This window comes from Buteo buteo, chromosome 13, assembly GCF_964188355.1.
Source record: "Buteo buteo chromosome 13, bButBut1.hap1.1, whole genome shotgun sequence".
In the NCBI taxonomy this organism is placed as follows: domain Eukaryota; kingdom Metazoa; phylum Chordata; class Aves; order Accipitriformes; family Accipitridae; genus Buteo; species Buteo buteo.
The window spans coordinates 35458016-35602194 of record NC_134183.1 but is presented as its reverse complement, the minus strand read 5'-3'; the positions used below and the strand labels follow the sequence as shown (position 1 = coordinate 35602194).

General features: G+C 39.3%; 6 protein-coding genes across 17 annotated transcripts; 2 read left to right on the top strand and 4 right to left on the bottom strand.

Annotated features, from left to right (window-relative positions):
* Positions 1-50371: 50371 nt before the first annotated feature.
* Positions 50372-64436, top strand: CHRNB4 (cholinergic receptor nicotinic beta 4 subunit). The gene is made up of 6 exons (XM_075043981.1): positions 50372-50611; positions 55285-55430; positions 57249-57293; positions 57420-57529; positions 60572-61544; positions 63632-64436. Exons 1-6 carry the CDS (start codon positions 50557-50559, stop codon positions 63770-63772), a joined length of 1470 nt encoding a protein of 489 aa, XP_074900082.1. The 5' UTR covers positions 50372-50556; the 3' UTR covers positions 63773-64436.
* A 4877-nt stretch (positions 64437-69313) lies between these two features.
* On the top strand, positions 69314-77246 carry CHRNA3 (cholinergic receptor nicotinic alpha 3 subunit). Its single transcript, XM_075045577.1, has 6 exons — positions 69314-69495; positions 71524-71663; positions 71742-71786; positions 73184-73293; positions 74537-75548; positions 77057-77246. Exons 1-6 carry the CDS (start codon positions 69441-69443, stop codon positions 77183-77185), a joined length of 1491 nt encoding a protein of 496 aa, XP_074901678.1. The 5' UTR covers positions 69314-69440; the 3' UTR covers positions 77186-77246.
* A 723-nt stretch (positions 77247-77969) lies between these two features.
* CHRNA5 (cholinergic receptor nicotinic alpha 5 subunit) lies at positions 77970-97261 on the bottom strand. 2 transcript variants are annotated; one of them, XM_075045578.1, is made up of 6 exons: positions 97131-97261; positions 87230-87381; positions 86304-86348; positions 84765-84874; positions 82967-83798; positions 77970-80840 (listed from the first exon to the last, which is right to left on the bottom strand). In XM_075045578.1, exons 1-6 carry the CDS (start codon positions 97246-97248, stop codon positions 80679-80681), a joined length of 1419 nt encoding a protein of 472 aa, XP_074901679.1. In that variant the 5' UTR covers positions 97249-97261; the 3' UTR covers positions 77970-80678. The 2 variants fall into 2 exon arrangements, with proteins under 2 accessions (XP_074901679.1, XP_074901681.1); XM_075045580.1 differs by lacking the exons at positions 87230-87381; positions 97131-97261 and adding an exon at positions 86757-86762.
* A 3215-nt stretch (positions 97262-100476) lies between these two features.
* Positions 100477-109284, bottom strand: PSMA4 (proteasome 20S subunit alpha 4). Of its 2 annotated transcripts, XM_075045574.1 has the most exons (9): positions 109144-109279; positions 108917-108957; positions 108530-108572; positions 107565-107727; positions 106157-106234; positions 105836-105924; positions 104857-104987; positions 104523-104646; positions 100477-104041 (listed from the first exon to the last, which is right to left on the bottom strand). In XM_075045574.1, exons 2-9 carry the CDS (start codon positions 108917-108919, stop codon positions 103887-103889), a joined length of 786 nt encoding a protein of 261 aa, XP_074901675.1. In that variant the 5' UTR covers positions 108920-108957; positions 109144-109279; the 3' UTR covers positions 100477-103886. The 2 variants fall into 2 exon arrangements, with proteins under 2 accessions (XP_074901675.1, XP_074901676.1); XM_075045575.1 differs by lacking the exon at positions 108917-108957 and having other exon boundaries at positions 109144-109284.
* Positions 109285-109567: 283 nt separating this feature from the next.
* Positions 109568-115186, bottom strand: HYKK (hydroxylysine kinase). 3 transcript variants are annotated; one of them, XM_075045567.1, is made up of 6 exons: positions 115110-115186; positions 114809-114887; positions 114150-114502; positions 113237-113379; positions 110751-110934; positions 109568-110062 (listed from the first exon to the last, which is right to left on the bottom strand). In XM_075045567.1, the coding sequence occupies exons 3-6, from the start codon at positions 114496-114498 to the stop codon at positions 109605-109607; spliced, it is 1134 nt and encodes a 377-aa protein (XP_074901668.1). In that variant the 5' UTR covers positions 114499-114502; positions 114809-114887; positions 115110-115186; the 3' UTR covers positions 109568-109604. The 3 variants fall into 3 exon arrangements, with proteins under 3 accessions (XP_074901668.1, XP_074901667.1, XP_074901669.1); XM_075045566.1 differs by having other exon boundaries at positions 115065-115138; XM_075045568.1 differs by having other exon boundaries at positions 114996-115110.
* A 1859-nt stretch (positions 115187-117045) lies between these two features.
* On the bottom strand, positions 117046-143890 carry IREB2 (iron responsive element binding protein 2). Of its 8 annotated transcripts, none has more exons than XM_075045557.1 (22): positions 143756-143889; positions 142187-142276; positions 138803-138968; positions 137446-137583; positions 135197-135418; positions 133452-133521; positions 132070-132253; positions 131412-131551; positions 130431-130602; positions 128998-129098; positions 128419-128535; positions 127095-127254; positions 126106-126241; positions 125289-125373; positions 124523-124679; positions 124120-124244; positions 123722-123826; positions 123290-123432; positions 121967-122114; positions 121756-121878; positions 120901-121086; positions 117046-120254 (listed from the first exon to the last, which is right to left on the bottom strand). In XM_075045557.1, exons 1-22 carry the CDS (start codon positions 143772-143774, stop codon positions 120144-120146), a joined length of 2898 nt encoding a protein of 965 aa, XP_074901658.1. In that variant the 5' UTR covers positions 143775-143889; the 3' UTR covers positions 117046-120143. The 8 variants fall into 8 exon arrangements, with proteins under 8 accessions (XP_074901658.1, XP_074901657.1, XP_074901656.1 ...); XM_075045556.1 differs by lacking the exon at positions 143756-143889 and adding an exon at positions 143169-143205; XM_075045555.1 differs by lacking the exon at positions 117046-120254 and adding an exon at positions 120292-120598 and having other exon boundaries at positions 143756-143890.
* Positions 143891-144179: the final 289 nt, after the last annotated feature.

The window sequence follows — 144179 nt, the reverse complement described above, 5'->3', positions numbered from 1 at the left end:
TCTTTTGGTCTCAGTCCAGCTTCCAATTAATCCAACAGAACTGTCCACTGGCCTAAAATATAGCTGTTATTTGAAATGCTATAAAGGAGCAGAGGTAGTGAACACAAAACAGCGACTGTAAAAGCTGCACTCACTCCACTGATTACAGAGACAGAGATTTGGCTGAAACAACAAATGCCCAGATAACCATATTTCATCCAACTGTAAAAAAACAACTTGCGCAGATGCAGCAACATCAGTAAAGGTCTGAAAGGACAGCATCATGAATGTTGCTAAGAAAATCCTTTGTGCATTTTCAGATAAACCATCTGGAGCAGATATGTAAATAGAAAACACAACTGAAGCTTGAATGATTATTCCAGAACTATGATTTGCTTTTCCAAATTATTTCTGGAAGGAATTGCTATATAAGACATAACCCAATAAGGTATGCAAGGATAAATTCAGCTTCATATGGGTATCCAGACAGATGCTTCAAACAGAGCACAGACTCAAACAACTTACTGCATCAAGGCTTTCCAAGAAATACCTTAAAAATTATTTGGAAGGAAACAGGTATTTACATACCTGTGATTCTATGATACATAAAAAGGGCAGTGCACTAGCACTTGTGGAGCTATAGCAGGAAATCAAACCACTGAAGTCAGGGTGAGGCTTGTAGCCTTCCATATGAGAAAATTTCATTCTGCACCACACAAAGCAAAGTGCCTTTGTACAAGGCATCTACGTCATGGTCTGCAGCAGTGGTTCACCATGCAGGCCAGAGGTGCATATTGAGCCTTATTAATTTCCTGCCCAAAACCCAGCAACTCCCAAGCTTTGTGCATAGGTGTCTGTACAGTTAATATGATGACTAAATAGTGCATGCCCTGGTTGTTAAGGTTATTGCAGTGCAGTCCTTATCACAAATCCTGCAAGTCATCACACTCAGTGCTAGCTTCTAGACATCCCAGATGATAGCTTCAGACACTAGCTCTGAGCTTCCTGAACAGTCGCTATTTCATTTCGACAAGGGGGAAAGAAAAAAGGTCAGCTGGAGTGCTCAAACCCAGTTCCAAATTATCACATACAAGTGCCAAAAATCACAAATGTGTTCCATTCAGCTGCCAACAGTTTCAGCTGGCATTGCACATCTTGATCACAATACAGACAAAAATCTGTGGTATGGAAAGTGCTGACAGTGCAGCACTGCCAAAATAATATCTACCAGTATCACATGTATAACAATCTACAGAGGGAGTGGTATTTCTTTTTAAATCCTCATACTCAATATCAGGTTATGATTATTAGAACCCAGGCCAGGTGAAGATTAGGAAAAATATTTTTCAATACAGAAATGCCTCCTGGTAGCATGAAGCTACAAGAAGCATCAAGGATACTTTATAATTTTCTATAACGCACCCTATACTCAAGAACACTTCCCAGATTAGGCTGTGCTACAGTTGCTATATCCTCGTGCTCCACTCAGGTTTAAGGTCCCAGACTTACATGATTTACTCCCATGTTCATCCTTATCTCTAGGAACAGTCCAGGCAGTTTCAATAGACCTGTTTGCATCTGAACCCAGAACACGCAGGAATCTTTGCAGGACCAAGGAACAAGAAAGTACATTCCCAAAACATGTACTGTTATTGGTAATTCATGGGTTTTTTTAGAACTGATCCTGGCCCAAAACTACAGTAGTAAACCAGAACAGGTTTGAATAATATTTTGTGTCACACATCTGTCACTTAGTGCATAATAAGTCACATTGGGAATCCATGGAGATTTAGAGACATATGGCTTGGCAGCCCCATTGTAAATTCCTATTACCACATTAAACTAATTAGCTTCGAAGAAGGAAAAATAATTGGGAAAAGAGAATTGGCATGGTAGGAAAATAGAGCATAAATGAGCATTGCTATTTATTGCTCATACTCCTGCCTGTCTATTTTTGATACACAAGTGCTCTATTGTAGACTAGCTGGAACTGCTAAATAAAAAGTAAGAATAAAAACAACTTTAACTTCTATCAGACTATTCAGGATAGAAGCAGAGAAAATGACAGCAATACAAATGAGGAAAGAATAGGAAATAGCAGGATAGGAGGAAGAACAAAACAGAGACAAGATCATTTACTCAAACATTTAAGGATACCTAGGTTATGGCAGCTGCCACTGGCAAAAGGGGTATTTCAGAGGAAAGCAAAACCTAGACTCAGGACTGAGTCTGCATACAAGAAAAGTTCAATGACTCTTCCTGCCTACACTGCAGTTACAGAAAGCAGCAGGTAAGCGTCATTATGGTGTGGAGGAGTTCTGGTCATGTTGTTCTGTTCTCAGAATCCTGGAGCAAACTCAATGACCATACTGCGCTACTTCTAGCGCCACTTAGCTCAATCCCCTCAAGTAACAGCAGTCAGGAACAATTTCAGTGAAGTCAATGGATACATTGCATTAGAGCTGAGTGGTAAGTTCAGAGCAGACAAACATATGTTGAAGAATGGAAACTTGTGAGGGAAGTATCACAGAAACCAGCAGCCTGGTCCAAGTCAAGGACTATTTTCTAATTTGATAGCAGAGGCCTGACATGGGGTTCATAGGTAAAACAGAACAGCTAACAGTATTACCTTCCTTCACTCTGCATGTTACAGCCTGAGGGTGCTACCACCACTGCTTATTTAATATATTGACAGTTTTCCAGAAAATTCCTCTCCCCCATACAGAACTCGCTGCTCTAGAACTAATGGGGTCTTAAAAAACCTGACCTTTTTCTTAATACACAGAATGTACAGTTTAAGTGCTTTGAAGCTTGTCATTTTGACGTGAGAAAAGGAGGGAGAGGTGACAAGGAAGAAAGAGCTGTAAGAGTCACTGAGGTCATGGAGAAGCATATCAGGACACATTCAGCTGATGCGGCCACAGATTACCCATATAAAAATGCTGTTAGTGCTATTATTTTGCCTGATGGCTATGCCAAAGGGAGATTTTAATGCAAAAGAACAAGACTGTGGAAGAGAGACATGACATATAGACCATTCCTACCCTGTGTGCACAGTGAGGCCAACAGTAGTATCTTTTTTGACTTTGGTAGAATTGAGATCGTCAATAGCGTTGGAATTCAGATAAAGTGGGGGATTAGGTGGGAGGAAGAACATGCACACGATTAAAAATTTCCAGTGAAACACAAGGCTAGATCGAGAGTCTCCTGTCCCTTTCTCTACCCAGGCTAGAGCTTGTGGAGCAAAATAGGAAAGAGTGCCTTAGATGCAACTGATATTGATAGACTGTAAAAATAATTACTACAATTAACAGAGGCACTTCCCTAGCTGGCCGGCAAAAACTGAATTCGGTATTTTCTTCTTGTGTAACTGAATAAAATTTTTAAAGCAAAATCTCACTCCAGAAATGCAAAACCCATCATCTGCTACAGTGAAAATAGCAAAACAGAAAATCATTTATACAATAAAAAGCTCCCTAAAGGAAGACACTGCTAAACTGAGCTGCTGTGGGAAGCAGAGGCAGACGTTGCGCTCTCATTTAGAAGTACTGGATGTGGAAACAATGACAATTAAAGGAATGAACTCAAAGAAGTGATGGACTCTTCCCTGTCCTCCCCAATGATACAAGAGCAGCAGAAACTGCATTTCTCAGGAGACAGGTATCCAGCTACTTGCTATTCTGTAGTGTTTAAAAAAACAATATCTCCTGGAACAATTTTATTTTCAAATGTCTAGAACTGCTTTGCTACTCTTTCCCCTCTTCCATGAGCAGCTGGATGCCAGTTAACTGCTAGTAGCTACTATCCAAGGCTTGCTGAACTAAAAGAAACTACATGCAGTGTCCGGATCTTGCTCACAAAGACAGATATGCAGCACAGTTCCATTGACTAGACAGCCAGGACTTGCATGGTGTGAACCAATAAGAAACACAATCCAGGTAAGTGTTGCCAAGGCAGATGTGCCAACACCTAAAAGGGCCATAATGAGAACAAGAGCTCCCACTGCAAAGACACCAACTGTGGGGAAGTTCACTAGCAAAACTGTAGTCTGCGGGTAGTTACTAAGCCTTGGGCTTTAAAATGTTGCCAGAAAAAGAGATAGTTGTCACAGGGTAAATCCATGAGGCTACATTTTAATCTCACCTCTTTGCATCCAAATGAAGTCCTTCTGGATTTAAACCAGTGGCAGGGAGAGCATAATCTGCATGAGAACAACTATTTCTACTAGAAGAGCCAGCAGGAACCATTTCAGTCACTCCTGGCCCATCTGGGGCATTCAGTGCTTTTTGGCCTCCAATAGTTTCTTTTCCAAATGTGCTAGGAAAGCTTCCTAGGCCCTGTCATCTACTGAGCTAAAAACTTCCAGCACTCCCTGAGGCTCAGTTAAACTGAGTACAGAACTGAACACAGATTTTTAGATGGCTCAAACGCTATAGACCTGAGTACTATTCTTCCCAGTGGATAGTTTTATAACATGACTCAGGAACTCATGAGGAATTGCTCAAAACCATGCAAGATATTATTAGCATGGATCACAGCTGGAAACCTCCTTTAACCATGACTTTTTTTTTACTTTGAGATTCTTCACTGGTGCTCTATTTTCAAGAGAGCAGAGAGTTTTTGAGTGATCTTGGAAAACTGCAGTATTTGACAGGAAACAGATTCTCCAGGATTTTTTTCCTCAAAAAAAGTAAACCACACAAATCCACTTCTCATTATAATGGTCCTTCAATTTCAGAGAAGTTTCAAGACTGTTCAAAAAAAATCAGACACTGAGAAATCACTCTGACAGCTCTAAAAGCAATTAAACGTTATCTTGGTAGAAGCAACCTTCATTGGCAAGGTAAACTGTTTTCCTACCAGTCTTTGGAGATATTCTATAAGTAGTACATAAAGAACCATTAAAAATTCTCTTACACTGTTAACATAGATTTTGTAAGACCAGCAAAGCAAAAAGAAAACCATAAAATGCCATTAGATTAGAGCATTACCAGAAGCTCTGCAGATAGCTACAAAAGTCACAAGCCTTGCATATCCATGCATAATACAATCAGCTCTGCAATAAGCAGCATACAGTTAAGAGTACTGTACTTGGATATGCACTTGGTTTGCTCTCCATAAGGAGGTAGAAGGCAAAAACAGAGCTATTACATCCTTTCTTCTGTTTATTGAAAAAAGTAGACTTATGTTGTTTCTGGATTATAAAGGCCCAAGCAAACAAAAATCCAAGACACCAAATAAAAACCCATCGATCTTCCGGACACTGAAATGGTTCAGAAATCAAAATGTGACCCACTTCAAGACTGGTGTAGTGGTTATAAAAACTGGTTAAATAAATGCTTTTCCATTAGTATTTTTCTGAATACGTCTTTGTTTCTGACTGCCATGAAAGAAGGTTCCTCAGATAGATAGACTGTCTTGGCAATGAAGTTAGTCCTTAAAAACAGTATAAATTTGATGTTAAATTAAATAATACAGAGAAGTGGAAAGAAGCGTTGTTCAATGGACAATTGGGTTTGCAGTGTGCAAGTTGCAGTTGCTGATTCAGAGTATCTACACAGCAATTACAATTTTGCTTGTAGCTGAGCATAGACATATTAGAGGGGCTGTGCCAAACTACTGGCATTACCAGCACTGCTACCTGCCAGCTTGTTTGACATCTTTCCTGTACTGCAGACACAGCTATGATTGCAAGAGAGAAGCATGCTGCACAACATTGTATTTACACTTACCATTTATGTCTGGTCCACAGCATAGATGCAAATCTTGGACTGTCTCTGAATCTCACATGTGGCTTTCCACGCCCAGTTTAGACTAGTACTTATTGTTCTGATTTTATAACTCACTTCAGTTTGGAAGGATCACTCATTTTTTTCCTTGCAAAGTTAGGTTTGCCCACATGAATTTTCCTCACCCTCAAACGCAGTTGTGAAAAAACACTGTGTAAAGGAAATGCATCACCCCAAACAAGCTGCAGAACTGTGGTAGCCCTCTTTCTTTGAATGGTACCTTTAAAACCTGTTCAGTTCAATTTGTGTATCTGCAGACAGCAAATGCACATTACCTACCTCCCTGGAGATTTAGCTTTTCTTTTGTCTTTATTGTTCTCATAGTGAGACTAAAAGCTTGCTTCTCTTTTCTGCGTAAAAAGAAACCACATAAACCTCATTGTGCCCTGAAACTACCTAAACTTTTGCATTCAGTAGCCTTCCCCTAATAAAAATATTAATGAAGTTCACTTTCAGCACCTGTGTTTAATTCTCTCACTTTGTCACATCTGACTTTTTTTTCCTCTAAATCCATCCTTTTCTGCCTATTCATAAATGAAAAGAACAGGGTTCCTGTGAGAGCTGTCCTTTGTAAAAGATGACAGTTTTCTGACTTACTACTGTTCCAGCAGATGAGCTGGTTTGTTTTTACTTCAGTGCTTTTAGCTTATAAACCTGAGAGAAAAAGAGAGACTGTGGGCATCTAATCAAGAACTGCCAAATTAGCTACACTGCTATTAAAGAGAGAAGAAACTTCAAAATGTAGCACCATCCTCTTTCACACAAAGAAGCTTTAGCATTTAGCTATCCTGTTAATGTTAAGATACAGGCAACTGTCCCTATGTACCCGTGTGTATGTGTAGGATTAAATCAGAAAGGCTTATTCCTGCATAGGAAGGTAATTTGATAAAAGGCAATCTGTTTCTATTTTAATCAGATTAATTATTAATTGCACAACTATCAGTTTATGAGACAAATTTATTTTTCCACTGAGCCACTGATTTTGCTCTACTGGTACGAAAAGCTGTGCATGCAGAGAGGTTTAGAAGTGCTGTTTTGAGAAGAACAGTCTATTCTTCAGTTCCTAAATTATCCTCTACCCCTATCAGTCTTGGAAGTTGTACTTATCCGCATTTTAAAATTGCATTTGTCATCCTCATGAACACTTTTCTCATTACATGTGAGGATACACAATTTCAGAAGCTTATGGTCATCGGGGGATTGGCATGTGGTGTTATATTAATAGACTGCTCTGGAAACAGTTCTGTTCATGTGGGTATGGGCAATCTCACAAGTAGTGCTGCCTTTCAAGTTGCAGCAAGTTACAGCATAGGGATCATGCATAATTGTTTTCACAAAAATCGGTAGAAGGAAAGAATTAGAGCAGCCTTACTAATATAAGAGCTAAAGGCGACATGTTCCCAAGGTGCAAAAAGGAAAGTAATGCTAACTCGAGAGAACACTTCACTCGAAAGTAAAGGCTGAGAAAGAAATAATCATTCTTTTCTCCCGACCATCAAAAATTAAACTGCTGACTGTTTTTGAGAGGAAAAGAAGGCAGTGAAAACCCTTTCTCTGTTTATTCCCAACAGAGGGCAGCAAGAAGATGCTTCCCTTGCTCAAAGAGCTCTCTTTGACCCTCCCAACACACACAAATCCCTCTTGGGGTGTGAGCAAGCTTGTCTTTCAGCTTTATTCTTTGGCTTTAAAGCTAATGTTACCAAAAGGACACGATCACCCCTGTGTTTGCCACAGGGAGTGTTTGACGTGGACTGTGTACCACACCCAAATTACTTTCAGTCAATACTGAGCCCCACAATCACATCAAACAAGATTATAACCCAAGTGAAGAAAAATAAACGAATACCAATTCAGCAGCTGAAGAACAGATTCTGAAGGACTTCTTGCCTTGATAGAGAACTACAGTGCACAGAGTTAGAAAAAGAAGGCAGAAATGATTGGATATTTTGAATACCTGAAGTGTTAGGAAGAATCTTGCAGAAGTCAACTATAACAGAAAGCACTATCACTCTCCTCAAAACCCCAGGAATGGTTATTTTGCAGCACCGTCACTTTATAACCGCTTCATATATTCCCTCCTTGGAGACCATCTTGCCACTTCTCACCTTCTCTAGGTTCATAACAGAAAGAACAGCATCATCTGTATTTGCATACAGTTTCTAGATTTCTTTGTCTCATGCATGCACTGACATGAACACCTTCTGCTCTGTACTACAAACGTGAAGACATATTTTTGTGAGAACTTGCTAAAAGCGTGAAAATTACTTTATTGAGTTTTGCTCTGATTCAAGGAATCAGAATTCTGTGTTAAAACATTTCCTTAGTTTCTCCTGTGTGATTTTGTGATCTCCAGCCATTCCCATATTTTCTAGCAACACAACCTTTTTCTTTTTCATTCAGACTAGTTTTGTTTGTGTTTCCAAGGTTCCAGATAGCCAAAGGAATGTAGTATGGCTCAGCACCCTGCAACATCCTCTGTATTGCCAAACCCAACACATCTCAAATACTTCAGTCTCCATGATGCTGTAGTTAGAGAGAATCAGTAACCAGATTTGCCTACAATACCCAAGCCTGCTCTTTCCAGCGATGGAAAAGAAGAAATGGGACACTGAGAGGAGTTGAAGGAAAGTTCAGGGAGAAACAGGAAATAAGTTTCTTTTCAACCCAAGGTAGAACACATGTAAGCCTTCTCTACCTCTCAGTCTTCTTCAGTATCTAATAAAAAAAAATGCAAACTACAATTCTGCAAATGTCAATGTAAAAAGAAAAGCAATGGAAAAGATACCTACCCATTACACACCTTTTAAGTTCTTTTGTCTAAAGGCAACAAGAACATGGGACAAAAGAGTGCTTTAGACTGTCATCTAGACGGAAAAGTGGCCTATAGACTAGTAAATCCTTTCCCTTTTATTGTGCTTCTATGTTGTCAGTATAAAAACTTTTGACCTGGACTATATTGTACAAGCAGACACACTCTGTTTGCCTGTCTGTTATTGTCTCAGGGCACCACAGAGATGTTATGCTGTTTGCAGAGCAGACTAATATACAGTGCTCAGTGGATCTGGCACGATACATCTGTGCTGTTCACCACTGCGAGCAGGCGGGCATTTTAGTCCATGATGCCTCCTAGTGTGGCCTCATGTCTGTCTCACACATGATAGCACAGAGCCTTGTGTGCAGGGAGTGAAGAATCGCTAGCAGGGCTGGACTCAAGCACAGCCTTGGGCCCACACTTGCTGTGCAGTCTGGATATACCCTGATGACAGCCCTGAGCCACCCCTGTCATTGCATCTTCATTTAATTTATACCAGCTTCATTATACTCTGCTGTAGATTGTCAATCAAAATGACAATTCTTCCATTAAGGTTGCCACCAGTCAAATGCAATTTTGGATAACTCAGAGGAGGTGAACTCACTCACTGTATGATTCCTGACAAATTGGCTATCACGTCCTTTTTTTTCCTTTTTGAAGTCACCGTGAGCTGTTTCTTGCATTTCTAGTAATCCTGTTAACTTTCAAAGTGATGCAGCATGAGTGTCAATCAGTCAATCAGCCACTCAGTGAGAATTAATGGCCAGTGGATAGGTTGCCTATGATAGATTGAGCTTTCACACAAAGAAAATTGGAAATGCAAGTAAAAGAGTCAATGGAGTGAGCCGCAGTAGCCTGGGGCCCTGTCAACAGCTGAGTGAAAAATATCTGCAAAACACACTGTACAGGCCACTGATAAGGTCTGATGTTAACACATTTTTTGCAGCGTCCACAACCTCAGGTGGAGCTGCTAACTTACTAGTGAATGAAGTAGGGGGAAGAAGGTGAGGCACTATGTTTTGAGAAGATCCAAATCATCTTCAAGACTTTTATATAGGGGTGGGTGAGGGTTGTGAAAGGCCAGAGAACACATAGTCCTTCACCACAACTCAGTCTGTGTCTGCTCACCTCTACGCCAACTAACACGAACTGATAGCAGCTTCCTTAGCGGAACACACCGGAGAAGAATGCACACTGCTTCCCTTCTTTTGGTAGCATCTAGGACTTGAGATGGGACTTCATGGCCTCAGTCAAACTTAAGGGCTCAAGACAGCTTGATTGCGACTATCTGCTGCTCTGCATTTGAAGGAAAAATCCTCTAATTTTGGCTGCTTAATGCATTCTGCTTCTATAAAAGCTTTTCCAATGGAAATGCAAAAATCTCCAAACCTGTCTGGTGGTTCTGAAAGATAATCTTCCTTTCAACAGGAGTAACCGGAGCAAACCTAACGAGTTCAGATGTACAAGCTGATACAGGAGTACTAAAGAACCAAGATTTGGTTGTCTGCAACAACGGAGTATAAGGTTTATTGATTTGCTAGGGTCACATATAGGCAGACCACAGCCATCTAGTCAGCCTTTTACTGGCACACAAAAGCAAACAGTAATGCAACTGGCCTCACTCTGGATCCTCAACACTGTTCTTCTATATCTTGTGACACTCTCCATGGATTAAAGCAGTGCATATAGTACTAAGAGCACAAGGATGAACTCTAGCACTTTCTCACAAATAAGATTTTCTTGGTCCTGTAACTAAGAGAAGCAGATAAAGTTGGCTTTTGATGCTCTTTAGTTCTATATGCATTTTATAGCACCTGCATTATCCAGATGTCGCACAAACTGCTCACTTGTATCAAAACACATCTGGGAAAAATTTATCACTGACATATTCTGAGATGCTTAGATCCCATAAAGCAAGTGTACAGGGGTGTTTTCTCAATTGATTACTTCTGGAGAGCTATGCTTGTATGAAAGGAAAAAGTTTTCAGCAAATAACAAGCCAGTCAGTAATAAACATGCTCTTCAAACAAGAGATGTAAATATTCCACTTCTGGAGTCTAATTTCTGTAGGACTGAATCAAATTACCTTTTGGAAGAACAGACTTCTGGCTAGCACTCTAATTCATTCTGTCAGTGCATGCTTTAGTGCTCTGTGTAGGAGACTGACTTCGTCCATGACTGATGCTCTCTGCTCTATAAATTGAATCCACTGATGCATAATTGAGCCCTTGACTATGTCAAGTATTTGCTTCACTAGACCCTCTTCTTGCTTACTTGCTATATTTGTTCTGTGAAAAATAAGTTTTTTCTTTCTGGGGAATGAAAAATTGAGACACCTGAAACTAAGAGGTGCTGAGCATACTTGGAGCCCTGCAGAAGTAGATAACACTTGATGCATGTCAGGTAACACCTTTGATTTCCATTATTTTGCTAATACTGTTGTTTTTCACAACGTGTTTTTAAACAAAATTTGTTGGAAGCAAAAAATGGTTAATGTTTGTGTTGAAACAGTAATTGCTTCTGGTTTTGGAAAGACAAAAAACAGGCTTACCTCATATCATCCTATAAATCTGTGTATAGCAGTAGACTTACAAGCCTCCTCTTGGGGAAGCAACCTAGTAGTCTGGAGCCTTTTGGCAGAGTCTGCCCAGCATTCTGTTCTGTCACTGATTGTTCACCACCCAGAGCATCCACCATGTCTAGATCCACACACTCTAGATACTTAATCTGCAAAATGAGAGATCTTATTCTTAATTGATGAATAGATGACTCAGTCTCACAAGGCAGCCAATTTCCTTTTTCTCTGTCAGTGCTAACTAACAGCATATCAAAATTGGTTTTTTTAATCATTAAGAGAGAAACACAAAACAGCAGGAGTGCCATTTTGGTCTCCGTTATCAAACTTCCAGGCTTTGTTCCAAAGGGATTTGGAAGATGTCAGGATGCAGCTACTCACAGCTAAGGTTGTCTGACAGGCACAAGTGTCTGAGAACACCAGCCTAAGCAAGGTGTAAGCAGCTACAGCACAGAGCCCTACACCACACTCTGGGCTATGACCCCAAGGCTGTGCTGTTAGTATTTCTGCAGACCTGGCCTGCATTTTGTTGTAATCCAGTATGGTACTGTATCTGAATTGTGAGAAAGCTTGCCTGCCTTTCTGGGTGTGGTGAAATTTGGAAAGGCACCAAAGTACTACTAGCACCTGCAAAATGGATGAAAAACAAGAAAGGAGAAAACAAAAACTCAGGTTTTAGTCAACACACCTATTTGAACAAGTATATCCACAGCCAAGCATTACCACACCTATTGTCAGAGGGGTTTGTGTGTGGATCAAGAGAACACAGAACAGCTTGAAATGGTGGTAGAGAAAAGCCATACCATTAGTGCAGCAGTTGCTTGCAACACTCCTTAAACTCTTTTTTGCTGTAACCAGGAACTATGTGATCATGTTAGCCTGGAACAGAGAAGCTAATTCCATGAGCATAATATAACCACACCTTACTCAAAGATACTAGAAATTCTGTTAAAACCTTTGAAGATCTTGTTAGTCTTCACTGGCTTCATTTACAACAACTTTGTAATGCTGGGGAATTTCAAACCTGATGTTTCAGAGCAAGGACAATGCTGAGGTTACCAACTCTGATGCAGTTCACCAGCTTGAATTCAAAATTGTATTTACATAAGGCTTCTTGCATTAGCTGGCCAAGCTGATCTCTGCCTATCTTGCAGAGAGAGAAGAATACTCTTCCCTCCACCATTTGGAGCTGATCCATGTGGGACAGTACAAACAGACGCTCTTTGGAACAGGGACGATGTCCCAGAGCGCACAGCAGCACTCAGTGCAACAGGGCTCCAATTTTAATCCATTCCTGAGACTGTGTCATAGTATATGTAACAAACCAAGTATATATCACAGCAATCACCTGTGGACACAATGCCACAATGAATTGTTTTTCTGTTTGACAAATCTCTGCCCTAATGCCCACCAGAAGACTTGACCCCAAATCTTTGCACAGGAAATAAAAGAGGTCATAGCAAATTCAATGATAAGTAGAAATAATTCCAAGTAAAACAACCCACAGCTAAACTTCTGGAATAACTATGCCTTGAATTCTAAGTTGCACATACAGAACTTTGCCATCATTATAAATTTTTAGGTTTCCTCTGTCAGGTTTTATCAACTACGTATCTGTGGTATTTTTACAACACTGATGTCATTAGCACATGTAAGATGTCTCATGATTGTCATTCAGTACCAAAATGGGACAGGTTGTTACAAGTACAACTTTGTTTGAAACCCCTTGGGTCTTTCTATACTAGTTACGCAGATTGCTTTTGACATGTGGGTTGCACTTGCAGGTAGGTGCCAGTCACAGACCCGTAGATAGCTTAAAAGCAGCCTTTACCATTCCTCTAGCTGTAGAGGTCACTGCACAACAAGGATTACAGTCAGTATTGGCTCAAGAGCTTCTGGCTTAGTCACAGCTGAATATACCTTAAGTTTTCCAAGTTCTCCCTACATGTATAACTAATATCGTATACTGCACCTTGGTTTATATTATTCATCAAATAAAGCATATTCAAATGCCATTCAAATTATGGATACTAAAAAAAATATAGTGAGTGTACTACATGATCAAAAGTTTAAAATTTTCTGAATGTTTTTTGAAAGTAGTAGTATTTAAAATTTAAATAGAAAAACATCATACATTTAGGGCACAGATACTTTACCTTCATTAAAAGAGCTAGAAGTAAATGCAAAATATATGTTCAAGCAATGTATGGTTACTACAAAAGTTTTGAACTGACTGACCACTGAAGTGAGGGAGGCTGCTGACTGAACACATTAATTCAGAAGCTAAGTATAAATATATCTGCACAATTGCACTCTCTTCTGCAAGTGCATAAAGATGCTTTTTCTTCTAATTTGAGTTTGTAATTCATGAAAAGTTTAAAATCAAGTAGGAATTGAAAAATCTGGAAAGTTTATTTCCCTTTCTTAATCACAGATTAAAGCCAGGTAGAGAGGCTAAAATATACTAGTTCTAAATTCCCAGGGAACTAATAATCAAATAACCAGATCAATTCACTCAAATATTACAAGAAAACAGTTGGTCTTAATTGAAAAACATTTTTAATAAGCTTTTTTCTAAACCACTCAGCATATTTAATAGGTATCCATTCCTCCCTGTCAAAATTAACTGATGCTTCCGTATATTTATTTAACAGAATTCATATGCAAATATACCAGAAAGTACCAACTACATGTGGGTTATTCCCTACAAGAATCTTTTACATAGATCATTTTCTCCAGTTATTTTATACATAAACATATTTTTATATATATTTATGCATATGTGTATGTTTTCTTTAGTAATTTTCCCTTTCTCGTAGCACCAGTATGAAGATTCCCCCTAAGAACTTCCCAGTCATAGAGAAATTGAGAACTTCACTGGGAAAACTAATGGATTGATTAATGGCACTAGTAATACTAATCTGTTATATTGCAGTATAAATTGAAAGTTCAGATGAAGAAAAAACATCATGTTATAGAACATTTGAAAGGGTTCCAAAAATCCTGATAGGAATGACAGATCTTCATATTCAAAAAGTTAAAATTTTGCAATCAATACAAAAGGAAAAAAGGTTTGGGCCGGTTTTGTTGGTTTTTTAAATAAGTTTAGTCTAAATAAGCTTTCTGCACGCATGACCTGTTCTCCCTAGAATAATTGGAGATCAGTATGTATTGGAGTAGGACCCTGGGATGTGATTTCCAAGTACTGGAATAACAAAGGAGTAAATTATTTGCTAACATAATATGTAAAAATCAGTTGAATTACACAGGAGAAGATCTCTTCCCAAGCTTTTAAAAACCCAAGAAAGAATCTTACAGTTCTGCGATTTAAATCCATCCTTTTTTTACTCTGCTTTCACTTTACAGAACTGCACAGGAATCAGCACAGTAACAGTAGGTGGGTGGAATTAGATTAGACCTTTTCTAAGACTGAAACATAGGCAGCTCCATTCCTCATATTCAAAAATACTGGTGAATGTGATACCCCGCTTTAATGACTACATACATATAGAAAAATAAAAATACATGTGCACCTCAGAAAGATTTGGAAAGATCGGGACAGGGAAAGAAATGCAAGTTTACCGTTTCCTCAAATATCTTTCCACTGTGTCTGCTATAATGAAGATGGACAGTCCTGATACATTATTTACAATGCTGTTGGGAATGCCCCAGAGCCAAAAGGAAGCATATTGTAAGCAAAGACTAATGCAAAAGAACTGCTACTACAGAACTTGTCTTTTGGAGACACAGTGAAGAGCCGAGCAGGCAGATTAGCCATGGCTTCTCACAGCACCATAGCAAATGCAGACTGAGGACACAGATAAGGCTTTTGGGTCATAACAGAATTGTTCTTTCTGAAAGAAATCTGATACTCATGAAGCAAGATATTTTTCAAAGGCATCAAGAAGCATAAAGGCTCAGCTCCCTCCATTAACAAGTCTAACTTTCCATACTTTGCTTTATTTCATGAGCTGGGCTACGTGTTATTATCACCCCTTTTCTTCTGCAAAAGTGTCTCCTCTCAGCACCTGCTCTGACCAGCCTTCCCCCTTCAACTTTCTTCCAAAGTTGTCCTCTTATCATTCACTTCCTTCCACACTCCATGCACCAAGTCTCACCTTGTTACTCCAATCCAGCATTTCTCTCTTACTTCAAATCCATCATGACAAATACCTTGCAGGAAAATGCTTACAGATCAGCCCCAAATAAAAAAGCAAGCTAATATTATGCCCATAAATTAACTTTTCCTCAGAGTCTTCCACTGCATTAGCATCCATTGCTTAGCATGGATCAGATTCTGTAATGGTATTTGCTGTTACTGCAAGTTCAAAAAACAACTCAGAGCACCGGTTGATCAGTAAAAGGCTGTACAGTTCACAGAGGTGGCACTTAGATTTTAAGTTCAAGAGAACAGGAGTCATCCGCCTCCCTCTGGCACAGTATCAAGAAAGCTGCTGGCGCTTGACAAATCAAATGTAATAGCAACAGCAGCAAGAACTTCATCAATAATGACCTGCCTGGGCTTTTGTGCTTCTCCCTTCCCTGTGCTTCAGAACCTCGTGGAGGTAAGCCCTGAGGTACCATCACAAAGCCTTGTGAGCAAAAGGCTGATGGGTCTAAGGATAAAGCTGAAGAAAGAATTAGCACTTTTTACATGTGTAAGTACAGACCTAGCACAGCAGCATCAGATTCTTTGCTGGGGCATCCAAGTACTGCTCCAGTTTATGAACAGTGCAGTGAAGAACACTCCTTTGAGTGTTGAAACGTTTTCAGCCTTGGGCTTTTGAGAGAAGACTCCTTTCTGCTTCTGTGATCCCCTACTTAACTAATTACTTATTTTCAGGGGGCTGTTTTGAGACATTGTGCTTTTGTAAGTATAACAATATAAAATATTTCAGTATGACACTGCAAGGAATAAGAGACAGACAATAATTCATGGCTAGTATATAGTTACTTCTCAGTCACGGCCCTAACAGAAAAGCTAGCATGAATTATGGCACTGTAATTCACACTGTCAAACTACTACTGAATGACTATATATTGAAAGTAGTTGTTAACTATGACAGCTAGTATTAATGCTAGTAGCTAATCCAGATATATTTACTACTCAATTATTTGCGGAATCTTCTGTGCAAGTCTGTGAGAAGCTGATGTAGAGCTGCGGCCTATTTTGGAACTGGAAATTTTATTAAGCCGATATATTTGGTTTCTGAGTTTTTCAATTGGTATTTTGATATTAAGGAAATATTTGAACCTGCGAGAGGGAAATTTTTTTTTAAAGACATGCTCTCTTTAGTAACTGAACAAGTGTGATCAAAAGGGCCAGGAGATGAGATGCAAAGCCTCCTGGAGTGTAATTTAGACCTCATTTTTACCATTAGTTTAAAAAAATTAAATAAAGAGAAAAGATTATTACCATGTGGAGTCAAAACTCACTGAAAGCAGTGTGCAATATACTCAAACTCTGGGAGGAAAGAAACTGTGAAAATATTGGCTATGCTTTACTAGTGTATTACTGTGTTTGTGAATGTCCTGGGAGACAAAGACAACTATTTTTCCTAAAAACCTCTGTCTGAACCAGATTTCTCTTCCACGGGTGATGGAACTTCACCAAGAGTCTCCCAGGGGCTGGACTGGGGGCTGCGGCTTCTCAGGAGACACCTAGCTTGCTCCATGACACCTTTTGTAGACACCCTTCTGCTCACTCTCTTACTTTGACTGAACCACCACTGACTCTCCAAGACCTTTGGTGACTGTGCCAGGAGCAGCAAAGTTTAATTCCATTTTACATGTGAAATTAGCACAAAACAAGCCACACATACTACTTATCACAGGGCAAACACTCAAAAATTTAGTTGCACTTACACCAGACCCCCATGCAAATCACAGGGATCTAATTCAAGTCAGGGTGCTATAAACAAGCAAAGGAGAAGGAAAAAGGATCATTAGGTGCACATGCAAAAAGGTGCAGTCTGGTACAAAGAATACAAAAATAATTTCTATATTGGTTACAGAAAAATAAACAAGAAAACCTGCTACAATGTTATGTAATAGACACTGCAGAATAGAGACTGTAAATTAACCTCCAGTGTATCGACCTGTTTGGTGAGCACAATGATTTTAAGTAACCATTCTGCCTAAAAACAGTGGGAGAAAAGTATTTTATTGTGCCCACCCCAGCACCACACCAGTCTTGACAAGCCAGAGGGTAATGGACTAGGCAGAACTCAGATGCCCAGCATCCTTCTTCACAAGTCACACTCTCACTGTTCTGCCAAGCTCTAGAATATTGTTAAAGCTATATTAACAAGGCTAATCTATACATGGAATAGCATGACTAAGATGTTAAATGCCTTCACAGATTTACATTTAAAAATAGAATCTGCATATAAATAGAAAACTGAACAGGGCCAACAGGTTCCTATACATATTTCTGCTACAACTTAAAGGCATAACTGATCCAATAAAATGGAATTTTATTTTTCCGAAGCTCTTTCCAACTGGCCATTTTAAAATGTAGTAGAAGCAGTAGAATCCAAAAGCTCTTCCCTATTTTACATTTGGTAAACCTGGAGAGGCTACAGTCATGGGTCCAATGTTCACAAGTCAGTAGAGCACAAATTGAGATCTGCTCAAATAGCAGCAGGACTTTTGCAAGTAGGTTTCTCCACTTAAAAAAACAACAACAAAAAACCACACAGGAAAAGAAACACATTAGATGCTAGCTTTATTGCTACTGGCTTAAAAGCATAAGGATCCCAGCCTTACTGTCATTTTACTCCAGAGGATCACTACAGGGGGTTACTCTCAAGTAGCCTGCATCAACAAAACTAGCACATGATGAAAAATCTGCATCTTCGGAGCAGGTGCAACTTCAGATCTGAAGGGTTCGTGTCAAGGCTGAATGGGCATTTGAAAGCCTGCAGCTTCAGTGGAATTAAGCTTTAATGTTGCAATTTGCTCTTAGCAAGTAATTCTGGTGAAGTTTGCTAAAGCTATTTAAATGTTAGAACATTTCTGCACGTTGATTAGCAGCCAAGAGCTGTAAGCATGAAAATGCCATTTGAAACACTTGTAGCATAATTTGCACATGCTTGTTGCAGAACCAAATCAGGATTGCAGTTTTTTAGACAGTAAAATGAAGGCAAGTCTTAAACTTCTTCAAAGAGGTAACATTCGGCATTTTGCAGGAGCCGGGCAATTGTTAGTGCCAAGAAAAAATACAGTCCAATGCAGGTTCTCACATCCACAGAACTAACACAAGTCTATTTATACTCAGAAAAATATTGTACTCTTTGATTTATCTGTTATGTGACATATGAAAATGCTGCCTAATGAGGACAGAATGGAGAGTGCACTCTCTGCTTCTCCTTTCACTGTTCATTGGCAAGTCCTCTTCCCTTCTGACAGCCCTGACCAAACCCAGTACAGCACATATCTTTCCATAATGGCTGATAATGTCATCTTTTTCACTTTCCCTTTAGGATTTCATTGGGTAACAGTAACTCTAAAATCCCCAGGGAGAAAACAAACAAGCCAAAAAAAGAGTCAGGTTGGGATAACTCCACAAGCTGAGAAGGCGAGATCCACAGTCCCTGCAAAACACAGGGGCTTCTTGATATATCCTCATAGCAGGAGCTAGGGGAGTGCTCAGAGCTCCTGGCTGGGACACTTGTTTGAAGATTAGTTACTCCAGCAATGCTAATGAACCATAAGGAGGAGACAACAGTGCAAAGCAAATTAAAATATTGCTCTGATTACATTGAAAATTCAGCTCCAATTAAAAATCATTGACACTAAAAAAGAATCTGCTTATTTTAAATGGCTCCTAAATTAGAAGAAGTCTCAGAGAGGCCCCTCACCCAGGCAGATTTAATGGAAGATTATTTCAGAAGCAAAGATCATGAATGCATAGCACAAGCACTTCATCAAAGAGAATCTGACTTATGATACATCTGCATCCTAAATAGACCAGATATACTCAAGGTCAGAGGGTAAATGAAAGCTGATGGGGTTGAGGCAGTGTGCCCAAAATCATGCTGCAGATCTGAGTCGGTTCTACAATAGGTGTTCTGACTCCCAGTCTGAGACTTCATTAAAGCAGTCCTGAAAGTGTATTACTCGCTGTATAATCTTCCTTCAGCTGGTCATGAGTGGGTTAAACTAAAGACCTTACAAGCAATTTCTGAATTAAAAGCAGTCTTTCATCGTATAACCAATGTCTTGCAAATATACCAGGAAAACTTGTATTTGGTCTAGCAAAAATTCACCACTATTTATATATACACATCTTTCTATCCTCGGTAAATTTCAGGGGTTTTATGTATATTTATTTTCTCTACTATTTATATGAGTTTTTTTTAACCACAGATACAGTATAAAGAAAAAATAGTAAAAGGTAAAACTATTTAATTGTGAAAGGATAAAGTTACCAGGATTAGAGAACTGCTGAATTATCTGAAATTACCTTATGTTCTCAGTTCTGCAAGTCTCAAGTACTAGCATCTCTTTACAGTATATACAAAGAAACTGCAACTGAATCAGACTAATACACAAGTAGTTGCATGAAAAGCTACTAGGCAAATGACCAATATTCAGACCAATAATGCAAAAAGGAACATTACTGCATTTTTCACGCATGTAAAAATCGGGGGCGTCTGCTCTTTTCTGACATTGTCATTTCCTATTTTCACATCTGGGAAAATGGAAAAGATAGATAGTTGTAGTATGAATATAATAATTGACTAAGACAGGTCTTTCATATTTATGGGAAAATGATAAACAGTAAACCACTTGTTTTAATCCTATGTGCTCTATGAAGCACAGCTCTGGATACCAGGGTAAGAGCTCATGAAACAACTCCTAAAATAGATTAAGTGAATTAAATGTTCTTGAACTGCAGCCGGCTGAAAACCCTTAACTTTTTTCTGTAGAAGGGAAGAAACACTTTTTTATTCTCAATTAAGAAACACAATGGAAGCCTGTATGCAAGAAACCTCTTCTTTTCCTGTTGAAACTCCCTGGCCTGCGATATAAAATGACACAATTGGCAGTGGATTAAACTGCCACTTTCGATGTATTTTCTTTCCCTGCTGCCTGCTCTGCCCAAGGGGACTGCCACTCCCCACAGAGACCAGCACATTGCCTTCTTCAGCCTTGGACTTTAAGGTAAACCGCATTCAATTTTTGACTCACACTGATATTCTAGGCTAAAGATTACAGCCCATCTGCTGCTGATTTGTGGCCCATTGAGCTCTCTGGCATGCAGAGAAGCAGGGCAAAGGGTCACAACTGTTCTATCCCTTGCAACTTAATGCACTGCCAAGTGCATGTCAGTCCTGAGAGTTAGCTGACATGAAGCCCCAAAAATGAACTGTGGCTAGTGTCATGTCACAGTGATAATTTAATCCTGTTCTTATTTACACTGACTACTAAATCATGGCTTTCTCCAGTCAAGCAAGCTTAATTGCTTGCAGTCCTACACACACAGGAGCAGTGCACAGCTCAAGTGAGGTCCCTGTGGATAAACACTAATGAGGTTTCTTTGGCTCATTGTCATCCTCTGCCCTGACTGCAAAAGGCACCATCTACGAACCAGCCTGAGAAGCACACACCTGTCTCATGTGGGTCAGAAGGCCTCTGGATAGGCGAGGTCTGTGGTTTGCACCAGACCTAGGAGGCAAAAATCAAGTCCCATTTCATAATTTAAAGCATTCAAAGGCTAAAAAAAAACCACCCCCAAGAACACAAAAGTAAAATGAGCTGGCTAGTATCTTCCTCTCTTCTCTACTTTTAAGTGGGCTAACCAAAAAGGGAAGCAGGCCAGCATTATGAAGCAGAAAATTAAATCATTCTGCATTATTTCTGTGTATGCTATTGACCATACACAATTATAATTGGTAGCTAATTGTGAATTAGTGCTGCCAAGTCTTTTCCTCTCTATTTCCCTCAAATCATTTTCCCTGTGGATGCACTGGAAAGGAGATATTGAAAAGTCCTATTAAATAGCCACTGACTTTTAAATGAAGTAATTGAAAAGGATAGGGCAGAGACAGTGACTTAGAGAACTATCTTCATATCTTAGGAAATGGATTTGTTCTCACATCAAGTGAGTAAGAATTTGATGGTCTCAAGCAATCCTTCCTGGGTTTGCTCAGACCACAACCTCAGTGTATTTTCTGCCCTTGAGCTCCTCAGCAATGAGGCATGATGGCTCTGTGTTGAGAGACTGTTAGCAGGGAAGCTCCAGCATACCTTGTATGCCTATAAATATTAGCCATGTATTTTTCTGAATCCCCAGACAGAGGTAGAAGAGGACCAGGGTCAGCAGATGAATTTATAAAAAGAGGCCATCAGCTTAGCTAGGTCTGTTTTTGAGACGTTTCCAAATATTCTAGAAGAATTTGGAAGTTTGTTTGGTAGAGCTGCATTTGTGATCATACAAGTTATATGTGCAAAAGAGTATAAATGGTTAAAGAAATGCATACTTGCAATTCATTAAAAATGTCTCTCTCTTACAATGCAAAAAGGCACCCCAGAGCTATTATATGCCAATTTCAGCTTCAAAGAACTGACATACTGGCACAAACTAATATCTCGTACAACTACCAACTAGACCTGCTGCTACGGGCAGCCCCACAGTAGGCATACTAAAATGCAATCAAATGCAGCTGCCACCAGGGAAGAACAAAGTAGGTTTTTATCAACATGAGCTATTAATCATTCAGTGCACTTCATTCATGGCAAGGCTAAGTACTTTGTATCAAATGAACTCTGGAGTGTTTGGGATAAAAGGTACGATGCCTTGAGTGAATTCTTTCACGTGTAAAAACTGGCATGATAGATGGCTGCCATCCCAGAGCACCTGCAGTTGGCTATAGACCACGAAGGGCACCTTTCCATTCAATTTTCTTTCTTTTAAATATGTTATTTTCTACTGTAAGGACCTTTAGTTCCCTTTAAAGAAATTCATCCTCTAAAGAGTTTGCTTTTTCCATCTAACTCCTGTATTTAGTGAAACCATTTCAAGCCGATAGTCCATAAGGAAATTTATATTATTAATGGTTTATTACTCTTTTATTTTATTGCACCTTTACTGAAAGGAGGCTTTGCTTTCTTTGTGATTTAATCAAGACTTTTCTGTCCTTTAAAATTCATACAGGGTTAAAAACTACTTTCAGATATCAAGCTCGACCTATGAGGTTCATTTGTGATTGCTCTCCCAGCACTCCTTTCTTTTTTTGGATCAGTTTTACCAGTGCAAATAATTATAGAGCAACTATATTATCAATTATTACCAATTCCCTACTTACTGCCACAATCAGACACAATATTTAGATTACTTCAGCATATTGAACTATAGCCATCTAAAGTCATGGATGTAAAAAGCAAGACCACACTTAAATATCGATAATAAATGTGCTTTCGGCATTACTTCCTAATCTCCACAGGAAATATGCATTCTTCCTTAAATGCAAGAACTGCATTAACTAACAAGAACAAAAATGGGGAGTGTCAGTAGATTGTATCGTCCCTGTGCACACATGTGAAATTTGATACTGGACACAGGATGTTACCCTACCCATTATCCATAGGTGTAATCATATTTTTTAAAATCCTTCACGTTAGCTTTGGTCCCTCTATTTAGACATTTAAATCTGAAAAAAGTAGTTACCAAAGCTATACCATCATTAGGAGAATAATAGCAGCATGAAACTCTGTATTTATATCCAAAACATGCAAGCATTCAAAGTATCTCTCTCAAAGCTAAATTGCCTTGCAGTCACACAGTTAAGTCACTTGAATAAGAAACTTGCTTGATTGGTTTGTTAAAGATACAAAGTTATTTCAGGTAATTAAATCTTAATGTTACTGCAAGGAGTTTCAGAAAGATCTCACAACACTGAATGAGCATTCAAATTCAATATTCTTAAAACACAGTAATGCACACAAGGGTAAAACAATGCTAACTATATATATTTATCAATAGATTACTTACTATCCCTAAAGAAAGTAATATGGGAGTCATCAAGAATGAGTCTATGAAAGTGTTAGTTCAACACTTAGAGGGAGTAAAAAGGCAGATACATTTTGGAACTATTAAAAAGAAAATTAACCAAAACAGAACACATGGATTTTTTTTCCTTGCAGAAATCTCTAATACACTTGCATTTTGAGTACTATTGTTTCTTATATTCATCCCTAGGCAACTTATGTATTACCAGCCATCATTAGACAATAGGTATTTGAACGTAAGGACCTTTGTTTGCTCAGCACAGTTGTTCTTACTCATGTGTTAATGACTAGTCACCTTTTCCTGCCTACATTGTTGGGGCAGTTATGATTAACAAAGATAAAACTGAATATTTATTTTTAAATCCCTGGATACAGTTGAGCTCCCATAGCAGAAACTACTGCGCAGTTATCACTGTTTCTCAAAAACACACATTAGCCAGCATTTCCCATCACACCTGACTGTCATGTGGAATCCATACTCAGCTCTGCCCAAATGCCCCACAGCACTGCTGACCTCTCTCTACCCTGCCAACTGCTCTTCTGCCACAGCATCTCTTGAGCACATCAAATGCTCCATTTGCCAAATCTGTATGGAGAACAAAAATGTGCTGAAGTGGGACTAATCCTGGTTCAGAAAGAACACCTTCAGGAGTGACATAATAGTAAGAGGTGTCAGAAGAATTAATAAAAAATGAAATCCAACTTTACTTTTCAGTATCTGCAAGTCTGGCATTTAAAAAGCTGTCTGTAACCCCCAAGTTTAAGAAACCTGATGATTCAAGGAGAATAATCAATTATTGTATAAAGAGCAATGAATTCAATTCAGGCTGAAGCAAATAGTTTCCCTGCGCAGGTGTAGCAGCAGACTAAGCAGTGTTTGCTGAGCAATCCCTCCCAGCTGCTGCACCTTCACGATACAGTCACAGCTTGACTGCATGGATGTGGCAGGACTGAGCTGGCATGAAGAGGCAGCAAAGCACTCATATATGGACAAGGAGAGCCCAAGGTAGTGCCCCTGGCTTTCACTGCCTAGCACCTCTGTTGAAAAGGATTTCAGACACAGAAGGTCAATATGGGCACCCAGGTCCCACTGTAATTATACAAGAATGCAGCACTTTTAAGTTTATTGATGCTATGGAGAAATTGCTCTCCCTGCACAAGAGGAAACAACTGAAGACAAGTAAAATCTTTACAGTGATTTCTGTGGTCTTTAGATCAGGTTATAAATGTACTCTCTTCAACAACTGCACTTGGAGACACTACAACTGTTGCCAGCTTCCACATGCAAAAAGTCCATAGCAAGTCCCTCCTGCAAAATGACTAATCTCCTGCTTCCACTGTACTTTTCCTGCTCTGCCTTGAGAGCTGGCAGAGAAACTCTCCAGTTCCTTAACCACTGCTGTTCTCTTTCATCTCATACCACACAAAACTAATGTGCTTAATCCTAAGGACTGGTTATTGGTGCTTCATATATGAATTAACTATTGGAATTTGCACATTCCAGAGACAGTTTGGGGCAAGTCACTTGAGTTTCTTCATCAGTTTCTGTATTTATGAAGGGTAGTAAGATCTATAGTATACAGACAGTCCTCTCCATTATGAGACAGTACCTGCTACATATCACTATAAGCAAAAGTGCATGTTATCCATAAAAGAACTTTTTGGTAACTGTTTTATATTGATGATTATAAATGGGCTGCACTGATTTATTTACAGCCCGGTGCACACACCACTGCAGGGAGCAGACGCCTTCCATTTTTGCAACACTTTCCACTACCTTAAAGGAGGACAGTGTCCACTACCTCAATGCATTTGTAGAGTGAGTAAATTTTACTATTATTTCCATTACTCACTGACTTTTCATTCAATGTCCTGTAAGTCCTAAGCATCCTCAAAGCAGGAGTGATTTCTTATATAATACCGTTATCAGAGCAAGCCAGGAGCCCAAAAACATGAGAATATACACTCAAAACTGCATCTGCTGTACAGAAATAAACTTTCCAATCCAAACAGTGGAGAGCTCTGGCAAACAGGTAAAAGTCTGAGAGATGGCATTATCCAATATCACTTATTTTTCTTGGTGTTAGTTCTTCCATCTCAGAATTTTTACAAGGACAGAATGACAGTTGTACCTGCAATGCTGGGATAGAAAAGAGTAAAACAAACTGATTTAAAAAAAGACGTCAGCATAACATTCAGTGTGTCCATTTTCTTAATGGCCTCTGGGATAGCATCATCTATAATAGCTTGCCTTTCAGGAAAAGTGGAATGGAAAAGGCATCTATATTTAAATATTAATAATTTTTGACTGCTCCAAAGCATTAGAAACAGCTCTGCTCACTACACACTAGAGAGCTGATCCCAACACCAAAAGGTACAACCCACCATTATCTTCCTAATGTCAGCAACATATTGATTTTTGTTCCTTTTATTTGTATATCAAGGCTCCCAGACTATGCATGTGTGTATTTGAGTATGTGGGGTAAAGACTAGAGATGGATGATGTTCTCTGGAGATGTCCCATATCTTTCGACAGGACAGCTTTTCCCCTACCCTTTTATGTTTCTCTGTTCCCTCATGTAGGTGCTGCTGTTTCTACACTCACCCTGCAGCTGTGAAATGAAATGGAGTCACAGTCTGCAAACACTGTGCTTCAGCTGAGAGCAAGCAGTGAAGCATGATACAAACTGGACCTTCCATCCTCTCTGAGGGCAAATATGTTGCTTTTACAATGCTTCCAACCTCAGCTGAACTGAGGTTGAGAGGACAGACTCATTCCTGATCTGATCCTGCAGCTAGTTATGATGTACAGCTAGGATAATGTACAGTGTACACATCAGATCTCAGCTGAAGTCTGTTAACAAATCTAACATGCCAGAACTGTCTACAAAGGCAGGAGAGCAGAGCTAACATCCTAACAAAGTAAATTCACAAGCCTGTATCATTTATTACTCAACTAAAAAGGTGTAGCAATAGTTGTCATTCTCTCAGTATTTTATCAATGCTTCAAAAAGGTAACAGAAGAGACTTTGCCATGATACTCCTTCCTCCCTGTTAGAATCAGTAACAGACCCTACGTTTTACAGTAAACTCCTTTTTGCAAAAGTGGAGCTGGCCTGGAAGCCCCAGTGAACATTTGGGATTCTGGTGTATCCTTATTATTGCAAAAGACCAGGACTTTTCTTAAGGGGAAAGGCAGAATCCCACTTAAGTCAGTCTGGCAGATATTTAGTTGATCAGCTTAGGCACTCGTGATGAGAGCTGTCCATGTCCAGCTGGAATTGCAAATGAGGGAAAGAATAATGGAAAACTGGAAGAAACATGGGAACTGAAATTATCTCAAGGCATTTCTACAAAGGTTCTACTTGTTATGAAAAACCCACAGTGAATGCACTCATTGAGCACTGCGCTTAGGAGGGTCAAATGCTGTTTCCTCTAGATAGGTAGATTAGCCTCTACTCCAAACTCCAATCCCTCCCCTTCAAAGTGCCTATGGCCTTGTCCCTGCTCTGTTCACAACACTCTCTTCCCTGTGTCACAGAGCATCTGCCTCCTGGGCCCCATCTCTCTCAACTTCACAGTCTCAGGTCACACACTGCTTATCCTGTCTTCTCTCTTTTTCCACTCAGACAGTTTGGTGCTCAGAGGTAAAATGAAGTCTATTTCCACACATCCAGCATCTGCAGGATAATCCCCCTTTGCACAGTCACAACATTGTTTTCAGTCATTTTATCCCCAGATCCTAACTGCAGTTGCTTGTAGAGGTCCTTCTTCCCCTCCCTTGAGCTCAGCCTCATTTTCTTCAATTCTCAGGCACACCTGTCGTCTCACAGCTGCCTCCCTGGCCTCATCTTTCTCTTTCACAGTCTACATCATAGTCTGTTCTCTGATCCTGCACTCATGGTTCCTTCTTCTCACAGCTATTTCAGAACAGCACCTCTGTGCAGCCCTCCTAGGCAGATTTCTAACTTTACCTTCAATCCTGATTTCTACCTCCTCCAGCTTCACAGCTTGCTCTTGCTGTGCATCCAATTGCCTCATTTCTTATCTAATTCAAGACTGTTTTGTTCCCCACAAAAAGCCCCAAAAGGGATAGGACATACACTCCAGCCACTGCCTTTTCAAAGACTTAACATACTTGAAACAACAGGCCTGAAGGGAAAAAAACATCTTGAATTCTCTGGGCCTTGCTTCCTTACTCCACAATTAACACTAGTAGAGGTATAATCTATTTGACTTCCATGATTATTCTCAGATTGATGCAAGATTCAAATATGCAAGAACCTGCATACAGACAGTGTAAAAAAATATATATTTGGATCAGAAAAGGTATTTAGACCATCACTAACACAAAGGAGTAAGGCCTGAGTGTTCCAGATGACTGGTTTTAGGAATGTCTGAGCATTTGTGTGAAAGATATTGTTGCTATTACAGGACACATGACATGTAAAGGGGAATGCCAGGGCTCATGTGAGGTCCATCTGCAGACCACAGCCTGCTGGGCTTCTCTTCCAGCCAGGACTTGGGCAAGATAAGAAGAAATATAAATAGCATGCTGGCAAGCAAAGCTGTGACAAAAAGTGCTGCGCTGACTACCAAGTGCCAGCCTGAAGGAATCAGCACTTTTTTGGATGCTACTTCAAATCTTTATAATTGGAATAGACTGAAAAGATCAAATGTGCCAAACAGTCTGATTCCAGTTCAGAACAAAATCATGAGTACACAAAAATCAGAGGCATGGTAAAAAAAACAAAAACGCCCACCCTCTAGAAATAGTCTCTCTTCCTCTCACTTATATAATCCAAAAGGATTTAGCCTAGTACTTAATGTACACACCGGTTAGAGAGAACAATCCATCCAGCACTGTGCGCCTTCCATGGCATCTGCTGCACAAATCCAGTGTCCCAGAATACTCCAGACTTAACCACAACTGGTTTTGAGTGAGGTCGTGGACAAAGGCAAGAGGAAGAAGTGAATACAGGCAGGCTGGACAGAAAATGTATTTCCAGAAATCCAGACTCATCTTTTCATCTACCTCAGTGAGATTATATCAGGGATAATTCTGCCCAAAGCATAGCATGGTGATGACTTAAAAAGGCTGTGCCAGTTGGCAGGATAAACAGAGAAGGGTCTAACAGGAGTGGTGCTTGGAGCATGTACAAGCTCAGAAAGGCTTCCCTGACTTTGTCCTGTTAGAACATGGGAAGCACAGAAATTAATCCAGCCAAGCTTCTAGGGAAGGGATGGTTTCGTTTTATTTTCAGCTATAAATCATGTTTACCTAGCCCTTGCCAAAAAAAGCTTAAGTACAACCAAAATTACTTCCCAAGCCACCTCACCCTCCTATGTACACAACAATGTCATGTACTTCACTATGCTCCCAAGAATGACCTCACTGGCTGTTAAACTTGCCAAAATATTTCTTTTATAATACACCTCTATCAGACCCCCCAAAAAGAGACAGTATGCAATAGCAAACCCAGCAAGGCAGGGTTCAAAACATCATTTATAGTGATCTAGCTAAATCAAATTATGGTCTTGCCCAGATTTCTTATGCAGGTCTATCTCCAAAGGGGACAGCCTGGGAGTTTTGACACTAAATGCTGCCGCTGTAGACTTTGAAGGAGATTTCAGCAGGAACACATCCCCTGGTGCACAAGCTTTTCAAGCACAGGAGAGTGGAGTCTAAAACGTCCTACTTTCTTAAGTCTGAAATCAGTAAACATTTGCCACAATGTTTGCATCTAGATATTATTCAGCGGTCATGATGTTTAACGCGAGCTCTGTTGCTGCTCTGGAAGTCACAAGGAGAGAACTAATCACCTTCTCCTGCAACATTATGAGCAGCAGTGACAGAAAGCATTTTTCCCCTCAATTTCTCTTTTTTCTGTAGAGCAGCAGAAGGCTCTAAAGGAACACCAACAGTGCAGTGCAAAATCTTCTCATTCCCAATCGTAGCAGGAACAAACCCAACCACACACAGAACAGAGAACTTGCTTGTATGCTCCCTCTATGAGGTGAGAAAGACAAGGCAGGATGACAAGATTTTTAACTTGTCTGTGGGTGGTATGGTCCTAGCTCAATCACTGACTTGCTGTGCAACTTTTGGGCAAGTCACTTCACTTTTGTGTGTTTAGGGAACTGGTCAATATTGCAATCCTCAAGTCCAGGCTATACTGGTAATAAACTGATAAGTATCTGATGAAGAGAAGAAATGAACCTTACTTTGAATTTCTGTAGGGCCCAGTTGATTATTAGAGCCCAAAGTGCTAATTAACCTAATAAGAGGCTGAGTGCATGAAGATTCAGACTCAGGAGCTTCTATCTGTAGATGCACTTTGGCTGGTCTGCATACTGTAACTCACAGGGTATTTTCACTTACTAGAATTCATTCTCCCTCTTTTCTGTCAGCTTGACCCAATCTCATAGAGCAAAATACTTGGCCTTTACCAGAGCAGGCATCCAAAAATATCATCACTGAAAGATACACTGTCCAGCATTCAGATTTTTCACTCTATTCCTCTCCCTACATTTGTGAATTTTCTGTTAAAAAGTCAGAAATCAATCACACTCTGACAGAACAAATTCAAAGAGGATGACAAAGCCTTCAGCCCAATTTCCAATAAACCCAGTGGTTTGGGAGTTGGAATTTCCATCCTCCTCAAACATCTCAGTCTTTACCTCATTGGCTTGATATTCCAGCTGCTGTAAATAGCTCCTTTTGGGCTAAAAAAAGTGTCCTTTGCATAAACATAGCCTGAAGCAGATACCACTAAAGCAATTTTTAGAAGTACTTCTAAAGCAACTGAATATCCTGGGTGAGTAAAGCTCAGACTGGCACATGAATCAAGCTGAATAGAAATAGTTCACATCAATTTGTCTTGAAAAGGGGGCACCATGTGCTTGATACAGAATCCATAATAAAATGCAAACTCTTAGTTGTCATGGGCATACCTTACTCATGAATTATTTCGGAATTCTGGCAGATTTACATTTTTATTTCCTAAATGTTTTCCTTTTTCCATTTGTCATACAAGACATTGACAAAGAACAAATAATAGGAGCAATTTAGCAATACAATACAGCAATGCCCTTGCTGTGTTATCTATGGGGACTGAATTTAGGACCTATGCAAGCATCAGACTGGGAGGAAAAAAGGGAAGAGGGAGGTAAAAGGAGTAGAGGGGAAAGAGGAGGGGGGAAACACAGAAAAAGAGAAAAATAAGCACTTCTATGATCGCCTTAGCCTTTGGTTTTAGATCTGGACCTGCAATGCTTGAACAGCTTTGACTTTTCACTAAGTAATGGAGGAAGTAACCATAGCTTCCCCACCCCACTCCTAAAAACAGGTAAGATCAACTCAGTCACCTGACCCAGCTTTTTGTTTGTGACAGAAAAGCTAACGCTATTAAAGTGTAAATAACCACTGCGCTATAGATATCTTCCCTACTGAAATGACTGTGAGACTTTGTATCACTTTGTGTTATTATTCCACTTCCTCCAAACGCAAGGGAAACCACCTCATATAGTTTGGAAGGTGTAAACACAACAACTGTAACAGCTAGAGATTGTTACTGTTGTGTGTTTACCTAAGTGAATGTACGTGATCCCTATTAACAAAGCATTTAACAGTTTCCCAGCTTTACAATGCACTTATCCTCTCAACTTCCCGGTGAGGAAGCAGAAAGACACTAAGTAACTTCAAGTACACAGAGTAAGCACGGAGAAGAAAAATGGATCCGACCTAGATGAACCCAAACTTCAGATACAGACCTCTGTGTGCAGAGCATGCTCTGCTTGTGCCAGAGAGCCAAACCACCTGCTGAACCATCAAGGCAAAAAGAATAGTCATGAGAAGACTCATAAGGAAACATCACGCAACAACCTAGACCTTAGGCAAAAAATCAAGATTTCTTTCCATGGCTCTCCTCTCTCACTGCTGGTTGCTTGCTAACAAGCTCCAGCAATTTCAGCAAGGCTCAGCCTTACTCCAAATGCTCTTAATGAAATATCAAGGAACGAGCTGAACCAATTCTATTCACTGTTGAATTCAGTTATGAGGAATGGCTTATTTTCCTGCTGCTAAGCGAAAACTCCTGGATATAATGAAAAATTAATGATAAGAACCATCGCACCTTTTGGCTATTCCCATCCTCCTGTTATTTAGATGACTTAGCTAAATTACCAGAAATAAAACCAAGCCAGGTAATCATTCTTTATAATGGTAGAAAAATTTGATTTTTTTTTTTTAATTGCTGCAAGATTTAGAAAAAAACCTCCAAATTAAAGTGCACAATCATGAGCCAAATAGGAGCAGCACATGACGTGACTCCCCCAGAAGCACATTACATAAGGAGTCAGTTGCAATGCAAGCACCAGAAACCAGTTCAATACTGCGGTCCTTGTGTGCTGTACAGTAACAGCAATCTTTCTAACAGAATACACAGCTGGCCCTGAAGCCACATCTCAGGAGCTGGGCTATATGTCTTTCGCCTTACAAAAGTAATCAGCTATTGCTATGCTGCATTCATCAGAAAATTTTCCCTTCAACAATCTGACCATGGACACAAACTGTTTTCTAAATGGTGATAGAAGTAATAATAAAATACACACAGCTTTTTTTATTATTATTTAAACCAATAATGCTTGCAATAAATAGCGAACCAGCAGCCAGAAATTCTAATATCTTATTGCCAGAGTTACAGCACACATTTTTCACCCCACCTGATTAAGGTGACTCTGACATAAGAAGATTGTACACAGGTTAGGATCTGAGTTTGCAGAATCAGCATAATTGACCTCAGAGGGGGAAGAAATCATTGATGTTTAAGTAATAGTGAAATTCAGCCTTCCTCATGTGGCCAACTACAAGTTTCTGCACCTGCTACTTTCTGAACCCCGCCTCCCCCCTTAGAGGACTTGTAAATCTACAGGTAAGTAATAAAAGTGAAGAGCTCCCACAGAACACCCCCCTTAAGTTCTGCACTGACATAGTGCCTGCTCAGTGCTATTCCGGATGGCTTGAATCACCTCTAGTCGGACTCACTAGTTTTATCTCTCAATTACCCTGCTCTTGGCATCTTTTACAGGTTATCAACTTCTGGGAGCTGAGACTCTATTCTGCCTCTGTGCAACACACACATACAATGCGAGCCCTAGGCCAAAGGTTGCATGTCTGTGGACAGCTGTCATATAGCATGAGAAAAAACACACAGGTAGTAAGTCCTCCACACGTCTTGTGCCAAACCTACAGCCTACAGTTGCTTAGCTGTGGGTTCACAGAAGCACATATGTCCTCTTCCAGTCTGCTCCTAAACTCATGCTCTGGACTTCTGCTGTACTTAAGAACATAACAGCTGATCACGCTTAGCTACCAAGGCTGACCGTACGACTCTGGGCCAGACAGTAAGTGCACAAAACCAGCACTAATGCTGCTCTGAGATAAGTAAGCAAAAACAGACCAGCTGATGCAAGGGAAAGGGGTGGGTGCTTTGGTTCTCATAGTAATATGGAATTCAGTGAAACTAGACTGTATCTGGCTCACCAGCATTTAGCTCTCCAGCTGGCTACTAGCAAACATAGCAAGAGCCATCAGTGAAGTGGTTTCATGCATTGCCAACTTGCTGGTCCCCCACTGCTGTGATAAAACTGGAAGCAGAAACAGCTGAAGCATTAAGCAAAAGAGGAGGTGGGTAAAGGCAAGGGAGGAGTAAGAAGGTGCAAAAAGTAAAGATAGAGAAGATGAAAGAGGAAAAAGGGATGTTTCTGTAAACTAAACAGTGAAAGGAGTCCTGTGGATAGTTAATCGACAGAGAAGTGGGAATTAGCCAATGCGGAGAGATTTTTAAAGGGCAGGAACAGGAAGGGTTGGGACAATAAGATTCAGTGTAAGTACTGTCCTGATATAAAAAACATACCCTATGAGTAAAAAGCAAATAAAAGCAGGGTCACAGCAACAAGAAGACCAACTCCTGAATTCCTGTGAGTAGTGACTTTATGCTTTATATTCCTAGCCTTGTTTCCTGAGAAAGCAAGACTTCCCATACATGTCGCATTCCTGTCCACTTGGGCCCCAATAACTTTGGAACTTCAAGGCTTATAGAAGCCATACTCACCAGAAGGGCAAGGCTTTTAAACACCTTAATACCTCGGCAGGCAGGCAACAAGCAAGGGAGAGAAATCCCTATATGCTCACCTTGTATTAAGCATCAGGGAACTTGTACTAGAAACACCTTTGCAAACTAGACTCCATTTTCAGCCGGTTCTGAAGTTCCTGGCTCTGACTTACTTGTGACCATAAGCAATTCTTGAATGACCAAAGCCACTAAAGAGAATGCAACTAAGCACCTGAGTTGTGCTTTTATGGCACAACTTAACATTTTATGTAGTTGGGTGCTAACCCCAAATACAATAGCCTGGCTTACTTTGCATTAAAAAAAACCACCAAAACCCCCTACCTTGGGGAATGATAGCCTGCCCTTGATTCATTGCATGACCTCAGGCAAAGTACTGTGTAAATTTTCAGATACTTTGAAGAGCTGCCAGACAAGCAACAAAGGATTTTCCCACTCTTCTCCTATGCATACGCAGGCATTCTGGTATTAGTTTTGTGCTAAAAACTCTTACCTATAAAAGTGCCTTTCCTATGTCTTCGCAACCTGGCTGCCTACAGTTTTGTGGAACCTGCCTTCTTAGACACCTGTCTGACTTGTAGGCATTGCAGAGCTGAATAGCACAATCTCCAAAAACCTCTGTGCATTTAGACCCTCATCTTTTAAACTGCTCTTGGTGGCACAGTAGCTACAAGCAGATGCTTAGAGCAGCTGCCTGTGCAGAGAAGACTGTCAGAATGGCACCTCTATGCACCTCAGTTTCCTCATACAGTTGAAAACCTCTCAAAATAATGAGGTTTCCTTTGTCAAGGAATAACTTCCTGGAAAAATAATACTGCAGAAATATTGACTGCATGCACAAACAGCCTTTCAAATATACTTGAAAGCACTGCATTGTTTCCAGCACTTACCACACATTCATACAGATTAGGAACACACCAGAGTATTTCTACATTTTGCATTGTGGTGACTAGTTAGTTCAAAGCTGTCTTTTGTGAAAACTGGAATACAGAGTGAAGTATCAGGCATAACTTTTCCAGCTGGAAGTCTTTTATCTTCTGTACCTCTTTCTTTGAGATTTCATAGCTTCTTATTGCAGCTGCCTGAAAAAAGCCTGGATATGAATCGTATTAATAAAATACTAATCTGCTTTAATTGAAGTATTTTTCCAAGCGCACATAATAAAGTAATAAGAAACATCCTAAAGATAATTTACACAAGAGCAGTGAAGCTAACATAAACCTCAATGTGACAATCATAATTGTTTCACAATGCATAAGGAAAAAGTCAACCTGTGGGATCTGCAGTTCCCTACAGGCTCACAACCTTGCTACCCTATGCCCAGACACTACACAAGTGCCAGGACAAACTGGTTGGACTGCCATTTTCAGTTCAGCTGTGTTCTACAGAGTATAGCTTGAATATAAATAGCATCATGCTCTTGGGTTAACAAGGAAACAGCACTTCATACTAATGGTGTGTGTGCTGAGATCAATTCTAGTTCTGCAGCTTTGGAGGTGTCCCTGGCAAAGAAACCCATGCAAACCACAGGATGGGTAGTGGGAAGTAAGCTATCAGGCAGGAGAGTCCTCTGAGTACAAGTTGGCAGAGACAAGACTTCAGGAAGCTGGGGAATGAGACATTTCTCCCTACCCACCACAGAGCAACTGACTTCAGTCAGCCAGACAGAAAGGAATGTAAGGGGCAACAGGCGGGGATGTGGATCAAAATAAGCTACTGCATCATATGCTAATACTCTGTGCTCAGTTGTGACCACCCTGCTCTGAAATTGTCTGACTTTACCAAGAGACCCACTTGGTCACAGAAAGCCTGGAATAATTCCTCTAAGCAGAGAGATGTTCCATACAGCATGAGTTTCCCAATGCCACCCCTTTAAAGCCTCTGTGCACTAATGAACAGCTTCTCCCTCTCCTCCTTGGCTCCAGCTGACAAAGGCCTACAGTTCTGCTCTGAGAGCAGAGGGGAAATTCTGTTAGCTTGAAAATCCAATTCATTCCCAACACAGATATTTATATCTTTTTAATTCACACATTTCTGCTCACCTGGGCCAGTTACTCACTTTCTACAGCCTCCCTGACCATGTTCGTAGCCCAAAGCCGGGAAGAACAGCTAGTCTCAGGCGAACACAAGACAGTTTGATTATAAATAGATTATAAACTTTGCATATCAAAAAAGAGATTTTTCTTGCAAGAATTAATCAAAACCCAATCTTTAACAAACACTACACTTATGCTTCCTCTCCTCAAAATACAAATTATTCAGTTAAAGTAGGAAAAACAAGTGCAAAAAAATCCAAACCAGTTTTAAATAACCAGAATGAAAGTCCTATGCCACCTTGCTCCTGATTCTTTGGAATCATTTCACTTGTACCCTGCTCCTTAGTCTTCCAGTCTACAAAAGAGTTGAATTTAATACAGAAAAATATTAAATTTAAAAACTTCAAAGTGTTAAATATCAATAGGGTGTCTCCTCCTACTTTAAAACCCTAGGTATTTTTTCCTCACATTTTTTACCTACCTTTACACAAGAAGGAAATCCACCTCAGTATATCACTGGGATAGACACATATTCAGAAAGGACTGACCACTGGGTACTACTCATGCATAGACAGCTTATTTACACTAATTAATAAACAGCAGCCACTTTTCTGGAGGAGCATGATCTCTTTAGCGAAATAAGATTTTTTGCAAAAGATATCTGATTCAGTGAAAAACATGTTTGCTTTTTAACTGAGAAAAAGAAAAGAACTTTTTAATTTTTTCTACAGAATTAAAAAGTTTCAATAGGCAAAAAAATGCATTGATGTTTGTCATAACAAAACAAAAAAAATAGCTTCCCAGACCTACCTTCATCTGTTTTACAACCCTCCATAATATTACCCTGCCAAGCAGAGCCGTACAGTATGGACATTGGAAGCTTTATGTCTCCACCACCAAGGGCCTCTGGAATGAGCATTTATCATCATGGGATGCAGCTATGCAGAGCAGCCTCTCTCCCTTCCCTCCATGTAAATAGGACCTGCAAAAGCCACTGCCTGCACATCATATCTATGAGTCAATGTGTTGATACTCACTGCACTTGATCACTAATTAAGGAAGACTTGTTTTCTCCCCTCTCCAAGGCCATAAAAAGGAGAAGAAAATAGCTAGTGTTAAATCAACAGTACAGTACTATCATTTTCTATGGTATGTTTGTCCTTACTGACATAAAAGTATTCTTTAGGGGATGCTTAAAATTCCTGTATGTAAAATGGTTGCGAAAATTCAGATTAAGCTGTCTTTTGCTCCATTTCTTTTTAAAACATTTATGTTGAAACCATTTTAAATTCTTTGTCCTGACAAATCTAGCCTTTATAAAAAAATCAAGCATTGTAAGCTTTCTGGGAAGTTTCTCCCCCTTTCTCAGAGAGTGTAACTGATCCCTGGAGAAACTGTTTTCCAGCACCTTGATTTCTAAACCCTTTCATCTCACTTTCTAAGAATGCTAGAGCTCTGTGTTTCAATGACCGCAGCCCAATCACATCATCTTCTAAATGTGCAAGGACTAAAGGAACTCAGGTCACCAGGAGAGCTGGGAGGATGAGTGTGGTCCTTTGGAAAAACCTCACAGCTTTAATGACAAAGGATTCACCTTTCTCTTAGATGCTCACATTCAGCAGCTGTCTTCAGGTAAAAAAACCTCTCACTGATAGTTGTTACAAAAATAAATTGTACTTAGATGTAACTGAAACCTCAACAAAATGATATTTAGGCAGAAAGAACAGCCATGTAAATCATAACAAGTCAGGGCATGTCTGTATGACATAAGGTAGGGACAGGCAGAAATACCCAGCCTAGCTCTGAATTTCAAATGACTCCACATGCTTCAAACCAGGCAGGTCTCCTGCTCCCAGTATTGGTAAGTGGCCATTTAAAGTAGAAGAATTAGAAAGATAGATATATGAATATTTTGAAAGCTCTGGGAAAGCGAAGCAGTGGCAATCAGAGACTGGAAGCATTCCACCTCAGCATATCTCCAGTTCAGTGACTGTGATGTTTACAACTTAGACAAAAAACAAAGCATTTTGTTTGGACTGATGACAAAACAAAATCTTTTTTAAAATTTTGAACAAGAAAAATCCTCAAGAAATTGGTTCAGCTTTGATCTGGCTTATCTGTCTGGTTTTGTGCCGATCCCGCTAAATCAATCACTCCTACTGCCTCAAATGGGATTGTACCAAGAAAATCATGGACACGGTTCTAGCCTCATCAAAATGGGATTGCTTTTGTTCCCTTGCATGCTGGCATGCCTCAGATTGCCACAAATAAGGAGCAGATGGAAGTGTAGATTGCACTGGGTAGAACTCAAAATAGATTTTTGGCTATCCAAGACAGAGTAGTCTCTGGAGACTCTCAATTACATAAAAGAAATTGTAAGGTTCCAGCTGAATTCTAAAAATACACCATCTTTACTGACAAGCAAATGTAGTATATGTTTATATTTAGCTCATGTTCACATTCAGAGGCACTGCTGCTGTATTGTATGTGACAACAGGGAAATTATTGGTTTTGACCACGCACTGGGATAGACATGTCACAAAACAAATTTGATGAGATTTTTATGGACAGCTAGAGATGAATCTCATGCACAGACACAAGTTAATTATTCAGGATAAAAAAACAGATCATGTACTAAGCCAGATCCTTTGTTAATTACCTTATATGTACTACTTAGAAAGCAAACAAATGACCCAGTGAGTCAGATCTACTACTTGCTGAATCAAATGTATTATCTACTGAATCAGATGATAGATACATCAACTCTTCAAACAGAAACATAGTTTCTTAAACTAGAGGTAATATATTGCCTTATATGTCGTGTAACATGATGAGCTATACTAGATTTATGCTAGCTGAAGACAACATCCCAGGACACAAAGGCTGCACTATGAGCCAGTAACTGAAAGAACAAAGGTGATGCTTTAATAAACAAGCAAAGATCAAATAAAATTCAGAAGGAAGTAATCCACTGAACATGTAGTGAGACCACCATTGTGGACACAAGAGCTGTGAGCACCTTGACAAATTACACAAAAAGAGCTTCAAGAATGATTTACGGTCTGGAAAAAGAACCTACTTTATTAATGAGACACCAAGAAACCTAATCTATTTTGGTTATCCAAAAGAAAGCTAAGAGTCTAAAGCTTATCTAATAGGAGAGATTTCAGAGTGCGAATCATACTTTGACAAGGACATAATGATACGTAGTGGTTGAAACTTAGAAATAAGGTATAAACTTTTAACAATTTAATTATCCATCAGAACCCTGCTACTTAAGGATATAGTTATTCTTAACCATCTGAAGTCTTAAGAAGTTAAAAACTGGAAGTTTAAAAGTGTGGAACTTTAAAAATTATGTTCTAGATTAATCTTAAGTTATGTGTGAGAGGTAAGAATCCTGTGGTCTGTAGTAGGGAGGACACTAGATGCGTTCTGGTTTTAGAGTCTACGTATCTACTGATGTAACAGAAGTACGTAATCATTAAATTCTTATGAAGTGAATCTTCCTGTGCCTACATTAACACAGCAACCAAGAACATAGATCACTCCAGCTGCTGTATATTAACATATTGAACCTTACAGCAAACAGCATGCAGTGGGTAGTAAACCTGTCATCTATTTATTGGAAGACTATTCTGAAACTAGACACAGCCTTCTGCTAGGATTGAGGAGCAAGTCAAAGCAGCTCATCTCTCAAATATTGGAAAGATTTGGATTTGATATAAATCCATCCCATTCTCTAAGGAAGCAGCACAGATATGTGACTGAATTTTTGAGAACTGAGAACTATATTCTAATCCTCACCTTATCACTGATTTCCTACACAATTGGCTTAAATTTCATTCTCTCATTTTACTTTGTTTCCTGATCTGTAAAACAAGACTAGTTGTACTTAAAGTGCCTAGCAAAGTTCATTAGTATCTGTAACCCAAATGTGCTGTGTTAATATTAAACAGGGAGTCATCATCTCCAGTAAAAGGAAAAGCCTCAGAGTGAAAGCTGCTCTGTTGACTAACAGAGCCAAGGCCAGTAGGTACCACTAACTCTAAACTGGATGACGAAAGGTGGAGGCAGGAGCTTCACAACAAGATCCCTGAAATAACCATCCTGGGCTTGAATGGCTCTGCTTTTCAGGACTAAAAAGCCTAATCAAAGAATGTTGTTACTTACTCAGCCTGCATAAGGCACTGGCAAGAGGGAAGAAGTGGCCTGTTCCCAAACACACATGGCTGTTTTGTAATCCAGCCTAAGCATAACACCCATCATTCTACAGCGCTTTTAAAAACTAGTAGTGCTGTTATTGTATATAGCACAGCAAAGCCAGTAACAAGACATGCAAAGTGTATTAAACACAAAGAATGGATACACAATATAAAAAAAGGCATGTCATACCCCAAATCCCACAATCTACAACCTGGAAAATATCTTAGAGTGGAGGGATACTGCACAACTAGTGGAAAAAGCTGCCTTCCTGGTACTCCTCTAGCAGTGACTAACAGAGGAGAGCACAGCTGTAGGACAGAGCTCTCGGCAGTACACCAAGGACACAGCATCCTATGCTTTCGGTTTGGAGTTCAAAACTAGTGATCTGAACTTTGTGTATTTTCTCAGACCCCCATTAAACTGACTCACACCAAACCCCAGTTCCAGCATCCTTCCTCTGGATGGTATGGTACGGATGCAGTGGTACAGTGGTGTGCTGAAAGCAGAGCCATCAGCACAGACCTGGCAGGCTAGGGAACTACAAATAACCACCAAAAGTCTATTGGACCAATCTGCGCCATCACAGTGGCTTGCTGCTGGAGAGGAGGACGTTACCTGTTGTTCAGCATCAGCACCTCACTACAACCACCCCCATGAAAAGCCAATAATTTGTGTGGGTTTTCTTGCTTGGAAAAACAAACGACTCCTGAGTTCTCATAAGCAGAACTGCCACAAAGGATAATAAACCCCGGAAGTGGTTACAAAACTGAGGCCCTCATAATGATTTCCTTTCAGTCATAACTGATTATATCCACACAACAGAATCCCAAGACATTGCTAATGATAGTAGACTTGTCAGTATGTAAGATGCTATGAGACTTTGTGAATTAAACCCCATTATTGTCCTAAATTATAGATAAATTTCTCCCTTTCCTTGGCAATATGCAACATATTTTTTCTTCAGGGCAGTTAGGTGATGTCAGCACAAATTACTGCTTTCCACACAGTGCAGATGATAGAACCGGAGGCATTAAAGAAGCTTACAAAAACCAAATCTGAAGAGACAGAAGGAACTGCTTCCTTAGACTTGGAAATAACAAATTTGGCTGTAGCATGCTGGGTAAGGCAAAAGAAAAAACTTAATTTGGAACAGTGATGGAGCTTCAAAAGTTTCACATACTTAAAAATCAAAATTCAAGTTTGGATTCTTGCACTGTTACAAAAAAACGAAGAGAGGTGCCTGTCTTTAGATGCTTATATCTCTCCATTAAATATAAACTGATGTGTAATACTGAGATAATAAGTTATTTACTAGCAAACTGGTGAGCTCTATTTTTGGCTTGGAAAAAAATATTATGCAATGTTATTTAGAGTGTTTTTCTAACTGGTTTCCTATTCTTTTAGTTTTTCCTACTAGATCAAAGTTGAAGGAAGGGCAGAGAAAATGCTAGCGGTTACATATTTGAGAAAGGTTCACAAGTAGTAGTATCTTTTACTAGATCAAGTGATATAATCAGAAAAAAAAACCAGGTTGTCAAGGCATATGGCTCTATAAAATTTTTTGTTACTTGATATACAACTATTTAATTTGCAAATCCCAGAACAAGGAATTACTTAATTATCCTGCATAATTTTCCTTTATCATCATTGTATTATTGCACTATGTGCACTAGAAGTCAAGCTCTTGGTTGCCATCTGCTGTTTCTTTGTTTACATTTCACCATTTTTATTAGCAAGGCCAGGTCATGACAAGGAGAGTTAAAGAATTGTTAAGAACAGGCACAAATGCTGCTTTCACACACAACCTGCCAGAGATAGGTGACCAAAAGACTTCTGGAGAGCTTTCTTAGTAAAACACTGCCCAGCTATTCATATGGAGAGTATATGATGCCCTCTCAAACCCAAATGCAGAGCAGGAGTAGCTGGCATAGTAGCAGGACTCCATCATGTGTAACAGTTACTTGGGAAAACAAATGCCATAAGTCCAAACGTCCACCCCCCTTCCTTCTTCTTTCCGCAGCTTTATATGCTGAGCATGACATCGTATGGTATGGAATATCCCTTGGGTCAGTTGGAGATCAGCTGTCCTGGCTGCATCCCCTCCCAACTTCTTGTGCAACCTCCGGCCTACTTGCTGGTGGGGGTAGTGTGAGGAGCAGAAAAGGCCTTGACTCTGTGCAAGCACCACTCAGCAATAATGAAAACATCCCTGGATTATCAACACTGTTGCCAGCACAAATCCAAAAACATAGTCCCATACCAGCTACTATGAAGACAAGTAACTCTGCCTGGCCAAAACCTGCACAGAATTCTAGGTTTAGTAGTAACAGATCCACTAGATTCAATACAGATCATTTTGTAACTATGGCATTGTTATGAAAGCCTTTCTAAGTCTGTTTTTTCTTGTTGCCAGTTCTGTGCCTGACATCATGGTGACTGGCAGCACTCCCTGCTGTCACTCACTCCTATCCTGTACCTTGATGTGGGCATGACTAGAAAAAGATATTGCTTAGACTTCTACTTCAGCCCTGGCACCGCTACCTTCCCCACCCCAGATGGGGTTCATATCTCCCAGCTATCTGCTCTGGTATCAGCTCCCTGGGCTCCAAGTCTCCCAGTGCCTGCTACTGCCCAAGCTAAGCGGGTATAAAAGCCCCAAATTGAAACTATTAAGTTTGGAGCCTCTCTCTAGGCAAAAATTAAGGCTGTGCCAGCATCTTCACCTGTGAGATGTTTTCCTCAATTCCATCCCTCTCTGCACCACAGAAAGAACAGATCCGACTTGTACCCAAATACCTTTTAAGTGACCTTGAGGGAAGTCACTCATACTGAAGATTTTATGCTTATTGTGCTCCCATATTTACAGAACCACATGCCCCATACATCTGTCCTGGCTACATTTCTCTACATTTAACATGTTTAATTTTTAAAGAGTTTAGAGAGATCAAATACATCCATGTTATATGTTACATACTTTACAAGCAAGAGCCATCTTTGCCAGGGCCACTGACATTAAAATCACAGTAAGCATTCAGCTCTGGTCCACTAAAAATAAGACCAAAGAGCTTCTCCCTTGAATTTCCATGCTTCTGCAGACAACTGTTCTGGGGTTGCCCATTTGATTCTTCTCAGAACTAGCCCACTGCCTGTACTTTCACAGTTTCAGCATCTGCCAGGAAGCAGAAACAGCAGCTGTTTCTTCTCTCTTATGTAAGTCTGTGTAGACTTCATATTTGTTCTCACTATTCTGCGTAACCACCAGAAGGTTACAGGAACCTAAAGAACCCACCAGAAGGTTACAGGAACCTAAAGAACTCTGCACGGGAGGGTCTTATGGGAAAGCCATAAGACTGGGCTTTCTTTTGGGCTAAAGGTGACTCCAAACAGTGATGCAGCTCTCACTGACAGCAGCCATAACAAAGTCTACCTCCAGCAAAACTTTGTTAAACCTGAAACTGGATTTTATTTTCCATTATGTCCCTTCAAAGCAATTAAAATAAAAAAGAATCTCACTAACAACCTCCTGTACTGGCCTGAGAGTTTGGGTACTTTAAAACTGCAGAAGCCTGAAGGAAGTCCAGCCAGTCCCCAACTCCTTAGTGGGTTTCTGCCAAACTTTAATGGGATTTTAACAATCCTCACTTTGAGGTAGTGATGATGCAGGTTATTGCTGAAGATGTAATCATCACTCTAGGTACATCTGGATCTTTGTCTTTAAGGAGAAGGGGAAAAAAGGGGGATTACAAAGTTAAAAGGACATTACTGATTGATTATTAGTCCTGATGAAGCAGTATTGCCAGGTTAGCTTCATGACAGAAAAACCCCAGTATCCATTTCATTTGCTTGTTAAAGAACAAGCAAAAGCCTCTTTGGTAGTAGAAGCATAAGTGTGAAAGCCACAGTAATACAGAGCTTCCTTGAGTTTTCTTGATTCTTTTTCATTCCTTGCCATCCAAGCCTTTTACAAACATCAGTTAATTCTTTACAAATCCTTATTTTTGCTTTACACGTGGGGAAACTGGAGCACTGAGCAGGGATGGTATTTATCTAAATGCAGCCCCGGAGACTCATGGTAGAGCTGAAAACAAGCCCATGTCTTTTGGCACTCAGTCTTTTAACCTAAAGTCCTCTTTTTCCTGAACTTTTCAAATTTGCTCATTTTGGAATGCAGCAGTTCCAAATAAAAAGGACAGTCTCAAACAGTACAATTGTCATTCACTCTTCTCCTACTCCTCCATTTGAAAGGATGTACAGATACAGATGGACTGATTCCCTCCATCATGGGTGTGAGAAAGAAACCTTTGGACTCTGCCACAAACAGCTGTGGGTTTGGTTTTTTTGGCACAGAAGTGATCTCAATAACAGAAAAATAACCCCCACATGCCAATGCCCCATCCTGAAAGCCCCAGTGTACAAAACAGTCATTACTATCCTGGCATGGGCCCAACACAGTGACAGCAAGGAAGGAGGTAGCTGTATGTAGGTCTGCCTCAGTGAAGAAGAGTGATGGTTAGAAATCAAGCAAAACTCTTCACAATTTTGCAGTGATGCATGCTCTGCATCACAGCACTTCTGGGTTTTCCATGACTATGTATGCACCAGGAACTTATCTATTGCTATGAGCATCCTGCAGTAGATAGAGGCATCTTGAGAAGAAAAATCATTTTACTGCCAAAAATACAGTGATCCTTCTAATACAACTCTGTCCAGTACTAAATTTGCCAACCTCATATATAAACATCTCATCACACCACAGTCTGAGCAAGATCTGCAGGTCTGGCCCTGCAACATTAAATTCCACACACAGCTTGAAAATATCATGTGTGATTTATTCACAGCATCTACTTGTAGTAGACGGTAGAGATTTTTCTCAATAGCTTACCAATTACTGCAGAAAACACAGTAGTAGTAAATGGTACTAAAATTTCAGTCTGCATAGTTGGATGTGCATTTGCCTTAGCACAGGCTGCTTACTCTTTATTGTCTTTACTCTTGGGATAGTTATGTTTTAGTTCACAGGAATGTTATACGCTTTATAATTTTTCGCACCCAGAGTAAACAGTTGTTTGCTGTAGGATTTCTCTATAGGACATTCCAGATGTTTCAGTAGAAATGTATAAATACTGAAAAAGCTGGAAATAAATCTGTACTAACTGACTCTTAGTTCAGTTTGATAAAGCAGAAGAAAGTGATTAAGATTAAAAGGCACAATTCTACTGAATCTAGAAAACATACTGTAAATACTAAAAACTTATTACTGGACCTTTACCAAGGGATGTAACACAATCTGCCATTACACCAAAACTGGAAACTGGGCAAAAATTGCAGTGATTTGGCAGGCAAGGAAGCACAGTTTCTTAGTCAGAATAATATAGCAAGGTAGATAAAGGTAAGAAATGGAGATCCTACTCCTGGAATTTAGTTTTTACTTCAAAAAGTAAGAGCACAGAAAAATGCATACACTGCATATAGGAACATACTGGTGTTGGCCAAGATGTGTTCTTAAACATGCATATATTTGGCCCCTTTTTATTAATTTCACACAAAATGCAGGCATTGCAAGAATGGTTACAGCTTCATTTACAGTGTTTTGAAAGAATATATGACTGCTTGCCAGTCATATATTGGACAGTCAACAGATTGCCCTGCAATAAATCTCAAAGCATGTAAGAGGAAGCAAAAGAGACGGATAAAAATGAAAGCATCAGCTCCAAAATAGCATAACCACCCCCAGCTGCTGCTTCTGCAGTGCTTTGGACAACTCTCTGGACTTGGTACACTTGTGCACTTTGGAGGTTAAAGATGTTGATGATAATCAATGAGTGTTAGAGGCTTTAATATTACTGCCTTAAATACTCTACAAACATAAGCCACCTGCTAGCTCACAAAGCATATGGTGATGACTTTCAAAAATTAACCAGAAAAAGAAAGCATTGTTTTTCCAGGAGTGACTTTGTCTGCCATCAGACATATTCCAGAGCAGAAAGGTGGCTTTTCATTGATCCATAATAATTCATATTTTGACAATGAAAACTGGAATCGCGTCCACTGCTACCGAGTCATTTGTATGCATCGTTTGCATTATTAACATTGTCACAGTGCTATTAGTGGCAATTCTCTGGAACATTTCGTGGGTTTGGAGCAGATTCTAATGTGATGACGTATCAGGCAGCAGCATATACTATCATCATTTGAAACCTTAAAGGAGTGTTATTTACCTCATAATTTGCTAGCATCCACAGCTCTGTTTCCCACTATCATTTGCAAAAGCATGGTGGTATTACACCTTGCCTGAAGACAGCTTATTACAAATATCTGTACATATTGGTTAGAAATCATTTGGCAAAGCAAATGTAATTACAGAGGTGCTGTAGGAAATGGACTTTATGACATAATTACCCTCACAAGACATTGTCCATCACTGTAAAGTAAGCCTCTGGATGAAAACTAGTTCTCCAGTATAAAGCGCCTATTAATCCAAAAAAGCTTACAACATTCCAAAGCTTTAGATTACAATAGACCAAATATTCCAGATATCCTTGCCCTTCCCACTGATTTCTACCAAGAGTTCTTTTGTGTGAGGACCTAGCTAGGCTCATCCATCTGGCAGTTATTGGAACTACAGTGCCACAGTTTTGTTTTGCCTTGCAAACTTTAAATCTGGACACACTACAGTACTGTTAAATGAAGTTGCAGCAGTACAACTTAACCCAAAAACTTTAGCACGACAATGGCTGAGGTATCACACATCTCTGATGGGACTGTAAGTACATTTGTAAGGAAAAAAATTCCAGGAATGCAGAATGTTAGCTCCAGCACAGCTGTTCTAATGAGCTCATTTAGACAGTGGTGACTAGGGAAAACTATGATTTTACCTGCAAAGGGCCATGTTGGGTATTTGCAGAAGTTAGTTGTAAGAGGTTCCATTTTTCAACTGATCAGAGAGCACAGTATGCCTTACTGCTGATGAGATGAACCAGGACCTTGGCAGATATCATTAAAGTTCACTCAGACGTAAGGCGCTAGAAAAACAAAATTGGACATTAGTTGCCATTTTCTGTAGCAATTTACAATCAGAATGTGACAGCTGTTCTGCTACTGCAACAGTATGTCAGTCCTGTGTGTTCAGTAAGGCCAATATTTAACAAGATGATCTGAAGTCCCTTATTGATTCAGTTTAGCCATGAGCTCAGACCTGAACTTTATTTCAGTGTCCAACTACTGGAAACCAATTGTGGCTTTCCACCTGGAAGCATTTATTTTTGCAGCAATCTGCCAATACCTGTACCTGTCTCATTAAGGAGGCAGGCTGCATCCCAGGTTGCTTCCATTTTGAAAGCTCCAGCATTTCTGACTGGCTCTTTCCTAATGCAAGTGGCAGCTTGAAATCACCATGATGATAAATCCAAAAAAGGGGACTGCCAGTTTTCCTGGGCACTTGGACATCTTGCATTCCTCATGCATCTAAGAGCTCTAATATCCTAAGGCATGCAAAGCATTACAGTACCAGGAACAAACCCCCAGCCATTTCAGTGGATGGGACTCTGCCATGCTATTCCCATGCTTGCATAGTGCTTTAACATACAAATCCAGAATATCACATATGCTAATGTCTACTAAAAAGACTTTTCATTTCAGGATCTCAGCTTAATGAATAAATGGAATCCTGCAGCATCACTGTGGATAAAATGATTGCATAGTATGAGTGATCAAGGAAGATCTTCAGTGATCTGTCAGAATGAATGAACACAAGTGAATGGCAAAGGAACTTATGTGGCCAGAGAGAAGAAAACCCAGCTGTGGTAATTCTCCCTGCTCAGCTTCAGCAGCAAAAATAGTGCAATCAGTGAATAATCTTTGATCCTTTGGCTCTGTGATGGCCCACTGCTTTGGTGAAGCAATCCCAATCTGTTTTGTTACATCTTGAGCTGCTAATTCAACTCTCAAGCATCAAGCAGTGTAGATGGTACAAGCACAGTGACTTCAGGGTCCATACATCTGTTACTCTTGTAACTGCTGCAAAAGCACAGAGGCTGCTTTGGCAGATGGAAGATTTGCCTTTGAGGAGAAATAGGTCAGATATCAGAAAGTAAAAACAGAAAAAAAGATGCAGTCTTTCTTCCCCAGCAGACTGGTGCTTTGCCCAAACAGATCCTTAGTAACTGAAGGCACAGCTCCTTGAGAGCAATTCCCCGCACATTGTGAAAGCCAACATTGCCCAGCCGGCTGAAGAGTATTAGGAAGGTCTCTGACCATACAAGCCTCTGATGAGGTACAAGCCAAGAGGAATGTAGTGAGAAGCAAGAATTGGAGGGCTCAGCATAAACACTTTGCTTGGGACACACCTCCTAGCGTTTGTGACTATTACAAGAGGGTAATTTTCTGTGGGAAGGCTCCATTTCTACATGCTGTTAATTAAATGCTGGAGGAAAGCAGAGAAATAGTGTTATATCTTCATGCAGTTAATCTAGTCACATGTACTCACTAGGATTGCACCGGCTTTTTTCATCCAAGTAGATGTCCCCACAATGATTGTTCTCCTATTTGTCTCACTGAAACTATTCTCCTCCCCCTCAGTTCCCACACTATTTTGAGGTAAGAATTCTAACTCCCATTTAGAATCATAGAATGGTTTGGGTTGGAAGGGACCTTTAAAGGTCATCTAGTCCAACCCCCTGCAATAAGCCGGGACATCTTTAACTAGATGAGGTTGCTCAGAACCCCATCCAGCCTGACCTTGAATGTTCCAGGGATGGGGCATCTGCCACCTCTCTGGACAACCTGTTCCAGTGTTTCACCACCCTCATCGTAAAAAATTTCTTCCTTATATCTAGTCTGAATCTACCCTTTTTTAGTTTAAAACCATTACCCCTTGTCATATTGCAACAGACCCTGCTAAAAAGTCTGTCCCCATCTTTCTTCTAAGCCCCTTTTAAGTGCTGAAAGGCCACACTAAGGTCTCCTTGGAGCCTTCTTTTCTCCAGGCTAAACCACCCCAATTTAAATCAATTCCAGCTAACAGATAGTGAATAAGAGGGAAACGGAAGTGATGAAAGCACAAAAAAAAGACTTAAAATAACAGGCAGGAGCTAGCACAGGGGATCTTTCATACCAGGCTGGACCTAATCATTAAGATAAGCACATTTATGTTGCTAAGGCTAACAATAGGCAAGTGTGCTGCAAAAATCTTTTGAGTATACAGAAATCATCAACCATCGATTCCTCCATAATCCACAGAATGTTTTATCATCAGATATGTTTGCATAGCATTAAGAAGCAATAAATCCACCTCTAAACAAAGTGATCACTTTTATATATATACAAGTTTACTAGTTATAAGAGATCAAAGGTTTATATCTTTTAAAGTTAAAAACACTATAAAACCTGAGAGATTATAACTGAGGGTGTTACATTAAAGGAAATTGTTTGAGATTGCAGGTGAGACCGTACAAGCCATTCTTCTCATGGTAGAAGGGTGTGAGCTTTTTAAAGAACTACTGGGAATCCTCAGTGGAGGATACAGTATAGTCGACATCATACATACCTTGAGTTTTCAGAGTAAGGGAAGGCAACAGCACAAGCCACTTCATCAAAGCTGACTTTTAACAGCTTGTTTTATACAAGTGGAAGTCCATGCAGTGAGTGCTTTTACATTTGTCTCACTGAATCCATCCTCCTTCCCTAAAGAAATGAGCCAAAAATAATAGACTTTTTAGAGGAGTTACATAGATTGTAGATAGTACAGTTACCAAAGATTTTAGTAGACTGTCTTTATGGGGTTACCTCTGATGGCAGCTCCTTTAAAGACAACAAAGTTATAACATACTGGCCTATTTAGTGAAAAGAAGGTGGCTAAACATTTAGGGAGAAGGCAATGAAGTTGTTCAACACTACACTGACAGCTTGCCTAAAAACAGCAGCAGGTGACCTTCTCCAAATAACCCCAGTCAGGTAGCAACTGTACTAGATGCCGAAGTCTGGTGTGTTATGCTGGTAAATCAGGAATGCCTCTACTCCAGCCAATGGTGTTAGACTGTTGGGAGATGAGACAATAGCAGAACTGCATCTTGTGGCCAGTTGAAGCAGAGGAATGTCAATACGGAGATAAAACAGTATTCAGAAGATTAGCACATTTTTTTCTATCCAGGGACTTCGGCCTGTCCTACAGTGCTTGCAAAGGGCATGGAAAGATCTTCTTTCCCCCTCCTTCTACACAAATCTTCCCATGGCAAGTCCAAAAAAACACATGATACTCTATACTCTGCTGAACTCTTCAGCTGTAAAATATGACTTCCACCGATTTTCTCTAGTGCTTTCTGCAGTGTCTTTATAGTTACTGCTATTTCTCAACAGGCTGCTTTAGCTTTCTTTTTAAAATCCTGCCAAATGTTAATGACAACAAATTCTCTGTTCCTCTCCTGATGCCCCCAAAAAGCCTTTTGGAGTTCTAGTTTAGAAAGATCACATGTGGGCCTTGGAGTGGAAACGGGCTGGCAGTAGGCAATCAACTTTCTCTTGACACAGAAAATTACCCTCTGCTAGGGCTATAATTTATTGACATGTCTTTCACTAACAGATCTTCTGGCACAAACTTATAACCAGCTCTTGCCACACAGCTATTCCCATCCACTGCACTTATTAATTAGAAAGCCTTCTAAATGTTATCTAGTAGCAAGAATTAAGCAGTTGTGTTTTGCAGATCATGTTGCTTAGCTTGCTCTTTCATTTCCTCTTATTCAACATTATCACGTTATGTTCCCTCTTCTTATGTGCTTTTCCTCTTCACAAAGCTCTTTAAACAGCTGCAAAGGGGGAGGGACCACTGTGCTCACGAAAACTCCACTTTGCAGAATGCTTCTGCCAGGTCCTACTGTCTGTCTCTTTCCAGGCATTTAATACCTCCAAGATTCAGGTTTGCTTTTACATCTCTTCCTTGTGCATCCCTGACAGCAGAGCCTATTGCCAGCTGTCTTAACTGAAGAACAGCAATCCACCTCTTCGTGTTATTGCCATGAAGAATACATATACCCTCTTTCTCTTTGTAGTGGGCTCCTTTTATTTTAACGGTAAGTGATCTTTTCTTTCAGATACAGTTTGCAGAACAGCAATAGCTTTCAGGGCTAGGAGATGATAGAACTGTGATATAAGCTCTCAGACAATTTGTAACTATTACCCTAGTAGGCTGCAAGACTTTAAGAGGATGCATGAAATTGATTATTTTAGTGTTTCTGGCTTGTTCGGTGTCAGCAAATCCCTACAATGGATATGGACAGACAGTAAGTTGGACATAAAATGACAGAGCAGTAGGAGATGACAATGATAATCACTAAATAATATCCCTTTCAATGCTCCCAGGATCATCTGTGATGGGAAAAGCAGGTATTGTGCTCGCAGTGAAAAAAAATTAAAAATTAACCATGTCATGTCCAACAGACATGAACCATAAGACAGATATCACCCCTCTAATTATTGGCTCAAGTTCAGATATTTTGCAAAGTTCATACTTCCTAATTGTTTGATTAGTATGTAAATAGTTTAAATTAAGTTGAAATATGTAAATATATGCTAAAAAAGCGCAAACATACATTAAGAACATTTTCTTTAGTCCACCAGGATTTCTTGCATATGCTTTAGTCAACATGCACAGCCCGACAGCAGCATGAAATAGTGCATTTACCATGGGAGCTTCTTCCCACAGAGGGACTCCACTGAACTCTTCAGAGTGAAACCGGCTGATATTGAACTGACACAAAAATCACATCTTTCCCATAATTACCTATTCATCCCCCAGTTGTTTTGTTTCTTCAGTCACTGAAAGGCAACTTTAGAAAACATCTGCTTTGTAACAAATGACGAGTGAGGGCCTACTTTATATTCTTAGATTACACACTTTTTAATCCATTAGTATTTCCTTTTTAGTTGCATTAATTGCAGTGCAGAAATTAAAATAGTCTTTAAATACAGTAAATTCACCACTACATCCATTGGAACAAAAAGTGTTCCAAATTAGCATGCATTGTTCTAAGAGGTTATATAAATCTTTTTACTCATGAATATGCTGAGAAGTAACATCATGAAGTCATTTCAGATAAGATAATGGGATTGTCTTATTGCTGCTTCTTGTTTGCTCTTTACAAATTACAGATGGGAATTTGATATGTCACCATTGTCCACTTAAGTTATTTGTGAGAGAGGAAAGAACAAAAATGACAACATGTGCTACAATATATTATTTCTAAACAAATGCTATTTCAACATTTATTAAAATAACCAAAGTCAGGGAAACAGATTAATCATGCCTTATGTTAAAGTTTGCAATTTAGACAGTGGTAACAGTGCACGTGCCTGTATTTGTCAACATTGCTCCCTATTCTGTTCTGTGGAAATCACTCCAACATATTTGTCATTACACTGAAAATAAACAACATAACACAGGATGACTAGTTATTTCATTTTATATATTTAATTTAGAACATGTCAAAGGGAAAGTTTGCACAGGGGACTGAATGAAGTCTGTGGGTTTTTTCTTCTGCTGTGAAATTGGAATTGGAAGCATCCTGATGCAATTTTTTTTTTTATGGTCATACTCCCACAGAGAAAACAAACTTACTGCAGAATGTGTACTGCAAGTTATGTGGCAATTTGCTCTCCTTGTCATGGAGCAGATGTGTAGCGTGTTCAGTGAAGCTGAAACAATTTTCCTAGCTCAGGTTCCACCCCAATGTGTTTTCACTGTTACTGCTTTCAGTACACAAAAATACTCCACCCCCAAATTAGGACTGCTTCATCATTCTTGTTAAAATCATTTGTCTAAAAGCATCAGTCTATCCTCTGCAACATTTCTGGTGATTACTGCTATTTGCAAAAAACAGTTTGCAAGGGAAACTGCACTTTCGTTTCTTCCAACTATGAGAGGCAAAAGAGTAGTTTCAAACGCATAGCTACTGATGTAAATTTATGATGATTTCATGCATATAAAGATGAACTTGAATGCCTGGTAATTTTGTTCTCATTAGGTGGCATCTGGTTAATATGTAGATTGGTAATGGAAAAATAGATTAGAAAAATTATACAAGAATCACTCATTTTTACATGTTATTTACAGAGTGGATTTAGCAACCTTTAAGGCAGTGCACTGCTGACATCTAGCGGTATTTGATACAGGCATCTGAGAGAGACGAGTGAAGAGCCCCTTCGATCGTTATTTCTAATTATTAAGTTATTTAAAGGTTGGGATGGGATGGCAATTTTATAAAGAATTATTTATTACAGGAACCCCTTCCCTAAGAACAGATAATAATTTCTTAAAGGGATTCATTATTAACAAATCATTTTTTATAATTGTCATGGCCTGTCATTCATCTACATAGTTTATTGAGTCAGTACTTCAAAATCTGAGCTGTTCTCATCAGACATGCAGACCCCACAGTATGTTTCGATTTGCAGACCAGACTACTATGATTGCTAAAACCAGGTTTCAGAGAATAGGATTATCACAAATTCAGAATTAGCTTTCTGCAAATATTCTGCAGTTTCTACTTCTTACTTGCTGCTTAGCAAATACTCCATATGCTAGAATATTTACAGAAAAAGATGGCAACACAGTGAAAACATATTTATCAATTCAAACAAGAGCTCACTGTCATTGCTAGCAGCAATCAGTGATCACTGTATGAAACAAACCAAATGGCAATTTAATTATATTTGAATTATAGCCATCTGCTTATGTCACTTTTACATATGCAACAGCAGGAATGTTTGTTAAAAAAACACAACAAAACAAAAAACACCACACAAAACAACACAAAAAAATCACTTTAAACAAGATTCTCTCTTTAGCTACCACAAGGCTTCTCACCTATCCTTATAAACACAGATCAACTCATTCCTAGAGTGCAGCCCCATTTTCTTCACAGTATCAAACTTAGCTCTATCTTGATTGCAATACATCAGAAAAAACAGAATCTGAAGCTTAGCAAGGATCAACATAGCTCTAGCTTGATAAGCCTTTGATTAGGCAGGCTTACATTGAGAATAAATGTAATATTAAAATATCACATGGTACTAGGGCTTTTATAATGACTTTCAGGGAGGTACAAAGCAAGTATGAATCAAAAAAACAAACTGACCCAACAAACACAGACATATTCATCCAAATTTGTCTTCCCAAATGGCTTGGGAAGTGTTTGTGAAGCCTATTCTGAAGAGCAATGTTGTGGTTAAGTATATGTGACAAAATTTGTGCTACCGATGCCATAGCATCTGCTGGTCTTAAAAGAATTAAAACAAGCTTGGTGTTTACCTCAACCTTTCTCCAGAGCTCAAGTAAAAGCTGTTCTTAGATGTGAAAAATCTGTTCAATATTGTTTCCTTTTTTGTGTCTCCACTTTCTTACTGGATCAAACAAGAAGTTCTTAGAGTATTTTTTTAATCTGAGTGGAATTCACAAGTACCAAGTTTCAGGAGAGACTTGTTCCCCCTAGCAACTTACAGCCCAATTCACATAGAAACTAGGCACCTTCTAGAAATGCACACAAACTTTGGCTACTTAGGTAATCCTGGCCTTTTGATGTCTGCCTTTCTCTGGATCTCATGGATATGCTATAACATTAATTTGTTCTGATTTTTTATGTACCACAAATTTAAAATACTTGCATGGCCAGTGGTTTTTGCTGTGTGGAAATGCTCTGGGGAATAATAAAGCAAATATGCTGTAGGGACACTATCCTCAATTCTGCAATATCTAGGGTTGAGTTAGGTGCCCTTTCCTGTGGAAGAATCATTCTATCAATTGGATTAGAATCTGTTTTCATTAACACCTGTGTCTATCACTGTCAGCTGTATAACACAACACAGAATTACTAGACACAGAGCAGAATCTCTCTGGGTCAATTCTGTTGGCAGGACATTACCAGGACCTTAGTCATCAGTATTATTCAGTGGTCAATAGTGGTTTGAAAAGTCCACTAGAATGGCTTTAAAAACCACATGCAAGAACATGGGAACAGATGCAGTTACCTCTGGGGTTGTGCCACAAGCTGTTCTGCTCCATGGTGAATGTTGAGGCTTGTTTGATAGTATCCTGCAGATACCTTATTTTGCAGTCACTAAACTCCAGGTTTACAGTATTTGTGCTAGTCCATAAATTTGATTTTGTTTCCACATAAAATAAGGCTTACGTACTGCCTCAGGTTTTCAAATAAAATCATGCTGAAACAGAAACATCACTAGCTACCAAAGAGCTTTTAATCATTAAAAACCCCTTATGGCTCCTGCAGCTCATCGCCTGGTTTTCCCTACACAGATCAGTCTTTCAATTTGTACACGTGCCTGCAACTCTGTCTCCTACAACACTAAAGAGAGAAGTCGCAGCCAGACTCCCTGCATTTGGATCATTAAAACGTTCTTCCTCTGTTATTAAGAGAGTGGTTTGCTCCCCGTTTCTATTTCTCAATGTACTCCCAAAAGTATCTATCAATTTGAGCTTTACATTTTACCATGAAAAAACCCCAAGGGTTCTGATTTATCTGCTTTGATCTATGCTCTGTGAAAGACAGTCAACTTCAGAACAGATATTGGTGCAAGCACCATATCCTTCTGTTCACACAAGCCTACAGTCTTTACAAAATCAAAAGCCCTCATTATTTCATGAAGACCATCTGATGCACAGAAATTCTGTGATCCCTACATCATGTCTCTTGGTCTCCTTTCTGAAGTCCTGTTACGTGATGTTTTACAGGAAGCACCGCAGCAGATGCTGAAGAAAAGTTAATGAACCACCTACTGAGTCCTGACAGGTACAATAAGTTAATTCGACCAGCTGTCAACTCATCCCAGTTGGTATCTATAGAATTGCAGGTTTCCCTGGCACAGCTCATCAGCGTGGTAAGTTCAAATTAGGCTATGCCTTTTAATTCATTACTACCTGCACAGTACTCTAAGTAAAAGTCATATTGGTATTACTATGTCCCTGTTATTTTCTAGTTTACATAATAATACTTAATAGGCGGGGCCCATACATGGCAATTTACTGGTTTTATACTTCAGAATGCAGCTACAACAGGGAGATCAATCTATGCCTAAGCAATAAAGAACAGTGGCCAGATCTTCAGCCAATAAAATTTGATTGATCAAAAAATCAAAATCATTCCAGTGATTTCAGTACAGCTACAGTAAATTACACCAGGTCAGGACCTATCCTGGACTGTGTATACAATGCTAAACAATCTTCTGCTTTTTGCATCAAAGAAATCTGGTTTAATGGCCTGAAAACAAGCTACAAAGCCAGCTCAACATCTCATGGCATATCAGGCATATCAGCAAAGAACAGTGAAATATTGTAAAGAAAAAGACATGTTAATTCTGGCTGGAATAGTTTAACGTGGTTAAAACAATCCTCACGTAAGCAACTCCTCATATTCAATAAAAATTACTTCAATGGGTCTGAAAGACATTTTCAGTCACAAGGTTAGCATGTGTTTAACAGTTCTTCCAAGGCACAAATACACACCTCAGTGCCAAGAGAGGTTTAGCATTAACTGCAGTGGGAACAAGATCCAGCACATAAGTGGGGATAATTTCCTGAATCGGGGCTTTCAACTCTGCTGCTCTCTCCCTGGATGAAAAAGATGATACAGATGACTGCCTCCCTGCCAGAATTTGTGTGTGGGCCAGTGACTGGATGGCTGCAAACTTTAAGAGACCTATATAATTTATACTCTGAAACTCAAGAAGAAAAGACAGACACTCATGGAACATAAGGGAAACTATACAAGCAGATGAGCTTTCCTATATATGTGCAGGCTGATTTATACAGGATATACTGTCATGTATACCAGATGACTCTGGGACAAGTGCTCCCTCCCTCTCTCCTGGAGAATTCCACCTGGACACAGACATGCCTCCTCACACAGTACACTGCCACCACTAGCACAGTGTCCTCCCAGATTGCAGATTCTGGGCATAAAAAGCGAGGTGCCTTGCCCCCACAGGCCCTAGCAATCAACAACCTAAACAGAGTAGATGAATGAGCTAGGATCAAGAATGGCACAGCTCAGTCCCTCTGTATCCTCATTCTTCAAGCACAAAATAAAATTAAGCATCTTATAGGCTCTGACAATCTCAAGCATCTTCAGGATCGCAGAATTAACCTGTTTTCCTGCAGAAATCCTCCTGACTCTTTGACCTCCTACCTTGCCCCTTCAGTAGAGCCCCAGCCATACAGATCTGCTGCAGAGAGACTTCTCTTCTGGACTGCTGTCCAGAGAGACAGTGGTTTCATGAAGCAGAGCTTGCCAGCTGAGAGCTTACATGGCAAAACCTTACATAAACCTCATACAAGTTAATCTAGGCCTTCCTGGTGGTCAAATATGCCTTCTGTTTCAAATCAAATCCACAGGGGGTAAGGGGGCAGAAATCAGCTCAGCAGAGTGGTGGTTATTGGTCCCAAATAGCCATACTCCAGTCACAACTGTCCTTGTTAAAAGCCACTTGGAGCTCTACACTTGTGGGGTTACTATTTATCATCAGTATGTGCACAAGACTGGCCATATTACCAGCAGAGAAATGCCTGTCTTGAAATACACTGGATGAAATCATGCTGCACAGTTGGAGATATCCTCAAAAGCCTACTGAATAAATCTTAGTACTGCAATAAACCGAAACATTTTAGAGGACTACTCTTCTCTCTCTTTTTTGCTGCAGAATGAACGGGAGCAGATCATGACTACAAATGTCTGGCTGAACCAGGTAACCAAACCCACAGAGGCATGCTCTTGCAAGCCACAAATGCAACTGCTTTCACTCCATCACAGTGATTGTTTTGTTAGTGCTGGTCTGGCTACTCCCATCACTACTGTACAATTCTTCTCTTAGGAGTGGATTGATTATCGTTTGGCTTGGAAGCCCTCTGACTATGAAGGAATAAATAAGCTGAGAATACCTGCAAAACACATCTGGTTGCCAGACATTGTGCTTTACAATAAGTAAGTAAAACTTCTGTGGTTTATGCTGACAGTGAACAAAACTTTAACCATGTATCAAGAAACAACCATCAGAACCAATGAAGTAGGTCTGATAAAATTCTAAAACTAAATTTTGTAACTTCTAGCCAGTATCAAAGTGTATCTGACTGGGGTACTGGCGTCAAAGATAATTTTAGTAAAATCAGGGCTCTGGTTAAAGAAATTCCAGCAGACTTGGAGCATGTCTGCAGTGTGAGCTGTTAAAACACCAGGGGATCTGTGACAAGGCTCACAACTGAGACTCAGATGTATATCAAACTAGACTATATGGAAAGCATTAATTGTAAGTACAAGCGCAGCCATAACTGGTCATGCTTGCAAGGAGATAAGACATCTGGAATTCTATTGGACATCTTAGGTTCTGAGCTACATTTTTGTCTCCTACTTCTTCTTCTCCCCTCCCTTCCACCACAAACCCCAGAACACAAATCTGTTACAAACTTCACATGTACCAGAACTCCATGAGTTAATATTCATTTACAAAAACAAATTATGTTCTGATTTCATAAAGCATTAAAAAATCAATTATAAGAATACATAATAAATCTGTCAACATTTGACCCTGTTGCTTTACAGTACTGAGAAAAATAAAAGCCTGGTGCTAGACCATACTTCAGTTCTTCTTTCAAACAAACAGCTAACTGCCAATTTTGTTTTGCTTTGCTTTGTTTTTAAGTCTCTAGCAAAGCCTTGAAGTGGATGATATCAAGACTTTGAGAAAAAAAAATCAAAACTTATAATATACTTTTATGATACTTTGAAAAACAATGAACTCATAAACACGTGATGGTTTATGAACATATACAGATGGGAAAATTAGGAAGTTTATATATAACTGAGTTAAGTCCCTAGAATCCTGCTGCTGGAAATCAGATTTGAGAAATACTTAAAACTATTGTATTAGTCACAAAATAATTCAGCCAGTGGATTAGGATGTACTCTGCCTGGTCAAATCTTGTTCTGGTAAATTGTGTCCCCACCCCCTACTGCTTTCTTCCTTACTCTCCAAACGATACCATTTAATGGATTATAAGAATGGAAAGAAAGTTTTTAAAGGCTTCTTAAATGTATAGGAACAAGCTTTTTGCCTCATTGGATTTATATATTAGTACAAAGCTTCAAATTAAAATTTTAGATAAAGGACAACCCTCTGTAACTTTCTGCTGCAGAAGCAGTGTTTCAAAGGCATCAGTCAGTTCAAGAAGGTGCTAAAGAAAACACAAAGAGCATTCCCATGCCCCACAGCTCTGTCCATATGTAGCCTGTGCACAGGAGTGCAGGGGCCACTGAGACAGCATCAGCAGCCCAGCCTCTATCCCACAGCTGAACCAAGGGCAGCCAGCAGAAGAACCTACAGATTCTCAGCCCAGGAGTCTACCCAGTACATTGTACAGCGTAATGGTAAATCTAACTCAGGTAGATACAGACATATGAGAAATAAGATAGAACCTCTTTACTAAAAAATAGCAATTTTATTGGCAATGAACTAATGACCCTTGTACACTACAGCCTCTCACTTCCGCATCTGTTTGTTTCAATGCCTACATGAGTTAGCTACAAGGGTCTCAGCTCAGCGCCAGGCACCAGCATTGGTAACGTGAGGCCTCTCCAGAGCCAAACGCAACTGATCTGGAGAACAGCTACACATGTGCCAAGCCTTGGATACTTGTCACACTTCCCTGCTTAGAAAAAAATCAACTTTAGCACTGAAATAGCCCTATTTTCCATGATGTTTTGTGAACAAACAAGTGATTCACTAGACTTTTTATTAACTCTTAAGGGGCCCATTTCCACTCAAATAAAAGGGTGCTACTTAACCATAGTCAGCTGAACTTCATTTGTTCACTTGCAGTGAGTTTGGTCCTATATTTTTGCAGATAACATATGGCCTTTAGGCTATGTGCATTTCTTTACAGATATGTTTATCAAAAGGAAGGCATGTGGAATGTATCTAGTACAGACTCTTCTTTGCAGTATAACTAAGTGGCTAACCCAGTTTTTAATAAAAGTGATTGATCGACATAGGAACAAATCTTTGAGTTTCCTCATCTGTCAGGAAAAACAGTCACTGATAGTTGTTCCCTCCTACTGTTACACTTTTCTTTAGTAGCCTGATTGGCTGAGTTTGAAAGGTGTTGCATAGCACAGGTGAGAAGATGCAGTGAATAGACTCAAACCCACTAAATTTCAATAATATTTATCAGCAATTGACCACCTCACATTTCTACCTCAGGATACTTCATCGGTCAAACAGCCCTAAGTTGTTCACCCAGAAATATTGGACAGGGGAAGATATTGACTACTGACTGATAATGATCTTCTCCCTGAATTAAAGGGCCCATCATAACATAGAAGAGTCTCCTGGTGGAAGTTTGGCAGTTGGAGGAGATAGAGAGTCAAGATTATTTGTGGGCACTAAGAACACTGTGGCTTGTTTGTTCTGGTTTTGTAATAAGTAAACATTAACTGGAGTGATGTAATAAATTGTAAACCATCTAATTACATTTCCTCTGCCTACACTCTCCCTGCATTTCTAACTAACACTGCTCATCCTTATTTCCTCGTCCAAGTCATTTAGGAGTGTTGCTCTTAGCAGTGGCTGTGTTCCAGATCAAAGGTACCTCCATTTTCATGCTGGATGATGTAATTTTTACTCAGCCTTCAGAGATGTTGTAAGCCTTAATTACTTTAACAAAATACTTTGAGTTCTTTGGATGAAACAGAGATGCATATTTATTATTGAATAATAATTTTATAAAATAATTTTTAAAGTATTGGACTAAATATAAATTCTCTGATTGGGAGAAATGCATACATTAATCTCCCTATCAAGTTATACCTCCCTACAACATAGATTTCAAAATCAAAATATTACTAAATTTTGATTCTAGGAACAGCTGAGGCCCACAAGACCAAGAATGTCAGAGCTTTTCTGTTTTGAACTGTTTTTCCTCTTAATGTTTTATTATCTTCTCTCCTTTTTCTTTCCTCTTGTTTCATTAGTGCGGATGGCACATATGAAGTTTCACTTTACACAAATGCAATTGTAAAGAATAATGGAAGCATTCGCTGGTTGCCACCAGCCATTTACAAGAGTGCCTGCAAGATTGAAGTTAAGCATTTCCCATTTGATCAACAAAACTGCACATTAAAGTTCCGGTCTTGGACATATGATCATACAGAAATTGATATGGTGCTTAAAACTTCCATGGCAAGCATGGACGACTTTACGCCAAGTGGAGAGTGGGACATTGTAGCACTCCCAGGAAGAAGGACTGTAAATCCTTTGGACCCCAATTATGTTGATGTGACATATGACTTCATTATTAAAAGGAAACCTCTTTTTTATACCATCAATCTTATCATTCCATGTGTGCTAATTACATCCTTAGCCATCCTGGTGTTCTACTTGCCTTCAGACTGTGGTGAAAAAATGACCTTATGCATATCTGTGTTGCTTGCCTTGACTGTGTTCTTGCTGTTGATATCCAAAATAGTCCCTCCAACATCTCTAGATGTTCCACTGATTGGGAAGTATCTCATGTTTACAATGGTACTAGTGACCTTCTCAATAGTTACCAGTGTCTGTGTACTCAATGTCCACCATAGATCTCCAAGTACTCACACTATGCCCCCTTGGGTAAAGCTGGTTTTCCTTGAAAGACTCCCAGCCTACCTGTTCATGAAGCGTCCAGAAAATAATTCTCCACGGCAAAAGCTGTGCAACTGCAAAAAGACAAAAGCTGAGAATCGTTGTATGGAGCCAGCTGACTTCTACAAGAACTCTACCTATTTTTTGAATACAGCCTCTGCCAAAAAATGTGATATGAAAATCACTGAGACTCTTGACAATGTCAGCAGCCATCGAGATTTTAGGTTAAGAACAGGCACAAAATTTTCTCCTGAGGTCCAAGAAGCAATTGATGGAGTCAGTTTTATAGCAGAGCACATGAAAAGTGATGACAACGACCAGAGTGTAAGTAAAAATGAGAAATCATCCCAGTCTTTCCAAACTTCATCTCCTGTCCTCCCCTGTAACACGCTGTTCTTCAGAAAGCATATTTGAACTTCCTAGTTATTCTGAAGTTTTTAGAGAGATTCTAGCTATAGCTTATAAGAGGAAATAATTTTTGCTGTTAAAAGAACTTAATGAATAGCAATTTGGTAAACACCAATACTCTCCTGGAACGTAACATGGTTATTTCTACAAAGAGAGAATGTTGATTGCCCAGTAAGTCATGAAGCACCCTTGAAAACACCATGTTGTCACATGCAAGTAGTGTTTGGCAGGGGGGGGAAATAATATTTAGTTCCAGGTCAGAAAAAGAATATTTTCACTCATTGTATTCAGTAAGGCTGTGACTCAACCCATGGCCAGGCCACATTAACCAGAAGCAATCTACCTGCAGTTCAAGCATTTATTTACCTAATTGGGCACAGAAGGGGGATTTAGTAAAATTGGTAAAATGCCTTTGCAAACACCCTCTCTGGGCTAAGATATCTGTCTGCATATAGCAAACATAATGGGTAGGATCGAAATCCTAATGCCAGCAGAGCTGACACTTCTTTCATTTGAGTTAAATCAGACTTGTTATTAGCTATAAGATGTACTTTATCCAGGATGCATTTAAGCAGTGCTGCTGCTGCCCTATTCACTTGTCCTACTCATGTGCTACTAGCTAGCACACTAAAGCTGATATAAATACACTGTGAATAATGCTTGGAAAAACTCAGATGGTTCAGAGTTTTGTTCAGTCAAGCACCCATAATTAGGAAAAAAATCAACCTCATACCTACCAGTGTCCCCTCTGTGACCCAGATCCCAGTTAGACTCTAGGTTCTCTATTTCTGTTCTGCTCTCCCTCCCTCAGCCAAGCTGATTAAATAAAGTTGGGTTTCCGGTCTTGCAGAAGTCCCTTGAGGAGCATGCCACTGAGTAGTTCATGTTTCCTATTAACTGAAATTACTGTCAATATAAATAAAGAAGATCAGCTATTAACATTAGACATGAGCTTGTAAACATTGAAACTGACTTAACAGAAGCAGACTTCATAGAGCAGAAAAAAAGTTTACTAATAGCTCAAAAATTCTTGCAAGAATGTGTTGCATACTTAAAGGATCTACAAAGCTTCCATGTGATATTAAGAACAATTTTCAAGGTTATTTTATACATTAAAATTAATTGAATGCTTTTCACACAGGGTCCTCTGATATTACATATCACTTTTCTATATTCATAATTTTAATCTCTGCTTTCTTCCTTCATTATCATGGTCTGATAACAACTGCTCATGTACATCTACTACAGTATGATTTCAGAAGCACACAATTCCCATTAGCAGCAGTGGAAATTAAAAGTGTGCACTGAAGGAAAAATACATAATGTTCTAATATAAGACATGAGATAATTGACAAGCAAGGTAAAGCCATTGAGGTGAGGATGTCCCATGTGTAACTAGAATCAAAGAGAGAGGGTAAAATAATCAATTCTGAGATGCAAATGAAGATTGATATATTCCCCCTTTACAACAATAGTCTGATAGTCACTTCAGTTTGAGAACAGAATCTAAGGCCATGACTTTCACAGACAATATATGCAAGGCAAAAAGGGATTTTAATAAAAGCAGCAGTATTAATATGCATTAAAACCCTTGATTAGGATGACTGCTGACAAGAAAAGAACTCTGAAGCTAACCCTTTTTAACAGCAGTAAACACCATCTATTTTTGTCCGCTGAGATTAATAACATCTGCAAACCAAAATTAAAGGAAAAAAATTCCTTAATTGGATTAGAGTGTAGGTTATTCCGGGCTGGCTTCCACCCAGCAGCCACGCTCAGTACCTGGTGCCTCCAAGACAGCTAAGAAATATTTATAATATTTTTCACCACTGCCTAAAATGGTTGTAGGAGAAAAATCCCTTCCCAAGCCTAAAGTCAGTTTATTCCCTGAACCTTCAGATTTGTTTACTTTTATTTTCATAAACAAAACCTCAGCATTAGCAAGAGGAAGAGCAAAAGAATATGACAAATTGCTAATATCTTTAATTGGCTTTTTCTTCCAGGTCATTGAAGATTGGAAGTATGTTGCCATGGTAGTGGACAGGCTGTTTCTCTGGATATTCGTCCTTGTTTGTGTCCTGGGGACTGTTGGATTATTTCTGCAGCCACTTTTTCAAAACCATACTGCTGCTATGAACCCTTAGTTGTCATTTAAAACTGTCAATAGTTACATAGATGTTAAGTCTCATTCTGCTCTCAGTTTCCCCCCTGTTAAATCCACAGAGGTGCCAACTGATGTGCTCTTACATCAGATTTAGAGTAGGGAAATGTAAAGCAGAACTTGACTTACTGTGGTAGGAGAAAAAAACCAAAACAAACAGAAAACTACTATTTTTTCCAATGAGTTCAGTATTTCTGGTGATATCTTGGTCCTTTTTTCAATTATTTGAAGTCTGAACATTACAAAAGCACTTACTGTACAGTATGCCATCCTGGCTCACAAGGATTATTATTTTAAAAGTATTTTACATACATTGCCTCAGGAAGGACATTTTCTTTCCTTAGAATACTGCAATTTCCCTATTACAAAGAAGGTATTGCTATGACATTTATTTCATTCAAATGCATCAAAACTATTTGTGACTGATTTATGAAGAGCTTTACAGGTGGAATCACTGTTTAGCTGTTTGAGTATGATATTTAAACCTGAACTGAGAAACAGACACATTCTTCTGAGTATGTCTGGTTATAAGTATAACCACTAATAGGTTTCTCTCTTTGCCATTTCTGATAGCTGATTGATCAACAGAGGCCAAATTAATATATGACAAACAAACCTGTATATACTCTGTTCAATGATGAAATACAAATAAAATGTAAAATTTTCCTTTATATAGATTTAATCCTGAAATGTTCCTGCAACTTTAACAGCTCATGTAATTGGGGTCCATACACATTTTCATGAACCCAAGGCTAAGAGCACAGGAAAGCATCTAGAGCAGGCAATTGTGAAAGGCAGCTAGAATGAGAAGTCATCTGAATACAGACAGACACACATGTTTTGCTGGGGAGATTTTAAGCAGATTTAAGTATAATCCTCAACAAATTAGCTAGGAAAGCACATAACGCACATACAGTCTTAAAGTCTTTGGCAAAGGACAGATCAAGGCCCTAGACTCCCATCACAGGACAATCCCACCACACTTTGTTCCAGGTAGCTTGTAACCTACAAAAGGAGAAGACATTTTTCAAGCTCAACCAATCTCAGCTTTTCCTTGGGGTGTGATCAGAACGCATAACAATTTCACCACCATTGACAGATACAACTAATGACTGGTGAACAAAGTGGCAAAATCCACTACTACTTGTGAAGGGGATGTGACGGTCACCTGTCCCAGTGGAGGATTAGCTGACACCTAAACCTGTGTTCTTGAACCAGCCACAGTTGAAGACAGCTCCAGCTCTATTCGCTGTCATCAAAACTGAGCTACATCTCTACCTAGATCACCATTCCCAGGCAGCTAAGATAACAACATAGATTTAGACATGCCAAAACAGACACACCAACCTTCCCAAGTGTTCAGAGCAACTCTGGGACCTTTGCCAATTGCTGTGTTCAATTCCTTCCTGCCCATGCACTGAACTGCCCTGCACTGCTGCCACACACACCTCCATCCCACACACCCACTCCTGCACGCTGGAAGCCACGGGCTTCCCATGGGCCTGAGCACTGCAGCATGGCCTAGTGCATGACAGCCTAGGAAAGATACAATGAAAAAGTATCACAAGTGATGTGGGTGAGGCTATGTGAGCAGCAGCAGCATCTCCCTTAGGTCCTATGCTAGAAGAAGAAATGGTTGTAACGCTGTCATCCTCCCTTCCATTCCCCTTCCCTTATGCACTGTAACCGTGTCCATCACTGAAGACAAGGCAAGAAAGTGGAGGATGACAGTAGGACAGCCCTAGTAATGCAGGTGTGCCACATTCTTCTCTCCCAGAGGGTGGCAATGCTCTGGTCCCCAAACATTAACCGTTCTAGACATTCCCATGGTGACTGGTAGGTGGTGTAAAGTTTAAATGGGTCAAACCTGCTTTCCCTGCCTCAAATGTCGTCTCCTTCTCAAACCTAGAGAGCAGAGCTATTTCTCTGCAGACAACTGAAACAACAGCTGTGAGATGAGATGAGATGGGGCACAGGCCACACCTCAGGAGCAGAGGGGTGCCTTCACCACACAGGGAGATGCTCCTCTATGTTAGGTTATATGCCAGGAGCTGACATGGCACAGAACATCACTAGCACATGTGCACTCATTGCCCCAGCTGCTAAGCAGCTTTTGCTGCTTACAGAGAAGCCAGAGGGAAGCCAGAGCAGCTGCCAGCACTGCACAGTGTAACAGTGAAGCCCCTTTAAATCCCACAGTAACCCTTAACAGTGAATCTGAAAGAGGCAGCACCGACCTCAGCACAATGCTCTTGTGAGCTACAACACACTCCTGCAGGGCAGAAGGGAGTGGGACTCACCCAGCCAAGCAATCAAGCATGCAGCAAGTCAGCTGCGGACCCTGCAGTCCACCTGACTAACACTGGACCTGTGCAGAGCAGAGACCTCTCTCTCTGTGCTCTTTTCACCCAGTACCAACAGCACTTCTGGCTCTGTCCCGCTCTCACCCTCCTACCAATCATTATTCCTCTCCCCTGGTCCCTTCTTATCCTCCCCCTCGCTGCCTGAATGCAACTGAAATGAGGCCTCCAGTACTCCCATCTCATAGTTGGCCTTATCTTTATGAGCAGTAATGACTAATAACGCTTGGCTCCATAACTGCAGCCTTCAGCTGAATTATCCACAGCATAGAAAAAAGTTTTAGAAAGGATTTGGCAGCTCAGCTAGCAGCTAACACAGAGCACAGGCAGATGGAGGCCTCAGACTTGACAAACCCAGAAAAAGCTTTCAGAAGGTACATCACTGGCCTCAGGGAGATCCCTGCAGAACTAGAGCTCCTCATCCAGGAAATGGTGGGCTCTGGTGCTTTCCATACACTGTGGCCACCTTATTCCTTTTTTAATCACGAGTGAAGCAATATACTCTTCCCTAGTTATGTTCTTGGAAACCACCACTGTATTTTTTTAGAGTTTCCAGAAATAATTCAATCCATAGCAAACTTCAGAATGGAAAATTTCACCCAAAGCCCCCAAATTTTGAAAAATCTGAACTCCTAAAACTGCTTTCAAAATGGGAAATGCTATTTTTGCTTAACTCTCAGCAACTCCACCTATGTAATACATAGAACTGTTCCCAGTTTAAACTGTCAAAGAAATGTAGGGGTTTCTGCTTTGATTTTTTGGCAAAATTTCAAAACCAAAAAATTTCTGGAGAAAAGGAAACATTAAAAATGTCATCTTGCAGGCTAATATGAATATGGCAAGGTCCCAGTTCATCAAACAAACTTCAACGTTTCCACTTTTCAGGGGTTTTACAGTAATGCTTTTCATTTAAAAAGGGAAAAAAGTGGTCATTCAAAATGTATTTTTCACTAAAACTGTTTTTCAGTGGCAGTGTGCAACCAGCCTCTGATTCCCTACTAGTAAAGAAAAGCCTCTGTTGGCTCCCTCCCCATTCCCTACTACTACAGAACTCTTTAACCCTGACCAATCCTGTCTTCTGTCAGAACACGTAGACGTGCCAACACCACAACACGCATGTACCATCCGTGTCCAGGTGAGTTTATGTGGGACTGTTGCTGCAGCCCTGCAGTCACGGCAAACTAGAAAGACCAGCAGTGATGGCTTTTTATAGAGGGACCATCAATACCCCAGACAAAGGTGGGAAAATATTCTTTTCCTCATCACCTGAGTTGATTAAGATTTGATCTTAACAAATCTTAACAAAGTAAAACACCTTTAAAAGTGGCATGTTTATTAAAAAACAAAGGCTATGTAGTTTGTTATTGTAGATCTTCTTGGGTAGATCAGTTTCCCCCTACCCATACAAATTCTTCTTCCATGTAGTTCTGCAATGCACTCATGATGATGTGTCCTTATCACGTCACTCTCCCTAGCCATAAAAATAATCCTACCATAAACCCAACCTGATTTCACCAGGAGCTCCAGCATGTGATGTCAGAAACAAAATATCTGTGCATACAAACACCAATTAAAATTTCAGTAACTAGGCAAATTAAGCTAAAATACCAGTATCTCTTGATGCAATGGCGCTCTGCTGCCTCTGCAGATCAGATGTTTCCAAATCATTCATGTTTAAGCACTGACTTTTGGGGAAGATGGGTTATAATCTGATCTTCAAAGCTTTAGCTGATTTCTAGTTGTGACTAAAAAGAAACAAACAAAAATCTCAGTTATAATGCTGCTTATACATGGAAGCTAAGAAGGCAGAAAGGGAAAACATCTAGTCTCAATGCCCTGGAAAGGCAAAAAAATGTGTCCACAAAGGGTTAAGCTAAAAGACCAAGCAGCCAAGTTCTCTGGAAAAAAAGAAATAAAATCAAATGGACAGTAAAGCCTACTTCCTCCATGCTAATGGAATTACAGAAATTATCATAAGAGCATGTGTCTGGGGATGGAGTGAATGATGCTCTGAGAGATAGGGCAAACAGGATAAACAAGCTCTGTGCCAAGACCAGCTGAACTGCACCCAGTCTGGTGTTCTTTCTCCCAGTGCTATCTCTTAACACAGTGCCAAATGGGCTCATCGTTTATCCTTCCCTAGCAGCAGGGAGTTAAGCACCTACTGGGTGCAGCCTCCTGTCCCACAGGGCTTCTCTCTTGTCATTTCCAAAAATGAGGGTGGAATCCCACATTTTTCTCTCTCCCCCTCCTCTCTCCACAAAGACTGCCCAGATGTGTGCAACAACCACTGCATGCATGAGCCTTGCATCACCTGGTTGTTCAAGGGGGGCACAAAAAGTGACATATAAGTTAACAAGGAAGCTGATGGGCACCTAGGGAATGAGCCACTTTGCAAATCATGATTTTATGATTGAACTTCAAACACAACTCCCCATTCTCCTACATCTCCTTCCCCTTGAACAATAAGGTTTCATGGGATCAGGCTGGGATCCTATGCTCTTATTTCCCTTCCCAAATTTCACCTTTCTAATCCATGGAAGCAGGAAAGGTCCAAAGACCATTTGGTCAAGTTTGATCTCCAACTCGTACCCCCGGCTTTTGCCAGATCCCAGCTGCTATGTATATCACTCTGGGCTTAGATCCTGTCAACAGTTGTACATGCCTTTAATTTCTCCTGGGAACAGCACATCCTTTTTATACAGTCAAGCACCTAGCACATGCACTTGCAAGATGAGAGACAGGCAGGAAAAAAACCTCAACATTAACAGCATAATTGGAAATTCAGGTCCCATGATCTCAGTTCACTGCTAAATCAGGCATCCCTAATGTCAATATCCATTTCAGCACAATTCAATTATAAGATTTTTATTAATTAAACTTCTAGTAGATTGGCATGAGCTTCCAATAGAGAAGAATCCTGTACAGCAGCTGACTAGAAAAATCTTTAGCATTGTCAGTTTACCAGGTTCGTTTATGCACCACTTCAAGGACTCTTGCCCGTTATCCTTGCCAGAAGACTGCTCTTTGCCTACAATAACATCTGTTTTGCCTGCAATTTATTTGCTGTTTCCAATGCTCTGACAGCCTGGGTAACTAGAAAGGGGGCAGCACAGCAAACCTCATGGGAGCTCACTGCGCAGAACTGTGTTCAGGGTCCTGCCGTCTGCTGCTTCCAGGCGTTTCACGCATCAGAGGAGCGGAGCTTTCTGTACTTCCTATGCTCATACAATCCTGGCAGCTAAGCTCATCATCAACAGCCTCTGTCGACAGGCAGTAATTCATAACACCATGGAGAGCATGCACACTCTCCTTTTAACTGCTGCTGTTTGCTTTCTCTGTCAAGGTGAGTGATCCTTAATTTGTTTATTCTTTGTTGATGAAGCAGGGGTGTTGAAAAGGTGAACAGGAGATGGCTTTGGTGCAAATTATTTCTAAGAAGTGCTGAAGCTCACTCCAAGCTAATGGATAAATGTACAAAATCCTAGTACAGCTCTTTTTGTTACATAGGTTGTTGTTGGGTTAGTTTTTTTTTTTTAAATTTCTCCTTGTAAAGTAGTTAAGTAGTCCTGATTCAAGATGCCAAACAGGACACACAAAGCCATTTTAACATTAAGAAGAAAAAGCACCTTACATCTAAAGGTGTGGTTTTACATATTGTAGAGAAGACCACAAGAAAGTGATAATATTAAACATCTTTAAATATGTGCTGCAAACAGTGCACCTTCTCTCTGCAGATATGGAAAGCACCAAAACATTTCAATAAAAAAAAAAATAATGCACTTCTCTAGATACGGTGGATGCTAGATTTAATTAGAGTGCTGGTGACATGTAAAAAGGCTGGCAATTTAGGATTGACTATAATAGAGAGTCATTAAAATCTAGCTTTAAAACTATTTACCTAAAAGATTTGGGAGTATTTATTCCAGGAAGTCTTGATCTGAGCAATATGAGATATCAATAAATAATAAGGGCAAGGCTAGCAGTTAAAAAAGTGTGAAAGAAATGTTTAATGTTTAAAACTAATTTTTTCATTAGCAAGCTGGCTTGAATGATTTTACTAATCTGAAAATAAAATTGCTCTCCAAGTGAACGGGGGGGGGAGGAAAAAGAAAGGGAAAACAAAAAAGCTTTTAGTTGAATACAGTTTCACATAAGGGGGAGGGGACCGTCTTGTCTTAAGGAGAGGGGAGCTCTTACAAAGATCAGAAAGTAACACATTCTTTGTGAAACACTACAGATCAGTCACCTGCAGATACTTCTGCCTCCCATCTCTTTCTCTACTGAAAAACAACTGTCTGGCAAAAAACCAAACATGTCCTTGCAAATATCTGTAGATTCATATTTGTGTTTCAAAGGAACTGTAGAGTATGTTCAACAGACTTTAGTTCTGTGGCTTTGCCAAATTCTCATAGTGTCATCCATAAATGACAAAACAGGCTTTCTTTTGTTTTTCAGTTAGAATGCTTGAGGATGTGTCGTCCAGAAGAGAGTTTAAGAGAAAGTCCTCTAAAAATAAAATGTCGTTGGCCTTTAAGTAGTGTGCAGCTGTCAGGATGGTTATTGCCTAGCTAGCTCTGAAAGTAAAAAGGTAGTGTGAAATACAGGCTCTCACACTTCATACCAAAACAGCTGAAAGACCTTGTTGTTTAAGTATTTCAGTTTGCAGCTTTTCTGTTGGCCACAGGGCACCATGAACAGCAGTTATCAGTGGCAAAACGGACAGTTGGAATATATACTAAATAAAAATTACTTAGAATAATAAACGAGTAATTAGTACATTTCTTTGAATGTGCTGAAAAGTCTTTGAATATAGTGGTAATCAATTTTTATTTCTTTTTCCCGTATTTTAACAAGCAGGCTGTTATCATCACTATAATCATGCAATCATGACTCAGGCTAGAAAGCAGAGTTCTCATTTCCTGGGAATCTTCCTATTGCAGAACCCTCTGACAGCTTACAAGCGGCCTGGTCTGTCGGGTTACACTTTTCCCTCCTTCTGCTCCACACCCCCGCAGCTTCGGCAGGTCTAGGGGACTAGGCCTGTGAGGGGAAAGTGCTTTTGTACCTCCAGTCCTTCAGTAACTCCCCAAAACTATTTTTTGAACCCATTTGCAGAGATGTGAGAAAAACTCTGTCATAGCATTGCCTTTCATTGCTTTTCTTCTGCCAGCCTAAGCGAAGGCCAGTCGTGACACACTACTACCCGCTTAGGCAAGGCTTGGCCTTTCCCCACACATCACACGGATGCTAAGCAGTTAATGCCCATCAAGACAGGTATCAAAAGCGGCATCGAGCCTCCACACGCGTGGGGCTGCTGCCTCGGAGGCTGCGCCTGCCCCCGCGGCCGCTCACTCCGCCGCGCCCTCCGCAGGCGGTGGCAGCTCCGAGGCTGAGCACCGGCTCTACGCGGCCCTCTTCGAGAGCTACAACCAGTTCGTCCGTCCCGTCAAGAACGTCTCGGACCCCGTCATCATCCAGTTCGAGGTGTCCATGTCCCAGCTGGTGAAGGTGGTGAGTACCCGCCCCGCCGGGCCGCCCACGGGCGACGGGGGGGGCCGGCCCTTCGCCCGACACACCTCTGTTTTCCAGGATGAAGTCAACCAGATAATGGAAACCAACTTGTGGCTGAAGCACGTAAGTAAAGCTCCCTGACAGCCCAGACGGCACCAACTCGCCTCCTCCCAAGCGCGGGAGATTCTCCCCAGTGCGGGCGGGGAAGACCCCGGCCCTCCCGGGCCGCGCCGGGGGCGGGAACAGCCGTCCCCTCAGCGAGGCGCCTGCGGGCTCCCGGGAGCACCGCGCTCACCAAGACAGGGCCAGGCCCCCCCTCCCTCGGGGCAAAGCCGCAGCCTAGGAAGGCATCATGGGCACGGGCGAAGCCCCTGGCGGCGCCCGGGGCGCCAGCAACGGCCACCCCCCTCAGCGATCGCCCGGGTGCCGCTCTCCGGCGGCAACGCCGCCGCGCTGCTGCCCCCCAGCGGCCCGCGGCTGCAGAGCGCTGAGGGACGCCTCCTGCCGCCCCGCTCGGGCACCCCCCGGCCGGAGGGGACGGGACGGGAGGAGGGCTGCCCGGCCCTCCGCGCCACCTAGCCCGGGCAGGGCTAGGGCCCGGCCCCGGCCGTCCGCCTGAGAAGCAGCACCTCCCACCTCGTTAAGGGACCAGCCACAAACACCGTCATCGTCGCCACCGACGCCCTCCACCTTTCTGCCTCACCGAGTCTGGGTGCTGCAGCATTTAAATACAGGCCTGGCTCGGGGCGCTGCTGTTAAAACTCAGGTTGGGAGTCGTCAGCTGCAGCCCTAACCCTCCTACACTTGGTAAGTTGCTGAATACTGTATTTTTGCTCTGAAGACTCCTAAACACGCTGTCTTGGCAGATGCCGACGCAGAGGAAGCAGCTCAGCGAGGAGGTCCCGCACAAACCAAAAACGTTGACTTCACTTTAAAAAGTCGTTATGGGTTAAAAATGCAATTACTCGCTGTTGCAGTCAGCTTAATTACCAGCTTAATTGCCAGCTTCAGCTTAACATTCAACTTTGTTAAACTGGGGTTTAACAAGCCCTAATGAACAAGGCTGTTACTTAATTGAGTACTGACACCCTGCAGCCCTTTCTAACCCACCTACCCAGGGTCCTTTATGCAATGCTCACACCTAGCACCAGAGCTGCCTATGAATTTGTTTTCACCATCTCACAGACGCCTGGCTTTTTGAGACCTAAGTTATTATTAAAGTCCTACACTCTCTGGCAAGAGAGTGCCTTATTCCTTCTTTCACCTTGTTTCAGCTACTGAGTAGACATTCCTAGAACATGGAGCCACACACATCTACATCATACCTAGACCAATAGGCCTGCCAACTATCTCCATGTGAATAAACACCAGACGTGCATGCTTGTTAAAGAAACATCTAATCATTGTAGTATCCAAAATAAAACAACCCTAGAAGTGGTATGACAGTGCTTCGTTTGAGTCTAGTCCATTGAATTTCAATTTCTTCACAAATCTAACAGACTCATTTCTTCTATAATTAGATCTGGAATGATTACAAGCTTCAGTGGAATCCAGCGGACTATGGAGGTGCTGAATTCATCAGAGTACCATCTGGCCAGATCTGGAAGCCAGATATTGTTTTATATAACAAGTAAGACTCTTACATATTTATCTTCTTAATTCATGAAGAAGGGGGGTGATGTTACTAGTTTTAAAAAAATCAGCAGCATGTTCACTGAATTAACTGAAAACCCCTGCTTTTCAACACACCCGTGTCCCACATCTCCCTAGTGCTGTACTCACCTTCGTGCCATCTACATCACCATCACTGGGCAGGAGCCAGCTCCTAACCAGGAGCTGCAAGTGGGCAGGCCAACATGAACTTTGCTTTTCCCCTTCACAAGCCCCCACTTTTACTATTCTTTTTTCACTGTCTACAAGGGAGGTGGCAAGAAGTTCCCTTAGACTGGAGAGTTCCTGTCTGTCAGTCAGACCTTTAACTGTAAAAAACCTGAAATTCTAGCTTTTTAGCAGTTTAACTCACAATTTGACACCTTTATAATAATAGTGTTGGCATATAAAAGCCACAGGTGAAGTTTACTTTGTATGTCAGTTTCTGAGACTGTGAGGAGCCAAACCATAATTAAATGGATCCCTCTGCTATGTAGGGAAGCAGTTCTCAGTGAAAGGGACTTCACTGAGATGCAAAACTTAGGTCTATGGAACAACAGCGATGTTTTTCTTTTCTAACTTCTTTTCTAACTGTGGCCTTAAAACTTTAAATTACCTTTTAGTTTTACTTTTTCATATAAACAACTGAAATTGTCACACAGATCATGTAAGATCTGTGTGATCAGGATAGTAACATGGGACTTAAAAAAATCCCTCACCAATTACACTCCTTATGCAAAGATGCACCTCAACCCTAATCCCTCTTTCATAGTTAATATCTGCACTGTCCACAGAAGAGGTGGAAATACCAAGACTGCAGGTATCCTCTTATCAGCCTGTGGGTTCTGATGTGCTTGATCTAGAATAGAATAGAACAAAATAGTTCAGTTGGAAAAGACCTGCAACAATCATCTAGTCTGACTGCCATTTGCAATCTCCTATTTGCTGTTTTGAATATTGATGGCACTGAGCCACGTTATTATAAGGGAGAATATTTCCTTTCAAATCCTCCATGGTAAATTTATATGGCTGTTTATTTCAATTTAACTATGCAAATTTATGACAGCCGCTGACTCAGTCCTGCACATGCAATTCAGCTCCACATCAACATGTAATTGCTGACTTTCCCAAACAGATTGAAGTGTTAATGTATATGATCTGAATGTATGAAACTACCTGGAGTAGTTGCCTTCTAATTTTTGTTATTTTTATTTGCTTTACAGTGCAGTTGGGGACTTCCAGGTTGATGACAAGACAAAGGCCCTATTAAAATACACGGGTGAGGTGACCTGGATACCTCCGGCTATATTTAAAAGCTCATGTAAAATAGATGTAACCTACTTCCCATTTGACTATCAGAACTGCACCATGAAGTTTGGTTCCTGGTCTTACGATAAAGCCAAAATTGACTTAGTTTTAATTGGCTCTACAATGAACCTGAAAGATTACTGGGAGAGCGGAGAATGGGCTATTATTAAAGCTCCTGGGTATAAACATGACATCAAATACAACTGCTGTGAAGAGATATATCCAGACATCACATATTCTCTTTACATTAGGCGTTTACCTTTATTTTACACTATCAATATGATTATTCCATGTCTGCTGATTTCTTTTCTGACTGTATTAGTTTTCTATTTGCCTTCAGACTGTGGTGAGAAGGTGACACTCTGCATATCGGTCCTTCTATCTTTAACAGTGTTCCTTCTTGTTATCACAGAAACCATACCTTCTACTTCCCTGGTAATTCCACTTATTGGGGAATACCTCCTTTTCACCATGATATTTGTAACTCTATCTATTGTCATTACAGTATTTGTACTTAATGTGCACTACAGAACACCCAAGACACACACAATGCCTGTGTGGGTGAGAACTATTTTCTTGAACTTACTTCCCAGGATCATGTTTATGACAAGGCCTGTCAGTGATGAAGAGAATAATCAGAAGCCAAAACCATTTTTCACTTCTGAGTTTTCAAACTTAAATTGCTTCAACAGTTCTGAAACCAAATGCTGCAAAGATGGCTTTGTATGTCAAGATATGGCATGCAGCTGTTGTCAGTATCAACGAATGAAGTTCTCGGATTTCAGCGGCAATCTCACAAGAAGTTCAAGCTCTGAGTCTGTAGATCCTCTGTTTTCACTTTCAGTTCTGTCACCAGAAATGAGAGATGCTATTGAAAGTGTTAAATACATTGCAGAAAATATGAAAATGCAGAATGAAGCAAAAGAGGTAAGAACATATTTTACTATTACTCAAACTGCAGATACCATTTGCCATTAGCATGTTTTGTGAGAAAAAGAGATCTAAAAAAAAAAGAAAGAAAAAGAAAAAAAGGACAACACAGACCATTATTTTATACAAGTAAATTACCCAAGCCGTATTACAAGTATGTGCAATTTTGAATGTAGATAATTTTGGGGAGCAGCTCTGTTGCACAACATTCTCTTTATTGACAACATATATACTGAGTGAAGCACATTAAGGTAACCACTGCTAGGGAAACATATTCAAGTATCCGTCCTACAAGATTAGGAGTGAGGATTTTCCACGTTATAATCTGAATAGTGGAATTTGCTGACTCTGTGGCCTTTAGGAAGTTACATTCTCCCTCCTGCAGCTTACTGTCAATAACAAAGAACATAAGAATGAATGTCCTTCACAGTGATGATGTTGCTTATTCTGCTGCTGCTGTAAAGTGCTGTAGCTAAATGAGACAACTGCTGCAAGATGGGCACCATCATCTGTCATAAAACTGCATCTTGATGCAATAAAAAGAAAAAAAAATTAAGGTTTTCTTTTTATCACGTTCCTCAAACATACTAAGAGCAGTAGCCACACCACCACAATCATCACTGAATTTAAATCCTCTGCAGTATGGCAGTTAAAGTTAGAATTAAGTTATTTTTTTAATGCTGAAATCAGAACTTCATTTAGAATTAGTTGGTACAGAAAATATGGGGTGGTTCTGCTTTTTTTAAGTCTGCCTTAACAAACAAGTTCTAAGCTAAAAAGCGCAAAATTTCAACAACAACAAATACATTATTCATTTATTAGCTTTCCTGAAGAAAAATGAAGTAAAAATTTAAATTGTAATCTCAAGAGTAACTAAAATGATCACCTAATGTAGTTACTATTAATATATAACATAGATAATACTTTAGTGTCACTCTTGTTATAATGCCCGCTGTAAAAAAAAAAAAAAGTTAGAAAAATCTGGGTTTTGGAAAGTTGGTTCCCTCTCTACGTGGAAGGTAAGGAGATGTATTTTACATCATGCATGAGAACAGTCAAATTTCAGTACTAGATAAGAAACATATCAAATAATTATACACCAGTTAACCTTTGCCTTTTTACATACTGCCTAAAGACCAGTAGGAGCAGTCTGTTTCAGTAAAGCTTTCTGGACAAAGCTGATCACCTAAGAATGTAAAGCTTTTCACTTTCATTTTTGACCTACAGAAGAGAATCTGTATCTCATGAAGTCCAATGGCTTGGTGAAAAACTTTTTGTGTTTGAAGTAGCAGCTTTTGGCTTTGCCACAAACAGCATATTCAAATAAAGCTTCTTCAAGATGAATTTATTTGTCAATTAAAACAGAGATATGCAAGTTGTGCATACATGAAAAAGACATCTACATATGGAAAAAAACTGTGCTTCCTATATAAAATAGTACTAATTGCTAAGGCAAGTTATTGATCTAATAAACATCCCTACTTGCTATTCAATTTATTTTTCAGATTCAGGACGACTGGAAATACGTTGCCATGGTAATCGATCGTATTTTTCTATGGGTTTTCATCCTGGTATGTATTCTAGGAACAGCAGGATTGTTTTTACAACCTTTGATGGCTGGAGATGAAATGTAAATATTAAGTAGTATGTTGTGAAATCAAATAAAACTTTTGCTAACCAACTCTGCACCCCCACCCCAGCACCTGGTGTCTCTTCTATGTGTAGTAGAATAAGGATCTCTCTTGGCCTCAACTTTGCTTGAGCAACAAGGCTTTATTAAAAATGTAAAAAATGTGGGAAAAAAAAAAAGATTTTTAATCTTTACGACAGCTAATCTCAAAGTAATATGAGCTATGCTTGACAGCTACTTTCTGCAATAACTAGAAAAGATGTAGGTAGTACATTAAACTTTATAGGAATGGTTTAAGAAGGGGTTGATAAAAAACCTGAAAATTACATGAATATTTAGAAAGTCAAGACAGGTTAAATACTTTGGGCTACTAGATTTGTCTCCACAAGTCTAGTGCCAAGTCTCAAGTCTCTTCAGACCATGACAGGATCTTCTGGGAATAAGTTCATACTGAGTTCAACGAATGCCCTTATGAGGACGAAATGGTTTAAGAAGCATACATACCAAATTGCTACAATGCAGACATTGCCACCTGGTGTATAAACTGACTCAAACAGTGGGAGGAAAGGACCACGGGCAGGTTTATTACAAAAGGAAAACAAATAGGTAAATAATAGATGATGGTAATAAAGCAGCCATAATGTAAAGTCTGTGCATCCCTGTATTTCAATGTATGAGAAGACTGTCAGAAAAAACAAGCTATTCCAACCTAATAATGTTTAGGACTGTGTACAAGTAAAATGCACATGAAGACGCAGGCTGCAGGTTATGCAAAGGATCAAAATATTTTGATAGGATAGTTTGGATACAGAAGCATCCTGCTATAGCAAAGTGTTTTATGACAAGGGAAGACAGGTAGATAGAAAATAGTCCTGTAAAGTATGCTAAAATTACTTCTTAGGCATACTTTTTTTTTTTAATCAGTAACTGCAGATAATTTAAGAGCATGAATGAAGAATGCAACAAAATACTGTAATGAGAAAATATTTTGTAAAAATATGAACTGTTCTCTCTGTACCAAACTGGAAACTTTTTGGAAATACAGTGTATCACGTAATGTAACATTTAAAAAAATAAAGAGAATCAAGCTGTTGAAAATTGTGGGGTTTTTTCCTCATTTATTTTGACCGAGTGACAAAAACCTATATAAGGTAGCATTAGCTACAGTTCAACACATTCAAAAACAAGTTACATAAGTAAAGGTCCCTGCTTCTGAGTCTATTAAAATTGTTTCAGACACACCTGTAAGCTGAAGACCCCAAGGATTCTACTGTCAGCTATCTTATCTGTATTTATCATGATCAGATTGTACAAGTGACTAAAAGAAATTCATGCCTTTGCAAAAATTGTGAGTTACTAGTATAAAGACTGGGACTCTGTTGACCAATATGCTGCCAATCACCTTATGATATAATTGGGCAGTCTACAGACATCATTTAACAAGGGGAAAGAGACAAGGTGGAGAGTTAAAAAAAAATAATATATGTGGCTAATCTATAGTTTTACTTTGCTTTTCTGTTCAGGTAAGAATAAACTTCAGTAATTCAAAGCCAAGGAGGACTACAGAAAGAAATTTTGCATTTGAAAAGAAAATGAGATATCTAAAGTATTTCTGCAACTTCCACACAAAGTAACTGATGCATTGTTTAATCTTAGTAATACTAAGGAAGTTAAAATTATTATATTAATGAATTAAATCAGAGAATCTTTGCAAATTCACCATTAAAATTAATTATGACGGGAATAGAGGAAATATGGATATCCAATGCCAGGTGTAATTGTATAACTGAAGAGGAAGAATGACTCCCTTTACAATCAGAATTATTTATAAATTGGTATTTAAAAAAAAAAAAAAAGTGTTGCCTGGCATCATTTCCCTGCCTGTGAACCTTAAGAAGCTACACAAAACCAAAAATGTCCTAGGGTGAAAACAATTTGAAAAAAATATTCAATTATATATAAGTTATGACATAAGCAATCAGTATTATAACCAGTACAGTGCCAAACAGTGCTATTCTGAAGGAGATCCCAGGGCGGGGGGGTGGGTTGGGTTGTGCAATATGTATCCATTTTCCAAATTCATAACCACCATAAAAGCTTGCATTATCAAAGATACCACAATTTACATTAAACTTTGCACCTAAACATGTTACTATTAATGTATTAATTTCAGCAAATAAACACTTCCCAAGACTTGCTCTAGCTTAGCATTACTGTATTAGACCTGCAGGATGCAACTACATTATGAAGTACACTGATAAAACTTTGATGTAGGAAAACCCCCATCTATTTTAGAGTCTCTTCCAGAAATAAAGCTTTTAAGAAAGGTGGCAATGGAATGAATGTAAAGAATTTAAAATTAGTATTTAGAGAATATATTTTAATGGAATAATTAAAAAGTTGCAAGTTAGTTTCCAACACTCTCAGGAAAAAGAACATATGGAAAGCTGCAAGTGGTTGCTGCTTAGACTTACGTATGGTTCTATAAGTGAGAGAACCTATTAAAGGTAGATTTCTAAGTTAGGTTTAACAAATGTGTGAAAACTTAATCATCTGTATTTGGTTATACAGCATAATAATTTTCAACCCATTTCCTTCAGAAGGGCACTGCCCAGACTCCTTCTACCTGTGCTTAAAAACTTAATACTGAGAAACACACAAAAGCAGGAAATAATTGACATGTTTGCAGCTAACATACTGTACCAAATTCTTCATCAAGAATAAAGAAATCTGAATGTTCTGGTTCATTAGAAACTTGGGAACTCATTTAATTGCCTTTGCCTTCCTTTCCATAGCTGATACAGAGATACCGATGTATAAGTATCCTGTAGGCATTTTAAGGCTTACTGTATTAAATGTTCATGTTAGTATGATAGAATTAATGAGGTTTTAAATTCAGCAGCAAATTCCACTGAAAATTTATAAAGGCAAAACATAGCCAAACCACTATTTTTACTTATATGTTGAATATATGGGAAGTTTAACTGGTATTTTTATTATTATGTTAAATTTACTCTGTAGAAACTTCATACTTTTGCAACACATTCAAGAGAGCTGATAAAAATCCTCCTTTGCATACTATAGTAAATTCAAACAAGCAACTCTACTGTGTAAATATCTGCAAATATTTAATACTCAATATAACAATGTATATAGTAATTTAATAATTGGACTACAGTAATCATCACTAAAAAATTTCAAATCCTTCTATTTCACAGTAGGTGTCAGTGTATGCTTTTTTGACATATCATATATGCAAGTGCTTGACAAGGTCCTTTCAATTCTGACCCGATTTAGAAGTAACTTAGTAGACTGGCAATAAGCAAATCGACATCTATGTGTCCTAGGGATGCCATGCTTTAACATAAACATAATTTTCTGGGTTTGGGTTTTTTTTTTACTCTATCAGAAACATGCCTAAAAAGAACATGCATGGAAATAGAGCTACCGCAAAACTTTTTAGAGACATAGTAGCAGGAGACAGATCCAAAAATACTTTATGCATTTGTACTGCCTATATGCATAGGTACTATTATACTTGCCCATTTATGAATAACAGGAATAAATAACACAAGTGATCCAATTATTGAAACCAGAAGAAAAGTCCATAAGAACATTCGATCAAGCACCTGAGCAATAAATTTCCAGTCTTCAACAACCTAAAAAAGAGCATAACAGTTGGTCAGTACGTGCAAGAACAGGTAAGAATTCAGTACCAAACCCTGCAATTCTTAATCACTTTACAGTACACTTTTTTTTTTTCCCAATCAGGTCTATTTGGTAACCCCCTTTAATAACTTTTTATAGTTACACTGTGAGCTAGAACAGGAACAAACTTCCATCTATGAAGATTGGTAAGTTATATAGACCAATACTAGATTTTAATGTAGAAAGTGACCCTGACAAGCACCAAACATCCTCAACTACAGAGAGGGTGGAATTGGTATACAATTTTCTAATGTATTGTAGTATTTAGGTTTCATGCCACAGCGTCATCATAAAGTGGAATTCCCGGGCAGGAGCTAGAAGCAAAAGTTGTAAAAAACCAAACCAAAACAAAAACAAAAAAAAACCACAAACAAACAAAAAAAACCCCAAACCAAACCAAAACAAAAAAAAAACACCAACAAAAAACCACCAAAACCCAAACCACCCAAACCACAATAAAAAACAAAAATTAACAGTAGACAGCAGCTGTTGTGTTACATACAAGATCTGAAAGCTGTGAACTTACTGCTGCACAGAATTATATACTAGGGAGAATACTCACAGTACTTTCAAGACTATTTTCCTTTTTGATAGGATTATTCATATCTATACACAGTTTTGCAAGTATAGCAGATATAATTGCACAAGCAAATTAAAGCCCTGCCAAATAATTGTCTTTGATTTGAACTAGAGCTATCCACATTTCCCAAGCCTACAGCTTCCTAAGAGGTAAGGCTACAACAGCACTAGCTGTGTAATTTTTTTTAACAACTTCTGCAATTAAAGCTTCCATTCTCTGGAGCCTAAGTAATAAAATACAAGTGAATCCCCAGTTAGCTGTATATTAATTTCTGAGATTGAGAGTCACAACAACATTACACCTGAAAAACAAAATACTTATCACCTCTCTTGTCACTCACAGTCAAATACAGTAAGTTCAGTAGAGAAAGAAAACCAATCCTTAATTTACAGGAAATTATGTATTTAATAGCAAACTATTCTTTTTGTGTTGTTTATACATGCAGAGGTATTAGATACTGTTTTAACAGTACAGTGGATACGTTTACTCAAAATCTAGGCTGGATCCCTTTTGATCATGTCAGAACTGAGTCCTGAGAAGGTACATTAGAGGAGTTAGCTTACTCCTAGGCTAGCACGTGAGAACACACTCTCAGCAAAAAGCAACTTTTGAAGACAGTCATTTCTGTATAAATTGAAAGTATCTTGGCCATCAGAAACAGATAGTAATATTGTGAGACCACACAACAAACTTCTACATTTCTACACTAGTCTGAAAATATCATTTAAGTCTCTGATGTACCAATTGAGCTACTTTAAAAAGCAAGGAAAGAAAACAGATTCATAATGCTCTTACCCAAATGGTGTAAACATCCACTAAGGATAGTTCCAAGTGCAAATGTACAGATTGAAAAAAAGCCTTTCACATCTTTTGATATAACTTAGAGACAAAAAAATAATAAGGCTGGAAGAGAACACTCAAGAAGTCATCTACCCCATGTTTGATCTCAGCACACAATGACCAACATATGGCTATAGCTTGTATTTAAACTAATGTAAGTTAGGGCATTAAAAATTGTTTTTATTTGGAATTGAAAGCTGCAAAATAAGGCTTAACAGTATTTATTCTGAGAATGTAAGGCAAACGCATTTTTCAGATAGCCTTCAGGTACAACATTAAAATGAAAAATACCTGCTTCTCTCATCATAAAAATAACATCCAGCAGCACTGTAGGGAACAGTTATAGAACATGCTCTTGTAACAGACAAGTATCTCTGAAAATGTGTAATTAACAAGATGAACTTACTTCTAGAAGAAAACAAAAGACTTTAAAGAACCCAAGGACTGTATTATATCAGTCCAATACCTATAGGAGTTCTCAGCATTGTACCATACTTGTACTTTTTTCCAGTGGAAATAATTACACAGCTTCCAATGAAGCACAAAAACTGGAAATCCCATAGCACATACTTAATATGAAACTGCACAGTAAACCATTACATGGTTTTCTAATTTCCAGTTTTACAAAAATCAGTGTAATATGGCTAATACACCCACCTCGCGAACTTCATTCTCCTTCATAACATGTCTTGTAATATATCGGATAGAATCTAGAGCTGCCTCCAAGGTATTCCTGGATGATTCAGATCCATTCATATTTCCTGTTTCCTCCTTCTGAGCAAAGTATCTATCTACATGACTTCTCATGCAAAGTAGCTTGGGAAGTTTGTGAAGAAATATCTTGCGAACCCAAGGTGCCATAGCATTGTGTGTAGACGAAGAGCGATGATGAATATTGATAGCAAAGACAGTTATCACAATGGACAATGTCACAAATATCATAGTAAACACCAAGTACTCTCCTATAAGTGGGATAACTTTAGAAGATGATGGAATAATCTCTTCAATAACAAGAAGAAAAACAGTCAAAGATACCAGTACTGAAGTGCAAAGTGAAATTTTTTCACCTTCATTTGAAGGAAGATAGAAGACAAGGACAGTTAGAAACGAAAGCCCAATACAAGGAATAATGAGAAACAATGTGTAAAAAAGTGGCAAACGTCTAATTATAAATGAATATGTAACAAAAGGATACCAGCAGCATCCATCAGTCCTATTTCCTTTGCTCCCTGTTGCAGCCACTATTTCCCATTCTCCATTATCAAAAAAGTCTCTTTTGTCAACATCATAATCTTCAAGAATTATATCAACCTGTGAGCCATCGTAAGTCCAGGAACCAAATTTCATAGAGCAATTTTGGAGGTCAAAGGGGAAGAAGGTTACATCAATAGTACAAGAACTTTTGTAGTTTGCTGGTGGAGTCCAAGCAATGGTGCCATCATATTTAACTACAGTTTTTGTAGATGTTCCCTCAAAACGTCCATCTGCACTGAAAGAGAGAGAGATATATCCATGCAATTACAATGGGGGTGTGTGGGGTGTGGGTGTGTGTTTTTAAATAAGAAAATGTTTAGTTATTGTCATTTCAGCTGTTTATCCCTTCTCCCCCTTCACAGCCAAAATTTTATATAGTGTTCATAGTCAACTTTTTTTTTTTTTTTAAATCTGAACCTGCCACAGATACGAAGAGTGAAGAATATTTTCAAGTCATGAAAAGATCTGTGCAACTTCCTGTGGTCCCAATGACTTATGAAAGGATTGTAAAAATCCTGACCTTTAACTGCATGACCAAACTCTGGGTTTTCTATTGGTAATACAGCATAAATACTTTTCAATTTGGCCAAATCATAATTATTGAAGAAAAAAGTCACAAAGCAGGTAAAACAACACTTGTGTGCCACCTGCAAACTTGAATTTACAATCACTGCAACAACCTTTTTTCCTGACTCAACAAGTCAGGAAATGTAAAAGCCTTGTATATGCACCTGAGTTGAGCAGAAAGGTTAATTCAAAAGTTATTGCTTCTGAGATCTGTTACTTGTAAAAAAAAAAACAACACCAAAAAACAACAAAAAAAACCCTTACAGTTGTCATTTTAAATCCATGCTGAATATGACTTACAACCGTATGAATTATTTGCTTCCCTCCCATCACTCTACACTATTAGTTTGTACCCAGCACTGCACAAGACATTGTTTTCTAATTTAAAAGCGTTTACACAAAGAAGTGGAAATAAACTTTTCAAAGAGACTAGAAATTCCATACAGAAGAAAAGCAAAACATTTAAGCATTTAACATGGCAACAAAATCCATTTGCATTCAGAGGCAAATTATTCCACACATTCTTAGCTCCACTAAATGTACACACATATCTATCCAATGAGCCTCCTAGAAGCAACTTGGATGGTAAAGTTAGAAAGTAAATTTATTTTACATGAAAATATTAAAATCTTACTTGTCATACAACACGATGTCTGGAATCCAAATAGAATCTGAAGGGACACGAATAGATGTTATTCCAGCATAGTCTTCAGGATTCCACCTTAATTTTACATCTATCCATTCCTGTGGATATGTGAGATGTAAAAATCATTATTATTGTGAAGTTGATTTAAGCAGGGCAAGACTGGATGAAAACAGATAAAAAGGCAATTAAAAAAATATTCAAACTTGCTTCTAAAATTTGCATACAACAGTGAATTTGCTGAACAGACATCTATTTATTTCATCCAGTATTGGTTTTCTAAGACCCACTTGACAGTATTTCTGTACAGAACTTAAGATATTAAAATCCTTTTTCAGAGCATGCATACATAAGTAAGAGCTATTATAACATGTAGACAATTAAATTTGAAAAAAGCTTGTTCTGAATGACTATCAATTACTTTGGAAGCTGATCAGAAGCAATTTAAACATTTTCATCACAAAGAATAAGCCATGCTGCAACTCTCACAAGATAGTTGTTCGTATTTCTACCAGCAACACTAAAAATAGCACCATTAAAATCACAGTAGTACTTTGGTAATTTTATATGTGAACTAAAAGCTCAAGAGGAAAAATCCAAGTTTCTAAGAATCCACCATCACACAGAATTTTAAATGGATATTCAGATCAGTTCTTATTTTGTTTGAACTTGTTCAACTGCAAAAAGTTCTGCAGAAACTATTAAGAGGGCACAAAGTGTTATCATTGACATATTGCCATCTCATACTTGCTGAGTAGTCTCAAAGTTTTCCTGAAATGAAAAGCTTTGCCTGAAATTACAGTTACTGGAAAAGAAGGCAATGGGAAGCAACAGGAAAAAAAACGAAGGAAGTAGCCCCCCCCCCCAAAAAAAAATTTAGCAAGCTAGTAAGTATAATCAGGGTCTGCAAACATTCTTCTAAGTTAAATCAAGAATGATTTGTGAGCAGCATTTCCCAAGTTAATAGTGGCCATTAGGTTTAGCACTAGACTCTGATTATTATAAAGCTTGAGGCTTTTTCCTGCCCCTAAACAAATACTCATAAGAGTAAAAAGTAGCTCTTTATAGCAAGCATATACAACTTTGAAACTGAAATTCTTCAGTGATGTTTATGTGATAATCTCAAATATCCCACAAGAGAAAGATCTTAAAACTATTATACAAGACTACACAAACCCGTACTTTTCTTAATATAGTTTTTGAAAGAAAACTTATGTACTGAAGCAGTAACTTTTATGGTTGGATACATGCACCTTGGTATATTAAATGGCCATGCAATGCCATATCAGTTTTCTTTTAATTAGGTAAATTTTATAAATTTACCTTTTTGTTTGTTTTTGGTTTTTAAGAGTTTTATAACAATTAATCCTTTAAAGCATTTCCAGGGACATTTTTTTAAAGATACTACGTAAAATAAAAATTCATGCAGCAACTAAGTTTTTTTGAACATACAATTAATTAGAAGTTTCTTCCAATTTTTGACTTGCAGTTATGAAGCTTCAGAATTTTTCATCAATATTTTACACATACCTGTTTCAACCAGACATTTGTTGTCATCAATTGATTTTTCTCATCCTATAAAAATAAAACATATTTTATTTAAAAAATTCTGCACAGTACATTTATAGTAATTAGCTGGTTTAGTTCATAGAGGTTTATAATTTAAAATACAAAACACACTTATAAAGGCATTCCAGTCACTGATAAGTATGTTTATATGAGAACTTCTTAAAGACACAATTATGACCTTTGACTATTTAACTGTTAAAGTGATGTTGTTCCCCTTCTGTGTCTCTTTCCTCCCTTCTGTTTTTTTTATTTGACTGTATGTTATGCAGTCTTACTGTTTTTCTATGGAAACATAAGGGAACAGCCAACATGTGGAAGAAAAACTCCTCTTATAGCTATAAACAGTGAATTCAATTTGAAAAGAATATTCTGAAGTGAGTAAGTATCGGTGGAAAAAAAAAACCCAAAACCAACCTCTGGTTGATCTCTTTTACATCACAGGTAATGCCAAAAGATAATCTTCATTACTATGGAAGTGACATATACCAACACTTAGAGGGTTTTTTGCTGCTTAAGGGGGGAAAAAGAGCAGTATTGCAAGTGTTTCTGGATTTTACAGAAATTGCATTGATAAAGTTTAAAAATATGCGGTTTTCCCATTGAATAAATAAATTAAAACACAATTCCCTAGGCATAAGAATTTCACTCACTTTTTTCTTCTGAAAATGACACTAAAATTAAGAGCCATTTGTCTTCTCAACCTCTTTGCAATCACTTCTTCATGCCTCCATATACAATGCGGTTTTTTTATTACACTGATAATAATTTCAGAGGTTTTATCTATTGTGTTTAAGCTAAAATATGCACAATTGTTTCATATGACATTAGGTTCCAGAATTTTAAGAATTAGGGGAAAAAAAATAAACAAACTTATTTACTATACATACCACATCTACTAGCTGAGAGATCGCAAGGCCAAACTTTATTTTTATAGTGTCATTCAAGCGTTCCACTGGACGAACCCATCTTTGATAGTCTTCAAATAAATGTTTAAATAAACGATCTTCACTTTTAGCAATAAAAGAAGGTTCAGATACACCTATATAAAAAAAAAAAGTATTAACATTGATTTAAATGAACAGTGCACATCTGCATTCCTGTGTCCAAAGATCTACAGCTATGCTTATGCAGACTTAAATTTCTCATCTTATCCCCTTTTCTCTGGAAGCACGGCCAAGGTCTTAGAAGAAGAATTTTATAAAATTACCTCATTTTATTAGCATCTCCATACCACTATCACACTTTAAAATCTATGACTCAAGAAAATTAAGATAATTTTAGTAATATAAAGGCAAAAAGCACTTATATAATTTAGCTAGTGCCATGCAGTTACAGAGCTCCTCTAAAACTGAAAGTTTATCTATGAGGGACTGAAGTTCTATCATTCTAGAACAAGGTGCTACTTTTAAAAAACCTACATACACACCATACAGGTCTCCAGTATGCGCTCCAGTTTGAAACTTCAGTCTCTTCATGTTTTATACATTATTTCTTCTAATGTTTGGTCACATCTATGATGTATAAACTTTGCAGTACCTGTAGAGCACTTTTTCCCCCACACTGTTTTGTATCTTAAACACATGTGCCAATCTATTTACCAGTCTATCCTCTACCTATTCTAATGTTATATTGACTGGAAGGCACCCTTCTAGTGAAGTAATAGTATACATTCAGTTACTTATTTTTAATAGTTCTCAAGGAGTCATTTAAATCCCTGGAGACTGACTGATGTCCTGGAACAGCCAAAAACCTTTGTATAGCTTACAAAGAAGTAGAAACAAAATGTCATCTTCTGTCTCCTGAGACAATGGAATACATGGGGAAAAAAAAGTATTATAGATGCAGAAACTGCAGGCAGTAGCCCAGACCTTAAAAGAGATATGTAAGTTGTCCTAAAGTACCTCATCAAGCAACTGCTGTCCTTTATCTTTGGGAATCCACAAAAAATGGGGTTTTTTTACCAACACGGTCTCACTGAAGTGTATCAGTAGAAACTCTGCTACCCAAAAAAAGCAAACTTTAAGGTTTCTCCATTATGAGAACCCATGCAAATAAATTATATACCCTAAATAACAAGAGAAGTACAAACTTGGGGAAGATACGGAGAAAGGGGAGGAAAAAAGGCAAGTTCAGTATCTAGCCAAGTAACTTGAGTAAGAACAGCTTTCAAAGGCAGTGTGAAAGACCTGAAGAAGGCCATCACTTCAAGAAGCAGCACAAGCTACACACATCACCTTGAAGGGAATGGCTCCAAAAGGGTCTCCAATTCCCAGACAGAAGTCAGAGCAACCACCCGAAGACATGAAGGTATGCTCTAAACAAAGATTTTTACTACTCGCTGATGAGATTTAAACTGACTGAAACTACTGCTGAAAAAAAGACATAACAATTATTATAGTCAGTTTAAGAGACAGAATAAACCAAAGAAAGATATTCACAATCATCTTTTTTTAATGCAGATTTAAAATATTATACCATTACATAAATGTATGGCACGATCTCTCTAGAAATTATGTGCTCACTAACAGCATGCATCTAAAAAAATATAGATCAGAAACAGAAAAGCAGCAGAGAATGTCATAAACAGATTAAAACCAGAGACAGTCATCCATACAAGGAGAGATTTAAAAGATTAACATTATTTTGTTTGGAGAGGAGGTGAATTTACTGAATATAACAGATGCAGATAAAGTAGTGAATGATGCATGCAGAAAAAACACTGATGGTATTTAACCTTTCTCATAAAAGAAGGTAAAGGAAACAAAAGCATAAATTAAAGGCAATATAAACAATTTCTATTTGAAGCTCATTACCATCAACATTTGATAAATCAGAAATTATTAGACATTGAAGAAGACTCAAATTTTAGAATTGACTGGGATTACTGAATTGTCAGTTATGTCAGGTAGCATCATACTTGCATAGTGTATTAGTTCTCATTTCAACACAACTTGCAAAATCTACCTCAAAATCTGATCAACAGTTTGATGGCTTGCATTTGTTGCAGAGACTTGGCTAACACCATTTAAGCCATTAATTTAGATGGACTTAAACTAGTTCTATGTAACTGCAACCACTGCAGCTTAGACAACAAAGGCAACGTAAGTTTTTAACTTCCCTCTCATTTCATCAAAGTGCTCCTGTGACAGCAGCTGCTTTCTACTGCACTGCAAAAGGCTGCATTTACATACAGATCCTTCAGACAAAACACCCGAACCACAAGAGAATTCCCTGCCTCCTGCACTGCAGGTTTATGGCAGTCCAGTAGAACTATTATTACGAATACTAACTCGATTTTCTCTGAAATTTTATAGTAGGAGCAAAAGCAGAATGTAGTTTAAGGAATAGGAGCGGTAAAGCGGGAGCAGCAGGACTCCTCTTCCCTCCAGATGTTACCCCATACACTAACATGCTGCTGAATGGTTCTTGTTGCAGGCCAAGTCAGCATTTGGGTTTTAATACAGTTCACCCTTCTGTTTCAAAATACAAATCTATCTGTTCACAGTGTATTTCGTTCATTCACAAACCCACTGTTCTTTGAGATGTAGTATTTGTACATGCTCTACAATTTAACATCTTTCCATTCAAGATTGTTGACATGTGGGTTGTGTAATAGCAAAGAACTGATGGGCAACTTGTGTTGTACCACTGAGCATACCTCAGGTGGATACATGAAAACACATGGGACATAAGAATTGCTGCCAGAAAGGATCCAGCAACAGAATGTTACACACACACTTTAGCTTCACAGCTATTAGGTTAAAATATATTTATTTTTATTGATACCTTAGGTTCAGTGTATCCTCATTAGCCAAAGAATTTTTCTTATTTGTAACTATACACAGATTCACCAAGTCCTGCTTCTTATAGACATCCAAAAGAATGCTTCCTGAAGACACAACTTAATTTCTCTATTTCTATACCCCTATTTCCTGAATTATGAATGGTTTTGTGTATATTTCAGCCTAATGTTTCATAAATGCTTGATTTTTGTATTAGCATTAATTACATTTCCCTTTTACAGTTACAACTCTCAGCTGAATTTTTTGTACAATTTGAGAACAACTATGTATAGCTGGGTATTCTCTCTCCATTAATTGACCTTGAAGCAATGCAGAGGCAAAGTTGCACCTTCACCATTTCTGTGTTCCTGTAAGATGACCTCCTGTACAGCGATACAGCATCTTCAGGGTACATGCCGTTTCCAGATTAAGCTTCTCTTAAAACACAGTATTTTCTCTGTTATGCTGAATGGAGACATGTTCCTTAACTATTTTTATATACTTACAGAATTTTTTTCAAATGTTTACGCTTAGACCTACAGTATACTCACTGATTTATTAATATGACCATATTTTACTAACAATATAGTTCAACTAATTTTTTTTTTATAACAGAAATATCCACACTTTTTCATATTTCTAGTTTATTGTGTTTATTAATAAGCTGGGCCATACTGTTCTATAAAAGGCAGCTTATACAAAGGGGAGGTCCATGAGGAGACTGGAGATAGTACCAATATCTTAAGAGTCGGCAAAAATAAAATAAATAAGCACACCTGCCTTCCTATTTTATTTAATAGGACCACTCAGCTCACTTGTTACACAGACTGCATGTGTTTAATCTCATTTGTCCTTGTGTCTATACGCTTTTAAAATTATGATAAGGGGTGTAATTCTTAGTTACTTACTGGTATTACCACCAATTAAAAAACCGTGACAAACTGGTGGCAAGTAGAAAAAAGGTACAGAAGAGAGGAAAAGAGGTAAAATACAGGGAGTGGCTTAAGGCAGCAGACTGGTTGAAGAAAAACAGAAAGAGGTTAAAACCAATGACTAGCAAGATTAGCAACCAAACAACCCAGAGTACAAATCTCAAGGGATTATGGAAGCAGTCACCCCTGCTACTAGCTCACTGTACTAAAAAAATCTTAGAGGATCTGTAGCCTTTGAAGGGCAATTCTAAGCATGCCTGTATTTGTGTGGCTTTATTTTTGTTGAGGTCAGGTAACTTCTGCAGTCTAGATGAAAGTCTGCTCTCTATATTGTTCAGTGATAAATCCCAAAGACAATGTCTATTTTATAATTTATACCTGAAACTCTTCTCTGCTGACTCCATCTTGATTCCAAGTTCAACAAAAAACCCTAAATCACACGAGAAAATGCTGGATGGTCGAAATTTGAACTCTGCAAAAAGGAGATGAACATTTATGCACAAAGCAGACCAATGATTCAACTTTTTTAAACTTTGAAATAGTTGGAGCACACTTTTGACAAAACAGTAAGTAGAAATTCTACTTAAATACTTGACCTTGGACAAAATTGTATTTAAAAATTCAGTTCTGCCATTTCCTCCCTCAACATTTAACAAACTTAAATAAAAGCAATTTGGAAGAGCTATTTAGAAAAGAAGAGGAAGCATTACATGAGTCTTGGATGCATGAATAGCATGACAAAACATGGACAGGCCTATTCATTTTGTTAACATTCTCAAGTCAAAATTTCACTAGTGCTGCTAATGGCAAACCTTTAAAATGCTTCAGATAAATTACAAAAGTGTTATTCTTTCACAAAAATCTGTCTTTTTTACACTGTTTCTTACTGTACCATTATAGGATGAAATTTCTTAGCATCTTAATATGATTTAGCAGCATTATTCTTCTTATAAGAATTACCAGGGAAACAATTAGTGTTACAGCTATACCTCATATCTGTTCATAAATTTTGGTTTGTTTTTAAATGAGAGAACATCACAGTCCAGGTTTCTGCAAAGAATAAACTTTCTCTGAACTCTATATTCCTCTGCACTTCCTTAGATAAAGTGCCTAAGAACCACATTGGGATTGCAGGTATAATACTGGTCCTTGTACTTTAAATAGTGTAGTGCAAAGCATTTTCTAATTTATATAATTGAGTGTTAATGATTTCAGGTTTTCCTTGGATCACTACTTGGTGCATTTTCAAAACAGATCCATGGGAGAAGGGAAAGGGTCACTTTTTAGAAGCTTAATGTTAAGACGTAGATTCAGAAGTAATATGTATTACTAATGCAGATTTATAATCATATACCACTATAATGAAAAAGAACACTACCAAGGACAATAAACATGGCAAAATACACATATTTTGTAGTTAACATTAGATTCTTTAACTGCGTGTTATCATAACATATAGACTGTTATCCACAGATCTAGCTACTACAAACTACAATACAGCTAATAGTTTGCCTATAAACCAGGAAGGTGAATGAATATATACAGTACACCTGCCTTCGGTATACTATTATATTTATTAAGATGATAATGTGATTTAAGTGATACTTTGTCACAAATCATGTAAAATATAAGCACTTTGAAGTCTAGAAGCACAATGGTAACTGTTTAACTCTTACTCTAAAAATTGTTCAGTGATCATTTCGAGAGGAAAAATAAAAAGTTTGCCATCTTTCCTACTAACTTATTCTACAGTGAGCATCAGTGTTTTTCCTCCCTTAAGTTTACAATTTTTCCCCAAACAAATCTAGTCACATCACAATATTTTGGTAGCCGGTGAAAATTCTAACTGCAAGTCATTTTTACATTGCAGCAGACAGGAAAATGTAGAACAAGATCATGTTCAATATTAACTACACAGATCTCTGTCTAAGCCTCCCTTTACATTTTAAAGAATCTCCCACCACTACTTCATTAAGCAGAAAATATATGTAATATATAAGTGAAGTATAAAATGGAAGTTTTATTTCTGTACCAATTCCCCCCCCCCCTTTAAAAGAATCGTAAGTCATACTTTCTGTACTGTTTTCAATTTTTTTTGCCTACGTTTCCTTCTATGCTTTAGCAATTGCCAAGAATCCAATCACTAACAGTCAAGCATTTAGTTAACAGTAAGTATTTAGAAAGATCAAAATGACCTTTACTAGAATGTCTGTAAGTCAAAGCAGGATTACTAACTCTACTCAATTTAAGGAGCAAAAGTCAGAAAAGCCAGCTGTTACATTCTATACTTCCTACAAGTATCTTTTTCTCCCCTGTTCAAAAAATAAAGCCAAAGCCCACCACTACTATGAGCACAGAAAAGGTGGTTATTCTTGATGATTTATTGTTGGCAGTTTTTTTGCAAATTTGTTTTGCTTTCTTTTGTTCAGAGGCTGTCTTGCGATTTCAAAGGTTCAGAGTACAAAAGTAAGCCTTGTATTTCTATCACTGTGTATTAATGCATGCCTGGCAGCTGTTAGCTGCTGCAGGAACTTTTATGATTTTTTGTTTACCCTGGGACTTTCAAGTTATTCGGACGATTTCTGCTTTCTCTCTTACCTAGCACATCAATCTCCTGCCAACCAGTAGCAAAATTAAATGACATATTGTGGACATGAAACTATCAAGGATTTTGAACTGCAATATTGCTTAGCATCTACCAATAAGAACAGAGGTACAAGAGCTGCACATAGAAACCAGGGAAGAGGTTTCTGACATTCAACTCCAATTTAAAAGATTAAAGTTTCCAGCTTGATAATTGAAAAGTAGAATTAAGCTACTCCCCAATAGCTTAGCATCAAGGGATAATTATGGCCCATATTAATGAACGCATTTACAAGTTTGATTAATAACAGCATAATATACTGCCATGTAGTTTGTAACTAATCGAGAAACAGATACGATCAACTAGGGGTTGATAGTCAGTCTTTAGATTAAGAGCTAACTGGAGCACAAACCGTTCCTTTTTGAATACCTGTGCTATGGATTCTATTGTAAATACACACAATATCCTAAAGAGCTTCCTGAACTCTATAGTGAAGCTATTGCCAGCAGTAGTCTCCTGATTAACAGCCACCTACAATGCTAACAATACAGATCTGTGGCATGGCACAGCATTTCCTCATGAGTTCATTGACACTACTTATTCTCCTCTCAGCTTTCAGCAGACAGAACTGTGATCCTTCTCACTGCCCAGCAGCTAGGGCAGATGAAAAGGCTGCCTCATGTCAGGCTGCCTCAGGGTAAAAATTCTGGTCACTCTGAAGCCCAGGGGACTTTTTCTGTAACAGATCCAGGATTTTGTCAACTCCCTTTACACCACTTTTAACCATTGCATCATTTTCACTGACTGTCAGTAAGGACTGAAGATGGACTGTGAAGAAAGCACTGAGGAATGCTGAATGCAAGCAGCAAAAACTGTGTATACAAGTATAGATAGTGCAAGGAGTAAAAGGAAGAACAAGTATGTAGGATCTTAAAAGTAGAACCATTTATTCGTATAGATTTAGAAGGTATGCATCATGGAAGTAAACACAAATCCACAATTTATGTAAATAAGACATTTATGCAAATAAGACACAGGTCTCGGGCTTCTCACAAGTTGCCAGCGCAGCCCTGGGTGCTGCAAAAGTTGCGCACTGGTGTTATCTTCTGCCACAGCAGCATTTTGCTCATGCAGCTCAATTCCAGTCTTAGATACACTGGAACATACAATCGTATGGCTCATAGAAATCAGATACTCTGCTCAAAACCAGATGCAGAGTAGATTTCAGAACTATCATACAAAAATCAGGTTTTACCATTCTGAAAAGTGGGAAACTATAAAAGTACTTCCTTCTACAAATCAGCACAGATATTTCTCCACAGATCAACGCTCATGTTTTTCTTTCTAAGAACCTCTAAAGAAAGCACAAAATATTTTAAGAGAAAAATCACAAGAAACCCATACAAGCAGGAAGGTCTGCAGCTTCCAATCTGTTAAACTGAGTGGAAAACGTTTGGGTGTATGAACTCCCACGGAAAACACTATCACAGGTCTGCAGCTTGGCACAGCTGGTTGTTAATCTCAATTCAGTTTGTGCATTTGAGTCTCACCTGTTAGTCTAAGATTCAGAGCCACAAACAAAACTTATAATTTCGTTGTATTTTAAATCAGCACATATTTTGTCTTGTCAAATCAGTTATCCAGGATAAAGGGTTAGTTCACCTCCGGACAACTAACTAAAGGAAACACCAAATTCATTTACAAGCACTCTTAAAGTATGATAAAAACAAAGTCACATCCATAAATCACTTCTACTCATTAAAATGATCACTGTACCACATGCAAAGCAATGCCTCTAAAATAATTTTAACTGTATGTACATGATACTCTGATTTAGGTCATTATTTCTGTTTGCCCTATATTTTAGTAATAGGGAGCTATAATGTTTTTCATCTTCTTAATAGCAAATTTAATTTTATTTTAGAGCAAACAAATTGTGAAAAGAAAATTTTATCTTCATTATATATGATTAGTTCGTAATGAGGTCAAACTGTTGGCTTGTGCCAAAAGGCAAAATTTGGCTTAACGTGACTGCAGGTAATTCCATACAGTTATATAATGTAACATAATAATTTCACATAGTAATATCTTCTGTCATGATGAAAAACACTACTTTTCCAAATAGAGACCAAGAATAATCTTTTAAATCACATTTAGCAATAACAGACTGAGGTTTTGTATGTTGAATTAAAACCGAGACCTCAATACAATTTACTTTCCTTAAACCGTACTTACAATCATTTTTTTCAATTTTCAGCTGAGATTAAAAGGTCAATTTATTTTTCATTAACTTCCTTTCTTCTTGTAAATATTGCTGTTATGACTTCAAGATGTTCTGCAAAACTCTTAGCAATCTACCCATAAATTATACAAAAGCCATGTTTTGAAATACCTATTTCTAAATAATTATTTGAAAGAGCATTGGTTCTGCTCCTTTAATCTTTCTGTACTATTATAAACACTTCAGCTTCACATACTATTTTACATCCTCCAACTCTGAAAGTTACATCCTGATTGAATTACGACTGGCTCTTTTGAAGCCAAAGAAATCATGCATGACCAAACTAAAAAGAATTTTGTTATAAATTCTTCAGAGGGGCATTTTTACATGCAGCCCGATCCATATGCGATATTGCAATTATTAAAACATATTCTGTAAATTTACCTCCATACCAGCTGCAAATGCAAAGAGCACGCACGACAAATCTACAATTGTACCTCGTCTGAATCAGCGAACAGAGAAAAAATTGAAAGCTATGACACTTCAAATGCTCAAAGCGTTGTATGTTCATTTAAAAAGCATAACAACTGCGTAATGAAACGTGTGGTAATCAAGACTGATGTGCACCTGAAAAGCCGTAGTTTGGCAAAGGCATTTTTCCCCTCTTCTGTAAAAGGGACAGCTCTGGCGAGCCCGTTTGACCACGGTCTCTGTAGGTCACGTTAATTTCTTTTAAAAACTAGCAAAAGTCCTGCCATCCCTACCTCAGTACTCCTCAGCGACCGCCAGAACCCCGCTTCACCCTGAAATCAGCCTTATTTTAGCCTCCCCTTGGCAAAAGTTGATGGCGTGGAAAACGAGGCGTGATGCGTGGCCGCCTCAGCCCCGGCAGCCTCTCCCCTCCACACGCAAAAACCCGCCTCATCTTTCCACACGAAACGCGCTCTCCTCCTGCCCGCGCTCCCGCCCCCCGCCGGAGCCGGGCTGCAAGACGGAGCACCGGAACACCCAGGGGAGGCAGCGGCGGCCCGGCGGACCGCTGGGCTCCGGTACAACCTCCCCCGACCCCCCGGCGGCCAGCTCCCCCGCACAACGACAGGTTTACACGAAAGCCGGGGTTCAAGGGGGCTCATAACTCCCAGCTGACCGTGTCTCCGTCCCCCCCCGCCCCCGCCACCCTCCCAGCTTCCCGCCGAAGCGCCTGCCTGCCACCCGCCCCTCCCGAGCGGCTGACCCTCACCCACACGGGGCCGCTCCGAGACGCCTTACCCGCGTAACGGGCGCGGGCGGCAGGGCCGGCTCCGGACTCGCCGAGAAAGGGCGCGAAGAGGCAGATGAAGAGGAGCAGGGGGCGGCCGCGGCGCAGGCGGGCTCCGAGCTCGGCCATGGCTGGGGCACGGTCCCCGCCGCCTCAGAATCCCGCGGCGAGGACGGGGCGCCGCTCCTGCCGGCCGGCGCTGGCCACGCCCCGCCGGGAAGCCATGAGGGGGCGCGAGGGGCGGGAGAAGAGCGCGCGCGGCGGGAACCGTTAAAGCGGTTGGCGTGCTGCGGGGGCGGGGAGGGGGATAGCGGCGGCGCGACCTACAGCAGCAGCCTCGGCAAGGCGTCGTCCGCGGGTCGTTTTTCCCGGCAGCCAGTCCCGGAGGTACCAACTCGTGGCCCGGCACCGTGTGGGGCTGGCCGGACAATCGTACAGTTCACCGCCGGCTGCGTGCCTCAGCGGCCCTGCCTCGGGCGGGTGACGGCCACCGCCTCCCCCGCGGTCTGTCAGGAGAAGTTCCCTGTGTGGGATGCAGGTGCTACGGAATGGAGCTGTAACTAGCAGCTACCTCGGAGGGAAAGCTGTAGCCATCCTACAGAGCACTGTACCCAAAGGCACCCCTCGGGCGCCGCCCCGTCGCTTCCACGGTTAAAGAAAAGGTTCCTTCAGAGGCGCAGGTGCTGACTAGGTAGGTGGTGAGCTGGGGTCACTGCTTCTGCCTCTCGAGCGACCTGCCGTGCCTCGCTGAAACGCGGCAGCAGCAACGGAAACGTTGAATAACCATGATACATCCACCTGGGTCGACATTTGTTTCTTTTAAACCGTGTTTTGGGGAGGGTATTTGAGTGGATTTTAGTGAAAAGGAAGATACTAAACTAATTTTTAACTTCCATTGCATATGAAACACTCAGTAGAGTTGGGGTTTTTTTACATTTCTAAATCAGAGTGTTTTGGAACTTTTCATCAACAATAAGCAAGCTGATGCAAGCTAAAAAGACCTAGGATATTTCCATCTTTATGTATATTATAGATATATAACACAGATCGTGAATACTCTCCACAAAAAAAAACCCAACACCTTTTTTTTCTATATCAGATAAATAAAAAGTTATAAAAGACAACTTTAAATGTACCAACTGTGAAATATAATTAATGATTTTTCCTAAATCATCCTAATGGAAATGTACAGTGTACACATTGCCACAGAAAATAGAAGCAGCTGGCATTAATGCATCTTTTACATTTAAGGTACTGTTTAAGATTTTTACAGAGAGAAAAGATTTGGAAAGAAGGGCTAAATGGCTTTACACAGTGTTAATCAGCTGCTACCTGAAAAGTGCTAGATACCAGATCCCTCAGAAAAATGGACCTTATTCAACTCAAATAATTTTAGAAACTTTGTACCTTCCTAAAATGAGCATTACCCAAAGTAGTAACTTCACTAAGCATGTTGTCAATTATGAAAATTCTTTCATACCAAGTGTTTATTTTATAGAAAAATAGGGCATCTCTTTGTGTAAATCATAATTCTTTTGATGACCAAAGCAGAGTACTTAAGCATTTCAATCCCTTTCTTAATTTTTAAACTCGTGTTTTTCTGTATCATCTTATCCTACAGCCATATTTAGGATGTGCATGTCTGTGCAAGACGTAATGCAGTCAGTACAAGCCATCCGAAAAAAGGCTGCTTACACAGTAGTTTCTTCCAGCACACTTCTAGTGACATGTTGTATTGATTTGAATGGTCTGCAGTAAATATGGTCATTTTATATATTGAGAATCCATTTGTATACTGCATGTCCTTCCCAATCAAAATATGTGTTAAAGGATGCAGCGTGTGACTCTTATTTTGAAATGCTCGGTGTGTATGCAGTAGTCAACCCAAGATTTTAGAGTAAATTAAAATTTATTTTAGCCCAAAGCATGGCACAACCCCCCGGATTTTATTCTTTCATGATACACTGGAGTTCTAATGTTTTCTGAATGCTCCAAAAATTACTGGGCAATGTTTCTACTAGAAATTGCAAATCTGTAGTTTTTGATGACAACTGGTCCACCACTGCATTGCACCTGGTGTTCCTAACATTAAGGTTATCACGTAATTTCTGTTAACAGCATATGTGCATTGCAGTAAATGCATTTTGGAGCCATCATGTCTAGTTAACAGTGTTAAACGTAGTTGCCATTTGGATGTGCAGAACATAGCAAACTGGTTTTATTACATAACTATGAATTTGTTTGCAGCTGGGTCCTAGCTAGGCAAAACAGATGCTGTAAGATATAAAAGGCTTAAACTGTCTCGGTTACATGCCCAGCATTTTGCTAAATATTTTATGTAGCATCATCTGGCACACATTAATTATGTTGTATTATTACTGGTTTAGAAAACAGTAGTTATAAATAAGAAGCCATTCTTTCCTGCTGCTTTGAACTTGGAGCAAAATGTTAATACTAACGGCAGCATGTTAAGTTTAATATTAATCATTAAGTGAAAGCCTAAACAATTACCTGAGTAATGTCTGCTATCTTTCAAAGGGTCCTTCTCAGCAGGAGTTGACATCTGAAGGTCCCCACTAAAGTATGTTCTGAGAATCTCCAGTAAATTGGCTGATGGCAGCTTTTACTGTGCACTGAAGAGTACTTTAATTGGAAAGTCAAATGCCAAATTAATCACAGATTAAAATATCAAGCTGCTCAGTTCTCTTTGTAAAATCAGAAATACTCTAAAAATATTTTTGTGAAGCTGAATTTTCTCCAGATTAAAGCCAAGAGCTATATAACCAGTGAAGAGTGCTCTCAGATCAGGTTATTTTAGCAGGTTTTCATATTTTAATAGCAATAACTGCAATTAAAACTCGAAAATGAGGACAGCTTTTACTACAGAAAAAGTGTAATGGCAAATATTCTTTAAAGAAAATGAAGGACATTTAAGTAAGTCCTAGAATCTCATCTAGTCTGAAGGTACATAATTTTTATAATGTATGACGTACCCGAGTGCATTAACTTCGTGGACTTAGATGTCTTGTATACACTTAGCTATGTTATCTATGTGGCCTCTAAAACCATTAATCTGAACACCTTGTAATCATTAATATATTTGTTCTCACAACATAGTGGTGAAGTATTTTCTCTAATTTTAAGATTATGAACAGAAAAATAAATAATTAATTTGGGAATGTATAACAAAACAGAAGCAGGGGTCAATTTTAACATTAAAAGTCCTTTGTTTATCATCTTAATTTGGGTTCTTTTATAACTCTGACAAGTAAAAATATTTGGGTGAATAGGGAAGCATACCTAAAGGAACCTTCTGTCTTCCAGCGCACAACACGGTAAGTCACATAAGAAGCAGTCTTAGAAGTTAATTTGACTTTATTTGAACAGAATACAGTCATCTAGAAAACAAGCTAACTCTCTTTTTTAAACACTGACAGATGCAAGAGACAGCACAGGTATTACTGAAGAAGCAGTAGTTTCATTATCTCTTAAACTACCTAGAATAACAAAACACATTACAATTTATTAGGACAATCTATTTGTGAATACTTGCCCTAACAAGTTCTATCATGCATTCAAGTGAGATATAAACTATCCAGTCTTTAAGTTTACTAACATCATATTATGCAAACAGTTTCAAGTAAATACTTTTACCTAATTTGAAAAATCTGTCACCTTCCACAGCACCACATGAAGTTCTGGTGTTAAAATAACATTTAATCCACAGCAATAGCTAAATATTTGAAATACTTATGTAATACACTGTAAACTCTACATAAACACTACGTACACCAAAAAAAAAATACAAAGAACAGGAAGATCATTTTGATTAGCAAAGACAACTCAAATGTATCGCCAAAATCATTTTTCTGTTCTTACGACTTATCCCCAAACCACTCCCAGTAAAGGCACAGATAGTGGTGATTTTTTTTTTTTTTTTTTTTTTTTTTAAAACACACAAAGCCAGAATCAACACAATAGGCCTATGCAGTCAAACACTGCTCTATTTCTAGGAAAAACAGGTAAGGAACTTGCATTAGTGTAGGGATGTCCCAGGAAGATTCTAGTCAATAAAAGATCTCCAGCACCTGCTTATTGTCCTAGGTTCAAATGCAGAAAAGAACCAGAAATTAAGTTTAGTTTAGCAGAACTTTACTGTACATCTTGGATACGAGTGCCAGCTAGAGTTACTTGCCTATGCCAAGGCAGTACTGAGGCTCATCTCACAATCAGCTATTCATGGCACTCAGTAGAGATGGCATTTTTTAAATTAAATTGATTATTGTTCAAAGATTGTACTCATAAATTATTTGACAATACTTTTACTTTCGGTAAACAAAACCTTTAAATAAATAGATCTTTTAAAATGTAGCACAACTACACAACTTATCACAATGCTTCAATACACAATGGAGCACAGATTAGAAAATTATTTAAATCATACTGACCTTTGATTATTACAGTATCTAAAAAGTTCTCCTTTACCAACAAATGATGCAGTGCTTGGCAAAGAAATGTTATTGGTAATTCTTTAAACAAAGATCCAAATATATTTGTTATCCCCTTTTTGTTAGAAACAGAAGCACTTAAGAAAAAATATTTTTATAAATCTATATCCTAAGCTATCTAATAATACTTCTACTAGTATACTAAACAAATTGCCTTGCATGACTTATATACATTGATGAACCCAGACTCAGATGCTCTAATGGTTTCCTGGAAGACAGAAAGCATTGCTGGAGTCTATCAGATTCTTTTTCAAGTGATCTTTGAGAAGTTAGAAAAAACTCCATTTTGGCATTGCTGCTTTTAGGGCATATTCCAAGTACTTGTATAACCATCATCAGTGATCTAGAAATCTGCAAAAGATGCTGATATATTGCATTCATGGTATCAAAAAATAAGAAGATTGAGCACTGAATTTTCTACATAAAAATGGAGCTTGAGGTATTTATACAACCCTTTATAATGGAGATTAAAACTTACCCCTTGCATGTTGTCTGCAACTATTCACAACTTCTTACGTGAAATATCATTCCTATGTTATTATTTGGAAGATCTACTGTTGCACAAGGTGCAAATAAAACTCAAGTCTAACTTTTATTAGCTATAAAATTTAAATACTAACAAAGTATTGTCCAAGTTCAGTACAAAAGACTAAAGCAATTGGCCTGCACTGAGACTTAGAAAATGAACAAGCAGGTCCTGCAGCCTGCACAGAACCCATGCCACCCCCCCCCGCTCTCTGCACAGAGGTTGCCAAAGTGAGTGCTGTATATCTACGCAAGCTGCAACACAGACACCTCAAGTCAGATTCCTTCCCTCTGTTCTCAACAGTGAATCTTACAGCAATGAGCTCAAAAATGGGTTTTGTTGAGACTAAGGGTAATTTCTGGCCATGTTGACAAAGTACATTGTATCAGTCAAAAATGTCTCGGATAGATTAAAAATAATAGAACACTTTATGGATTCACTCCATTTCTTTAAATGGTTTTATTAAATCCTGTAAATACCAGATATCCTTTAGGGTAAAAACCAAACCAAAACAAAACCAAAAATCTACAAGACAGACACAATCCAGGGTTGGCACAAAGGTGCTGGATCACCAGTGTCACAGTTGAAATTCAGCAGGTAAGGCCTCTCATTTAAGTATGTCACTCAAGTGAGTTTTTCAGTTTGCTTTTGATAACTTTTTGATAAAGGGTGCAAAATAATTTTCAGTAACTTGTTTTCATCGCCTCTATTAACTCCAGATTTATTTTTTTTTTCAGAAATAGTTTTTTTTTATCTGAAAATCATATTATTTTGCATTCAGTATAGGGACAATCTGAACAAAAATTATTGTAATTGCTAATTCATGCACAAATATGATGATTTCTCAAGGGGTTAACTGATTAGTTTTCTAGACTGTTGTCTGCCAGAGAAGGGAACCAAATTCTCTGGGGAAGTATCAGCAACTCTAAACATAAAACCTCTCAATTTCCTTTCAGGATAAAATGTAAAATAGTCAACATGGCCCAAAATCATGCACTATTTTATTTACCTATTTGTATTTTGACAAGATAGCTTAACATTTTTATGTGGCCTTTGTAAAATGTCTTTCTAGTTTGTGTGAATACAGCTAGTGTTATATGATTAATTTCTTAGAAAACACATGCACTCATGAAAGGCTATGATAAACTGAACACATTTGCTACAGGGCCTGTTTAAAACACTACTGCTTGCAAGACCATCAGTTTGACATAGCCCGTTATAGAACAAAATAGGCCAAAACTAAAACTTGGCATGCCAGCACACTTTAATTCTGTATTTGTGAAATGATTTTTCAAACTTAGGAGCCCTTTTCACTACTTTAAAAGGAAAACCCACACATACACACAAAACGCTAACAATTCTAACACCATATTTGTTCTTTACCAACTAGCATATACCTTGTTTTAATGGTTTAAAGCGATTAAATCCTTCAAGATTGTGCATATCCAGGCATTACTGAGGAAATAAAGACACCCATCACTATTCTTCTTAAATTTTATTCCATAATAAAAAATAGAAGATGAAAGAAATAAAGTGTTCAAGAATTAAAGCAATTATTGGTCAATGTAAGGAGCAGTAAACTAATTATCTGAATGACGATTAAGGACCTGGTTCATCAAAAGTAATTCTGGGTCCTCCATGGCATAAGCTGTAGGCTTCTACAAAACAGAAACCCAGATTATCTTTTACTGAAGCAGGTCCTATATTATCTACAGAACACTTGATTTCATATTCTATTTATCCTTCTCTTTTTGTTCTTTCTCCTTCTTTTCACGTTCAGCTTTTGCTTCCTCCTCCTCATGTTGTTTTATCAACTGTTCCACCTCCTTTTGCTTCAGAACCCTTATCACTGTCTTTCCGTTCTCTCTTGTCAGTGTTGCAATTTCAACTGAAACATATGGAACAGACAGCGGTGTTACATTTTGTCCTTTAGAGAGAGCAATCATCATAAGGGTAAGATTTGGGGTTACAACTGACAACGAAGCAGAAGGCTCTTGTCCTGCCTCTACAAAGAAGCTTGACTGGCAAGCCAGATGGCAGCAGTCGTTTTCTGCAGCAGCATACACAAGCGCGTTAATACCTCTCCAGTGATTCTTCTACCAGACACGTAGCCATTTCTGCTACTGCGCCAATACAGCCTACAATTCCTAAACTGTGGTCTAGCCCCTGGAGCTGACCAAGGTGGATCATCCTCAACTAAGCTATCTGCGTGCCTCTTAGAAAGATTAAGGCTGAGAGCTGCTGCATCTTCTGAAAACTTTTTTCACATGACAACTAAAAATCCAATCAACCACATCTAGTGTATGTACATTTGCTACATTTTCTTTTTTTAAGCAAAGGGTGTTATCCCGTATTAGTGAACTGCTTACCTTTCTCTGCAGAGAGTTTACTAACATCCATGGTTTTGTTAAGAACCTTAATGGCTAATGCAAGTGCAGTCTTTAAGGTCATTTCTCCTTCTTTGTAGTCTTGCTTTAGCATTGACACAGCTGCCTATAAATTTCACAGAAATTAAAATGGTATCTTTGGGCAATCAACCAAACAGTTGCTTTTTGCAAGATAATATCAATACATGAGTAACAGCAGTGTTTCTACAGTTATCTATTTCTGCTCTGCACTAGTAATCAACAACTCAGTTTAATTAGTACAGTGCAATTTACACTTTTTTTGCTTGACTTTGAGAGGAAAAAACCCAGAACTTACAGCACTGTTGTTCCCAATGCATGTAGCTTTCCACCCTCCATAATTTCCACTAGGATCACTTTGATACAGCTGAAATCCATAATGCTTATCCCAGCCAATATACAGCAACGAAACACCAAAAGGACGTTTTCCTGTTGAAAAGAAGGCTATTAGCAATCTAAATTTAGTAACAAGATTGGTCATGAGTGACAATTATTTTCTTTGATTTCTTTTTTCAAATCTATTCCTGTGAACTAGGATTTAACAGACTGTTCTGCACTTCTGTTGCTTGAGATAAGCACACCAGCATTTCTTTCTAAGTCATGGGGGGGGAGGCAGCAGAGATTTATTTCATTTAACCCTAAGAGCAACTCATTTCTGTCTCCACAAATTGCAATTTCTCATCTCAGGACTTTAAATCAAAACTTAATATTTAAAGTATGTAGCTTAGCTGTTGAAGTGAATAACTTAACAGCATCAAAAGCCAGGTACATCAAAATGTCATTCTTTCACACTACATATATGTAAAATAGCAGAATCATCAGTTCACGTACTAAGGAACACTACTTACAACACCATGTCTCTTGATCCACAGAAATAGTATTTTTTGAAGTGTTACACTATTGATACCCCTCCATATAGTCTCATTTGTGATTCATTGTGCCATTATGCTGGATGGGCCCAAAACGTTGAAAGGTTACAAACAATTCTTTGCTGGTCTTTTGAAGGCATTCACTAAGTCCAAGAGCATGCAAAGCATTCTATGCAATAGGCCAGAATCTCAGCCCTCAGTTCCTCAATTGCTAAAAAGTAGCACCTTCAATAGCAAAACCATAACAGTGACTACCCATTCCCCTCTAAAATTTGACTATTGTTTTTCTCGGTATAACTTTGTCATGGAAGAATTTGGTAGAACTGTCCAGAGACTCAGATGCTTCAAATTATGTAATAATCATTCTTTAGACATTTAAAAGCACAATGGTTCATCACATTTCATTACCTCCAAACTGCGTGTAAGCCTGCTTGATATCACATAGTGCTGTTACCAGTTGTTCACAAGGAATGGGCTCTTGATACTGTAACAAATACCTAGTAGGAAAGACAAAAAAACAGTGTTCAGAACTTGATGTGCTGACAGTATCCTGTACCACATTTAACAAGAAACAAGTTCCTAAGGTAGAGCCTCTTCAATCTAGCCGTTTTATTTCAAACAACCTACTTCTGCTCTACTAAATACACGTTCCTTTCGATTTAATACATAACCAGAATTGAATCTGACAGCACAGGCAAGTAAAACCATGTTAACTATCAGAAGACCTACCTCTGCGCAATCAGTCTCAGTTCATTTGTTAGAACATTGGCATCTGAAGTTATTCCTGCAACACTGCAAGCCATATCCCTGCAATAAAAGCATACAAATTAACTGCATTCCTATCAATCTCCAACAACTAGACACATCTTCAGACAGTGGTTCAAGCAGAACGCCTACTGTTGGGCTTTTCTGATCAAAACTACACAGCTGCCATATAAAACAGGTTCACCCACTCCTGCCTTTAGGGTACACCAGCAAAAAGTAAGCAGGTCAGTATGTCAGTTACACATATAGTTCTGAGAAAAGCATCATGCCAAAGATGATTAAGTCCTGAGTGTCTTCACAAGAGCCATTAGCTACATGCAAGCGCCTATCTGGAGGCCACCTGACACAGCACACCAGGATACTGAAGAAGCCACACAGATGTGACAGGCCTTCAGTGGAAGCTGCTGGCTGACACACTGCGTTTGTGTAACTGAAACTTAATCTTGATTCGATCATAAGGAAAGTAAGTGCTTCACATCCTTCGTTGTCTCGTTAGCTCTTACTTTAAGATCTCCTTTGCCCAATTTGATATTGCTACCAGCTTTCACTACACAGAAAGGATTCAAGAAAAATAATCCAGATTATTTTTTCCAAGTGAATATAAACATTTTTCAGAAGATGGAAGGGCTGGCCTAGACAACTACTCCAGTGCGCTATTACACTGCCTCCTTAAAAATCCTGTACTTCCTACAGTTCTAGCTGCTTTCCAGATCAACACAGAACGGGAGGCTAACAGGATGAAAAGCTATTTGTGTTTCATGTGCACCTTCTGGCAGGGATGAAGTTGTACCTCCCTTATAGGCAAGAGAGCATAATATGTAACACTCTTCACTCTGACATCACAAATTTAACTTCCAGAGAGCTAAAACGGAAATTGTAATAGGGAGATATATCATCTCTGCTACAATTGTGGCAAAGAAACCCAAGGTGTGTTTTACCTAACTATCTTGTTCTCTCTGAATCACAAAACAAAAACAAAGACCTAGAAGAGGATGCTGAGCTGAACTAGCATGGCAATTTTTTTGTGCATTCTTTACTCTGCCCCCCTCCAAATGGTATTTTGTGAAACTGAGAATTCCCAATTTTAACTGCTGCAATAACATTAGCTTGTCCGGGGAAGTACCAACAAACAGGCTATTTCACCTAGAAAATTCTCCTAGAGATTAAAAAAAAAAAAGCGATGCTTCTACTTTAGAAGAAGAACTACTGAAGCAAACAATGACAAAACAGTCATACCTGTCTAAAACGCTGAACAAAAAGAAACTAACACTTCAAATAAAATAAACCTGGGTTCAGTGCTAAAATGTCTGAATAACAGCAGCGTTTTGTTACTGATAACATCACTGGACATCTGATCATCATTTCAACTTACTCATTAAGTTTGTATATTTTCTCAGAGAAAAACACTTCATCAAGAAGCTTGTGAATGTTGCGTCTCTCCGCTGCTAGCAAAACACCATCATTTGCTAGAATTCCCAAGCAAGTACCTGCATGTCCAATTGCCTCCATTGCATACTCAACCTGGTACAAGCGACCTAGGAAAGGATTTAAATCAGTGACATCAAAAAAGTAACACTGAACAGGACAAAGTATGCAAGATGACTTAAATTTGCAAGAATCTGATGGATGCTCATTGTATGACCTAGTCTTGCCTTCTTCAGTCTGTTACCAGCAGATAGTAAATTAACCAGTTGAAAAGGAAGAAGGAGTCAAAAAAGGAAAATCCACAAATCTGATAAGGTAATACAGGGCATCTCCAACGTGGTGAAACAACCCCTTCTTTTACAAAAAAATAAAATCTACAGAACTCTCTGCTGCAGTAATATGAGCAAAAATGGATTTTCAACGATCAAAGAAAATATTTAATACTTGATTTTGAGTCCATCCCATCTAAAAGAAAAAAAGGAAAACACGGTTTGTACATACTTGTTCTAGCATGTGTAAGAATAACAAGGAGACGTGTGATTGCACCAGCAGGATATTATGCATTCTCGGGGGATGGAGGAACAATAGCAAAATTCATCCGCACTCAAACAAAAGATGAATGGTGAAGATTTGCTCAAGTTATTTCAAAAATGTGGCAGGTGGTATTACTCAGTAATGGGGCATGGTCTCGTTATTGCTTGAAGTAGAATGAATTTGGAAGTTGCCCCTTTAGACCTTTGGTGTCCTTACAGAATTGGGTGCTACTTCTAGTGGGTAGATGGGATTTCTGTAACACATATATAGGCTGAAACACACTATAAACAACCAACCTTTGTACAAGTAGTTTATTAAGTTTTGAGAGGCTGGATAGAATAGTCAGAGTTTACTTGAAAGCATGGGGTTAAAAAATACCTTCTGGAGAAAATATGGTAGTTCTGGAGTCATATCTTCGAGACTGTAAAAAGCAATAGCTGGTTAACTTTCATCGTTCTCTTGTCAGAAAGCAACCTTCTAAAATTAGCCGCGCTCCGAACCGCATATAAAAAGCCTCGGTCGCTTCGTGACCTCAGTTTGGCACACACGGTACGGCAGTAACGCCGCCAGCACCACACGCGCGGGCCTGGCCCACGGACCCCGCTGTGCCCACACCCCCGTCCCCGCAGGGGCTGACCGCGGACTCTCCGCAGCGTGACCGCCCCTCGCCTCACGTCGCAGCCGCCCCGCCCGCGCCGCCGGCGGGCCGGGCCGTGACTCGACAGGACCGGCGGCTCAGCGAAGCCCCGGGGAAATACCACTCACCATCGTGCCGGGGACGCACCGCGGGCAGAAGGGAAGCGGGCCTGCAAGACACCACAACGCCCGTTAACCGGCACCAACCGCCCCGCGCTCACGGACCCCGGCCCTCCCCGCCCCCCCCGCCCGCAGTGCAGAGTCATCCTCACCGCGGCCGAAGGCGAGGGCCTGACCGCCTCCCGCCGCGCACGGGGGCGCGCCCCGCTCCCCCCAGCCCGCCCGCCCGCACTCACGGCAGAACGAGAGGAGGCCGACAGGCCACGGAGGGCGAGCGAGTCCCGGCCGGCGGGCGAAGAACCGGGCGCTACGGCCGCGCCCAAACCTTCACCGCTGCGTCGGAAATGGCCGCCGCGCCTGCGCGGTGCCGTGTGCCGGACTAGGGCGGGGCCCGGCGTCCCTTCCTTCCCCCCCCCGGGGAGGAGGGGCGGCCGGTACCGCCCCGATCGCTCGGCGCGGGGAGGCGCAGCGGCCACTGAGGGGAGGGGAGGGGAGGGGAGGGGAGGGGAGGGGAGGGGGGGCGGGACGAGACGAGACGAGACGAGACGGGCCCGCCGAGGGGAGGACAGCGAGCAGCGCCTCAGGGAGCCGAGGCCGGCCCTCGCCCGCCGCGGTGCCCCCGCCCCTGCCTGCCCACAGACGGCGGTGGACGCGCTCCAGCACAGGCAGCGCCGCCTTTATTGGAGAGAGCCGGGCGTCAGCGAGCGCGGCTGGCGTAGGCTTCGGCCGTCTCAAACCACGTCTTCTCCACAGCTTCTTGGCCCACCTCGAACATGGTCATTAAGTGCTTCCATCCGGTTTTGGCGGTGATCATGAGGTACTCCTCGTTCTCCGGGTACAGCAGAGCCGTGTGGGCCGCGATGACGAGGGACTGAGAAAACCTCCCGCTCACCAGGAGAAAGAGGGCACCTCGCTCCTCCTCGGTGAGTGGCAGGACGCTTTCAAACCCGGCCAGGACATGGCCTCCAGCGCTCAGAGGATCTGGGCTCTCAATCATCATGTACATGATAGCTATTGCCACTTCAAACACATAATACCCGTAACTCATGTCGCTAAAATCCAGGATGCCGGACACTCTGTACTGAGGATTCTCCAGGGAGGCAGAGGTGGAGTCTACTAGAATATTGTGGTCATTAAGATCTCCATGATTGATGCCTAAACACAGAAGAAACAGAAACAGTATTTGATAATTATTAAACAGCAGGATCTGTCTTTCTTTTCCGTTTCTCAGTGAAACAGCTTTGACAAGATGCATAGAGGCTCAAACTGACACTCAACTACAAAACCATGCTAGTCTCCCTCAGCGGCAGCTGTTGCTGCCTTACAGCTTCCTAGCGACCTCCATGCCACTTACAGGTGACCAGATAGATAGCAATCGACAAAGGGAGCATTACGAGATCTTATCCTGGTCTGGTACTACCTGTGGTATGCTACATGTTTTCCAAACACAGAATAGCAATCTTCAAATGATCAAACTGTCAGATTATCATCAACATCAATGTGAGTTGAATTCCAAAAATACGATAAAGTCGTTATTGGGGCCTTTATGAAAAGAAGTGATGTGCTCTGTATGTTCTTATTAAGCTGATCTAACAGCATGAAAATCATCACCTTGACTGGAACAAACATCAGAAAGACCAAAAACTGAACCTGACTCTGGACAGCACATTCCTCCTGGCTTATTCTGCGTTGTGTTCGTTCAGCAAAATATTTGCACATGTCTAGCTAGGGATGAAGGACACTTACTTTTCTGCCTTTTATTGCCTTCTCCACAGACCCAAACTCCTGTAAGAAATTTCAGTGTCTCAGTTCAACATAATTACAATGAGAATAAAATACTCACAGGCTCGAAAACTGCTTAGCTTGGGTATTACTTTCCCTTTAAACTGCTCGATAACTTGTTCCACAACTTCACGATATTTGTTCTGGCCCAAGGCATAAATGTACTGATCTAGAAGAGGAACGTTTGCCAGGTTCCAAATGAACTGACCTCGATGCAGACTTTTTACTGATGGATGATGGAATTTCTTTGGAAAAAAGCACAAGATAAAATCGGCCATAAGTAAGAATCCTGTTTTTATGATTGAAGGGCTTGATTCAAAGCCCCTATTGACTTTAACAGGTTCCTAATGAAACTCACTGAAAAGCACCATGACTTCAACTATTGCTTTATATCAATAAGTAAAAGAATAACCTGAGGAATGATTAAGGCAAGCATCTTAATATCTACATACAACCCGAATGATACTGACTTTCTGTAACATGCCGTTATATAGCAACTCTGAGGTCTTGCCAAGACAGAGCCTGGATTGCACAGCGGGTGCTACACAAAGCTGTCGGAGCAGAAGAGACACAAAACCCACCAGTGTGCTGGGAACAGGCACGCTCTGTGCATTTAAAGGTGGCACCTTCTGGGGACAAGCCTTAGGATCAGCTGGTACATGAAAAATCCTGAGGACAGAAGTACTTTATGGAGATACTGGGCAGAGCTTTAATCATACGAAAATTTGCCTTTGTACATCCAGGTAGCCTAAATATGTTAAACAAACAAGGTTCTTAACCTCTTTCTCACTAGCAAATGAAAAAGGTGGTTTGGAAAGCAACACTCAGGGAGGAAAAGCATCTCTCTCACTGCATACCATGCTTATCCTTGAATCCTCTAATGCTTATTAAGGTGGCTTGTGGGCCAGATTCTACCAGCACATAAGGCAAATAAAAATCTTCCCACAAGAGTAGCTGGCTTCCTCTTAAAAAGAGATCTATGCTTGTAATTAAGACTCTTAAAGATAGCGAAATGATAGTCAAAACTGGAACCATGTATGAAAAAGTAAGGAACAAGATCAAGCCTACACCAAAAATCACAATACAGGATCCCTAACGCTGTATAAAGCACCACTCTGGTAGGAAGAATGCCATCTGGTAAGCAACCACTGCCATCTTCCCAGCACAAATCAGATACTCCAGCAAGCTATAAATGGTTTACCACGTGTGTGAATGGTGATAAAAAGTCATGAGCCCTTGTTACTGTAAAGCCATAGGCAGTCACTTTACAGCCGTAAACTTAACTTATTTCCATTTAGAGAATGTGAGGCACATGCAAGCAAAAGGAGACAATAGAGAAAGTGGTGGAATACTATTTTGTGCACAAAACAAAGCATGGCACATTGCTTTGCTATCAAGTTGACAAAGTAAATTAACTGGGTAGAAAAGACAGGCTGTATTTTCTGATCTGTCATCAGAAAACTTAATACCTTAGGTATTTTTAGTGTCAATGATATTTTGAAGTTTTGACAGTGGTGATTGTAATTTTCTTTCTTTTAAATGACAAACCCTTGTAGATGATAATCCATATGTTAAGGGCATAAAGAGCCTTTTCCATCAAAATTTGCTTTCTCATCAACTATTTCCTCCTTGGCAGGACAAGTCACAGGCATATTTTAAAACTAGCTGGTCTATATAAATTGTTTTAATCGCATTATAAGAGCATGACCAGAGTGTTAGAAGGCAACAGTAAATTATCTCTCCCAATTGAAAAATGCTCTTGCAATTTAAGAATGTGGTTAGTAAAGCTGGCAATTCACATTTCATAATTGTCTGAAGCCGGGAGTCAGAACATGAGAAGGAAAGGTTAATGAAAGGCAATAAATAATGCAAGAGTTCTTTTATGTATCAAACTTAATTACTGGCTGATTTATCAGCTTTATTATCCTGTATAATTACAGAGTAAAGAACAAACTTACTTGGCGTTAAGATTATTTGACTGGAAGTCGTGCAAATGAGAGAAGCATCACAAATCTCTGTTCATTGGCACAGCTGGCATTGTAGAGAAGGAACCAACCGCTACCAGTGTTAAATGGTCACAGTTCTAATGACCAGGGGAAAGACAGCAAGTCAGAATGAATTCAAAATGACAGATCAGCCAGCTGTGCCTGATGTGCACTATACGAAAATGCTTTAAAACAAGCTTTACATGCTTCTAATTTGAGGACCCTAGGCTTCACTCTCCTTATTTGCCAGGTTTGAAACACCAAACAGATGAGTTTTGCATAAGTAAAAAGAAATCCTCATCTCCCTGTTCATGTTACAGAAATGCATTGTAAAAGGATCATCAATACCATGTCATGAGCACCAGCTGGTCATGTTACTTGGGGATATGCTTTAGTAACAGCTGGCTTGGAGGTTAGCACCTGAAAAATGAGTTAAACTGACATCTGCTTTCACCAACTTGAATTTTACCTATCAGGAAAGCAGACAGCAAGCACAAGAAGAAATACAGAGGAGAAATTAATTGAGAAAGAAGTTTGTGAGGCCAGAGCAACGAAAACTTACCTCTGAGAGAGCTTTATCCAAACTGGCAGCTAGCTTACCAATCTCATAGAAAATCTGAGTATTTGTAGCAATTTTCGCTACAGGTGTCCCTGGCAGGTAAGTCAGCAGTCTGACCATGTACTTTTTGTTCCCAGGTCCAGTATCTAACAAGCAAAGAGAGATGCAGTCACTTCAATATATGCTATTGAGTAGTAGTTAATGCAAGAGGCAAAAAAGGTTTATCCCAGTGTAGAAGTCATCAGATGTAGCTCATAAAACAGATTTCATTCAAAGATTTGATTTACCAGAATGTTGTACGATGATGTGCAAACCTTAACACACATGCAATCTATACTGGACTTCTAGTCCTTGTGCTTGCAACTGACTCTGCAAACAGCAGGTTTCCTGCAGTGCCCGCAGACACCCACTTATACTGTTTTGCAACAGAACAGGTTGTCTCAGGAATCCCAGCTTTTGTGTGGAAGTTACAGTGAAAATAAAAGCAAAATGTCAACACAATCTTTTCTTCCAAGCGCTGTTAAAGCGATTTGTTCTGGCATCGTAGATGGGCTAGAACTGTATGTTACACCATTCTGTAGGCAAATAATTTGTAACATCATTTAGTCAATGAGGCTTTTTTTTTTCCTTTTTGTGTGCAAGAGCAGGTCAGGTCAATGTTTTCTCCAGTTCATTATACTGAAGTTATTTCCTAAGTGTTTTCATAGTTAATTATTAATCTGTTTGACTTTCTTTTCTTCTGGTCTTTTAAGTTTGGACTATCACGGCTGGACATACAGGCCACCTGATTCATATCCCCTAATATTTAAAAATAAGCCTAGAGATTCACTTTAGTATATATATGACATACCATATAGCAAGCTACTGCCAAGCTAAAGATAACAGTAGGGCAGTGGAGGTGCTCATAATTGCTCACCTCCTGACTCCAGGGACATTATGTTACCATCTTTTGTAAGATGAGGAGTAGCTGAAGGAAAGCCTTCAGCGCTGAGAAACATCATGGCCTGGGTCTGCGCTTCAATGAGGTCAGGCTCCTGGCTGTCTTCCGAATTGGTGATTTTGAGGACATACTCATCAGCACCTTCAGCTGCACCTTTGCTTCTTGAGACACGCACGTGGAAATTCTGATCGTCATAGCTGGGGAGCAGCCTGATCCAAGACACTTTTAATCCAAACACCCTGTCAACTAATTCAGTCGCTTCTTTTTCACTGAGAGCTGGTTTGGTAAATGTCTGGGCTTGACGGTCATTTCCAGAAGACATCATGTCTCTAGGAGAAAAAGAGAAGTTGGATGATCTTATCTGCATTCTGACATCAGAAACAGTAATCACTGCAACAAAAAGCTTTCAGATGCCAGAGAGGAGTTTCCTGTGCTTATTAAGCAAGCAAAGAAAACCCACTGAGCCAGTCCAGGTTTCTTAGATCGTGTTTTCTTGTCAACTACTTAGCCTATAGCCGCCCCCCCCCGGCAAGACAGACTGCTAGAGGTGCACTCTGCCTGTTTGGGAGAAGTAGAGGTGGAAAGCTTATTAACTAGGCGTAATTTTATTTGCTGATTTCCAGCAGCAGCCTAACCTGGTATGTTGTGAACCAGGAGCGATTTCCGGTGGAACGGAGTTGCCGAATCCCCGTCCGGGAGGTTCCCAATTCGCGTCTGCAAAAAAACAAGAAACATTTTAGTAGACCTTAACGTTAAAGCAGCCGCCATCCTTCCGCCTGGTCAGGGCCTCGGGGTTCCTGCGCTAACAAACGCAGCACGAACCCGCGGACACTCTGGCTGCCTCTCGCCCACACCGGCAAAACCCTTGGACCGGGCGGGAGCTGCCCCAACCTTTGTCCCGCTCTCCCAACGCGTTCCCCGGCCGAAAGGCCTTACGTTAACGAGGGGGACGCGGGCCGGGCCCCGCCTCGGCCGCCCGGCGCAGGGCGGGGAGGCCCCGCCGCCGCTCCCGCCCCTGGCCCGGGGCCCGGGCCCTCCCCGCGGGGAAGCGGGCTTGGCGGCCCCGGCCGGAGGGAGAGGGCAGCGGTTTGGCGGATCGCGTCGTCGGACAGCCTGGGAGGGAAGGGAGGAAGGGAGGGAGGAAACACACCGCCCGCCGTGAAAAAGGGAAAGAGCTTTTCAAAGCAGTGCTCCCGCTGCTAGCGGGAGAAACCGAGAGCTGCGTTTTGTTTAAATCCTTTTATCAGCACGCCAGATCAAAAACCTCGACCAACTCTTGGACCAAAGACCGTTTACCTATAGCAGAGCTGAGGCATCCTTCTCAGGATGTCCCTTCGAGTTCAGACCTGGAACACTTGCCCAGTCCTAGACAATTTTAATTAAATAATTACAAACCTCAGCCCCCCCGACCCCCCCAACTTTTAAGATCAATATATAAATCTCTTCTAAAATTCCTAATTAAAAAAAAAAAAAAGTAATCTGCAGTAGTCGAGGTCCCACGATGCTGGAATTAGGAATCTGAGGAAAAATAAAAGACTAGCAAAGGCTTACTGAAGTTAAAAAAAAAAATAAATCTTGGTTTTAAGTAAACCAGTTATTAGGAATCCTCTGTCCAATAGTTCAGTGTTATTCGTAACATTAAGGACATTACATTGAAAACATTATTTTAATCCAATAGGGAACTTAGAAAAGGGAAATTATTTTCCCAAGAAACAAATTTAAGCTCCTTGGATTTTTTTCCCCCAATTTTGGAACAGATGTTACTAAACAAAAGTGATTGACCAACTAATAAATACTTCTACCTACTTCACTCTCCCCTCTCCCAGCCCCCCCCCCCCCCCCGAAATCACACAAGCAAGTTCTTTCAAGAACAAAAGAGCTCCAGAAAATAGTTAGGGTTCCCTCTCCTGATTTCTGAGGCTGACTGAAGGTTTAGCTGACTGGAACAAAATTGATATAGCAGGAAAGCATCCTTGCTAGGCTTGTGACTTTAAGATACATAGCAGGTTACAGTAAAAATCAGGATATACTCTTTCTCTCTGTAAACAACATTACAAAGCATTTTGCAGATCTGTACCTTGTCAATCTTGCCTTAGTTTCCAGACAGTAGTGCCAAGATTTAAGACCTACAGACTTCCACGCTTCTCCTGCCTGCCCAGTATTCTGGTGGGAAGAACCCCGTGGTTGTGAGGCAACGCACAGGACTAAGGTTGTACTTTGGCCTCTCTTACCACTACCTGTAAGAAAGATAAGACTTGAGTAATTTAGCATCTCTGTGTTGGATGCAAGTCTAATGCCTCTTCTGAAAGTGAGTCTTCAGAGGTGGGTCAGTGTCAGACACCCCCAAATCACTTTTTAAGATCTTGTCATAGCTGTAAGCTCTATGTGCCATAAATCTAACCTTGGTCAACAGCTTGCTTTAATACAGGATTTGATCTAGATTCTGAATTGGACATTTTCTTGAAAAAAAAAGTTATTAAGAAAGCATATGAGATAATATCCAGACTAGTACCTGGAGCTCAACTAACACAGAAAACCTCTTTCTACACCAACTAAACATGCTTTGGAAGCCCGAAATATGCGAGACACTCCCAATGAGAAAAGAAAACATGCATAATTGCACCCTTTTCCTTATTCACCCCACCTTTTCATACATACTCACTGTACCATTTTAAGTGTATTCCATACTATGTATTCAAAATAGATGGTAACATACAAGAACTGTGATATAATTTTCTTTATTAAAAATAATTTACAGCATCAGTAACATTTTATGCACAATTGTCATCAGCTGAACTTAAGATATATCTATACAATACTTACTGAACTTAAAACTTACACTGTTCTGTTGGCTTTAAACAGCAGACATCGATTTGCAGTTGCTTAAATATGATTAATATATACACAGTTTCATGTCCTCATACTTAGGTGTAAAATGTATAAACATCAACACTATCTCAAAGCTTTGTAGTTTGGGAGGGGGAGGGGGGAAGGGGGGTGCAAGGAGAGAAAACATTTAGAAAAATTGGAACAGATTCTTTCCCCAAATAAAAATGGAGAGAGAAGTCTAGGTTAAATACATCTAACACACTGAGTCACTTCTTCAAAAAGGTACATATCCTCCTATGCTTTAAGATACTATAAAGAGGTCTAGTTGAACCATGTTTGTTTGCATGTGATCACAGCAATCCTCTGACTGTACCATACCCTGCTGCTGCCAGAAAGCAGATGTCACTCTTCCTCATCTAAAGCTCATCAGATCCTAGCAGCGTGTCCAAAGTTAAACGTCTTCGCTTTGCTGCTGGGCTGTTGAACTGGACTTTACAACATTCGCTGCTGCACAAGGGAGAGGGGACAGGCACATGACCATGGATAATCAGGCAAGTGTTATCTTCACTGGCAGCTCGCTACCACGTGAGAACCAGGAGATGGGTACATAAGCAGTGCTGTTCCTCACAGCACCCACTACACTTCAGGCGGACAGATCTTAAGGGTAGGAGTCAGTCTGAACAACTCACAAAGATGCTATTATTGACTTCAGCATATTTGGGGCTGGACTCACTGCAGCAGCAACAGCAGGAGCCTGAAGTTGAACAGCAACTGTGCCAAAGCACAGCTCAAAAGCTGTCTTTCATTAAGACATAGGAGTGCAGCAGATTTAAAGTAGTTGCTATGGTAATGAAATCCATCATGTCTCTTAAGAGAGATGACTAGTTTCATTGGTGACAACTTGCGGATAAGTCACCACCCTTGAAATTGCACTTAACTTCACAATACTGGTTTTCTTCACATGGCTTGGATCACTGTCTCCTTCTGAAGCAAGGAGAGTGTTACTGCACTAGAGAGGGTGGGAGGCTGTGTTCCATTCAAGCATTAGCACTTACACAAGTTTTAAATAGGCTTGTAGTCGTGTTTTTATTTAATCATCTGCACGAGGCATCATTACACACCAGCACTAAGTTCCTATTTGCTCCCCAATAATGAACATGCATTTTCTTGAACTAAATCAAGAATATACCTTTGAGCTGGGAAAAAAACCAGTATTAGACACTGTTGTATAAGAAATAAGATCAATAACTCCGGGTAAAATTCACAAAAGTGTACCACAGAAAAGAAACTCATTCAGCATTCAAATGAATGTAGTATTCAAGAATGCATTGATTTATCACCCATATCAGTGGTAGGAGTCACCAGCACGGTTTCTATCTTGACTAAAAGAAAACCACAGCAAAACTAGTCAAATATAGAAACAGATTATACAGAATTACAAACTTTAGGGAACTTCATCCAATAAAATAAAAAAGGTGTATCAAAGTTATGGCAGTGAAGTCAAATTAATTTGGCATTTGAACTGTCAAAAAATTAATATATTGTAATGATATAATTATGCCAGGGTTTGTTTTGTTCTGACTTTTTTTTTTCAGGAATGTCAGAAACATACTATTTAAAGATTTGCACGGTCCATCTGTTAGCTTGCAAGTCAACTAGCTTAGTGTCTGGTTATAAATTGAAAGCACATGTAGTAAAGCTAATATAGTCCTCTTGAAAGTTTTGATATTTAAGACAATGTTTATCAAGAGCAAAAAATCTTAAAGCAAAATCTTGACAATTTATAGGCAAGTTATTGCAGTTTTGTTCTCCAAAAGAAATTAATCTCTACGTAAACCGTAAGCAGTATTATGAAACTTTGCAAGATACAGGAGCACAGAAATAGCATCTTGAAGCTGAGGACTCACTTGCACAGGTTAGAAGCTGTCAATGCTTAGTTAAGTGGTAAAACAAGCATTTTTGCAGAAACGGTGCATGTTCTGTTAATATTAAATATGGAACAGGGTTTTTACCATCAGTGTGCTGACAATTAAATTTGTAGAAGTTGCAGTGGCTTAAGAGACAGATTTTTTCAGTATTCTAGGATCTTCAGCAGGGGAACGTGGTGCTTGTTTGGAAGAGCTGTAAACTAACAGCATATCAGAAAGTGTTAAAGGGCAGTACAGCTACCTCAGATATTTAATATTTGACAAGTAAGTATAACTTATGAGACACAGGTTGTATTTAAAGCAGAGGAATTTAAACAGTCCTAATAAATGTTTTTAAAGATTTTTAAAGGTTAAAATACTAAGGGTAGGTACTTTGTCTAATGATATCACAGACAGTACAGTAAAAACTGATGTCATAAATGACAAACTGCATTCCTTGAAGTAGCTATGATAAACTTCAAAGGACACTGCAGCTTGCCAAAAAGCTGGGGTGCTACACTTAACCTGCATGAACAAAATAATTGCGAGCATTTTTTTAAATGCAGAGGTGTTTCCCATACTTCTAAGCACACATTTCATAGCGTGAGCAGTTTTAAATCTGGATCCAGATGAAATATAATCCCATAATAAAGGTAAAGAAAGTCATGATCTGTGATACAGGATACCATGGGCCTATTGTGGACTGCTTTTTGTTCAGCCCAGAACCTAAAAAGCAAGAAATTAAAAACTGAATATCTGTTTTAAGCTCTGGATGAAAAAAGTTAAAAAAAAAAATTCTGTTTGGCCTTTAACATTCCATACCATCTGCTACCCTTAAACCAACAAACAGCAGTACACAGATTTACAGGTGCAAAAACTAAGTGGAAATAACTGCAGAAAATCTTCTTACATAATAATCTTCAGCACAATCAGTTTCAGATTTCGCATAGTTTATTTACAAAATGGTCTGATAAAACATCCCCTCCATACTTACAGCTCTCTGCCACAATACACATGTTGATTTTAGCAATGTTTAATAGCACCATTAGAATATTATTTAAAATCAGGAAGGATCTTGTTGCAGTTACAATGATTCACAATCTTTTACATCCATGGACGAAGTAACTTTGAGCACACTAGGACTGTTTGCAGTTCCACAGTACAGATTCCTGGGTTCACACAAGGCATTTTCAGAATTACCAGTTATGCAAGGTACCCATATAGTCAGTAGCTACTATAAGAATCTCCGAGCCACAAAGTTTAGACTTCCACCGTATTTGTATAAAGTTATCTCCATGTCGTTTTCAAACAAGGCAATCACGCTGAATACTTTTCCAGTGCTTGTCTTCAAAACAAAAGCAAAAAAGAGAGACCAATTAAGAGTTTTGCTTTCACTTCCCCCTGCTTATTCTCCGTTAACATTCTAACCCCAAGTTTGTTGAACACAAGCAAATTCAACCCGCTTATCCGCCACTGCAGATCTGAGACACTGCGGGGAACAGAATGAAGGCTTATTTTACTGCACAGTTTAGATCCAGCTGGGAGCATGCTACGTACCTATTGATAACAAAGAAAAAGCCATTTCCCTAAGACAGTGCAGTGTGTGTTATTATGGGCATATGGTTCCTTTACACAGAATGGAAAGCTGAAGCCTCTCTCAAACAGTTGCATTCTCGTCTTTAGAAGAGCCTGAATGAGAGACGAGACTCAATTCTACCCTAATACAGTACCCACGAGGGGGGAAACAATGCCCAAAAGAACAACCAAGAATTTGAGGTCGCATAGAAAGTTACATAGAAAAAACATGTGTATATGTACTTTGGGAAACTTCAATAGTCATGACAAATATCAGGCAAGACTATAAGCTTACTTTCAAAGAGAATTAAGTTTTGTTTTTTCCTGCTTTCAATCACCAAGATTAACTTTTCTTTCTATGCTTTCAATCATCAGTACATTCAACAAAGAAATTAAACAAAATATTGCAAAGATACCTTAACATCCAAAGTCATTCCGGGCGACAGCTCTGGAGGGAACAATACAGAAAATTGCTCTCTCCCAGTGAGGCCCAAAGTACTTGGATTTTCCCCGGGAAGAAACTGAAGTGGAGCTATGCCAATTCCAATCAACTGACTTTTATGAACCTTCTCATAGCTTTCAGCTAGGACAGCTTTAACACCCTGCAAAAATACAAGTGATTTTGTATTTCAGTACAGTAGTCAGAGTGAAATGCAAAAGTAAGCTTCAAATACATATTATGTCCAAAATCTTGCAATTCAAACTGAAGAGTAAAGAGAGCGCTTTTGTACGAGTCCCGTAAGTAAGTAGGTAACATCTTTTAGCTTTACAGCTAGATGAAAGTAAATAAGCCAGATCTGGCCCATACAGTATAAAATGGAGTTTTATAACAGACAGTGACCATGCTGTAATTAGCAGGCAGAAAATCCCAGACCAAATGCAGTTGCTTCCATTACTCCACATGAATAAATGGCTGACCCAGAAGATATTCTGCATGTTAGTGGAAATTAGTCTCTTAATAGGTAGATACTTAATACCCCATGGAGAGCAAACAGAGGTCAGCACTAGATAAATCTCTAATTTATCTCAAAGTCTGGAGTCTAAGATGGTAAGTGACATAATTAGGAAATTCAGATTTATCCTGATTAGTGATTCTCTTCTATGAAGACTGTAGCACAGCCTATTAAGAAGTCTTTAAAAACAAAACGTGGTATTATATTCAAGATTGAGGACAGTTTCTAAACACATTCATGCCCCAAACTAAACAATGTGGTTTAGGTATTTCCAGAAAAACCAAAACCACACCCCAAAACCAAACAAACCAGCAGTACCAGTAAAAAAGGCCCTTTTGCAGCCCAGTCTCTTGAGCTACCCAGTCCATACTTCTTTCCTGCTAGAATAATTACGGGGATGCCTTCTTTCTGGTACAACTCCGCTGCTTCAAACACATCTAGCTGTGGAGTAACAAAGTGAAATAGTTTGAGCAAGTTCTAAATCGGCATCACAATTTCAGAGTAGCTATGCAAACAAATATATTTTTACCGTTTGTCCTGATGGGAAGTGAATTGTCTTAGGAGCTGGTTTTCCTATGAACTTATTCAGAAGCTTGATATTTGCAAAGGTACCTCTTGTCATCACAGCATCATTACCTCTTCGAGCTCCATAAGAGTTGAATTCACGAGGTGTGAGTCTAGAATAAAAAGAATATTTAAGAGGGCATCAGTTATTTTAAAGGTTACCTGGTTTAAAATGGTGTTATGATTTCTGTAATTATTGCAGCATCTCTAAATTTTCAGTGTAAGATGTAAAGAACTATTCATCCAACAAATGTAATTATTATAAACCATGAACAAAATGTCTAAATCGTTGCTAGATTATTCACAAGGAAAGCTTCAATTTTGAATTAATTTTCTGTGACTTTATAATAAAAAGTGCTATGAGCAGTATGGGACTTACAGAAGAATTACGGGGAGACTGTTATAGGAAACAAGCCTGTTTAATAATCCTCTTAACCTCTACCAGCATATTTATTAACAAGTGTTGTACCAAAATGAGAGCTTTACTCATAAATCAAATGACCATCCTGGGATTAAAGGCCCATTAATTCTTTCCTTCTCATAATACTACTCATTCAGACTGAATGCAATAGTTTGAAAGACGACTCCACACCACAAGCTATTATTTTGTCATGCTTCACCGATACTGTAATAATAATATACCTTTGGAATATAACGCAACAATATAATTTCCAAAATATTCAGCAGAGGTGTGACACTGAATAGCTCAGCACTGCATTGTGTTCTGTGTCTTTTCAGAACTTCAGCAGGAGGTGACAGGCACCCACTACTGCTGCAGGATGCTCACTGATGCAGAGGTAAGTTAGAGCACCAATCACACATTTATAAAACTGGTTTCGTTTTTTTTTTTAAACTGTATATACTTCTAGAGCTTCTGATCTGTTCTGTGCATCTATTTGACTGTTCTTGAAGCCGATGACAGTAACAGTGACTAAGCTCACATTAACAGAAGATTAGTCACCTGATTTTTTAGTGAATTATTTTTGCTTTGGCATGCATTTGGCAGCAGACATTACTGTAACAACAGCTATGAGAATGAGTTCTTTATGAGTATGTCTCAGCTGTTTGTTGTAAGCTTAAGAGACTGCAAGAAGGGTGATTACTGGGATTGCAAGACAGGTGATTACTTACAAACACCAGCAACAGTTACTACTTTGCTTATCCATGTATAATCTCCACTTCATGCAGACAGGCATTTTTAAAGGAAAGCAACAGTGCTCATCAGTTATTCAGCATGCAAAGCAGTCCTCTGATACAGTTAGAGCTGTTTAACATGAAAAGTCCTTACCCTTTGTTGGTCAGATACTTAGCAGCAGCACTACTCCTTGCAATGCTTCCAGCAGGGGATATGTGATCTGTAGTTACAGAATCTCCCAAATAGAGCAAGACATGGGCATTTTCAATCGGTTGTGGTGAAACCGGTTCTTTGGCCTAAAAGGGAAGGGGGAGCGGTGGGGGGAATGACACCAACAACAGCAACAAAAAAAAGAAACACGTTTTTCTTCCAAGATCCTTAGGGACATAAAACATATCCGCAATATATGAAGGCACACTGATGTACAGGCTCCATACATTCCAGAGATACAAACAGTATTTAAAAGACTGAGAAATATTAGTGATAATCAAATTTGTTACTTAAACATCAAAGCTTTACTGGAATAGCTCTTCCTCTACTTAAATGTAATGCGTATAATCTGGTGGATAGATCCAATGTACTTACAAGTTTATCAAAAAAGGAAGGACATCTGATGTAAGTAGATTTTAAATCCCAGGGAAATAAAGTTGACTCAGGTGCTTCCAGTAAATTCCATCGTTTGTTTCCTTTCTACAAAAAAAGAAAATTAATCAAAAAGAACAGAAATTGGTTTATGATCCTTTTACATTCTGAAACCAAAAGACTTACTGGTGATTTTCTTTTTAATTTCTATTATATACTGCAGGTTACCTCACTGGATATTGCTTAAGAATCACTATTTAATACAAGTATCCATCTCAGTTAAGTCCCCCTTTACATTAATGGAAATAACTGACAAACCAAATCATGTTCAACTGGAAGATATGATAAAGCTACAATGAAATGCAATCTTTAAGTCATGTAGAACAAGAGACCATTCTCACCTCCATTTTTTCTTGCAATTCCTTAAACATGGACGATATCACACACTCTTCCTCCATTGTGTGAAGTTCTTTTCGGGTGGGCCAAATATCTCGTAAGTAAATACTTTTGCCATTAAAGCCAGTGCCTGAGTAAGATTTTAAACAGAATAGTAATTTTGAAGAATAGAATATAAGACTTCATATTAGAAGATAAATACGTATATATTCAGGTCTTCACAGATGGTACCAAATATACAAAGAATTTCATCAGTTAAGCAGATGCTTTGCTTTAGCTACAAGCAACACCAGATATGACTGGGCTTTCTCTTCAAATATACCAGTTTTGTATGCTGAAATGCATGTGAAGAAACCTCTTCTACGTATGCATTAGATGCCGAAATAGAAGACCTAAGGAAATACTTACCCAAAGGCTCAGTTTCAAAGTCTATTCTAACAGTGCCTGCAATAGCATAAGCAACTACTAGCGGTGGAGAAGCAAGATAGTTGGCACGGACACAGTCACAGAGACGTCCTTCAAAGTTCTTTGTTCCGGACAATACTCCACAGGCAATTATATCACCCTGAAAGGCAGACACATATATATTTTTCTGGAACTCTGTGGTACTTCAACAGCTTGTGCTATCTTTTGTTGACTAAGTCAGATGTGATTTTTAACATTGCACTTCAAATATTTATTCTCGAACTTCAATTTAAAGGCATTTTGCTCTCTCCCACCACCCTTCCTCCTTTTCACTCTTGACCCTCTGATGTGTTCTCCAGTCACTTCAGTGAACTCCTCTCCTGCTTTTTATTTGTTGTACTTTTCTTCTGCTTCACAGGAAAAAAATGCTGTGGCTGTTTAGACACTGCTGGTTAAAATCACTCAACCATGTAGCTCTTTAAAACCCTCCTCTTCATTTGATACAAAATCTACACATTGCATCCTCCCTAAGATTAGATCCTATGTATTTATCTTGTAATTTATATCTGTATGCTACAAATATTATTTATTACATTTATTTTACATAGCAATGAATTACCATGGTCTCCCTCTGACATGCAGATGTGCAAAAAGGTCATGCAGAGTCCAAACCAACAAGAAAGTGTAATTTGCATGGATTACTGTATTTCTTGATCACTTAACTGGGTGAGAACCATATTTCTGTTTTCAACAAGCCTTAGAGCTTTACCTGTTTTATTGCATTCCTGATGGCTTCTGGCAAGGGGGCAGTGTTTCCAACACAGGTTGAACACCCATAACCGACAACCTCAAACCTACATTGGAAAAGAAACAATCACATAACACATTAAATGATTACAAGCAATATGTTAGCAAAACAGCTTTTTCTTTTATTAGCAATCACTAAGAAGATATTTTTTTCCTTTGACAATTAAACTTTTTAGGAAGTGAACAGCAGACACTACATCTTACTGATGCAAACAGGAAGATACAAGGTAACATTTTTGTAATCCATCAAGATAAATCAAATAAACTATCTCAAGATGTTGTTAGTTCCATAAGTAATGGCAAAGCAAAGGCAGTAACATTCCTCACAGAGCACAGCTGGGCACTGTTACAGAATTATGAACATAATCTAATTGTTATTGCTACAGAGCAACGAGAAACATGCTAAACAATCCATGACAGCAGCAATGTTAAGTAAAGACTAATACAGACTGCCCTGATTTACAAATTTACATCCAGCTTCCACTTTTAAAACATATAAACAAGCGCATCCTGTCCTGGAAGACACTTGCAATTAAGCAGATGGCCACCGAAAAAACAGAGCTCAGATGAGGTAGTGATCTAACACAGTAAATTGTAAGGTGGGAATAAAATGGAGTAAAAGAACTTCAAGTCAACAAGCAGTTAAAATAACAATCCAGTAAGTTAAGAATTAGCCAGCCCAAAATGAACAACAGCCATATTTATCAACGTGTATAAAACCCCTGTGTACTATGACCCTGTGACCTAAAATGACAAATGAAGTAGGAGTCACAACTTACCCAAGCTTACTGAGGTATGGTAATACTCCACTGGAACTGAGGTAATGTGTAACCATTCCACTGCCTGGTGATAAACTTGTTCTTATGTAGGGCTTAACCACTAGGCCAGCTTCAACAGCTTTTTTGGCCAGGAGTCCTACCAAAAAAACAAAACAAACAACAACAAAAAAACACCTTATGTTTTGTATATCCCTTAAAAGAACGTCTACATGATGCTACCTTAGTTAAATTAAGCATAAAAACCCCAGAGGATTAGTAGACCTTCAGTTTATTAAATTATTAAAGCAACTACTTGCCTGAATAAAGTTTCTTAACTCATAACAATATCATTCAGGTTTTTGTTCCCATTCCTATAATGTAGATGCCCATTTTCTATAAGAAAAATCTTTCCCATGTTCTAGCTGACAGTGCAAATCCATTTATTCTTCTTCTGATACAGGCCACACAGCCTTAAAGGGAAGCTTGCCTTGGCCACAGAAAAGGCAAAAGAAGAAAGCAAGGTCTAACAGAGGATTAGCTGTTCTGGGAAAATTTTATGCAGCTTGTGAAGGTACGGCACATACTCCTTAACTAGTGACTAAAGCAGAGCACAACTGTTCAGCAAATATGGATTTTCTTTCCAGACTCTGTAAGTTAACTATAGTTCAAGCTACCATCATCCAGGATGGAGTCAAAGCTAAAGCCCACCTCCTGCATCATGTTGCTATGTGCACCCATCTGAAAAGAGCCCTAAAACTGGTTACCTGTTGAAGTATTTTGTAATTACTATCATTAATACTGCTTTATGACACAAATTTTGAGATTGTATTATTTAAAAGTAACTTCCATTATATAACCTCTAGAACACACAAGAAGTTTAAGGTTAAAAGTTTACAGTTTCAAACCTTTAGGTCAAGTTATTACAGAGAACCTACAAAAGTGAAGGTAAAGGCTGTGTAAACATGGGAGCACCATTAAGATCAAGTTAGTTGTCACTAGTCACAACATACCTGCAGCAAGCATGACAGATGGATTACAATTATTTGTACAGCTGATAACTGCAGCAATGACAATGCAGCCATGAGATAGCTTGTATTCATTTCCTTCATACTGAACAGGTACAATGTCATTCTGTTTCTCAACTGCAATCTGAAACCCTTTAACACCAGACTAGATGACAAAAATACATGTTAGCAGTTATTATAGTACAGAAAGTATGACATTACAGCAAGACCAAGTGAACCCTCATTTAAAAATAATCCTCAGTTGTCCCATTACTTAAACAGATTTTAAAAGCAGCCCTCAGTTCATGCCTCTCTCCAAGTATACAGTGGTCTCATCCTTCTTTCTTCATCATTGCTTTAACTTTGCAACAATTGTGAACAAATGCCAGTCAAAGCACAGTTGATCCCACACTCATTTCATGCTATTCATGAAAGAGCAATCCCTTATGAGTATGTGTCTAACCCTGTACCATACTTGTTTCTGAACTAGAAGCATGCCCAAGATGTTAATTGGAAGAGGATGATAACTAAAAGCAGACTAGGTCAATTAACATTTCACACCCTCCAGCTCTTCAGCACTCAGACAACCTCCAGAGGTCCCTTTCAACCTCAACCATTCTGTGATCCACAATCAGTTATGATTTCTCTCTCCAGCACAACTGATCATTCTGTATTATACACCTCATCACAAGCCAGAAATGATAAAACCAACAGAAAGAATTTTTACAGAGTAAGTGTCTATGTTTCTAATACTGCTGCCAGTCTTCAACGAGAAACACTAAAAAATGAAGATGCATTCCTGTGTTACCTGTGTTCTTAGATACCTATGCATATTCCTAACCAAAAATATCACCTTCAGAGTAAAAACATTTCCTCTGTGAAGTCAAGCAAAGCTGCAAGCAAAAAATCACTTGCTAAATTAAGAACCCAGAACACTGATTAGCTACAAATCTTGGAAGTCTTCCTGCAACTCCTTTAAGATATGATGATTTTTCTTTTCTTATGGTAATTCTGTTTTGGAAATTAAGTAAAATGCAGCCATTTAAAAAAAACTCTGAAAATGAGAAAATGTTTCCCAGGCTTATGCTATTTATTATTTAACTTGAAGTTTTTCCTCCCTAGCAATCTAAACTGTGAAATTAAGGATTTCTGTAAGTTCTGTTCCTGAAAAACACACCTATGATTTACCAGCTACTATCCTCAGGACACAAGAATACAATTGGATAAGCTGTTAATAAGGAGGGCTCAGCAGGTATGCAAGGAATAAGTGACATAAAATTTGTGTAGATTATAGGAAGTACCTTTTGAAGAGTACATCAGTTGTACAAACCTTTTCATTTAAGCAGGCTTGGAAGTCACTTTTCATGTTATTAACAGCCACTCTATCTTGGGACCTCTTGGGGCCACTGACATATGGAATTATAGAACTTAGACTAATTTGCACTACCTAAAAAAAAGAAACAGAGAAAAGGCATGCATTAGCAATCCCAGCCCAACATTACACTGAATATACTCGAGACATCCGGGACCTCTTTTGTTTAAATTTGAATGCTCCAAGACATGAAAATGGAAGCCCAGAGTTTTAAAGACCGCCCACAGTAAAAGGCTATTCATCTTATTCCAAGCGTTTGAACACTACCCCTAACTTTTCTACCATCCGTAAGACTTACCTGATCACTCAGGAGTGATAGGAATTCAGTATCTGTTAACTGACAAGAACATAACTGTACTTCCCTTCTTTCCCCTAACCTCTCTATATTTTGCAAACATACTCTGCTTCTCAAAATTTTGAGTTAATAAATGCAACCTTTATTAAAGCAATGAAAATTACAGCAGGAGATAGAATTGTTAAATCAGCAGTAGTTATTATGAGAACCAAACATACAGAAACAAGTCATTTCAAGCATACCTGGGAATATTCAGGTTCTCTGGAAGAACTCTCATCATTTCTAAATAACTTCACAGCTTTAAGATATGCTTCCATGACCTCAAGCTTGGCCTTGTCAAAACCTTAGGAAGGTTATTTCAAACATGAGAAAAGTCACATTAAAAAAAACAAATAAAACAAAACACACAATTCTCAGAAATGAAGACTGTTTTAAGCATATCATCCAAAGTACTTTTTTTCCAAGACACACCACTTCCATACCCCGACCTCCATGAGCTATTCAGGAATGATACACAAATTAGAATACTTTTTAGTTGTTGTTTTTTTTTTTAAGTTAGCTTAACTTTTCTTCTTATATCAAGGAACAAAATAAGCTGTTTCAACTTTAGCAGTTTTAACTCTAAATTTACAGATTTGTCCCTGAAGTTCATAAAGCTTTTCGCTATTAATATTTACCTATTTAATACAGACCATGTGCTTAGTTGATAACAGCCAATATTACTGGCTACTGTTAGAAAAGGTTTCATTTGCTCTGAACTGACCAGGCAAAACACGTTTGCTATTAAATTAAAAATCTCTAACTCATATTTAAAAGTGACAGATTTCAGTTTCAGAAAGGCTTACTAATGTGAATGAGCTTTTTTGGATATCTGTTACCCTGTGGCTTTCTCTATTTGCAGTGTCTTGATAAGGAACTGACATCCTTCTAGCTTAGCTTGAAATGTCAGTGAAATAATGCTCTTCAAAGGAAAAAAATCATTGTGAAAAAAATCAGAAACACGTTGTGATTTGTTTTGCAGCTTCACTTATTTCTAGTAATCATTTTATGATTATTCCTATAATGTAGGGAATCTACAGGTGGTTAAGGGATTAATTTCATATCAAGAAGTTCCATACACTTTTCAAAATACAAGTGAGAATTTTCCTAATACTTTTCTTTTAATGGTTTACACATCCTTTCAAAAACAAGGACTCTGGATGTTGAAAAATAACATGATGTTAGTAAATAAGGTACTAGACAAATGAACCAGACTGGACACAAACCTCAAGTGCAAGTCAGCTATATACATGCCAGTGTCATGCATACAAAAACTACAGCCTCACTTAAATACATGGGATACATGGAGACCAAATAGGCCACAAGAAAACAGCCATGCCAATAAACTCAGACCCGAATGCCACATATTAAGTGTCCGCAAAAATCAGTGAACAGTAAATATGGATGGTACAATTTTTGTGGCAGGTATTACACAGATGCATGAGATTCTACAGGATAAAAGTCGTATATCCCATGACACAGCCTGTTATTGTACAGCAGAATTTTATGCATTAAATTGACATCAGAACTCTGCGGAAAGTCACTGTTTAAGAGCTATGGAGTTTTAAGCAAAAAACTTATTGCCACATATCTAAAACACTATTACAATGAATCCCTACTTTAATTTAATCTTTACCTGTATACTTTAAGTGCTTCAATGTCACATTATCAACAGGGAAAAAGCTCAGAATAGCACCATATTCAGGACACATATTTGCTATTGTGGTTCGGTCTGCTACAGACAGCTGGGAAACTCCACTCCCAAAAAACTCAACAAATTTTCCAGCGACATCAGCTTGCCTAAGATGCTGTTTAAAGAACACACAACAACATTTGTTACATGAAGAGGTACAATGTAAGCAACGTTTGTTGCAACAATTTGCAGTTAGCCAGGCATGAACATTTAAAACAAAAAGCTGAAACCTTAAGGCCCACATTTGCAAAAAAACCCCAAACCGCATTAACATACTGAGTTCTAAAAATCTACACGGGAAGTTGACATAATAAAACACACTTCCATCTACAACCGAGTTCTTCAGATTTCCTAGTCAAGAACAGATACACGCTTTTTAAAGCATTATGCCAGAAAGAAGAATGTATTTCCAAGCAATCACAGCTCTTCAATGCTTTGATGCTAGCTCCTCACCTACTGCAACAGTGACAGCTTGAGCCACCCTGGCAAAACCCTGTCTTCAGCAAATATGTTCTTGAGTTATACCAGCTTACAACCATAGATAGGCCTTGCATCTTGCAAGAGTGTTTTAGAACAGAAAGGGTATCCCAAAAAAGTTTCTAAGCTAGGGAAAAAGCCTGCATACTATCAGCAGGGGAAAAATGGAAAACAGGGCTTCTCTCCCCTGCCCCCATACTTGTTTTTTATTATTATTATTTTTTAGTGAAAGAGGGCCTGTAAATAAACCGCTATAGAGGGAAAAGCAAAAAACCACTACTTTGGAGGACTATTAAATAAAAATGGTTAGAGATGATTTGTATCTTACTGCACTGCCATGATTAAAGGTGTACTAAAAATACTCCCAGCATGTAATTTAGTTCTCAACCACCACTGGTAGAACTTGCAACAAACTTTGCTTTGTTTGAAAAGGCATCAAACTCTTACCTTTGTAATGCTTAGAACAATATCTATGGATGTAGCAAGTGGGCTGGCTGCACCTGTCAGTTCACACCCAACAACCTCAGGCAAAGTCAGAGTAACTGGCATCCCCAGCATCACTGCTTCTGTTTCAATCCCCCCAACGCCTGGAAGGAGACAGAGTATTAGGTTGCTTTTCATCAGTTTAAGTAACCAACACTAAATATATTGAGGTCCTACAATCTAACAAAAGCCTCCCTATTAAGCCTAAAGACTACAGCAAGAAATGTAGTTCTCTGGTAAATATTTGTACATGAAAAATAAAATCAAGCAAGATTACTGCTGAAGTTAGACTTCACAGTCAACCAGAAAATATTTTATACCTAAAATTAACTTTCCAAGAGAAAAGAAACCTTCACACAAATTTTATACTGCAGGTACAAACAGCACTTACTTGAATATCAACTGTTTTTTGGTTATTTTTTCTTTAAATTACAAAAAGCAGTTTTTCGATGGAAAGAAACACTAGTTGAGATTATTTTTTGACAAAATAAAATTCTGAAGAATAATTCAAGACAGAGTTTGTTATGCTTGAGATACAAATATCCAGTGGGAAGAAAGTATTTCTCAGTAATGCTTTAGTATGCCTTTCAAAGTGCTATCAAGTTATTCTTAGCATACTTACCCCAGCCCAAGATACCCAAACCATTTACCATGGTCATATGAGAATCTGTGCCAACCACGCTATCTGGATATAGGAAATCTTTAACTTCAAAAACAACTCTCGACAAATATTCCAAGTTAACTTGGTGTGCCATTCCAGTCTCAGGTGGAATTATGGAAATATTCTTGAAAACCTTTGAACTCCACTGTAATTTTTCCAAAATTAGAAAAAAAAAAAAAAAGAGTTGCATTTTTTCCAAAGATAGACTCAATTCTTAGAACATAACTAAAAAGACAAAACTAACATGCAATGAAACAGTACTTGGTATTTACGCAAGTGGCTTTTGCTTGCCTGTCAGAGGTACGCAATCCCCTTGGATTCTATACATTCTTAATCATCAACAAAACCATTCATTCAGTTCCTGCTGAAGGCTGAATCAATAATTCATACCTACCTTTCAAAAGCAGAGCTGCATAAATCTCTTACCTCCCAGTTGACACAACTGATTTCGAGCACAGCTAAGACTAGTATTTAGACAACAGAACCTAAGCACTTGTATTTATAGCAGGATTTAGTTTGTTTTACACTCCTGGATGAGACTGAAGATGCAATTTAGAAAAGTGTCTTGCTACATGCAAACTCAGGATGCTAGATTTAAAAAAGCTGGCATGGAAACTTGTAACAAGATACAGCTTGGCAGTTTCCCTCTTTAATAATGTAAAAGCTAATTTGCAACTTTAAGAAACCTCCTAGTCTGCCAATATGAAAAGATTTTTAGATAATTGCATTGGATTCCTAAACCATGTTACAATAGTGGATGAGGATCAAATACCAACACTGCAGACCCCTGGCTATCAACAAAGCAGCCCATGTTCACCACACCAGACTTCCATTAAAAACAAGTTTACCACCACTTCTGCCTAGTTTGAGAGCAGCCATGTCTCAACACCAGCCTCTGTTCAACATTTCCAGCTTCAGTAAGATTTGTAACAGAAGTATGGATAAAAGGACCTTTTATCCAGAAACTCATTGTGATGTAAGGCACTGAGGTAATTAAAAAGACTAATGCTTCATAAATACCTACTTTGTTCACTACCTTCACACTGAGAAGAACCAAATCAAACAGTGTAAACTTTTTCAAGTTAGAATTACATAAAAACTCTCTCTCCTTTAAGTGACACCCAGATTTAGAACTTCTGCTGCCTAACAACTTTTAGATTCAAAGTCACAAACCATGTTATTAGACAATTTTCTGTTCCCATATTAAATTCAGATTTGAGAGTCAGACATTTCCAAATGATTACATTTAATTTATTGTCTAACACTGAACACTGGTAGACAAATGGAGCAAGCTCTTAAAACCACCAAAACACAACACAAAGCCCACAGGTACACAGACATACCTTAAAAAACTGAAGCCTCTCTCTATTTCTGCCAAATTCCATCTCTTGATTTTTCAATACTGTCTCAGGCCTAGAAAGATATGAAGTTTACAAGCACTGTCATAATTCATTTCAAACAACAGAAGAACAAGTTGTTATTTTTGCTTGTTTGATGAAAGACTCATTTAAGCCTGCAGCACTATTTGAAGTGGTTTATTAGAACAAAGATAATGCCTTCCTTGCAGCAAGCTTTCTGTAAACAGTGAAAAATAACCAATTTCATCTGTGCTGTGCTTGAGAACATGTTTATTCTAGGAACAGTTTGCCTAAAGCATTTGATCTCAAAAATATTCATTTTAAGAGATCTACTTTAATCATGTACTACAGAAGCTTTGGTTTTTTTCCTAATCAGTAGTCTTACAGGTTGCACACCACAAAATTCAATACAATAAAGAACCAAGATGTTCACTAGTTCACATAAAAACACTCTGTGTCCAGTACTAGCCCTTTAGCAACTGAGTAGGACATGAGGGCAATTGTAACAATCTTCCATTGCTGTATTTTTTGCCTCCAAGCTACAGTTTTTTCTTCTCAAGTACTCACCAGTACAATCTCATAAAACAAACCTTTTCTTAGTAAGCGTTATTTATTAAGATACTGATATTCATTATAAATGAGTAATTCACAATTTAAGAGGAATAACCTCTGCTTTGAGAAGGTGAACAAGGAAGACGACACACTTGCTTTTTACCAGGAAGGAAGTCCTCAATTCTCTAGAGGTGTATTTTACATCATGAACCTTCCCCTTCTTCTCTGCAGCGTCAGAAACTTAGCAGTCATGCTGCTTTGCAAAGCCCCAAGGGACAGTCATCATTCAGACTGCAGCTTAATAAATAGCACTGCTGTTTTCTGCCAGAAACATCAATATTGCTGAAAATATCACTAATTCTGCATTCCTACACCTGTACAGAGCAGGAATATTTGCCTATCTATAAAATTACCAAGATAGTCAGCTCATATCACTGTGGGATACCAATTTGGTCAGCTTTTAAATTCTACACCTGTCCAGCACAGGAAGATAGGGATCTGAACAGTCTATCAGACAAAAGAGGTGGCAGCTGAAAGAAAAGGATGATTACATGTAATTGTCATAGATGGAATGGTACACAATGATCTGTTAATAATACTGAAAATCTGGAAAAGGCAGATAGATGAGGTTCCCCTGGGCCATTACATACAGGCAGGATATTCATTGAATTCAACTCAGTGACAGATGGACTGTGAGATTCCATAGAAGCTTGGGGATGATGTATAGGCTAGCTCTTAGTTCTTCTTTAAGAGTCAGAGACTTTTGAAAGTTCTCACAGAAAAACTAAAAATTACTTTTAGAAATAAATCAACACTTCATTGGTTTATTCAATGAGGTTCACTTGGTAACATACAGAGGATTACTCCTATGCTTTGTTGTCCTTGTAAAGAAACAAGGCAAGTCTCAAAATTTAATTTGAAAATCACAGCCATGAGTCACACAGTTGGCGATCTGCACTGTGCTTCATAAAGTCCTTCTTGTAAAAAAATATTGTAGACCAATTCAAATCTATTACATCAGACCTTCTAGATGCTGAAGCCTGTCTATGGCACGTGTGAAGAAGAGAACAGAAGGGCGTTTAGGAAAAAAAAAAAAATCACATCTCTATGAACTGTCACAGGCAGTGCTTAACAACACAGAAGTGTACAAATAATTAAAAAAAGGGAAGCTTTCATACTCGGGCACCGGCTGAAGATGGAAAGGACAGAGGATAGGTGTGTTCTCAATCTGCGCAGAAAATTGTCCTGAGTTGCGACTCGAATCTCCAGCACTACACGGCCCCTTACAGGCAGTTTGACCCCTGCAAGGTAGCTTCCGAGGCTGTGCCTTCAGTGGAGAAAGCTTTGCCATCGGCTTCTGTGAATCACCACCTCCAGGATTTGGAGCATTCTGTATTGCACTGTAACATTAAATAGAAGAATAATTTAGATATTAGGAATTTTGCTCGGATTTTTTTTGTTGTTGTTGTTTTATGCAATCCCTTCAACAGATTATAAAAGATTATCTGAAAAAACCAGTTATTATACTACAACCCTGTTGCAAAGTAAACTACCACTGGATAAGCTTAGTTAAGTAACATAGCATGGTAATAAGTAAGTGAACAGAACTGGATTGTCTGAAAGATTACCACCAGATAAAAAACTCCTTCAATTTGTTCACAACAGACCAGAAATCTTTATAAACAGTGTTGCAAAGGCTAAACTCAGGGTTTTAAACTTTGAAGGTATGGGTAGAGCCTCATCCAAATGGTGGACTTGCTGAACATGTTTCTTTTAAGACAGTGCTGTACATGTTCTGTTAAATCCACAGAGGAATGACTATAGACAAAGCTTTCTCAAGGAAAGAAATGTAACTTTATTATTTAATAGGCTTTTAATACAAATTCTCAAAGGCTCAGATATATCCTATACACTATTCAATGCAGTCAGAGGTAAGACAGAAAAGTTGAGAGGTTGGCTGTTTTTTTTTTAAATAAAGCCCATATAGCATGCTACCCTCTATTTGTACAATATTCAGTCTTCGCATGAGAGCAAAAGCTTGTTGTGAAAAATTAATGATTTTTTACCTCTCAATATTTACCAAATCATGGATTCATAATTAAAGCCACTGCTTTCTTCTGCTTCAGCAACACAGAAAGATACTTAGTTATCTACCTGCAGGACAGTGCATGGCCTCAGAGGATACCTTGTCTAAATCCCAACTTGGTACACAAGCCTCTGATCAGCAGGAAATGGAAGCTACATAAAAGCAGCACAAACCATCCTGCAGCAGAGGGTTTCTTATCATAGACCAGCAGCTGCTGAGACCCTGTAAGCTTTCCAGAAGTGAAACTACAGAAGCTGGATTTATCATTACAAAGCAGCATGTTAAGACCTCTTGCCAACACTTGGTCTTTCTGATAATTTTAGGCTAGCCTAATTGCAATCGAACCAGCTGTCCCTCCAGACCCAAGATTGGACAGACCACAGAACTGAAACGACACATATGCAACACAACAAATGATTTGTAGCTTCTTGCTCTTCACTCTTCTAGTACCAACCAAACTGAAACCCTGTATGTACTTGTAAGGTCTACAAAAATTACTTGTACACCCATGTCCATTTGACCACAGACTTTTTTCCCCGTGAACTTTTAAAATTCCCAAAGAGCTTGAGCAATTTACACAATTCTGCATGAATTTGAAAGGCTCCATGATGGAGGGTGGAGGAGAAGGTGGAGGGGAGCTGCATTATTTACTGTTTACTTCAGAGAACACTGAATAAAACGTGAGTTTTTCCTCTTCTGCAGTATTATGTTTCTAGCAAAAGGCAGCCCCAGGCTGTTTTCATCACAATACTGCCCATCAGAAAAGGAAAACCATGCTGTTAGTTTTCCAGTCCCAGTACTTTTCCAGACTCCTACAAGTACTTCTCTCTCTGCAGATACATGCAGCTTTTCTTAATATGTTGTAAAATCCAGGCCCATAAAAAAAAAAGTCATAAGCTATCAGCTGAAATGACAGTCTTTCAATATGTCCAGCAGGATTGCAAGCGATTGGCAGTGACAAGGCAGTGACTTTTAAAAAAAAAAGGTTTTGTTTAACAGTAAAAACAGGGCAAAGCAAAATTACAAACTCCCTCTGCCTCATTCTCTTAAGACATACTATTTTCTGGAAACCATGACAGATCCAGTTATTTCAGCAATCTCTGGCCCAGAATTTGTGCTGTCAGTCAACTTCATCCATAACCCCTCACAACCATTCTTTCTCTCCTTCAGAAGTGTTATTTTATCCATTTTTATCCAGCCCTCTTTCAAATACCATCAGGTGTAGTTTCAGGGATCCACACATGACAAATGATTTGGTGGGATAGGACCAAGACCAAAGTGAATCCATACTTCAGTATCAGACAAAAATGTATGGCTCATCAAAAAAATGAGGTACGTTACCATTTGCTGAAATCAATCTGCAGAGAATGGTCAACAGTGAGATCAGTTGGGCAGGCAGGATTGACTTTCACAGGATCTCCTCCAGCATTTCTCACAGCTTCCCTCATGGCAGCGAAATCCACCATTGCTGGAATTCCACTAACAGATGGAAAAACAAAATCGTATAATAACATGGGACATCAACTCACTAAAATATATAAGCTTCTTTTTAATTTTAAGTCTATATCTACCCAAGTTTTATTTCAGGTAATAAACCCCGACTGCTCTATTCTCTAAATTTTAAAGAAATTTAAGCATTTTTAAAAGTTAATGAAGTTGGTACTCATTCACAACAAGCAACAGCACGTTTGACGATAACTTACCAAACAAGAGCATAGGAACATCTCAAAGAAGAGAATTACATTTCTCTTTTGTCTTGCTATGCTTCTGAAGTGCTACGGTACTTTACTACAAAACCTAATTTTTAGATACTTACTACCTTTATGATAGAACCTTGCTATGCAAACCATGCTCATGCTATACATTTTAACACTTTAGCTTATATTATTACTCTTCTTACAGAGCCAACCATTTCTGAAGCTCAGAGCATTTTACAAAAATATTCTTGTTGCCATTACATAGAAATGTGTACCTCAAGTAAAAAAACTGAGCTGAGGACAATGTTTATATAACACAGTACTATATAAATCTTCCTGACTTCGCTTGCTAAGCATAAGTTACCTCATTTTTATTATTAATATCACAATTCCTTTTTTTAATTATCTCACTTCTTGATAAATATATAGTTAATGAGTCAGCAAAACAGCTTAAATTTAATATTTGCAAATTGCTGAAGGACTGCCCTTTTACCTATGCCATACTCAAATCACAAAGAAAGTTAATACCCTAGGAGACTGCTTTTTAAATGTATGTATTATTCATGGATTCAACTGAATTACATATACTTGTGGAGTAAGCAGTATTTAATCTTCAGTTATCTCAAGAAAGAATTCTATATATTTCAATGAACTGTCAGCCATCTGGCTACAGCCAAAATGTCACCACTTCCATTTGTGTTTTGGCTCTTATCCTGTAAAATGTTCCTGGTAAGCCAACAGCTTCAGCCTCGCCAACCTGCACTAAAACCAGGGTACTGTGTGGAACAACTCTTATCCTTGCATCACATGTAATTATCATAAGGAATTTACTGGATAGCAGCAGCAGTGCACAGGTTTCTATTGAGAAAAAGAGATACTTTAGTATCAAAAGGCTAGATGCTATTTATTTTCAAGCCAAAGAATCGTACATACAACTCAGTGAGTTTACACAGATTATTTCAGTGGTTTTGGCACGTGCACGCACCCACACACACACTTACGTAAAGTCTTGAAGAACAACTCTGGCAGGACAGAAGGGCACTTCAACATTATTCTGTTTTGTTTTCCAGTCTAAGATGTTCATAGCGTCTGTTTCTTTCACCAAGAAGCCATCACAGTTACGGACACTGGATTCAAACAACACTCGTATGGAATAAGGCAGAGTATCTAGGGTAAAGCAAAGTAACTGACTTAAGTAGTGCAACACTGTCAGCTTACGTAGTTTTTTAAAAATTACCATCTCCCATTTCTAAAGAATTCCACTTTGCTAGGGATTGGAAGGATAAGAGCTACAGGAGCCTGCTTTTCCAGTTGCCTACAGCTTGATCTTCACTACACAATATGGAACAGTGAGTTGCATAAATGTATACATTGCCGAAGATTAGTTATCACATGGGATCTGAATGGAAGATACCAATGGCTTGACCACATTGTGTTAAGACAGTGACATTTAAGAAGGTATGCTATGCTGGCAGGAGAGAGATGCACGGGATCTAGAGCTGGGATTACTATCAGAGTGGGTGAAAAGCAACAACAGTTAGAACATTCAAAAATATTTTTTTTAACTGTAAATTTCACCATTTCATTACTTGAGGTATCAAAAGCATCCAATGCCAGCATATTTTCTATATTTTACTTTTTTTATAAACAGTGATATGAAGACCAGAAACTACTCTGCCACGTGCCGTAAAATTAAACACATTTCATCAAATAAAAAGAAGAATGACATTTCACTAAATACAACTTTAGTTTGTTACTGATCTGGATTAAGGTATTGACTAGAAGCAGTAAGAAAAAAATTAGGGAACTGGAAACAAGAAAAGTGGGAGGAGAAAAAAGAAGCAGATGTCACTACTCACTGCAAACAAAAAAACTAAAAAAAAAAAAAATAATTCAAGATTAATTCACATTTCTCCCCAAATCCCATTATTTTCAGCACCATTCAAGCAGGCAAATGACTTTGAGAACAGTGAGAAATGTAAAAAAAGTTATTTGAAAGAAGAGGGTGAAACAATTAAGTTCAGGCTTTAACAAAAAAGTTGAATTTGGTGGTCTCAACCTAATCCAGAGTTTTGTCCACAAACTATTAATATAGGATTTGCTTACTTTTTTCTCATTGTGTGTCTTTCTCAGGTATTAACCATTGTTGTGTAATTAGACAAGTCACTCAAAATAATCAAAAATGTAATCAAAACCATGTCTAATCAGATGTAATGCCACCACTCACTATCTAAAAGCCAAGTTACCAAAAGAAAATTGTTTTGCTTTTTCTTGGATTACAAATAATAAGCAGTGCATCCTTACAGTGATAAAACTTACTGTTCAATGGGCTGCTCAGCAGCCACCAGCTATGGAGAAGCGACTACTTCTCTCTATTAGGCACTAGCAAGCTCATGTCTGCAATGCTATGTGCAGTTTTGGGCCTCCCAAGATACAGGAGATCTCAAGAAATGAGATCACACCCAGCAAAGGGCCTTATAAGATGGTTATGGGGTCACCGTACCCAACACACAGGAGCAGTTGGGAGACCTGGGTTAGCTTTCTCTTCTCAGGGTGAGCAAAGTGAGCTAACTGTAGTCATCCACAACCTAATAGGAACTGCAGAGAAGGTGAGGCCTAACTTCTCAGAAGTGCACGGTGAAAGGACAAAAAAAACCTCACAAGGTGCAGGAAGGGACGCTGTGACTGGATACAAAGAAAAACAAGTTCACAGGGAGGTTGGTTAAGCACAGGATCAAGAGAGGTGGTGGAATCTTCATTCTCACAGAGCTGCAAAGCTCAACTGAGAAAGGCTCTCCAAGTTAGCCCTATTCCCAACAAGAGGCTGGACTAGATCTCCAGATGCCCCCTCTGCCCTAAATCATTCTGAGCTCTTTCTAGCTGCCATTTTCCCCATAACTGAGTACTATTTTAAACACTAGGAAATCAGATTCTCCCTAGCAAATTGGCAAATAAATCAATTACCATTCACATTAGTAATCTTATTAATTTAAACAGGCACTTATTGTCAGATTATAGTTAGAAGCCTGAAGGCAGAGGGCAAACAGGTAAAACCCAAACTTAATGTTCCAGCAACAAATGCAATGAACAATTCCAGGTCCTGGATTTGCTACCAGTGCTGTCCCACACTGTGCATAAATTTTATTTAATATCTTGATAATATGTAGTTAATATGACGCTTCCAACTTCTGCACAGAAGTTTCTACTGGAAGGCAAAACCACTCTTAGTCTAGTCTGTTTAGACTCCTTCTCCGACTATATTCGGGAACATCCGCTGCTGCTCCAAGGTTTTTGGCACATCTTAGCAGAAAGTAGTATCTTCTGTTTATATTTCCACTCCTGTCACAAGGCTTTTCAAAAAACTGCCGTAAAATCAACTGGTTTTGTTACTACCACGCTACTGCTTCTTCCTGGAGAAAGCCAAAACCAGAAGCATTCTACCTCCTTCTTATACGCTTATCTGAAAGATTAATGTCATTATTACAAGTAGTAGAAATTTGCAAGAGCCCACAGCTGTTGCACAAAAGTTTCAGCAGCCATTGTACACCCTCTTCCCTTCAAACAAGAGGGAAGTAATTACTGCTGTCAAATATGGGTTTAAAGTGAAATATCCACAGGTAATTTTTTAGTTAAGAAACACATCACAAATTCTGTAAATATAGGAGAGTAATTCAGACCTTGCAAAATTGAAAAAAAAAATTCCAAATACCTTTAATATGCACGTCAGGTAAATATTTTAGGAAGGAGTTTAATGTGAAAGCAAAGGGAGAGAATAATGAAAGTATGTTTTGATTATGTGCAAGAGTAAAGCGCATTTCAGCTGACACTGATCTATAACTGTCTCCATCTGCATGTATTCCCCTCACCCATCACATACACACATACTTTTTATTTTTTAAAAGGCACCCAGACCCAGAGACCCAGTAAAAGTCTTTTTGGCACATACCATCTAGTGTGATATTACACACTAATGACATGCTGAGATTAAGCAATCGTATGAACACCACAAAGGCTCATCTTACTGCAGCAAATGCAGGAGCAGCTATGTTCTAGTAAACACAGTTACCCACTATCTGAAGTTGCTGGTAAGGTGAAACTATAACACCAAGCAGCAGTACAAAATTACAGTAAAAACTGTATTTATTTTTTAAGTACTATGTAGGAGTTCTCTGTCACTTCATTTTTTCCAGAATAGAAATTATTCTGATTTGGAGTATTGCTGACAACTCCAGCAACACCTATACTTTCTCTCTTACTGAAAAAAACCTACATGAAGTATTACCCCCTACCAACTTCATAAGGCAGTAACAGATTGGAAAAGTGTGAGCGGTGCATGTTTATTGCTGGTACCATCCCAGTTACAAACAACTAAAAACTATCATTACCATACTTGGCGCCTCCAAGCTTTGAGATATTGTAGAACTTCTTTTGTGGATAGTTTCCTAATGCTTCAATTACGGGCTGGTAAGGGCTTCCTGGGGGAAAAAAAAAAAAAAAACACACAAAAAAAGTTACAGCCATAAAAAAATGGAAGGCTTGAGCGCTGATAGACAACTCATAAGAAGAGCTTTTTATTTCTGATTTTACCAAAAATAACATTCCTCTAGGACTGTAAGGAAATTGTAATATGGAAATGTTTCTAAATGGATTGAGACACCTGGTGATCTAGATATGTGACTAAGATACATTTGAAAAGTATCTGTAATGCTAGCTATATACAGGTCACGTGAGTAACCAGCATAGTCACACGCCTGAATATGTTTGACCTTTATTGTCTTGGTTTACCATCTACAAAATAGGATAAATGCACCTCACCAACTCAGATAAGAGATACAGGTTTTAATATAGTAGAAAACATAAAGCATTAAGTGCCAGGCTAATGACAAGCAAACAAGAGACAAAAATAAACCTCATAACAACTATTAGGTGGACAGAATAAATAACTTCTTAAGAAGAGAAAAAGTAGTTCACAAAAAGAACGTTTTAATTCAATTGCTGGCAAACTAAAGGTGCAGTGCCAACAATACGCTCCCTCAGGCCTAAAAAACTTCATATAGTAAAAGTTTAAGAAAATAAAATTTAATTACAAACAGCGGGGAAAATGGTGTTAGTTCTGACATCACCGAGCTGCTCCCGTGAGCACAAATACCAAACGTTGGCTACACAGCAGAACACTTACCCTTTGTTTGCCGTTTGCTTTGATCTTAATACACTACAGTTACACTTTCACTGCAAAGCAAACGCCGCATCATCAACAGCTAACAAAAAACTGCGTCACTTGAATAGCCAAACAATTAACATGACAATCCCCCCCCCCCCTCAAATTAAGCCGAGTACCGTTTAGGCCTCAGCACTACGGGCAGACACCTTTATGGGCACGGCACCCCTCGCTCAGCCGGCGCATCTGCGGCGGAGAGAACCGACAGAGAGACAAAAACCGTCACCAGGAATAACGGGAGGCCCGACGGGACGTGCTTACACCCGCGACCAGCCGCCCAAGGGAACAGCCGCCGGGCGAGCGGGTCCCGAAGCCGGCCCCACCGCCACTGAGAACAAAGCGATTCCCGCGGCGCGGGACAGCCGCCGCCGGGGGCGGTAACGGGCCCCAGGTGCCCCGGAGCAGCGGGGGAGCGACGGGGGGAAGGGGTGCCCCCCCCCCCGCCGCAGGCCCGGAGCAGCTTTCCCGGACAAAGAGCCGCCGGCGGTCGCCGGGAATGAGGCGAGACCGTGGCGGGAGGAGGCGGGAGGAGAAGTGAGGCGCCGCGCGCCGCCTCACGACGACCGCGTTCGGACCGGGCCGTCGCCCCGCTCCGCCGCCGCACGACCCAATCGAAGCGACGGCCCAGGCCACGGCGGGGGTCCCGCCAGGTGAGGTAACGGCGGCGGTCCCCCCCCCTCCGCCTCCGAGGTCGGAGGAAGCCCCCGCGGGAGGCGGAAGACCCGCTCCCACTGACCTGGCCTGACAGGGTCCATCGCTGGCGACCATATTAGCTCTGCGGGGAGGGGAGCGGGGGGCCGGGGGGGGCGGGGGAGAAGCTGGCCCGGGCGGGGCGGCGGCCCCCAGCTCTCGCGAGACTGCGCCCCCCAGCTCTCGCGAGACTGCGCCCCCCAGCTCTCGCGAGACTGCGCCCCCCAGCTCTCGCGAGACTGCGCCCCCCAGCTCTCGCGAGACTGCGCCCCCCAGCTCTCGCGAGAACGCGCCCCCCAGCTCTCGCGAGAACGCGCCCCCCAGCTCTCGCGAGAATGCGCCCCCCCAGCTCTCGCGAGAATGCGCCCAGCTCCAGTCTCGCCCGCGAGATCTCGCGAGGCTTCCGCGGGGAGGGCGGAAGTAGCCGAGCTAGGGGGAAGCCGCCTAAGCTCTCGCGAGGCTTGTGAAGC

Excerpts from the sequence above, each read along its gene's own strand:
- CHRNB4 (XM_075043981.1), top strand. The coding sequence starts at position 50,557 with ATGAAGAATACATATACCCTCTTTCTCTTTGTAGTGGGCTCCTTTTAT. Across the intron at positions 55,431-57,248 it reads TGGCACAGCTCATCAGCGTG|AATGAACGGGAGCAGATCAT; the intron begins GTAAGTTCAAAT and ends TTTTTGCTGCAG. Across the intron at positions 61,545-63,631 it reads GTGATGACAACGACCAGAGT|GTCATTGAAGATTGGAAGTA; the intron begins GTAAGTAAAAAT and ends TTTTTCTTCCAG.
- CHRNA3 (XM_075045577.1), top strand. The coding sequence starts at position 69,441 with ATGGAGAGCATGCACACTCTCCTTTTAACTGCTGCTGTTTGCTTTCTC. Across the intron at positions 69,496-71,523 it reads TGTTTGCTTTCTCTGTCAAG|GCGGTGGCAGCTCCGAGGCT; the intron begins GTGAGTGATCCT and ends CGCCCTCCGCAG. Across the intron at positions 71,787-73,183 it reads CCAACTTGTGGCTGAAGCAC|ATCTGGAATGATTACAAGCT; the intron begins GTAAGTAAAGCT and ends TTCTATAATTAG.
- CHRNA5 (XM_075045578.1), bottom strand. The coding sequence starts at position 97,248 with ATGGCCGAGCTCGGAGCCCGCCTGCGCCGCGGCCGCCCCCTGCTCCTC. Across the intron at positions 86,349-87,229 it reads TCTCTCAGCTAGTAGATGTG|GATGAGAAAAATCAATTGAT; the intron begins GTATGTATAGTA and ends TTATTTTTATAG. Across the intron at positions 84,875-86,303 it reads CAAATGTCTGGTTGAAACAG|GAATGGATAGATGTAAAATT; the intron begins GTATGTGTAAAA and ends ACATATCCACAG.
- PSMA4 (XM_075045574.1), bottom strand. Across the intron at positions 107,728-108,529 it reads TACCATATTTTCTCCAGAAG|GTCGCTTGTACCAGGTTGAG; the intron begins GTATTTTTTAAC and ends ATCCTTTCCTAG. Across the intron at positions 106,235-107,564 it reads AAAATATACAAACTTAATGA|GGATATGGCTTGCAGTGTTG; the intron begins GTAAGTTGAAAT and ends CTTTTATTGCAG.
- HYKK (XM_075045567.1), bottom strand. The coding sequence starts at position 114,498 with ATGATGTCTTCTGGAAATGACCGTCAAGCCCAGACATTTACCAAACCA. Across the intron at positions 110,935-113,236 it reads TGGATAAAGCTCTCTCAGAG|AAATTCCATCATCCATCAGT; the intron begins GTAAGTTTTCGT and ends TTTTTTCCAAAG. Across the intron at positions 110,063-110,750 it reads GCTAAGCAGTTTTCGAGCCT|GCATCAATCATGGAGATCTT; the intron begins GTGAGTATTTTA and ends TTCTGTGTTTAG.
- IREB2 (XM_075045554.1), bottom strand. The coding sequence starts at position 143,205 with ATGCGCCGGCTGAGCGAGGGGTGCCGTGCCCATAAAG. Across the intron at positions 138,969-142,186 it reads GCTTGGAGGCGCCAAGTATG|ATACTCTGCCTTATTCCATA; the intron begins GTAATGATAGTT and ends GCTTTACCCTAG. Across the intron at positions 121,879-121,966 it reads ACTTCCCATCAGGACAAACG|CTAGATGTGTTTGAAGCAGC; the intron begins GTAAAAATATAT and ends GTTACTCCACAG.